General features: G+C 43.2%; 1 long non-coding RNA gene across 1 annotated transcript; it reads right to left on the reverse strand.

Moving 5' to 3' along the window:
* Window positions 1-18729: 18729 nt before the first annotated feature.
* On the reverse strand, window positions 18730-115266 carry LOC131830262 (uncharacterized). Its single transcript, XR_009353087.1, has 3 exons — window positions 115030-115266; window positions 100675-100768; window positions 18730-18838 (listed from the first exon to the last, which is right to left on the reverse strand). It is a non-coding gene; the product is annotated as an uncharacterized LOC131830262 (long non-coding RNA).
* Window positions 115267-144179: the final 28913 nt, after the last annotated feature.

Consider the following 144179-nt stretch of genomic DNA (forward strand, 5'->3'; position numbering starts at 1 on the left):
AAAGCATAGACTCTATGAATTCAGTTTTTAAGGGAACAATTTAAAGAATATGTGTAATTATAAAAATCTAAATTTACACACTTATACTAATTGAGGGGTACCATAAGTTGCTTCAAATCCCCAGACAAGCATAAGATTCTATTACTCGTTTCAAAAGCACTATGATATCAAAGTATTTATATTCAGCTCGTATAGGATACGAGAGCAATTTAAAGTAATCAGATGAGGTGTTATAAAAACGAGGTAAGAGAAATGCATGCTCACACGTTCGTCCATGCCTTTAGCTAATATTTGCTCAGAGCACTGTCTGAGTAAGAGGTTATGGGGCATAAACTAAGACCTACTGAGAGGGTTGAGTCCATAAGGAGAGGTGAAGCATCCAGAGAGGGGATGTGGCGGTTTCCCTCTTAGAAACCAGCACCCAAGGCAGACGGAGCATCTGAGAGAGTGAACAGGAGTTTAGTGGTGGAAGAGAAATGTCATCTAAGTCTGATTTCTCTCCTCTTCATTTTTGGCATTCGTAGAAATCCAGATCTATTGGGGGATCTCAACACATGTTTAACCTTGGAGGCCAAAGAGCCTTAAATTCCATGGAAAAGATGACATCCAAGGGAGTCATGAGACCTGGGTCCTCTTTTCCTGTTTTTTCCACTTACTTGCGGGGTGGCCCACTTCCTTTCTTCTCTAGGCCTCAGTCTTACTGTCTGTAAAATGGAAGAAGTGGTGGGGGGGGGTCTTCAGGACAACAGATTTTCTTTCTAGTTCTAAATTTGGCATTCTAGGACACTAGACAGTTGCACGAAGAGGAATGTCTTAAGCTTCCTCAGGAAGTTACACGCTTGACGCAAAGCGAGGCTGTTGCCACTGCCGTGGCTCCAGCTGATTTTTATTCTGTCATTTTCTTCAGTCTCAGTGGTAGATTCATCTGGATCCACCATTATTCTGTCATTTTCCCACAAGGCCACCAGATGGCTAAACTCACAAGTCCATCTGTGCTGCAGGACAGAACCAAGAGGGCACGATCCCCAGTGGAAACCTGTTGCCCCAAACACTTCCTGCATCAGGGAGACAGATTCATTTCTCAGAAAGATAGTACTGGAAAAGCATTCTTAAGACCAGAGCAAACTCTGCAGACTGAATAAGATGAAAGGACATGTCCTTGACAACCATATTTAGGAGTGAAAAGCAAAATGGTTTTAAAGCAAGTAGATCGAGCTACACATTACCAAAAAAAACCAAAAACAAAGAAACAAAAAAAAAAAACCCTGTGTGTATCTGTGTGTGTCTGTGAGTTCTGTGGAGAGTTTTTTTTAAGATGGGGAAGCATTCACACACCATGGCTCCCATTTAAGAATAGCTACTGCCAACTGCTAAGAAATGCCAGTCACTAGACCAAGCACATGACACGCATTATCTCACGTAATCCTCACATTAAGCTCATGATGGATGCTATTTCTGCCCCATTCCACAGATGAAGACAGCCACAGACAGGGGGAAATGCTTGTCCAAATTCCCAGGGCTAAGAGAAGAGTCTGGACTTGAATCTGAGCCTAACTCCAGACACCGCCGTTCTTCTATTTACACTGGCCTTTATAAAGAAAGAGAATTGGACTCCTCCTAGAGAGGACCAAACACAGCTGGATGAAGTTTCAGTGTGAGTACTCGTGCCCTTGGACATCGGCCTTGGTCAGGTTGAAGGGTGTGTTGAGATCTGTGTTACACAAGTTGAACATGGATGAGGGAGCACATTCGGTCACATGTCCTGAATAAATGCTACATGCCTGGCACGATGTTAGGAGCTGTAACACAGAAGAGCAAACAGCCTAAAACAATGAGGCCACTGCTGCCCTAGAAGACATGGGTGAAAATTCGAGGGTGACCCAGACTGACAGGGCTAAACTGTGCTTGCGTGGATTGCTGAGTCTTCTCCGAGAATGCCTCTGAAATGAGCTTCAAAGCCCAGTAGGAGGTCATCACTGAAGGAAGGAAGAAGGGGTAAAGCTGAGAAAATGAAGAGAAGTCTGAGAGCCCCAGACTCAGCCCCCCTTGCTTTCTAAGTGTCTGAAGCCACTGCCCCTGGGCTCCTGTCAGGAATGCTCCAGTTCTCTCTAATAAGCAAGGCTGACCCTGGATCTCCCCCTCCGTGGTGTGGTTTGAATTAGCAATCTGGAGGTGAGGCACCAGAGGCTCTGCCCGCTCGTGAAATGGATGGAGCGTGGATAACAGCTTTTCTGTCATCCAGCTGCGAGCCAAAACCCACGTGGTCCCCCGAACATGTGGGCAGTCATATTTTATTCTTCCAGAGTCCAGAAGAAAGGGGTCAGTGAGCATTTAACATTCTAACAGGAACTGGCTCAATCATTCTGTGTTTAGAGCCCAGAAGCAGCTTCCTGCTCCTGATAGAGATGCTTAAAAAAATTTTTAAAAAGAAACTAAAGAAACCTGGAAGTGAGCCATTGGGGGTTGAGGACGTCACTCTGAGAACTGAAGAATCCTCCTGGGTTCCCCTCCGCCCGGCTCTCCTGACGTTTATACAAAGCCTTGTAGAGGCGGCTTTAAGAATCTGGAATTATGGGTGCCTGGGTGGCTCAGTGGGTTAAGCCTCTGCCTTAGGCTCAGGTCATGATCTCAGGGTCCGGGGATCGAGTCCCACATTGGGCTCTCTGCTCAGCAGGGAGCCTGCTTCCTCCTCTCTCTCTCTCTCTCTGCCTGCCTCTCTGCCTACTTGTGATCTCTTTCTGTCAAATAAATAATAAATAAAATCTTAAAAAAAATAAAAAAAAAAGAATCTGGAATTATACTTATAGATAACCAACTATGCCTATTAAGAGGACATATGGAAAGAAAGCCACAACTGGGCTGCAAACGCAGGAGAACAGCAGCTTCGTTCACCGTGTGGATCTCTAATTTGCCAGCATGCATCCGGCCATACCCTCTTCCACTTCTTCTCCCTTCTGACTGTTCCTGGAGTTCCTTCCTCATCACGGCCCCAGATCATCTACAGATTTTCCCAGCTCTTTCCACCGGAGCCGCCCAGAGCCTTTCTTTAAATTTTACCTCTTCCTTCAAATTTGTTTCTAGGAGAAAGACTAGTGTTTAGTTGCAGTCAGTGTAACTGAAGAACAGAAATCCTTGACATTCGACAAATTCCTAATGAAGACTATCTGTTTTACTCCCTCTCCGGGATTGCCTGGCACACTTTTACCTTGTATTTCACAATGGCTTTGTTCCAAAAATATTGTTATCCAACTTTTGAAAAGTAAATCAAGATCCTATGTTATAGATGGCCATCCTTCTGCTTAAGGAAAACCCTTAACTACAATAGTTTACAGACTAAACAGAATGTCCTATAAATATTTGTGTTGGGTCTCCCCAAAATTGGGTCCCCCAATAATGGGTCCGTGAATAAAGGAGCGAAACTGATACAAAGCGAAAGTCAAGCAAAGCTTTATTTCGCGCCAAGCATCAGGAATCAAACCGACCGTCAAACAGACCGGTCAGGGCCGCCCCTACAGAGAGGACGACCCCTCCCTGCTTTCCAGACTAACTTTTATAGAGCAAAGGCCATGCGGTCCGGCCTGGCCATGCACAGGTGGCCAATGAGACTGTAACACACACAGGAAACTCCACAGTGATGCTAGGTGACCAATTGAATTACAATTTACCCTAGCAGATATTTGAACCAGCCTATTACCTAGTTCAGAATTGGTGGGTGCCCAAAAGGTGCCCAAAGGGTGGGGGCCCATACTCCTTGGTAGCTAGGAGACAGTATGCGCCCCCACTGATTGAATACCTCCACCTGGCCTGACCCACCCTTGTACTTGGGCTTTGTTACCTGGGACTGGTTTCCGGGACTTGCTTTTAAGTAATTTCCTCTAGGTGGGGGGGGGGGCCAGGGGGAGTCAATTTAAGTTTTACAACAAAATGGCAGTTCAGCCAGGGTGGGGCCACTCTGGCTGAATAGGCCCTTACATTTGCATACTCGCAAATCCATTTTATAAGTCATATTTTAAGTGTATGAAAAAATCATGATACTACCCTCTCTAACTTCTATAGATTTTGCATGTGCCTATTATACATAGTCATTGATAATCATCATTAATATTAAGCCTTAAAAAGAGCTTCATTCCTTTGGTGAGTGCTGTGAAGTGTGTAAACCTGGTGATTCACAGACCTGGGGATAAAAATATATGTTTATAAAAAATATATGTTATAAAAAATAAAAAATTAAAAAAAAAAAAAAAAAAAGAGCTTCATTCCATCAAATTATTGCTCCTTCACAAACATGACAAAACTTCAGCTTCCACACTTTTAAAATAAGTGGCAAGTGTAGGCAGGAAATCTCAAACTCAAAAAGGTTTCCTGATCACTGACATCAACTGGTGATAGATTTTTTTTCAGGCACCTCTTAAAATTAAGGCAATTAAATTTTTACCTACCTTGGAGGCGATTTTGTAAGATATTTATATTCGCAAATGAAGTTCTATTTCTTCCCCCAAAGTCTGCTTGCTGAAAAAGTCTAGGGGAAAAAAAAAAAGGCAATACACACAGATGAACTTCAACGAATCTGAATTACCAGGGAAAGTTCTGAGCAAGGGCAACTGTTAGGTAAAAAGAAACTTTAAGAAGTAACCAGGGATAAGACACAGAAACTCTTCATGCATACTGATTAAGTTCCAGAACGTAGGTGAGGTTCGGTGGGCTGAGGTCCGGAGCCGATGACCAAGAAAGAATTCTTGAGACATGTTTGGTGCAAAATGGTGGTTTATTTAAGCATGGGAACAGGACCCCTGGGCAGGAAGAGCTGCTGCCCTGTTATCCTGAGGAGTGGCTGATTATATACACAGGAGTTGGGTAGGTGAGAACAAAGGGGTGATGTTAGTCTCTAAGGAATTTTGGAAGCAAGGTCTCCAGGACCTTGAGGGGCTAGCTATTGTTGGGAGAAAGGTTATTTATTACTAGTAGTAAAAATCTTCTTGTGAGACCCTTTAGATGTATATCAATGGGCAATATGCTTGGGAATGATTCTCGACACTATCTTGGAGATCTAGAGATAAAGTTTCACATTTCTCCTATCAAGTGTCCTTGTTAGTGAGATCTGGGTTTAGAAGAATTTTAACTTTATTCAGGGCTTGAGGAACTGAGTTATTTGCCTCTGGAAATTGTGCTATTGATAAGGTAACTTCTTTGTTGTGTATCTCTAGGATATTGGTAAACCAAAGGAGACTCCTGTCTTGCAGGATTGTGATCTCTGTAAGTTAACTATTTGTTTTTCTTTTAGGGCAGTCAGGGGTGCCTGAGGAATGTCACACACATTACGGAGGGGAGCGGGTGGAAAGGGGGTACAAGGTGCCAGCTTCTTCTTTGTCCTCAGGCAGCCTCCTGCTCCCTCATCACATACTATCACAAAGAAAGAAAACTAGACTACCAAAGGAATTTGTTTTTTTAGCTCGCCTCCATTACTCTGTTTCTACCCTTTTGGGGACCTGAAGTCTTACGTTTCTGCCTAGAGTCCCCCACAAGTAGCCCTCTAGGCAAACCATCTGGGGCATTAAAATGTCTGATGACCCAGAATCCCCTCACCCTCCTTCCCCATAGCTATCCAAGTCCGTCTTCATGCAGCTCTCCAGAAACATTCTGTGACACTGAGCAGCATTGCTGGAAGTGCGGTCCATGGACCAGCAGCATGGCATCACCGGATGCTGGTTGGAAATGCAAATTCTCAAGGTACTGAAATCAGTTGCTCAAAGAGATACCAGCGCTCCGCGTCCATCGCAGCTTTACGCACGACACCCGACAGACACACAGAGACAACCTACGTAAACGGATGCATGTACAAAGAAATTGTGGTGTGTACATAATGGGTGCTTCAGCCTTAAAGAAAAGGAGGTCCTGCCATTTGCAATAGTGTGGATGAACCTGGCGGACACCATGTTAAATGGAAGAAGCCAGACAGGAACGAACAAAATAAAATGGCGAGGTGGGGTGGGGGGCGCGGCACCTGGGTGGCTCAGCTGTTTGAGCACACGGCTCTTGGTTTCAGTTCAGGTCATGATCTCAGGGTCCTGAGACAAAGCCCTGTGTTGGGCTGAGCATGGAGTTGCCTGTCCCTCTCTCTCTGCTCCTCCCCACCCTGTTGGCTCATGCTCTCTCTCTCTTATAAATAAAATCATTAAAAATAAAATTTTTAATGCATGATCTCATTTATACGTGGAATCTAAAAAAGTTGATTTGACAGAACCAGAGATCCAAACAGCAGATACCAGGGGTGGAGAGGCGGCACTGAAAATTTTCTGCGTGGATTTCAGATTCCTTCCGTGGCAAAACCAGAAAGCGTGCTTAACTGTGGATGGACCCGTTAACGGGCTTTGTTGCAGTAATCATCCCACTATTTGTATCAAATCACATTGTATGTCTTAAATATACACAATTTTTATTTTAAAAAATAATAATAATAACAAAGAAATGCAAATTCTCAGGCTTCCACCCACTCGAGAAGAATCAGGGGCCTGTAACGCCGTGTTTTAACAAGATTCCCATGTGGCTTTCGTGTACATTCAAGCCTGAGGCTCCCTGACAGAGAAACCACCAGAGAGAACTCCAGCATGGACAGATCGGCCAGAGGCAGGACCCCTTTCAACGAAGGGATTCTAGTTCGCAGCACTTTACCCACTCACTGAAAGCCAATCCCTGACATATGAAATGCAAAATGAAAAAACTGGAAAGTGGTCTAAAGTCTTACTGAATAATTTCCCCGAACTCCGGATGTGAGGATTCAAAATTAATGACTCAAGGTTATTGGAAATGAACGGTATGTCTCACTTAGTTCTCCGGGTCTCCAGAGAGAGGCTAATTGGGGCCCATAAATTAGAAGAAATTATTTAACAAGTTGATTAATGTTCTGAGAAAAGGGGCGGGGGCCCAAATGGACACATTCTGCTGATTTCTGAAAAGAGGATTTAATTAAAATCAATTGCTGATCCCCACTGTACACAAGCCGGATCAATCTCTCCTGCCGGAGTCTCGTCAATGCTCAAGAAGAAGAAAACAAGGCCGCGGCCAGCAGGATTCCAGAGAGATTCAGGGTTTGCGGAAAGGCTATTTGTCGCCTTCAGGAATGTAAATGTATAGAAGGAAAAATCAAACATCAATTCCAGGCAAGAATAGATTTTCCCGTAAGTGTGAAAGAGGAGACCCAGCCCCTGGCCCTCCAGACTTAAGTAAATTATTCTCCTGAGTTAAGCCACTGTCAGGCTGCACTGAGGAACCCCAGCGTTTGCTGTGTTGTTGCGATGATTTGCCTAAGCTGGGGCTGGGGTCTGGGGAACAGATGGGGAGTCTGGCGATGGGGACGGGTGGCCAGCACAGCAGAAGCCTCACTCCTTGGCAAGTGGCCTCTTGGCACTGCAGATGACCCAAGGTAGTTTGCACGGGCCCAGACTTCTACTCCCCCGACCATGGCCTCCGTCAGTTCCCAGACCAGACAGGCCTACAGGTTCTCCCTCCTTCCCTATAAAGGCCCTGAGCCACCACCCCATCCCCAGAATCTCAGGGTCCTGTTCCAGTTGGCCCTGCTCCCCCAGGCTGCAGCTATGGGGTCTCCTGGTAGAGAAGCTGACCCACATTTGAAAAGCACTGAATCTGGGAAGGCCACACAGTTAGATGGAGCAGCAGGTTGGACACAGAAACACATGCCTGGAGGCAGTGCGGCCGGCGACCCAGTACCTCCCCAAGACACCCACTTCCTGCTCTTGGAACCTGCGAACATGACAGGGCAAAGGGACAGAGGGCTCAGAGGCCATCACGAAGGCGGTCGGCCAGCTGACCTGTGGAGAGGAGCTTATCCTGGTTGGCCCAGTGGGATCCACCTCATCACCCGAGTCCTTCAAGGTAGAAAGAGGAGAAGCAGAAGACAGGGCCCGGGATTTTTCCTGTGGCCAGGCCTCGACCTACTGCTGCCGGCTTGGAAGCCAGCAGAAGGAAAAGGCAGGCAATATCCCGAAGCGGAAAGGCGAGGAACTAGATTCCCCCCGGGCCTCAGAGAGGAAGGCCGCCCCGCTGACCTCTTGACCTTAGCCCAGGGAGCCCCACATGGGGACCAATGACCTACAGTGAGCTCCTGTACCTGCCGCGTTTGCTGTTTTAAGTGGCTCAGCAGCGGTCCCTGGTCACCGCAGATGGGAAGTTCACACCAGCAAGTGCTGAGGGGGCGGGGCCTCTGCGCAGGGGGCGGGGCCTCTGCGCAGGGGCCCCTGCGGGCTTGGCGGGGACGCTGGGTCTCCGGGCTGGATGGGAACGGCCACTGCCCGGCCGGCTGGGAGAAGTGGCAAGGAAGCAGAGAGGAAAACAAATACCTTGTTTCTAACCATTAGTCCATGTCCTGAGGTCTCACCAACACTACACTGGTGCAAATTCAAAGAAATAAGGTCAGCGCCCTCAATATTGATTGCATAAAACAGATCTGATTCTGAAATGAAGCTGTGTGCTTTTCCCTCTTCAGAACAATCTTCACAAGGCAACCTCATCTTCAGATAATGTCTCCACATGACATTATGGGACTAGTAAAGTTGTTTTTAATGTACGAAAGGAAAAATGGAAGCTGGCATTTAATATTTTAAGAATTCCCTATTTTGTTGGGAATATTTTGACTTCAATAGCTAATTAGATGTTGTAACAGTGTCTAAAATACACAATATTCGAGGTTTTTTGTTGTTGTTGTTGTTGTTGTTGTTTGTGTAAACCCTGACTTTGGCACCATTCTGGAAGTGACAGCCTCAAAAAACGGGCAGTTATTGTATTAAAAGAATAGAAACGGGACAGGTGATTTTCAGTGGCCTCTAGAGAAAGAAGCCCAAGGGTTGTCCATCACACTCCATCCATCCCTGTCTGCCCGTGGTGGAGAGGAGGCTCTGTTAGGGCCAACTGGTCAGCCTCCAGGGCAAGGCTGAGCCACGCTTACTGGTGAGGCGAGCGCTGCAGGAGTAAAAGGACTCCTGTATCTTCTAAGCTGAAGGGCCAGTGTGCTCTGCCCACACAGCAGCCGGGCCATGACTTCCCTGGGCATGGGGACCACACTGGGTGCTCTCTTGCCATTGGATTCTGTGTATGAGGCTCATGGGGCAATGCTGCGTATCTTTCCTCTGAAGCCGTTCAGGTTTAGGTAAGGTGAAACCTACCTTGCCAGGAAGATCTGAGCTGGGTCTCAGGTCCGAAGACCAATGAACAATCAAGTGTCAGAGGGGTAGACTAGGCAGAGCTTGACAGACAGAACCAGTAGAGTATGTACAGGGATATATAAGAGGAGATGTATTGTAGGAATGAGCTCACACGACTGTAGAGATGGCGACGACCCCCCATCCGCCAGAGCCTGGGAAGCTGGTGGTGTCGTTCAGCTGGAGTCGGACGGCCGTGAACCAGGAATGCCAGTGTCCGCGGCCAGAGGAGATGGGACCATCGGTTCAAGCAGAGAGTGAATCCACTCCCTCCAGACTTTTGTTCTCTTCGCCGCCCCCCAGATGTGATGGGCTGCCCCATTTACTCAGCTCACCAATTCAAATGCTAATCTTTCCTGGAAACACCCTTACACACACACCCGGAAGTATTTTGGGGGCTCTCTGGGCCCCGCACCACTCAGCCCAGTCCAGGGAACACAGAAACTCAGCTGCCACGCAGGGTTCTCTCCACCATTGTGCTGTGTGTTTCCCTCTGGAAAGCAAGGGAGGGGGCACACTGGGGCCAAGGCCAATTTAGAGGAGTCCCAAAGCCACAACCATTGCCCAAAGCCATCCAACCTGCCCTGCAGATTGTGATGTTTGAACAAGAGGGAAACGGGAAAGATTTGAGAAACAAGAAAGAGAGAGGAGGAAGGATGGGCATTCGCTTCTGACCCGCAGCCAGTTGGCCTCCCAGCAATGCGCGTCTGGTGCCGAGTCTGAATGGCCTTCAGGACTGTTGGGGTGTCGAGGGAAGACCCAGCACTACCCCTCCTAATGTCTGAGCCAGGAGCACGCGCACTGAAGGGAGCATACAGCACAGGTACAGCTTGCCGGCATGTTCTGCTCCACGCAGAACTTTGGAAACATAGGATTCCAGTTCCAAAGGACTCATTTGGAAGCACGAAGCTCAACATGGTAGTATGCGGGTGACGCATAAAACCCTGCGCACGGAAAACAGAACGTGCATCTTCCCTAGGCTAATGAGCCCTAAGCGAAGCTTTTCTTGTTTTCCTCCTTCGCACGTACTGGAGCGCTCAGCTGGAGGGAGGTCGTGAGCCGTCAGTCCAGACTGTGCTTTAGAATATGCATTTGTTGGAAAATTGCAGCTTTCAAAACAGAAACCTGGACCTCAGGGGATAAAAGGAAGCACAACTAATATATCCTGAGGTTCTGTAACATTATTTAGAGATGTGTCCTATCTATCAGATGATGCATGATCAAGTGCTATTTTTCAGAACTTCGAGAAGGGAAATGGTGTGGAAGGAAGGAGGGGCAGTGGGGCATTCTGTAAGTTATCAGACTTCGCAAAGCAGCTCAGTTCTGTGTGTGTGTTCCCTACAAGGGTGTGCATGTTAAGCACTCTCCTTCCCAGGTCTCAAATTCTTACCTCAGGCCAGGACATTCACCACAATATTTCCACATGTGGGAGCTTTTGTCCCTGAGAAGATAGAACCAAGGTAATTTGATCAGTAGAACAGAAATGATCCATGTCTCACTGAGCCCATGGCAGACTTCTGCTGCATTTTAAAGACACTGGCATTTATTATCATTGATTACTTGGCTTTTAATTTGACATTTAATACAGCTCCTTGTCTCTGAGGCATTCAAGACATACAGACGTTTCCTGTTTCCTCTAAGTTAACATTTTGCCTTTCTTCGAAGCTCATCATTCTTAATCTCCTTTAAACACTTCCTCAAAGCCAACAGCTGTCTTTAGCCTTGCTGCCCGAAGTATTTCTGGTAACGATCTCACAAGCCTGACAGTGTATTTGAACTTCCATCCTCAACGACATCTGTCTTAGTGAGGCCTGCGGTCCTTGTGGCCAGGAGCCCCAGCTCTTCACACATTTCTGTAAATCGTCTCGTGAGCTCACAGCCTTCAGGAAATTCCCCCACCGCGACCACGGGGATCCCTCTCCATCTCCACCCCTGGGACCTGGGTCATCCCTGTTTTATGGAGATCTCTTAACTAGGCCCATTAATTCTGCAGTAAGCATTCTAACTGCAGATCAGCTCCTGTGCTCCTGTGCGGCTTGATTTGCCAACTGGTCTATTTCCCAAAGGCGCCAAAGGGATCTAATTTACAACATCCTTAAGGAGGGCTGTGATTTGTTGTTTTCGCGCAGAAGCTGGAAAGCTCTCTGAAGAGCTCCCTCCACGCAGGAGGAACATTCGCCTGCATTGGGCCCAGCACAGCGCCCCTGTGGCTCCAGAGGCTGGAGGTGGCATCAAGGCGGACGAGTGCATCGGGATTCCTGGATAGCAGGCAGGAAGCCCACCCAAGGAAACCTTGGTCTTGACCACGGTCTCCCCTAGGCAGACAGGCCATTGGTCAGTGGTGGAGACAGAAGGCGGGGATCGCAGGGGTCCCGGCAGAGGGCCCTGGGGCTGGAATTCAGTTCTCACACGTGGGTGATTTGGCCCCAGGTTTGGGGCCAGAAGCCTCCTTGCCTGGGTTCACTTCTCCAAACACTGAGCATTTAATCACAGTCAACCCACCCCACCCGAACCTGATGTCCAAGGGAGACGGCCCCTGCTCAGCAGCCAGGCAGCCTTCGCCTCCCCTGAGCCTCCATTGGCCCCCAGTGTCGGGGGCTCGCAGCACCAGCCCTGCAGAAAAGTTATGAGAACCCACAGCACAGTGCCTGGCACAGAAGCACTCAATGCCGGTATGTTCTCTGTATTTTATTACCCCTTCTTACAGCTTCTGAATGAGATTCTGACCCCTTTGACTTATAACCTTCAAAGACTGAAAGACTGAGTCAGTCCTGAGGGTCTCTATTCCAGTGAAAAACACATGGGTGGGCATGGCCAGAAAACTCATAAATATTCTGGGAACCAAAATGTTGCTTCTTCTGTACTGCCTCCTAAGGCAGAGCTGGTGACTCCTTCCTCTTGTCACCTGGGAATCCGTCCTCTGTGACAACATGTGAGAACAGAGTTTAAAGCCCTCCAGAGACCACTTTTCCTTTAATAACCAAGTCATAATAACCTCAACTCCCTCCCATACCACTACAAAAGGCCCCCTTATCAGTGCTCCCAAGAACATTCCAGAAGGTCACGCCAGGCCCTTCATTCCACTCGCCCCCAGCTTCTCACCCGGCACACCTGGCTGCCTCCCACCCATTTTGCCACCTGCCCCAGCTCTCTGCGATCTGCTCCATCTCTAATCGTGAACACAGCCTCAGAAACCACACGGACCTGTCACCAAAGTTTAAGCAGCACATGACATAATTCAATGTAGGGGTGGGGCTGGGGAAGGGACTTCTGTCACAACCTCGTGGACCAAATATTTCATGAGGCCTGCTCAGTGACCCCTTTCCGCCAGCCCCAGCTGTCAGGTTACAGGGGGTTCACTCATCACCCTCACAAATAACCTCCAAGTTCAGGTCCCTTTGCCATGTAATCACTGCAGTCACTTGTCCCCTCTGCAGTCACTGTCCTTAAGCAAAGGATGCCTCATTGCCGATTCCAGGATCAGCTTCTGTTTCATCTTCTCTACAGCTGGATGCATCAAATAGTAATTCCCCCCAAAGCAGGGAGCCCTGAGCCCTAAGAGAAGTCATGCCTCCATCTCTGGCTACACAAGGAATATGAAAACTTTGAATATCTTCCTCCCAAGGTTACAAGAATCCCAAGTACAATCCCAGGAAGAAAGGTGCCCCCAGTAACACCAAGGAGGTCCTTGACCTCCATCACATGGAAGGGTCTCGCCAAATGGGTCTCCCAAAACAAAGGGCTCTCTTCCCCCAAACACTGCTTTGTTACCATCATGGAATAAAGAAACATCTGAGGTTTTCAAAATAGCATTTCCCCTTGTCCCCACCACACATGGATCCCACCGCCTTGTAATCCGTTCCAAGGTTCGGCTTCCTACTACGCCAGGATTTTGATACGTTTTAGAACCCGTGACTCCTGCACGCTTCTCTACGGATCTCAACTCAGTTTTGTAAAACTTCCCTTTCTATAGTTTATATTTAAAATCAGCATTTGTGGGGTGCCTGGGTGGCTCAGTGGTTTAAGCTTCTGCTTTTGGCTCAGGTTATGATCTCAGGTCCTGGGATCGAGCCCCGCATCAGGCTCTCTGCTCCGCGGGGAGCCTGCTTCCCCCTACCTCTCTGTCTACTTGTGACCACTCTCTGGGTGTCCAATAAATAAATAAAATATTTTTTAAAAATAAAATCAGCATTTGCAAGCATTTTTTAAAACCACACACCCCTCCGCAGAGGTTCTTACCGGCTCGCCTAGCACCTGCATTCCATCCCAGAGCCTGGGAGTCACTTGTGTTAGGCTACAAGCTCCTCCGAGGCAGGCACCCTCCTCCACTCCCACGGGCCCCACATTTGATTGGCCCCCAGGGGTGCTGGGCTCCACTCCTGAATATCTGTTCATGTCATGAATCTTTGCATTCCTTTCTATTCCCACTGCCCCGCCATACGTGAGCCCAGCCCTTGGCTCAGGGGCCCGCAGCTCTTCTGAGGTATCTTGGGCTCAACTCCTGCCCTTCCACCATCTCTGGCCCACACTCCAGGCAAAGCAATCTTTCTAAAACACACATCTGGCCATGTCTCTTCTCAGCCCAAATGTCACCATGGTTTCCCCACTGCTCTTAAGCCAGTGTCCAAAATGGCCCTCAGGACCCTGCACGTCCTAGCGGCGGCCTCCCCCTCCTGCATCACTCCCCAGACTGCCCCTCCTTCCTACTCTGTGCTTAGTCAGGCTGGACCTGTTCCAGTTCCTCAGTTCTGCCATCGTCTCTCATCTCCTATCATCTGGACGGGCCAGTCCCAATGTCAAGGTAACTTGACATTGGCAACTCTTCGATACCCATATTTGATAAGACGTGAATCCGTCAGCTCCTTACCAGACCACTCTCTGCCTGGCCAATCGCCTGCCTGACACAGGAGTAAATGTCTGAGGGAGAGGAAGAACAGTGAGATGAGAAAAGACAGGGATGCGGGGAAGGGACAAAAGACAAGTAGTGTGCTGGTTGATGAGGGCCACAGACGGTTCAAGAACCCAACCGGTAGATCTGGAGAGGGTGAGGCACGTAGAATAAAGAAAGGACAAAGCCAGAGACACAACAGCTGTCGCAGATTGAAAGTCTTAAACCTTAGCCAGCCCCAACTGAGTGGGGCTCTAGTGACAGATCTAAGTTCCAAATGGTCCAAGTGGCCAAGAAGGCTCCTGTGTCCCCTCATGTGAGTCGTTGGACCCCACCTTCCTACACAGTCAGAAGGGCCATCCCAGGGGAGGGCAGGGCTGGAGCCAAGACTGGGTAGACCCCTGACTGAATTTATAAGCTTGACTTCCACCGCTAGAGCGACATCAATGTCTCATCACCTGGCCTTTGACCAGGGGCTCAAGGTCACTCTGGCCGTTCTCACCTCAGAAAAGGATCTAAAAATACCTCGGCCAAGAAACCAGACTGGAGATCTTAAGATGGAGATCTCGCGAGCCCAACCCTTCACACCAGCCACGAGGCTACTATGTAGTCAAGCCATTAGGCAGCAAAACAGCACGCCAACGTGGAACAGCTAGAAAACCTGCCTTTCTCCCAGAAAATGTGTCTCCTCCTGCATGGTAGTCAACTGGGCATCCGCGTATCAGCACTGCTTTGAGAGATTCCGTCTGTGTAAACATACACGCCACGTGGAACTCAGCCTACAAAGGGGAGACAGAAGTGTCAGCTACCTACGTTCTGCAGGGTGACAGCCGGGCCTCGCTCACAGCAGGCGCTCTGGTATCTGCCGCACACGGAGCAATGAGTGGGTGGGACAGCAGAGTGGGATGCGAGAGACAGCGGGGCCCCGAGAAGAAGCACAGCCCCTACCGGAGAGTCAAGTCCCAGAAGACAGGGAGGACGCCCCCGTGGGTTACTATTCGGGGAGTCTGTTAAAGGAGTTTCTAATTATTAAAGCACTTATTGGAGGGCTCCTGGGTGGCTCAGTCGTTAAAGCGTCTGCCTTCGACTTGGGTCCTGATCCCAGGGTCCTTGGATCGAGTCCCATATTGGGCTCCCTGCTCCACGGGAAGCCTGCTTCTCCCTCTCCCGCTCCCCCTGCTTGTGTTCCCTCTCTCACTCTCTCTCTCTTTCACTCTCTGTCAAATGAATAAATATAACTTTTTTTTAAAAAAGCACTTATTGGAAAAAACCTGGACATTACACAGAGCATAGAGGAATACACAAAACCCACCGATGATTTAGGTCAAATTTAAGTAGATGTGGAAGAAGTGGCTGAGCAGGGACAGAAATGAAGCCAGTAAGGAAACTGACAGCTGGGCTGGGCCAGGCGATGAAGGGAAGGCATGAGGGTAATTCTGGGAAGAAAGAGTAATTCATTTGGCCTTATCATGGAAACTCGGGTCAAAGATATGTTGTTGAGATTTGAAAAGTATCAGGGACCTCATACTGATGGTTCAGAGAGAAAGACAGGGTAAATGGGTATTAATGATGGATACCACTCAGCACTAGTCCTAGCAGGCTGGAAAGTCTGTTTGGCCTGGAATAGCCTACTCGATCATGCAGTGATCAAATACCCCTGCCAGATCTTCGGGCCTACCCAAGCAGAAGAAAACAAGACTCCTGCCATCTCCAGAAAGAAAAGACCTCCACCCAACTCCTGATCAGTCAAGTCCCACCTGACTTTCAGCACTGGGGCAGGGCACAGGTGGTAGGCAGAATAAGGCCCTCTGCCAAAGAGGTCTCTGTTCTAATTCTGAGGACTTCTGAATACGTTAGCTATATCCTGAGAGGGACTTAGATGGGATTACATTGAAAATCTCAAAATGGAGAGATTATGCTGGTCTATCAGGGCAAGCCCAGTATCATCACAAGGTCCTTGTGAATGGAAAGAGGGAGACAGGAGCATGAAAATGGTGTATGACAATGGAAGAAAGAATTCAAAGAGATTTGAAGACACTACTATGTCAGCTTAGAAGATGGTGGAAGGGGACAGAAGCCAGGAATAAATACCAGCAGCTTCTAGAAGCTTGAAGAGACAGTGGACCAGATTCTTCCCTAGAGCTTCCAGGAAGGAGCCAACTCTCCTGATATCTTGACCTGAGCCCAAGGAGACCCAGGCTGAACCGAGAATTACAGTAAATTCATATTATTTTAAGCCAGTAAGTGTATGGCGATTTGTTACTGCAGTCATAAGAAACTAACACAGCATGTCTTTGTTTTAGACAGTTGTCTCCACATTACAGGACCTATCATGTCCATGGCTCCTGCCCAGAAGTTTCTGGCAATGCCCCACAGTCAGGTGACAACTGGAAACACCTGCACATTCTTAAATGCTCACTGCAGAGAAGGGCGTATCCAGCCCATGGAACACAGACTGCTCAGGGGACTGGCAAGCCTTTCCTTGCTGCTCCCAACCCCTCAAGCTGCCATCACACCTGCCTTTTCCTCTCAGTCCATGCCAATTCTTCAGACTAAAAGGCTCCTAAGATATCCAGAAGAAAGAAACTGGGGCTTGGTAGCCAACCAAGGTAGAAATGGTGGGTACAGGGAGAGAAAGACATTCGTCCATTTGATTCTCTTAAACACAGTTGCCTCCGCATAGACGTCTGCTTCTATGTATGAGCCCGACAAAGCACGAGACCACAGGAAGGGCAGCTGAGGTGGGAGCAGCTTCGTGCCCCCTAATGACTGGAGGAGGCAGTGAGGCTCCCTGAGTGACGGCAGGCGATCCCATCGGCTCCCACGCAGGGTGCACGGCTGCCTGACAGTCTCAGCATCCAGCAAGCAAAGGATTTTCATTCTGGGCATGGAGAAACCTGAAAGCAGCAGAGCAAGCTGGAATGTGCACTTTCACGATCTGCTGGGTGAAATGATGCCTTGTCCGTTTTCACTTTGGGCTTCCTCCCAGACCTGCATGTCAGACACCCACGCTGCTTCCGGTGGATTGCTGGCTTCCCCTGGAAAAAGGCTGCCCTGTGGACATCCCTCATTGGCTGATAGGCCAAATGCTAGAGCAGGGATGTGGAGACATTCCGGTGGCTTATCTCTATCTTCAGCGATTCCAAGAAAAGCGCTTCAGAGATCACACCATTATTTCCCATTCGCCTAAGAATGGTGCCTGTTTCCCCCTTAGAGAGAGGCTCTGTATAGATAGACAGCGGTTTCTGAAGGCCCATAAAGGGAAGAGAATTTCAAAGATATTTTTTCCTGTCTACAGCTAACATTTGCTGCGTGCTTCTTTGAATTATTCATTATTAAAATTATGCCATCAGCAAAAACCAAACCGTCTCCGTTAAGGGAAGTTTACCCACAGAAGTTTAGAAAGTGGAATATGGGTTAGGATCACTACTCCTGCTTTTAGCCTATTTTTTTTTTTCCTTAAAATCCAAACACCATAGTGTTCAATGCTACAGAAAAGCCAAAACTAATTGATTATATGTAGTCACTGATACATACTTTAATGCTCAAGAGTCAAAAGTTGTTATTAATTGTTACTTTTCTTAGCTGCGAGGAGTTTTCAGCTATGTTATGTTGTTAATCTTTCTCCAACAGGAAGGCCATCGCCCAAGACATGTGAACAAAAATTTTTAATGTCAGAAAAGCCTTATTCTTATGTTTCTAAAAAGAGTCATTGGTTACTCTAACAGGGTGTCTATAGCTCTCTCCGCCCTGCCCCCCCCACCCACAAACAGGGCAGACATCGTGGACTCATGCACTCGTGTGTGTGCACATACACACAGCTGAGTTTCTCTGGGCTTTTTCACCTTTCCTACTTTCAGCTCAGATTAGAATCATAGGTTAGGGTAAGATTAAAACAGAGAAAATCTCAGGGAATCTGGGTGGCTCAGTGAGTTAAGAACCTGACTTTTGATTTCGGCTCAGGTCATGGTCTCAAGGTCCTGGGATGGAGCTCCATGTCTGGCTCCAAGCTCAGCAAAGAGTCTGCTTGTGATTCTCTCTCTCTCTCTCCCTCTGCCTGCCCCCCACCAACCCTGCTGGCATGCACACTAACTAAAATCCATAAACAAATCTTTTACAAAAGAGAGAGAAAGAGAAAATCTATCTTCCTCCAGTTCTTCCTACATCCCAAGGACCTGGCCTTGGAGAAAGACAGTCTTTGTAAAAATGAATGAATGAATGAGTGAACAAATGAACAAGGTCCAGGTGTGGAAAACACAAGGTTATTTATGCAAGTTCCACGAGTCACAAGCTGTGTGACCTCGGGCAAACTGCTTAACCTCTCTGTGCCTGTTTTCTTATCTGTAAAATGTGTCTGTACTTACAGTACTCACCTCACAGGGTTGTTGTGAGAAGTGTATGTATGAATATAAGAAAAGCACCTTTTAACAGAAGAAGCAACACAGTAGATGAATGGATAGAAGATGCATAAGTCAGTTTTTAAAAATAAGTCATTGAGACAGTAGCAGGCTTCAGAGATCAATCAGCCACTCAACCAGGATTGATTTAGGACCTAGGAAAAGGCAGGCTCTGGGTCTGTTGCTATGGTTATGATCATAACCAGTCAAGCTGGGTTCTTACTCTCACACAGCCCGCAGTGTCGTCTCCTCAGAAAGCAAGCAGGCCCCATGGGATGGACACGCTCAAATCATTGCTCTCTCGATGTGGACCAGGCATGATACATGCTGTCGGCTGTTATCTGCGGGGAAAAAACACAAGAGTAATGAGATGATGGAGGCATTATGGTCTTCAAGGCTGACTGGCCTTAAAACACTCCAGCTGGGGCACCCGGGTGGCTCAGCCATTAAGCGTCTGCCTTCAGCTCAAGTCATGATCCCAGGGTCCTGGGATTGAGGCCCCCCTTGGGCTCCCTGCTCGAAGGGAAACCTGCTTCTACCTCTGCCTCTCCCCCGTTTGGGTTCCCTCTCTCATTGTGTCTCTTTCTGTCAAATAAATAAAATATTTAAAAAAAAAACCACTCCAACTGAAGGCATTATGGAGTAATTATAAACAACTTTAAATAGTCTATCAGTCTTTTTAAGTTTACCTTTTCCCTTAGAGCCGTCACTGTCCCTTGGTACCAGGATGAAAATTTGATCACAGTGCACCTGAAGTTAAGTGTTCATAGATAATATATCAACATCATTCCCACAAATCAGCACAAACGGTGCCTGATCCCAGGCCTAGTCTCAAGTCCTACCACTTCTAAAATGTGAAAGAACAGACAGACTTCAGGAGTTCCCCAGGTGTCAGGCTTAAACTGACTGGCCAATCCCTTTCTGTCATCTGTATTAAAAGCTGCTTCCGTCAACCCTCAGATCCATTCCTATAGGGCAGACCTTTTGGAACAAGGCAGGATGTGTGCAGCAAAGGCCCCATGACCTCCAAAGCCAGACTCTAGGAGCTGGTCTCATTTTAGCTGATTAGCATTCACCATGCAAAGAGCTTGTTTCTAACTTTTTTCACAGAACTCTCAGGATCAGTCCAGCAATGCAGATTCCAAAGGGAATGGTTCCTGGTAACAAGAGCACCTTGTATTTTCTGCAAAGCTTCGAGTCATGTCTGCAACAGTGAGGCGGCTGAATTTCAGGATGTGGCAAAAAAAAAAAAAAAGAAAGAAAGAAAAAGAAACCAACTTCGGGCACAGTTTCGTTTGTGTTTGCTGCATGGCCCCAGTCTCCCACTGACCCTGAAGCATATTTCCAAGAATTATCCCTCAGCTTCCCAATGTCTAATAATAAAAGGGCTAATTATTGTATAATTACTACTGTGCAGATAATTTCTTATTGAAATGCAATGGACCACAGCACCTGGGTGGCTGCGTCAGTTAAGCGTCTGACTCTTGGCTTTAGCTCGGGTCATGATCTCATGGGTCGTGAGATGGAGCTCCACATCTGGCTCTGCACCTCAGCAGGGAGTCTGCCTAAAGATTCTCTCCCTCTGCCCCTTCTCTTTTTCTCTAAAATAGATATGTCTTGAAAAAAAAGAAAGAAATGTAATGGACCCATCATTCACAACATGTGGATTCAATACATTTAAATAGGGCAAGATGATCCCCTGTAGGATTAGCTCACCTATCATCTAATTCTCACTTTTTTAATGAAAGGAGTAATTAAGATCATCTCTTAACAAGTTGAATGTTTTTAAGACAGTACTGTTGTCTACAACCACTATTCTGGGCATTAAATCTCCAGGACGTATTTTTCTGCCAGGTGCAAGTTTATACCTTTAAACATTTCTCTTATTCCCCTTTTATTATGAGCTCCCGGTAACCACCATTTTCCCTTATACAAGTTTGGGTTTTTCAGATTCCACCTATATGAAATCATATCTCATACAGTCTTCATATGCAGTGATTTCATACATATTTGTCTTTTTCTGTCCGAATTATCTCACTTCACATAATGTCCTCGAGATCCCTCCCTGTTGTAGCAAATCACAGGATTTTCTTTTTTCCTCATGACTGAATATTCTGCTTTATATACATATACCACACCATCTTTTTTTTTAAGATTTTGTTTATTTATTTGAGAGAGAGAATGAGAGAGAGCATGAGAAGAGGGAGGGTCAGAGGGAGAAGCAGGCTCCCTGCCAAGCTGGGAGTCTGATGTAGGACTCGATCCCAGGACTCCAGGATCATGACCTGAGCCGAAGGCAGTCGCTTAACCAACTGAGCCACCCAGGCGCCCACCACATCATCTTTACCCATTTATCTGTTGAGGAACACTTGGGTTGTTTCCGTATCTTGGCTATTGTGAATAATGCTGCAATAAACATGAGGACACAGGTGTCTTTGATATCCTGTTTTCATTTCCTTTGGATATACACTCAATAGAATCGCTAGAGCATACAGCAGTTCTATTTTTAATTTTCTGAGTTATCTCCACACTGTTTTCCACAGGGAAAACAATTTATATTCCCACCAACACTGTACAAGGGTTCCCTCTTCTATAATTACATACAATTTATATTTCCTAGTACAAGTGATCCTTGTCACAAGTCTGTTGAATCACGATCCCCATTCTGCGTGCAGAATACATTTTTAATTCACCATTATCCTCCATAATGAATAAATGGAGATTTATAGAAAGAAATTTGTCCAAAGTGTACAGTTGGGTCTGTCACCCCTGTGTATCAGCCTCTAAGACCACGTTCTAGATCAATCCACCTATGGTTAACAGGTTTCTACAGTGCCAGCTTTAAAACAAAAAACTCTTGGGGCACCTGGGTGGCTCAGTGGGTTAAGTGTCTACCTTCGGTTCAGGTCACAATCTCAGGGTCCTAGGACTGAGCCCCCCACTGGCTCCTTGCACAACCAGGTTTATGCTTCTCTTTCTGCCCTGCCCACCCTCATGATTACTCTCTCTCAAATAAATAAACCTTCAAAAAACAAATAAAACAAAAAACTCTTTATTGAGGTATATAATAAACTCCACACTCATAAGGAATACGTTATTAGTTTTGACGTATATACCCTCATAAAACCAATAAGACAATCAAAATAATGAATGTATCCACTAACTTCACTAAAGTTTCCTTCAACCCCTTTATAATCCTCCCTCATATTCTGCTCTATCTCCCACTCTCCACAACTTGTTGCTGCTGTCACTTTAGTTTGCATTTTCTAGAATTCTATATAAACGGAATCCTGCTATTTCTGTGGTCTGGTTTCCAACACAAGGCCTAAGTACTTGGGGATTCATCCATATTGTTGCAAGGATCAATAATTCATCACATTTATTGCTGAATCCTACTTCATTACATAGACATACCACACTTTGTTTCTCCATTTACCCATTAATGGGCATTGGGTTCTGTCCAGACTTGGTTGTTACAAATAAAGTTGCTATACGTATTTATGGGGACATCTCTTTTCATTTCTCTTGGGTAAATGCCTAGAAGCGAAGTGGTTGGATCATAAATATATGCTTCACTTTTGAAGAATCTACCAAACTATTTTCTGGAGTCCTGGCATGATTTCATAGTCTTTCCAGCAGCAAATCAGAGAATTCGTTACTCTACATCTTTTCCAACAGTTGCTATGATGGTCATTTTTAATTTCGGACATTCTAAAAGGTGTGATGGACTCTGTTGGTTTTAAATTGCATCGACTTTAGGGCACCCGGGTGGCTCCATTGGTTAAGCATCTGCCTTTGGCTCAGGTCATGACCCCAGGGTCTCAGACTTGAGCCCTGCATCAGGCTTCTTGTTCAGCAGGGAATAAATAAAACCTTTTATATAAGTAAAGAAATTGCATTTACCTCAATGATGATAATGTTGAGTATCTTTTCATACATTTATTTGCCATCCGTATATTTTCTTTAGTGAACTGTCTAAATCTTCACACAGTTTTTATTCAGTTGTTTTTTGTTACTGAGTTTTAGGAGTTTTAAAATTATACTCTGGACATAAATACTATGTCAGAATGATTTGCAAATGCTTTCTCTCCATAGCTCGTATTTTCGCTCTTACAAATATCCATCAAAGAGGAGCAGTTCTTAATTCTGACAAGATCTAATTTTTCTTTTATGGGTTGTGCTTTTGATGCCATTTTAAAGAAATCTTTGCCTGATCCAAAGTCGCAAGTGTTTTCTCCCAGAAAGTTTGCAGGTTTACGTTCACATGTAGGTCTAGGATCTGTTCAACTCATTTTGTCTTGTGTATGAGACAGGAATCTATATTAATTTTTTTTTAAATACAGAGGTCTAATGGTTCTAACATCATCCGTTAAAAAAAATTTCCTTCACTAAATTGCCTTTGTAGCTTTATCAAAAACGAACGGACCATCAACACGTGAGTTATTACTGGACCCTGTTCTCTTCTATTTTCTTTACTTCTTGTCTATCCCAATGCATTCCCCACTGCCCTGATTGCTGTGGCCTTAAATAAGCCTGCAATCCAGGTCCTGTAAGTCCTCCAACTTTGTTCTTCACAAAGTCCTTTTAATTATTCCACACTTCACATTTCCATATGAATTTGAGATCCACTTCTCAGTTTCTTTATTAAAAAAAAAAAAGCCTTATTGACATTTTTATTGGAATTGTATTGAATCAGTCTACTGATTTATACAACAACGACAAAAAAATCCCAGTAAACTTTCAATGGATATAGAATTCAAGGATGTTGGTTTTTCTATCAGTACTTTTAAGATCTTGTTCTATGGTCCCCTGATTTATATCAATTTCAACAAGAAATCTGCTATTTTTGTCTTTGTCCTGTTATAGGTAATAAGTATGTTAAGAGGTATTCTTCCACAGAATTTTAAAATACAAGTAAACACCATACAACATTTGTCTCCTATTCTATTTGCAAAGAATTGGGCTACCATCTCGTTTGGAGGACACCGGTACTATCTGCTCTATTGATGGGAATATAAATTGGTGCCATTTTCTTCTGTGTAATTTGATAGAATCTATCTCAAAGTGTCTGAACCTTTTTTACTTCTCTACCAACTTTTCCTCTAGAGATCTATTCAACAACTGTGTGAGTCTATAAAACCATTTATTACTTCATTGTCTAAAGTCAAAACTTCAAAATACAACTCATATATTTTTAAAATATGAGTTTATATATTAAGAAAATCTACTCAGGAAAACAAATGGACATAACATGGGAATTTTATTAGCAGAGAAATATGTATCAGTAAAGATACTTTTGAGCATAAATGGCAAGATACGTAAAAGGCTAGGAGAGAAAAGAAAGTTATTGGCTCCTATAATCCAAGAAAAAGGAAGGTAACTGAACAACCCAACTGTAGGAAAAGAATAACGAACAAGAAAATACACAAAAAGCTGAAGGGCTCTAGCCAAATTATAAGAAAGATGATCTCGGCAGAGCGGGACTATAAAGAACTCCCACTTTCTTCTTTACACATTTCTCTAGGGTTTCAATGTTTACCATATGAGTAAGAAAAAATTCCTATATTCCAAAATAAAACTTCAAAGAAGCCCAAAATCTTATCATCAGACTCTGGGTATGAATTTTTCATATTCGCAATGAAACATTATTGAAAATGTTTAATTTTTAATCACCTAAAGGAAAACATGGAAATGTTTTCTTTAAACACTTTTGGAGTCATATACTTCAACATACTAGCCTGATGAGTCGAAGCACTGCCCTCCTTTATACAAAATACTTAAAAGCATAGCTATTTGCCAAACAGCCTCTGGAGAATTTAAACACCAAATACCACTACCACCACCACCACCCCCTCCCCCACACCAGTGTCCTAAATGCTTCAGCAACACTTTATAGGCAAGAAGGAATACAAGCAACCCCCCCCCCAGGGCCCCTCCCAACCCAGGAAATTTTCTGTAGAACCCATGTGGATATGATGAGACCTCCCTGAGATCATGGTAGCACAAGACATGTAAGCAAAGAACACAAGCTCCAGCATGGCGGCATCCACAAAGATGTCCCATCCTCACCCAACAGGCGCCATCATGGCAGAAATGTGCCAGATTTTTACATTTTATTTATCTATTTTTAAAGATTTTATTTACTTATTTGACAGACAGAGATCACAAGTAGGCAGAGGAGCAGGCAGAGGGGTGGTGGGGGAAAGCAGGCTCCCTGGCGAGCAGAGAGCCCGATGCGGGGCTCGATCCCAGGACCCTGAGATCATGACCTGAGCCAAAGACAGAGGCTTAACCCATTGAGCCACCCAAGTGCCCCCCGAATTTTACATTTTAAATTATGCCACATGGGTAGAGGGAAACTGGCACAGAGCTTCTTTAAGCCATTCAATGGAGTATGTGAATAGCAGTCTCTATGCTTCCTAGGTCTTACTTGTTTCTGCTTTTTCATTTTTAATCTATACTTCAGATGTTCCCAGCATTCACCCTCTCTACCAGAGTCCACCAAAGGATTCTAATGCTATAGGGTTTGGGGAAAGAGGGAAGACTCTCCTCTCTCTCTATGTCCCACAAGAAGGACCTCAGTCAGAGTAACACTCCCTCTCTCCGACCTTCACTTTCCCTCCTTATAGGAGGACGAGGGGCTTCACTGATGGGTGGGGTTGGGATAAAGACGTGGGTCTTGTGGCTCTCTGCTTTCCCTTGGCATCTGCCTTCCTGCAGCGTGTAAGTGCTTTGGTCTCCCCTGGGCAAAGGTGTAAGCTTAGCGATAGAAACTCTGCCCATATGTCCAATCTATAGTCTTCCAGAATGGGCTGGACAAGGTGGTTAAGTCTGCCAACTTGGGGATTTGCAAGAGGAAGCACCAAAGCCACAGTTTTTCAACTGCTCTGAGAGTCACAGAGCTGACATTTTCCTCTAAATCTGTCTGATTTCTCAATTTCAAATTGATGCAGAATTCAAGTGAGTAACTTTTTACCCAGAAATCTCACTTCTGGAATTTACGTGGAGAAGTCACTTCTACAAGTAAGAAACAGCATATGCCAGTACCATGCTGTCTTGGTGATCACAGCTTTGTAATAAAGCTTGAAATCAGGTAACGTGATGCCCCCAGTTTTATTTTTGTTTTTCAACATTTCCTTAGCGATTCGGGGTCTCTTCTGATTCCATACAAATTTTTGGATTATTTGCTCCAGCTCTTTGAAGAATACCGGTGAAATTTTGATCAGAATGGCATTAAAAGTATAGATTGCTCTAGGCAGTATAGACATTTTAACAATGTTTATTCTTCCGATCCAAGAGCATGGAATGGTCTTCCATCTTTTTGTGTCTTCTTCAATTTCTTTCATGAGTGTTCAAAAAAAAAAATACCTCAAACAAACAAACAAACAAACAAACAAAAAAGAGTTGAGACAAGTATGCAGGCTTTTTTAAATCTGGTCAATGGCAAAAGGGCAAACCCCGGCACACTGTTTCACCATATTAATTTTTAAAGTCCAATTAAAGGTAACATCTACAACCTTTAAAAAAAAAAAAAGAAAGAAACAGCATATGCACAAGCTGTTCACTACTGTGTTATCTGAAATAGCAAAACAGTAGAAACAGTTCAAATGCCTATTCACCGAACACTGGTTGCATAAACTTAGGGTACCTTCACATAATATGAACCATTTAATAAAAGAGAAATATCTCTATAAAGTGACATAGAATAACTTCCAGGATTCATTATTAAATGAAAAAAGTGAGGTTCAAAGGAATTATTTAGCATAATATTTGAGTAAAAATTTTTTCATAAGAATATACACATGCATACACATTACAGATACACACATGTAAGTATGTATGTATTTTACTACATTTTTCAAACATAATGGTTGCCCAAAATCTAATAAAAAGTTATCTAGGGGGAGAGCAGGAATAGAGCTCTGGAAAGGATAAAGATAGCAAGGAAGCTTCTGCCTGTACCTTTCGTGCAATCTTTTTTTTATTAATTTTATTTTTTCAGTGTTCCAAGATTCATTGTTTATGCACCACACCCAGTGCTCATGTAGTCTTCACTTTTGAATCATGTACCTGTTTTTCTTTTTCAAAATCAATATTAAGCCAACAGAATGAAAAACTATAAAACTGAACATAAACAGACATACATTAATATAACTGTGTATCAAGTTGACAACACCACATAGAAAAGATAAGGAATTAATTCAATTTTTTACAGCACCATCCTTTGACTGCACACACTTAGGATATAGTCTATGAACAAAAAGAACTGCCCAAAGGTCTTGAACTTTACTTGGTGGTTTGTCATAGGCAGTGATATTAGCACAATAATCTTGAAACTACATGGCACCTGGGTGGCTCAGTTGGTTGGGCGGCTGCCTTCGGCTCAGGTCACAATCCCAGGGTCCTGGGATGGAGCCCCACATCTGGCTCCCTGCTCAGTGCGGAGTCTGCTTTTCCCTCTCCCTCTGCTGCTCTCCCTACTTGTGTTTCCTCTCTCTCTCTGTCAAATGGGTAAGAAAAATCTTTTTTTAAAAAAAATGTCAACTAAGAAATGTAAAAGAATAGATTCAGAAAATCACTGCTTTTCTACCACTGATGAAATAATTGATTCAGTCAGGCAAGGATCAAGTATGAATATTGAAATCCTTGAGTGAAGTCCATTGGGTAAAGAGTATTGAGGTCAGAATATTCACACAGTCACAAAGCAACACCCTACAGATGATGAACTCAACAGGGAATTTTTACGATGCAGTAATCTGGAGAGGAATACTAGAACTAAGTGATGGAATTTACTATTACTACCAATGGGACAAACTTCTGGCTTGTGCCTCTTGATGTGATGCAATAAGGAGGACACAACATCACTGCATGGAGTTCTTAGGAAGAATGTCTAATTCTGTTTGATCATAAGGAAACTCATAGACCAATCCAGATTACAGAACATTCTACCAGACGACCTGGTCAGGACTTCCTAAGTATCCAACTCATGGACACTAGGAGAGTGTTCTAGATTAAATGAAACTGTGGAGACATAATAAATAAATACAATACACAGGGGAGATCAGCTGTAAAGGACATTATTGAGCAACTAGAAATACGGATGTTGTATTAGGCAATATTTTTGTATGTATCTTGAATTTTTGGCTATCATCATTGTATTGTGGTCATACAAAAAAGTGGTCTTATTCACATTAGAATATTTTTACAAATGGGGGGAAAGGGATGCCACTTATTATCTCCCTAAAACTCTGATGTACAGTGCCTAAAGAGATAAAACCAATTTATTTTAAACTAGCCCAAAACTCCTGTCACCTTTGAACCTGTTGAAGAATTGTCGACATTCCCAATTAGCATCATTTCATTTCTCTTATTTTTATTTCTGTCTTACTTTCCCTTTGGGACAGGGAAGAAGTCCTCTTTCATACCCTCCATGGCCTCTAAAACCACATCTTACTAGCTCACACACACTCAAAATTCTTACTGTGATTAGTTAAATTTGTGTATTTTCTGAAGTTATTTGCCAGCACTAATTATGCCACATAACCATGGTACCCCCTAATAGGTTAGGGCATCATAAACACCTCCCATTCATGAGGTCCTAAGATTAAGTCTTAATTCATTCATTCAAAAATATCTACGTAATATCAATTAGGTACCAAGTACTGTGCTAGGGTCCTGGGAAAATACAGACAAACAAGACACAAACTCTGTTCTCAACATAGTGGGAAAGGCAGATAGGTCATCACAACACAAAATGATATATGCCACAACAAATACAGATAAGAGGCACAGTGATAGGTCTATCATTGAAGGGGGGGTGGTTCCATTTTGGAAAGAATTATACTTAAAATGACCATCATCTGTTGGGTACTAGGAGAACCACAGGACATATTCTGTGAAATCAAAGCTGTCTTGAAATATCTAAGATAGGGTTATACTACTTCCTGGGGCTATGCCACACCTGGCTAGAGCCAAGACTTCAAAAAATAAGGCAACCTGTAGCTCTGCTTATCCTATAAAACATCCAGATCCTTCTCACTCCTGATTTGCAGAAAGTTTGTCAAGGGTCTGCAATGCAGATGTGGAAATCCATTGGTTCTCCAAAGATGCTGTGTACAACAGCCATGATGAAAGCACCCTCACTGCACAAAAGGGGCACTGTTTTATCATCTTTCATCACAATAATTGCACAGTGCACAGGCTTGTTATTTAGAACCGGGCACCACCACGAAAAACATGTTGTTGGAAAACACCTGCGTTGGCAAAGCAAAAATGTGCTGACCCAATTATTTTCTCCATTTCTAATTCTGGATGGGATATTAAGAGTCACTGAAAAGAACACATTGGCAAGAAATGGAGATAATTCTGCTTGGAGGTGGGGGTGGGAGGAATTTCCCACAGAGCTCTATTGGACAACACTTGGAAGTGTCATCTAATTATACTTTTCCACACACCCCCCCCTTCCCCCATGAAAACTGCCAGGCATGAAAACATGTCATCTAGAGCCTTTCACCCACCGATTTCTCCCTCGCATCCAATTTGAAATTTTTAAAAATTCCAATCTCGAGTTCTTTGAAGGATAATGACGGGAAAGACACTCTGCCAAACATGTAGGTTGGGATACAACGCACTATGACTGGAACAGATGGCTCAAGCAGAAGCCACCAATTCAATGTGACAGCCCACGATTAAACTGCTCCCTTTAAGTCTTTGGCAGTTTCATGGTCCAATCCTTATTAGCTTCTCCAGAAACACAGAGCCTTGGGTCTAAAGAAACACAACAAGGCACTTTTCAAAATAAACTGTGGACTTGAACAGTATTGAACTTAGAAGGGACAGGGTCATCGACCCTACTTGTTCCCAAACTAGTAGCACGCTGGAGCTTTGAAGGATCTCTGGACCTTTCAAATATACAGAAATGCAGGATTATCAACTGCCCCGCACAGATCACTTACTCATTTTGTCATTTTTTCCAGGTTTTCTCTGGAGTTTTTTTTTTTTTTAACATGGAAAAATCAGTACAGATACATTTCAAGTATGCTTTTTATCACTCCACAGTTTCTCTCTCAAGACAATTATCTTGAAGATGGTATGTTCCCTTCCCATATGTATTTTTTCCATTTTTAGTATAAATGTGTGTGTCCCTAAACAACATATTGTATAGTAAGGTTTTAAAAAAATATATACATAAATATAGTACTGTATATATTCTGTAACTGGGATTTTTCACTGAACATTTTATTCTAAATTTAACCAGGGTACATAAAGATATATTTCATTTATTTTCACTGAAGGAGTCATTGTATTTTTGATGTAGCTTTTTTTTTTCAAAGATTTTTTTTATTTATTTATCAGAGAGAGAGAGAGCATGAACACAGGCAGACGGAATGGCAGGCAGAGGCAGAGGGAGAAGCAGACTCCCTGCCGAGCAAGGAGCCTGATATGGGACTCGATCCCAGGACGCTGGGATCATGACCCGAGCCAAAGGCAGCTGCTTAACCAACTGAGCCACCCAGGCGTCCCTGATGTAGCTTTTTTGAGCTGTATTTTTATCTTCATGTCTTTTGAGGCTGTCTTTGAATCAAGAATTTTAATTTACATTTGTTGTGAATGCTGGTATAACTTATTTCTATAATCTTATTTTGTGTTTTTTACCTTGGTTTTTCTTTGCTACTTTTTTTGGTCTTCTATGGAGTTCTATCTCTATATACTGGTTTAGAAATCATGCTTTCCATTTTTATTCTCTTTATAGTTACTCTTACAATTTTCCATAAACATTTAGACAGATCTAAAGTTAATAAGTATCTGAGGGATGGCTGGGTGGTTCAGTCAGTCAAGCTTCTGCCTTCAGCTCAGATCATGATCCTAGGGTCCTGGGATCAAGTCCTGCATTGGGCTCCTTGCTCAGTGGGGAGCCTCTGCCTGCTTCTCCCTCTGCCTGCTTGTGCACCTCTCTCTCTCTCTCTCTCAGACAAATGAATAAATTTTTTAAAAATTTAAATAAGTATCTGAATCCTGCTCACATTAATACAAGGCTGGAGTACTTTGATTCCTAACTTCCAAGCCTCTTTTTTTTTAATGTTTGTTACCACAGCCTGCTCTTGGATTCACTTGATTTTAAAACTCCCATTAACTGGTCCTTTCTACGCCAACTTATATTTAGAATTGCCAACATTCTTACCCATTTCCCCATCAAGTGTTTCTTGTTTCTTTCTCTTTCCTTCTCTGTTGTGCCTTAGCAAGATGGAAACATCCATCAGGAATCCCTTTTTACAGGGTCAGCAAGAGACAAACTTTCTCAGGCTTTGTATGTTTATGTCTGTCTTTTTTTCATCATATCTCCTGAATGGTTTGGGTATAAAATTCTAGGTTGAGCTTCATTTCCTGCATTAGGAAGCCCTCATTCTGTGGTCTCCTGGCATCTTATTTCTGATAAGAACCCTACCAGCACAGTTTATGGTCACTCCTTGTAGATAATCTATACATTATCTCTGGTAGCATCTAGGATTTCTATTAGATATTAACATTTTTCCAGTTCTCTGTGTATGACTTCTGCATGTGTGTTTTCTTTTCCTACTGGAGACTCCATGTGCTCCTTCAGTCTTGGCTTTATTTCTTCTAATTTCTCTTTCCTATTTTCCTTTTTCTCTCTGTGCTACATCTTAGATAATTTTCTCAGATCTTTCTCCCAGGTAAGTCAATCTCTTCTGGTGTGTCCAATCTATATTTAGATTTTTTATTTGGGGGGATTTTTTTTTCCATGGCTATACTTTATTTTCTATCATTTCTATTCAGTTTCTTTTCAATTTTGTCTATTCATTTATCATACTATCCTGTGCTGGCCTTATGTTTTCTAGCTCTTCTTTTATCTTTTTGGAAATCTTATTGTGTTACTATCCTTAGTTGTTTTTTTTTTTTTTAATTTATTTTCAGTGTTCCAGCATTCGTTGTTTATGTACCACACCCAGTGCTCCATGCAATATGTGCCCTCCATAATACCCACCACCAGGCTCACCCAACCTCCCAACCCTCTCACCTCCAAAACCCTCAGTTTGTTTCTCAGGGTCACAGTCTCTCAGTTTGTCTCTCCCTCCAGTTTCCCCCAACTCCCTTCTCCTCTCCATCTCTCAATGTCCTCCATGTTATTCCTTATGCTCCACAAGTAAGTGAAACCATATGATAATTGACTCTCTCTGCTTGATTTATTTCACTTAGCATCATCTCTTCCAGTCCTGTCCATATTGTTGCAAAAGCTGGGTATTCATCCTTTCTGATGGTGGCACAATACTCCATAGTATATATGGACCACATCTTCTTTTTCCATTCATCTGTAGAAGGGCACCTTCGTTCTTTCCACAGTTTGGCAACAGTGGTCATTGCTGCTATGAACATTGGGGTACAGATGACCCTTCTTTTCACTACATCTGTATCTTTGGGGTAAATACCCAGTAGTGCAATTGCAGGGTCATAGGGCATCTCTATTTTTAGTTTCTTAAGGGATCTCCACACTGTTTTCCAAAGTGGCTGCACCAACTTGTATTCGTACCAACAGTGTAAGAGGGTTCCCTTTCTCCACATCCTCTCCAACTCATATTATTTACTGTCTTGTTAGTTCTTATGATGTCAGTTCTGCAGGGTGATAATTCTCCTTCATAGTGTTTTCTCATGTGAGCTTTCAATTTTTTACATGGGGAGCTTATCTTTAAGTGACATCATTTTCCATGGGAGTCCTAATGTCTGAGCAGTGTCCATGTTCTCACAGAAGATTCTTTTCTATCACCCGAAGCTCTGCTTTCTTGGTCCTTCCCCCAGGCAGGTGAATGGAATTTCTCATACCGCATTTCATGGCGCCCAGCATTGCACAGACTGCTCTCCTGCATGACACTGAGATTTTGTCTTCTATCCTCTAGTTTGTATTAAGACATCAAGCCCCCAGTTAGGAGTTTTTAAAAAATTGATTCCTGGGAGCACCTGGGTGGCTCTTTCAGTTGAGCATCCAACTCTTGATTTCAGCTCAGGTCATGGTCTCAGGGTCATGGGATCAAGCTCCGCATCGGGCTCCACACTCAGTGGGGTGTCTGCTGGGGATTCTCTCCCTCTGCCCCTCCCTGCTCCACACTGTGCACACTCTCTCCTTTTCTCTCTCTCAAATAAATTAATTTTAAAAAATGAATCCTGAGCTCCATTCTAGACCTTGTGAACCCAAAGTCTGAATGTGGGTCCCAGGAATCTATCATGTTCCCTGGTTTTGCTACCCTAGTTATTGGCAAAGACTAGATGAGAATCTGGATTTCCTAAAAGAATGTTAATGTCAGAAGCATTAACTGGGGAGCAATTTAGTACTTTCAAGAAACTTTCTCTCTCCATGAACAGAAGAGTGACGTACAGCTTAACAGTCTACCTGTTAGAAGTAATCGGCAGCAAGCACACACTATGTGTCATCACTTTCCTAGGTGACACCCTTCCATACAAAGGGTTTCCAGGGTGCCCGGGTGGCTCAGTTGGTTAAGCAGCTGCCTTCGGCTCGGGTCATGATTCCAGGGTCCTGGGATCGAGCCCCACATCGGGCTCCCTGCTCAGCAGATAGCCTGCTTCTCTCTCTCCTCCTCTCCCTGCCGCTCTGCTTACTTGTGCTCTCTCTCTAGCTCTCTGTTAAATAAACAAATAAAATATTTTAAAAAAAAGGAGTCTCTAATCCAACCACTCCATTTTTTTCAAGAATACTAGAATCCTCTAAATTATCACCTGCCAGAGTCCATTTGACAAAAAAAGGAAACTTGTTTCCTAAAAGACCTACATGAAAAAATTAGAGATCTTTACTCTCTCCTTTTGTCTTAGTCTAGGCATCCAGAGTAGCTTTCTGGTGAGTTCCCTACTTTTAATTTTTATATCCCATCCACAGGTTTAATTATAGTTTTGTCTTCTATAACAAGCTTTATTTCCATGGTTTCATATAAATACCAGACTAAAACCGACATAAGAAATAATTTAATTTTTAGTGAGACAAATGAAGTGACCTCTTGTAACCTGTAAATTAAAAAATTTAAAAATGAAAATTTTAAAAATAAATAAATAAATACAGCCCCCACCCCGCCCCGAATGCAAAGATTCTCTTCCATTTCGAAAACATTTTTATGATGCAGCCTAAGTTTCCAGGAGCATTTAAAGTCAATCAGATTTTGCCCCATGGTCCTCTTCCTCTTCATCTCTTTCCACTCCTCGACTTTGGCTGCGGCCACACTCAATGACCTGCACATCCCTGAGCATATCCCTGTTTAATGCTTTGAGCATTTTCCTAAAGTGGCTCTTGGGCAGAGTGCTTTGACTCTCCACCATCTCATCCCATGTCTCCCACCACCACCACTTCCAACCCCACATAAACACTTCATTCTCTTCCTTATCCTTCAAATACCCAAATATCTACAAATGCCCATCTCTTCTACTTACAATTATCTACAAATATATGTCTGTTCTAGCATTTTTCATATGTTACCATAATTAACTCATTTATCCTCAATAGAGTATAATAATCTCCTTGAGGGTAAGGGCCATGCTTTATTTAACTTTCATGTGCTACTCGGGAAATGAAATGTTTAAGTAGCCACTACATAGCCAAGCCTTGCTGGGCAATGGGGACACAATGTGAGGACCCTGGCTTCCTGCCCGTGGGGCAGGTAGTTGGGGAGAAAGACAATGGGATGACCACATAAACAAGTGTACAAATACTCATTGTGAAAAGCTTAAACACAGAACATACAAAGTATACCATAAAGGGATCTGGTTTGGTCTAGAAGGCTTCCCACAGGGGAAAAAGAAACATTTGAGTTAAAGGAGGAATTGAGAGAAGCTGGGTATATTTGGGTGCTCCAGAGAAACAGAACCAACTGGCAAATACATTTTAATCTATAAAGTTATACATAAATTTATGTATCTTTCTTTAGATCTATAGACATAGACAGAAAAATTTATTATAAGGAATTAGCTCAGGCAGTTATGGAGACAGAGAAGTCCCCAGATCTGCAGTTGACGAGCTGGGGGACTGGGAGAACCGATGGCCTAAGTTCAAGTCCAGTACAAAGGCAGAAAAAGATCAATGTCCCAGCAAGAAGACAGTCAGAGAGAGTAAATTCTACCTTATTCAGACTTCTTTTCTATTTAGCCCTTCAATGCATTGGAGGACATTCGCCCACATTGGGGAAGACACTCCTACTTTACTCTGTCTACTGATTGAAGTGCTAATCTCATCCAGGAACACCCTCCCAGACACACTTAGAATAATGTCTAACCAGATAGTTAGACACCCAGTCACATTGATACAAATAGTCAACCATCACACCAGGCAAAAAGAGAGGGAATAGTGTTCCAAGGAAAGAGTAATCTACTTGAAAGCCTCAAGGAAAAAGCATTCAAGAAGACTGGAAGCCAGTGAGACTGGAGACCCAGAGTGAGAGGCTGAGGAACCACAGATGAGGCAAAGGCAGGTCTAGCAGGGGTTTGGGGATCTAGAGAAAGTCACGGGGGGATGTGCATTAACATGCATTCCAGAACTTAGCATGGTGCCTAAGAAATAACGTCTCAATAAATGTTTACAAAAGAATTAATAATCCATGAACAAACACAAAATCGACCTTGAGTTCAAAGCTATGCAAGGCTGAATTATTATCTGTTTGAGAAAAATCAATTCTCAAAAACAAATACAGAAACATATTCATACACTCATTCAACAAACATCTGTAAGGTCGCTGCCTTAGACAAGGGATGCAGGGTACTATGGAGAGCGATCAGAATCTCAACAGTGCCACAGAGACATTTTTCTGAAATGCAGCAATCTTTTTCATTTTATTTCACTCATTTTTTTTCAGTTAATTTCAAGCAACTGTAACTTAATAGTTTTTTTAATAAAAAGCAAATATACTATAATCCAATTTTTCCTAAGCCATTTTTGTCCATCTGCCACTCTGTGTATACATATGTTCAAATATTAATATAAGTTAGTTATCTCTAGGTGGCAAGATTTTTGATGATTTGTCATCTTGCATCTTATAGTTTTTTCTGTATAGTCTGGTGCAGCGGGCCGTGTGCATGCTGAGCAACATCATAGCCATCGTCGAGGCCTGGGCCTGCCTCGACCACAAGTTTGACCTGATGTACACCAAACGGACCTTTGTGCACATGGGTGAGGGCATGGAGGAAGGAGAGTTCTCAGAGGCCCGGGAGGACCTGGCCACTCTGGAGAAGGATTATGAAGAAGTGGGAACAGAGTCTATGGTCGGCGAAGATGAAAGTGAGGCGTTCTATGGGGTCCTGGCCCCTGCAATGCCCGGCCTCTCTATCTGGTTTTGTATTTCTCGTTCCACTGTTTCCCTAATCCCCTACCAATACAGTCAGTGTTGCAAGTGGAAAAAAAAAAAAAAAAAAGAGTCTGGTATTTAAAATGTAATGAGTTCATATCATTTTTATAATAATAAATTCATATTTCTAAGCTACTTAAGAAAAGCACTAATTTTGACCATATCTAATGTAGCTATATAAACTTATGCCTCTCATAGAAATTAAGAAGTTTAAATTCAGATAGGCTAGACAACTAATACAAAGTTCCAGAGTTAAAAGAGCTAAGGGCTCCTGGGTGGCTCATTCGTTAAGCATCTGCCTTCAGCTCAGGTCATGATCCCAGACCTGGGATCCAGCCCTGCATCGGGCTCCCTGCTCAGTGGGGAGTCTGCTTCTCCCTCTCCCACACCCCTTGCTTCTGTTCCCTCTCACACTGTGTCTTTCTCTGTCAAATAAATAAAATCTTAAAAAAAAAAAAAAAGAACTAAGATAGTCCTTGTAAGAAATTTTTTGCATGTTCTAAAAAGTAGAACTCTAAAAATTTGCCATTGAAGAACAGAAAGTAACCTCCCTTCTCCTCCCACAATCCCGTTACAGAGGAGAGTATCAAACACAGGAACAGACATACCTCTGGGCAACTGCCACATTCTTGGGCTCTGTCTAGGGAACACGATCTGACCGGTGTCACATCTGAACACCTAGTCATATCCCCATATTTTACAGGAAGGCCCCTACCCCGTATGGGGACGAATAGGTCAACTTCTAACTAATGGTCACAATCTGCTTCTTTACCAAAGAATATAAAGGGCATGGCTTCAAACGAACAGCATGGGAAGAAGGGGCAAGGAGTGATATAGAACATGCTTCCAATGTTCTACCCCAGATTCTGTCATGCTGTAGATAAAAGAAAATCCCCATACATAAAACGTCTCTAGTCCACTTCTATTTTTGTTTTTAAAAAGTTATTTTTTTTCCTGCAAGAACAGCCATGCCAAAAGATTTGTTCATCTAACAAACACCTGCTAGGTACCTAAAGGAACCCAGAAACCCTGTGGAGCATGGAGGAATGAAAGATAAAGAGGGCATTATCCCTACTCAAAAAACTAACAGTTAGATGCCAAGTTTTCTATTGAAAATACTGCTATTTCTACCCGATTGATTAAAGATTGGAAAATTCTAGAAGCCCTTGCAACTATCCTCTTAAGGTCATTAATGTGGAAAAGGGACTTTGCCCTTTAAAAAAAAAATAGGAGGTAAATGCCTGGTGTGAGAAAGGTTACAAGAGAACTATGACAATTTATGATAGAAGTACAAGAGACACATTCAAGATAATCTTCTCTGGCAAGCACATTAGTCACTGGGCAGAAAGGAGCATACGGTCTTTGGACTGAGATAGACTTTTTGGATCACCGTTTATGGCATGTGGGGAGTATATTTGCCAAACTGTTCTTCCTCGAGTCTCTTAATATCTTTCAGTGGATTCAGATAACCACTCTGCTTTAGCCATTAAGCTGGAATAAAATGCACCCCAGTCTGCTGGTGGTAAGACACTAACTCACTGAAACTCGAGAGATATGGTATGTTTGACAGTGACAGCTACCCACCTAGGAATAATTGTCAACTCCACTAAAAAAGATAAAAGAAAAATCACAACAAAATGGGTCGTAGAGAACCTTTCAGACCAAGTGTGTCCACCCAGACCTAAATCTCATAGCTGGAAATGTGGATGGCCCCACAAATTCAGTTGTTTCTACACCCGGTAGACACTTTTAATGCCTTCACCTGTACAGACCCATCAATGTGAGTTCGTCTCCCTGCTCTATGAACCTCTCCAATACACCTTATGAAACCAAAGTGTCTTAAAGAGGGGGAAGTAATCCATAGAGGCACTGAGGCACGATTAAAATTTGAACCCCACAAAACTATTCTTTAAAACCTTCACAGGGGCACCTGGGTGGCTCAGTGGGCTAAGCCTCTGCCTTCAGCTCAGCTCATGGTCTCTGGGTCCTGGGATCAAGCCCCACATCGGGCTCTCTGCTCAGGGGGAGACTGCTTTCCCCTCTCTCTCTGCCTGCCTCTCTGTCTACTTGTGATCTCTCTCTGTGAAATTAATAAATAAAATCTTTAAAACCTTCACAGAAAGTTGATTCATTTATATAAAACTTGTCTCAAGCTGCTCTTTCTCAACACCCTTGTTTTATTAGAAGAATTAGAACTTGTTAAGGTGGTTAGAATAATCAGCTTTCCACAAACACACCCTGAGGATTTGAGAGAATAACCATTCTAACATCCCTGTGAATGTTTATTCATAGTTTATGGTAATTTTATAACGTGAATAGTCAACACAGTAAGAAAATATTCTTTATCATGTCAAAACTATAATCCCTGATGGTTTCACATACAAAAAGAGAATCAGCTTCTCTTGATGAAAACTTGAAAACAGTGTAATTTCTCTTTCAGATATAGTAAAAGAATAATCATTGTTGCATGTCCCTGTTTCAACTCTTTTTATAAAATAATAAACCTTACAGTTGAAAGAAAAGCACTTGGTTGACTTGGGGGAATCTTATTTTGGACATAGAGGGTATTTTCACTGGGTTTTCCAAGCAGAATTGGCAACTTAACTTTGCAAGGACACCCCCACCCCGTCTCCAATCACAAGGCTCTTCTGTCAGTAACTGCCTCCCCACCAAGGCTTAGAACCACGGGACACCTTTGGCTCCCCTGCAGCTGGAGATAAAGCAGAGGGCCCACACAGGCTTCTGTTCTCAAGAGAGAAGTCCAGTCACTCTTCCTCCCAAAGTGTGGCTTTTCACAGGTTCAACTGTTTTCTTGGAAATTTCTGGAATTCTCAGGAAAGAAAGATGGCCAGACTTTTTCCTGAATGACGTGGTAAGAAACCGCACTTTTGTTACCTAGCCTCCCTCCAAAGGCCCAGAGGAAAAGTGGACTCAGACTCATTTCCTAATGAAGGATTTGACCTACAAAATATCAAGCAGAGGAGAACTCAGGGGATGTTTAGAACAGGGCTTCAGAACTCTTCTTCCGGGAAGTCCAACAGAGGGAAAAAAAGAACAAGGCCCATTACCTAAAAAAAAGGGGGGGCAGAGAGGAATTAACCACCTAAAGGAAAAACTTAGGGACACTGAACTGATATCCAGTTCTTCTAAGGGAAGAACCTGGCTTAAAACCGCTCAGTCATCCAGCCGTTCATTCATTCCTTCACAGTCCTGCCTGCAAAGAGTTTAGTCCAGGAGGAGCGCCAGGCCTGTGCACGCATGTGTTCCATACAAGGCACGCCCCACAGCAGACCGAGGAGCCCAAAGTTAGGGGAGACTGACTATCGCAACCTACCGAGGAGGCCACTCGTGAACTAGGGTTTGAAAGAGGGGAAAGGTTCACTCGGAGGAGAAGTGAGGGAGTGGGATTTCGTGGAGTGGAAGGAGTGGTCCAGCCAAGCCACAGGGCCGGAAACAGGAACAGCGGGCAGATGGACTGGTGGCCCAGCAGGGCAAGGAGGCAGCTCGGAGCCCGCTGGCTGGTGATGTCAGAGAACTCTGAGCAAATCGCCAAACTCGGAACTCTGCCTCTCTGCCTGTAGATTAACATCAACCAGAGGCTTAGAGAATAAAAAACCAACCCCTGGGTCCCTCTCCAAGCCGATTACATCAGAATCTCCACGTGTGGGATCTGGCATCAGGATTTCTAAACGCATCCTAATGGATTCCAATACAGAACGCATTATAAAAAGAGTGGATTTTTTTAAAACCCGGCTCCGTGGGTTGTCGTGTGGATTCCGTAGTAAATATGCAGTGCCTGGAGAGTGTTAAGAGAGACGGGGGAGACGGAGGGGTTGAGGATGGAAAGGAGACGGAAGGGACAGCGGAGCTCGGCCATCCGCACGGCGAGGTCCGCCTCGGGCGCGGCGCTGCTCGTGGCTCTTCGTGTGTCTAACCCAGACCGTCCGGCTCTGGGGACCAGGCCCTTTCATACCTGTCTACTGTCAGACAGTGAAAGGCCTGGATTCAGAGAGTAAGGCTTTAGGCCCTATTGTGTGTATCGACGAGTCTCATTATTAGGGAGTTATGTGATTAGAATCGTATTATTTAAAGTCATTCTGAATACAGCCGAGACAATAGGTTGAAAGACGAAGCAAGGAGATAATGCTACTCCATATACATAAGGCAGACTGAAAGGGCCTACAGAGGGAGAAAAACTGCTCTTAGAAACCCAGAGTGAGAAAGAAAAAAAAAAAGTACAATAGGCTGCTAGATTTTCTCATTCTACCTGCAAGACTTCATTAAGACTTCAATGTGTGCTGATCCACAAGTCAGTCCATTTCCACATCAACCACCTTCCACTTCTTGTGCAATTTCAGGCCTCCACATTATCATCATCTGAAACATGGTTAATCGTGTCTCCAGAAAAGTCTGAATAATACTACACTTAGCATACTTCCATCATTTTCAGGAATTTTGTCTATTCAAAGGTTTTTTTTTTTTTTTTTTTTTTAATGCTCTTATATTACCATAATCTGTTGAGGGAGTTTGATTTAAATGGTTTTGTCTATGACACTTTCTCTCTTTTTTAATCTTATTGCAATTCCAGTATAGTTAAGATGCAGTGTTTTATTACCTTTAGGTATACAATATAGTGATTGATTCTATGGTAGTTTCTTTAATGGGCAATACATTTTTTTTCCTAAGTAGGCTCGATGTCCAGGACAGAGCCCAGTGCAGGGCTTGAACTCACAATCCTGAGATCAAGACCTAAGCTGAGATCAAGAGTTGGAAGCTTAGGGGTGCCTGAGTGACTCCGTTGGTTAAACATCTGCCTTTGACTCAGGTCATGCTCCTGGGGTTCTGGGATGGAGTCCCACATCAGGCTCCCTGCTCAGTGGGGAGCCTACTTCTGCCTCTGTCTGCTGCTTCCCTTGCTTGTGCTCTCTGAAAAAAATCTTAAAAAAAAAAAAAAGTTAAAAATTTTTTAAATTTTAAATTTAAAAAAAAAAAAAAGACTGAAGACATTCCATTGTAGGTATATAACAAGTTTTTCATTTTTGTGGCTCAAAAATGGACATAGTGGCAACCTCATCTGGTTCAGTCTATTACATTACTATATTAGCAGGATACCATTCAGAGTTTTCAATAATTTAGACTGACTTCTCTTATTCTTCCTTGCATGTGGCATGTACTGTCAGGACCTTGGTAGCAGTACCTGAGACCCTGGGTCATGGGGACAGGAGTGTAGTCCTACAGTAAGAGTAGAATAGAGTCAGGGTCAGCCTCAGTTTCCCAGTTTGGACTTCTGAATTGATTATGCTTCCTGTGTCTTTATAATCCCCAAGAGCAAACTATCTCCTTCACTGACTCTTACCAAACATGACCAGCTTCTGCCTCTGCCACCTTGATTCTCGCTCATACTCCTCACTGCCAGATCCAATCACTGCCCTCCATGCCCTTGACGGATGAGACAGCTTTCTCATAAGAGGTCCCCACCAACAGAACTAATGGTAATATTGCCATTGGAAGCCGGGTAGACAAATTTTTAAAAATAGATTGAAGTAATAAAAATTCCAAAATAGAATTTTCATTCCTATACCAGGACTCCTTTCCAATGAGTAAGAGAAATATTTTTAATTAAGTTACAAAGTTCTACAAGAAAAGGGGTATGAAAATACTTAGTAAAGAAACGGAGCACTCTACAAATACTACTAGTTATTATTTCTATCACTTTCACGAAAACAGAACAGAAAGGTTGTGAGCCTGCCTTTCCCACTATGCTCCACAGTCAGAGTAAGAGATTTAAAAAAAAAAAATGTTTTTAATAGAATCTAAATGTGTCTCACTGGGATACACTGTATCCAATCCCCATGGAATTAGCTTCTAGAAACTAGAAGGATTACATGGATCTATTTCCTCCAACACACTGAGATCAATGATGCAGACACATACACACATAAAATACACATATTTTGTATATGTGTGTATGTCCGTAAGGCATAAAAAAAGCCTTAGAGACTAAATAATATTTGAAAGTGGTTCCCTGTCAGAAGAAAAAAAAAGGTGGGGGGGGCGGGGAGGAGACAAGTGAACTTCTATGGGTTTCTTCAAGAAACTATTTATAAAAGAAAGAGAAAACCATGGTGAGTGCTGTGAAGTGTGTAAACCTGGCGATTCACAGACCTGTACCCCGGGGATAAAAATAAATGTTTATAAAAAATAAAAAATTTTAAAAAAGAAAGAGAAAACCATGGGTTAAAATAGACAAGAGACATATCAACTTTTTGCAATTTGTGACTGTATTAGAGCCTGATTTCAACAAAAGTTTAAAGTATGAAACAACGGGGACTCTACATACTAGACATTTGGTGATAAGAAACTAATATGGGGAGATAAGATTGGAGGGGTTTTTGAAGCTGTTATCTTTTAGAGACACATTGAAATATGTACATGTGAAGTGGTATTTGCTACCAAAATAATCCAGTATAACCTGATAATTGTCGAAGCTGCATGCCACAGCACAAGAGGGCTCAACGGGTTATTTTTCTCTGTTTGTGTATGTTTAGAACTTTCCATAATAAAACATTACAAAAAGCCTTTTTAAAAAACTACCTGGCTTTGCTATTTTCCTCATTGTATGATTTGGGGCAAACTATTTGATCTCTATAAGTTTCTGCCTCTTTTTCAAGAAACAGGAATAATGTGATTTAGCCTAGAATAAACTGTCAACAAGCTCAGACCTCACTGCGCCATTGGCCATGCTCTCACCAAAGGGTAGTCGCTGTTTTATACCTACTTGTCATCTCCCTCCGAATGTGCTAGGGAAAAGGTAAACCTAGCATGTCTGAAACAGAAATCGTCAAATTGGATGAATGAATGAATGAATGAATGAATGAATGAAAAAGATCCACCCCACTACTCTGGTCGATGCTCCAATGGCTCCTTCCTCATAGCTGGGTTTTTCATGATGGCTGTCAAGAAGGTGCTATCTTGACTTCAGTTGCTCAAGGAGGCTTCAAGTACAGAGCCATCATGAACTGAATTTTCACTAGCTTTTAGCATCTCCATTTCAACTAACAGCCGCAAAGATCTCTAGAACTACTGCTAATGGGGGCTTTGCAGAATGCATGCCTCTGATCTCAACCAGCTATACTGTCTGCGAAGTGTCCTCTATTCTATATTTTTGTCTTTGGCAAGAGTGAACATCCAAATTACACACAGCCTCGAAAGAACTCATGAACTTAATATCTTTAGTGTTATTTGATTAATCACATCCAAGAGTGTAGCAACCTATGGTTTTTCCATTAACTCTCTCGTGCCCATCGTCATAAGATTCAAGTTGGGTATGTAATAAGAGACTTTCCTCAAGGAAGGTAAACCTTTCAGGAGCCGTACTATAATCAAAAAAACAGAGAGCAATGAACAAGCCAAGAAACTGTTTTCTATACAGCCCCAGAAATCTGAGTGATTTAACAAGAACCTTGTAAGCACACTGCATCAAAATGTGGTCTCCTGATGGATTTCATGCTAGTTATAATTTCCTCCAACACTTCAGTAATGAGCATCTTTCCATGTCCTCTGGAGTAAATAACGTCCTTCTCATGTATGCAGATTTGAAAATTTGTTTCAGATTCATTAGCATCTTGGCCAATGAATATCTTTATTTCTAGATAGATGCAGACATGGTAATTCTGCTGCACTATTAACTCACCAAGAACATAAGGGCTAGGTCTTTCCATATTGCCCTTTTGTTCTTTTTTGGTGATATACGTGTCAAACAGCCCGTATCTTGCATTTACTTATCACTCAGCTTCTCCTGGATGAGGTTCCTGTGGCTAAGAAAAGGATTAGAGGAGCACCTGAGTGGCTCAGTCAGTTAAAGCATCTAACCCTTGTTTGGGCTCAAGGTCCTGAGATTGAGACCCACGTTAGGCTCCACACCTGCTTGCCCCTCTCCCTCTGATTCTCCCCCACCTCTCTCTCTCTTTTTCTCAATCTATCTCTCACCTGAATAAATAAGTAAAATCTTAAAAAGAAAATTTAAAAAAGAAGAAAAGCATTAGAATCATAGACCATCACCCAGTGGGGCACAGAGAGCTCACTTTTCTTGCCCAAACCAGTAAGGCTGGTCAGTGGTAAAACCAGAGCTACAGTCAGAACTTCAGATTCCTAGTTCAGGGCTCTTTGGCCCATATAATTTGGTTCCAATGTCCTTGGACTTCAACCTACTGAAAAAAAAAAAAATTCTCTGGTCCTTAGAAAGCAGAGTCTCTTTTTCAGACCATTCAGGTGCCACATAATGATTTATGAGAACACATTAAGCACTCAGACTGTTTTCAAAAGCCCATACCAAAGCTCCATTTGCATAGAGGGTATGCTCGCTGTGGGGACAGATCCCCCCAGAGGACCTATTCTTTCTCTGCTATCTCTATAAAGCCTGGGCCTTTCAGAGAATGTGTGCATACTCCTGACAGGAGCGAGCCAGAAAGCCCCCGAGGAACATTGAGCCAAGGTGCCAGTGGACACTTGTCCTCAAACTGCAGGCACGTGAGACTGAAAGCACACAAAGCCCTCGTCTCGTCACATGGTTAGGATTTCTACTTCAAAACTGATTTGAATCCCTTCTTTAGGGTGTTTTGTATGTCCATTCCATTGATTAAAATTAATCTGATATTTGGTAACTGGTAAGAGTGATTAGTAACCAGAAATCAACACACTTACAATTAAACAAAGTAGTCTGTTCCCCACCTGCTCTCCACAAAACCTATCCTGTTTCTATTGTCGGTCAATAACCTATCTGCTTACCATGGATGCCCATGCTGGAAACTTCCATTTTGTCTTCCACCTTGCTCACCCCTCCCTCCCACCCAATCTCTCTCCATACCACACTCATGATCCTTAGGAAATGTGTCTTGATTCCTGCAGAGATTGTAACCCCACCACCCTCCCTCGCAGGACCCTGAATTTCCCAATCATCCTGTCCAGTTGGGTAGATCTAGCCACCACCAGCCCTGGGGGTGGGTAGAAATAGTGAGCACAGCTTATCCTTTCTGGCTACAGCAATCCTTTAGGAAATGCCACAAGATCCAGTTCAGACCAATGAAATGTGAAGAGATGCTTGATGAAAGCACCACAGGAAGGAATATCCTTAGTCTTCCATGGGAACTCCTGAAATGAATGTTTTCTCTCCACTAGATGGGTAAGAGAGTACTGGTTACTGCCAGTGATCATCCTGTAGCCACGCGGGCAGCCCATCTAGAGAAAACCTACTGCCAGGTTTCTGGTGACACTGTTGCTGGATCAAGCTTTGCCTGAAGGCTGTTTTACTGCTGGCCTCTACTTAGATATACCTATACTTCTTTTTTTTTTTTTTAATATTCTAACTCTTTATTTATTTATTTATTTATTTATTTATTTTTCAGCATAACAGTATTCATTATTTTTGCACCACACCCAGTGCTCCATGCAATCCGTGCCCTCTATAATACCCACCACCTGGTACCCCGACCTCCCAACCCCTACCCCTTCAAAACCCTCAGATTGTTTTTCAGAGTCCATAGTCTCTCATGGTTCACCTCCCCTTCCAATTTCCCCCAACTCCCTTCTCCTCTCTATCTCCCCATGTCCTCCATGCTATTTGTTCTGCTCCACAAGTAAGTGAAACCATATGATAATTGACTCTCTCTGCTTGACTTATTTCACTCAGCATAATCTCTTCCAGTCCCGTCCATGTTGCTACAAAAGTTGGTTATTCGTCCTTTCTGATGGAGGCATAATACTCCATAGTATATATGGACCATACTCCATACTCCATAGTGTATATGGACCACATCTTTCTTATCCATTCGTCTGTTGAAGGGCATCTTGATTCTTTCCACAGTTTGGTGACCGTGGCCATTGCTGCTATAAACACTGGGGTACTTCTTTTTATTTTATGTTAGTTTGAATTGGCTCTTCCGTTGCTCCCAATCCAGTAATCCTAAAACAAATTCATTCCCTTCTTCTCAGCCACACTAACCATTCAGGCTCTCATTTGAATAACAGCAGTATTCTATTCACTCTACTTGCTTCTGGAGTAGCTAGCTACTCTTTATAATTCTTGGAGAATGATATCGAATTATGGCAACACTTATTGAATACTCATAAGGCATCAGACACTGGTTTGAGTATTTTATGCACATAATCACATATGATCCTCTTAAGAATCCTACAAAGTAGGCATTTTATAGACAAGGAAACCCCATTTTATAGAAGAGGAAACAGAGTTTTTGAGAGATGGAGAAATGATCCAAGGTCACATTATTAAGCAATGGAGAGCCTAGACAAACTCAGATCTGTCTAATTGCCAGGCCCTTGACCTTAATCACTCTGGTAGTCTCCTCCACCAAAATTACCAGTGTCTCCCAGCAGTACCTATGAAATACAGTGTAAGCTCCTAACCTGGCCCTCAAGGCTCTTCCCATTGGAGTCCCATCCCCCCATTCTTCCAGATCCTGAGGTAGGTCTAAAGCAGAGGTCTCCCTGATCTAACAGAATACAATGTCTCATGCCTCTCACTGTTAGCCCCTCTGCAAGAAAGCCATCCCCACTCCTTCCCTCTCTACAAAAACCCCTTCACGCAGAGACCAGATCAAACGTCACTTCCAGTCCCCCTCTTGTGCTGGTCGCCTTGGCACTTTGGTCCTATGAAAGATGGACCACCAACAAGGAACAGAAACCCTCCCCAGGTAGCTTAGGTAAAGGAGGGAACACCGTGCAGTTTCACTGCTTCTAAGGATAGGAAATAAAATCAGCCAAGACACTCGAAGACCCAAACCACCATCTGGGGATCCAAGGCTACTGGCTCCCCAAGATCTCTTGGAGTTTCAGGCTCTCTCCACTTCCCTTCTAGTTCTCTCTCCCCATCCACCTGCTTCCCTCCACAGACTGACATTCTCATCAAAGCTCTTCTGTCTGCCCATATTCCCCCTCCTTCTAGCCTTACTTCATATTATCTTTAGCTGTTTGCACACCTATCTTTCCAAAGACAGTATGCACTCCTGAAGGAAGAGGTTGTTTCTTCCTCACGTTCTAGACTCCAGGATTCCCAATATAGGTCTTTGTATACAGCAGGCCCCCAACTGTTTCTTGGCCAGGGAATTAGACTGCATCTACCAAAAAAGACTGGATTATAACCACACCCAGGCAGTCCATTAACTGGACTCTATCGTCATAAGATCCTCCTATGAACCAGTTGCCTTTTTAAATTACATACATCCCATTCGTAAGGAATATCTAGATGCTACTGTGCAGTACGCTAATATTACAGAATACTACAACCTGTTAAATTTCACAAACTTTTAATAGAAAACAAGCTTAAAACAGAATTCCACTTTAATTGCATCAAGGAAACGTTGACTTTTGCCTGACTCCTGAAATCTCAGTGGCCTGTTTAATAAACAGGCCACTGAAATATTTGCACTCATTCTTATAAACTCTATTAGATAGGTAATTATCTTTTCACTTCCCAGCTCAAAATACCATAAGGCAAATTTGCTAAAAGGTACAGAGGGCAGGTGAAGGGTCCCTTTCACCCATGCGCCGTTGAGCAATAAAATTGGTGTGATAATTAAATGTCCATCATCCTAAAGTGTGTGCAGAAAACTGGTGGTGGCTGGAAAGAAAACAGACTGATAGAAAAGTCCCATGGGTTCATGTCACGGTTTTAATTCTCTTTAGAAATTGACATATGCTGAATTACTGAATTAAACCTACCCTGCGTTCCATTTCATTTTTACATAAACACATACAAGGATGGAGGGAGGAAAATATATAGATGACAGCCCACTGGCTTATACCTTCTGGACTCTTAAGAAATTAGACTCATGGGTATTTTTTTTTTTAAGTAGCATAAACAGGATGAGAGGCAATAGTGTAGACATGAGTTAATAGTCAAGTCTGAGTCCGGCTCTGTCATTAGCAACCTCAGCTTTCTCATCTGTGAAATAGAGATTTGAAATAGTAGCAGTAGCACCAGAGTCACAGGGTTATCATGAAGGCCGAACAGGATAACAGTACGTCCAGCCCCTGACACAGCGTAAGTGCAGAATTAGCAGAAAGGATGAAATGTTCTGTGCAAGAGCAAGTGAAAGAATTCAGTTAGTTCATCGAGCTTGTTTTCTGTCTTCACACCCTTTACAGTTAGTGTTACTGAGGGGTCTCATTAACTCCCCCATGGATGTCAGGCCCACGTGTCTACTGAAGTTGGCCATGGTCCTACACCATGGCAGCGAGTTCACTCCTAGCTACACACCCAAAAAAAAAGGTACATAGACATTCACCATGCACAAGAATGTTTGTAGTATTTTTTATAAGATCCCCCACCCCAACTGGAAACTACCCAAAAAGTAGACTGGATCACACTTGGCCATCAACAGAAAAATTGGCCACTCCATCAACAGAAGAAAGGATAAACTGTGGTGCCTTCATCACTGGTTTCATCTCGTGCAGGGAGAATGGCAAACAGCGACAGCCACACAGATGAATGTCACAGACATCACACTGACAGAGAACCCAGTCAACCAAGAGTGCCTGCGGCATGGTGCCATGTCCGTACCATACAAAGACAGGTAAGACTGTTCTAATACACTCTGTCAAAAGTCAGGAAACGGGTCACTCTTGGGTGTACAGTAACTGGAGAAAAACAAAAGAATCTCTGGGGGTGATGGTAATGTTCTCCTACTTGAGCGGGGCTCAGTAGAGGGTGAGTACACTTAGGGGAAGATCAAACTGTACATCTAGACTTACCTCCAGGTAAGGTGGACAATCCTTCACTAAGGAGTTCACCAAATAAATGAGTAGGGCTCCTTGGGCTTGGAAATTATGCCTTCTCCGGGGGAGGCTAACTCTTGTGCAGAAGCAGTAATGCTGTTGGAACACTGCTGGAGACCCAGGTGATCCTGGTAGACAGTCTACCCACGGCTGACAGTTGCTCTTGACTGTTCATCTCCCGACAACTGAAATTCTAATCTCACCAGATACAACTGTGCAAATATGAGGTCAGCTGGGGAGAGAAAACTGCCTCTAGACCAAGACCAGGGGCACTCAGAAACAGTCTCTTAGCCAAGATCCAAGACCTCTCACTTCCCTATTGTCCTCCAATGTGTGGCCAGGAAGATAACACAGTGATGGTTCCAAAATATCGCTACAGGGGACGTCATGACCTATCAAACACCAGGCATACGACAGATGGGTCATTCTATTTGGAGAAGACAGATGCACTGAAATAGCTGTCAGCTTTCAGTGCAAAAGATCTAAATTGGGGATCTTCTAAAACAAAAAGCATTTATTAGACATATATAGTTATTTGTAGTTTTTATATACGTAGTTACATATAGTTTTATAGTTCTAGTTTTCTTATAGGTTTTCAGTAAATTATTCTATAGTTTTTCTATTTGAAATTGTTTATGCTCTCAGGAAAGCAGTCTTATAAAAGTCCTCCAGTGATGCTAGAAAAATCATTTTTGGCCATAGGCGATTCTCAGTACAGAAAGACTCCCTCATGGACTTAATACTTTCACTTTGGAGTCCTCTCTTCAGTGATTACATTTATTTAAACAGTCACAGAGTCTTGCAAAAAATATGTTGAATATGGTCGTTTTTCTGCCCTCAGTTTGTGATGGCTCCATCACTCTCCCAGAACAGGGGACTATCCCTTGGCGTCAGAAACTTGCCAGCGTGCGGTCCCTGTTCTGACACTGAGGTGATGAGTCAAGCTCCTTGATGGATGAAGGTCCTTTGGAATCCCAGGAACCAGAGGCTAAACGGGACCCTAGAGTCCATTCCTCCAACCTCCCCTCCCCTGGATTTTACCTCACAAGGCCACTTTGGCAACGGCACAAATGCCACTGGCCACCCTCCAACCTCACTCACAGATGTTATCCCTCAATGTGCATCCAGTATTTCCACTCACTCAACCCATCCTACTGCCTGAGCCCACTCTCCTCCGTACTCAATGCCCCATAGTCCTTTCCTGCAAAGGCCCTCTGCCATCCTATCTACTCTTCTGAACGAGCTCTAGGTTCTCTCTACTCCTCCGTGTTGTGGACCTCAGAACTGAATGGATAAATCATGCTGAAGCCTAGGCATGAGGAAAGAGAGTAGAGGTAGCACCCCCATTGTTCTCACACTACCTCCCCCACCACACACACACTAAGGCATCCTCTGGGAGATGGGGAGTGGCTCACAAAGGTACATCCATGCCCTAAACCCCAGAACCTGGGAGTGTTAATGTAGTTGGAATACGGGTCCTTGGAGCGGTGATGAAATTAAGGAATTAGAATTTTGAGATAATGAGTTTATCCTAGATTATGTGAGTGGGACTAAGTGCCATCACAAGCGCGTTTATAAGAGAGAGGCAGAGGGTGTCACACACAGAAGAGAAGGCAAGGGGAAGATGGTAGCAGTAACTGGAGTGATACAGCCAAGTGAAGCCTAGAATCACAGAAAAGCTAGAAAAAGCAATAACATAGAGTTTAGGAGGGAGCATGGCCCTGCAGATACCTTATTTCCAGCCCAGTGGTATCAGACTTTTGGCCTCCTGAACCATAGGAGACTAGATTTCTGTTATTTCAAGTTTATGGTAATTTGTTACAACAACAATAGAAAACTAATATATGATCCAAGACTACATTTGTTTTCTGTCCATAATGGTGACTTACTGAATTTAGTTGATTATTTCCTTCTACAAATAAGATAGTTGGTAATAAAATAGAGCCATTGAGAGGAATATTTGACATTTTATTGGATTCCTAAGCACAGAATTTAGAGAGAAAAGTCTCAGTGGAGACCTTAGAGGGAGTGGCTGTGTGACCTTGGATAAGTCACTGTGAGTTACTTTCCTCATTTGTAAACTAAAGAAATAACCTCTAACGTCTTTCCAGGTGACTCTACAAATCTTTATGTATTTTAATTTTCAGCTAATTTCATCAAACTTCCCAGGCCATTGCTGACTTAATATCATCTCAAGTGTCATCTCCTCTGGGAAGCCCTCTCTGATTCACCTCCATTCTCTGTACTCCATGGCTCTTGGCACAGGTCTGCACCATAGTGTTTATTTCACTGCATTCTAGTGACTGGTCTCCGTACCTATCTTTTTTCCTGGAAGATCTGCTTTTATTTCTCCATCTCCAATGCCCAGCTCTGTTACAAATGGGCAGATAAAGAAAATAAGGAGTTGTCATAAGGTAATAACTTCACCTTACATAGATGGTGGATGAAAAGGTCACAGGACAGGGCTGAGCACCAGAGTCCTAGAACCAAACCTCTCCTACAGGGGAGCCATTCATTGAATAGCCCTAGCAACCAACCTGTATTACATGAGTACTTTATGTGCTGTCAGTATATATCGGGCACATTTTATCTACTTAATGAGCATAAGTCCTATTCTAAAAGCCACCTTTGACAACATGTATGCTTGAATTTCACAATTATGATCAACTCCATCTAAACTTGAAAAGTTCAAATGCCTGCTAAGGAGGGATGACTTCTCCTTGGTCATCAAGGTTTTAGCAAGACTTTTCTAAGTCTTGCCATTTCTGTTGATAATTCCACTACCCACAGGTGTAAAGTTCGATGATAATGTGCAAAAAGCTACACGTGAAAGAATCTGTATTTTCTCCTCTGGTGAACATGAAGGGGCTCATCACTCTGGTAGATGTTCCAGTTGCCCCCCAGCCCTAGTCCAGTAAACAAAGCCTACCTACTAGGATTTTTAACTGGAGTGCCCACTTTTTTTTAGTTTATTTATTTATTTTTTTTTAAGTAGGCTCCATGCCCAGCATGAAGCCCAATGCAGGGCTTGAACTCACGACCCTCAGATCAAGATCTGAGCTGAGATGAAGAGTCAGAGGCTTAACTGACTGCCCCACTTTTTTACCAAATCTCAATGTAATTTTAAAACTTTTCTAAAGTCACTTGTCAGCATCATAGTTGGTACAGAGCACAGAAGCCATTTATAACAAAAATTAAGGGGTCTAATTTAGTTTTAAAAAATAATCACCCAAGTCTAGATTTCCCTATGAAAATGTTAAGCCTCTAGTGAAACTTAATTTGGAAATTATCTGGTATTATTTTATTAATCAAATTCCTCGCCCCTTCGGAAGTTGAAGATCAACATGGTCTGCCAGACTAAGAGTAAATCCAAGGGCCTGCTAGAGATGGGGTTTACCCCAGGCCTCATCTGTTCTGAAATAATGACCAAGAACACTTTTAACTGTGATGTTTTCATAGCCAGCAGGAACCCAGGGACCCTTCCTCCTGTCTACAGCAATATTGCTCAAGATGATTGCCGGTGGAATTGCTTCTCATTTACCAGTGATAATTTTCATGTTTACGAATAGGAACTGTCTGGATGTAAAACTCCCTTAAGTAAATGGTTTATTGGATGCAAATGTAAAGCCCTCTAGATATAATTTCCCTACTAGCTCTTTAGGACTGTAAAGGATTCTACTGCCACAAGTCCAAAATTCCTGGGCACCATTTCATTTTCCCTCATAACTTTAAATAGGTTTTCTGCAATTATGGATCCTTCCCTTTTATTACTTTTTAAAAACCTGTACGCATACCAGGGACTTTCAAATTCTGCCTTTTAGGGCCCAGGTGTTCTGTGATTCAGACTAAATTGGCTACCTTTTCCTAATTTGCAAAGGGAAAACAAAGACAGGTACAACCTTCCCAGTTTCACACTTGATTTTCTTCCAGAATGTACAGGGATGGCTATTGCTTGCAGGATAGAAAATAAAATTTCCGAATGAATACACAAATGCTGAGGGAAACAGACTTTCAATCATTGGTTAAAAATTGATAGGACAGGGTGCCTGGGTGGCTTAGTTGGTTAGGTGACTGCCTTCGGCTCAGGTCATGATCCTGAAGTCCTGGGATCGAGTCCCACATTGGACTCTCTGTTCAGCGGGGAGTCTGCTTCTCCCTCTGACCCTCCCCTTCTCGTGCTCTCTCTCTCTCTCTCTTTCAAATAAATAAATAAAATATTTTGTAAAAATCGATATGATAGAGGACATTTTAATTCAGCCTAATTCGTATAGCATCCCTAAAATGGGGAAGGCCTTACCGAACAGCAAAAAAGAAAGAAAGAAAGAAAGAAAGAAGGAAAGGAAGAAAGAAAGAAAGAAAGAAAGAAAAGCTGTCTCTGCTGCCAGAGGTAAAATCTTTGCTTGGGAAAATAGGGCAGCTGTGGAAAAAGATACCCATGGAGAGCAGCATACTGGATGCTAGAGGTCCGGAGGGGGATGGGAGTGGCTGCATATGGCACAATGGGCAGGGATAGGAAAGGGCAGGAACTGGAGAGAGGATCTCGAGCTAGGTTGGAGAGAAAGGGAATAGCTTCAGGAGAACGAGAAGTATGATGGCGTGGAGAGCAGAACAAGAGCTTTACCTGGGTGAGACTTCAGTAGAGAAGGGACTAGAGGTACAAGTGAACACAAGAGTGAAGGACCATGCGCACTAGGCTGGAGGCTGGGCGGTTTCCTGGAGACAACGCGGGGGGGGGGGGGGGCGGCAGACGGCTGGGGAAAGGAATGGCAGGATTTAGAAGGAGGAATGTTCCCGCCCTGTAAAAAACCCAGGGAGGAGGACATGAGTTACAGGACGGGGGAGGGAGGGGAACTTAGTGCGACTCCACTGAAGTCACCCATTCTTAAGCCAAGGTGGTGGCGGAGGGAACAGGAGGAAGGAAGTGTGTAAAAAGATGCTGAGATGGAATGTTCTGGTTTGGAGAGAGACCGAATAGGGCGGACAGAGACAGAGACCAGACACTGTATTTTTAGACCCAGATGACTGGGGTCATTAATCAACATGATTCCGATTCAAGCAGAGTAAATATGATGATTGCAGATTTTAGATGAAAAATGTCCAGTAATAAAACAGTCATTTATTCAAAGTGGCCATGGCCAACTCCATTCTCAGCCCTTCATGCGTATTAGCCCCCGCAGTCATCAAGGGAACTCCAGGAGAGAAGCAAGGTGCCCCCCTTCCACGGGTGGGAGGACAGAGGCCAAGGTCACCTTAGGGAGTGGCAGGTGGAGACTGGAACAGAGACCACAGCTTTTTTATTCTACTTTCCAACTGTCAACAGGAGGCTGGCGATGTGGGGCCGAGGGACCTAGGAGAGGAATCAGAGCCAGAGACGTCAATCTTGGACTCACTAATGGCCGCTCAGGAAGAGCAAAGCCGAGAGCAAAAGGAGGAACCCAGGGACAGATCTTTGGCTGGACCCTTGTTTGGTTTTCACTGCAGATCTGAATTCAATAAAAGTGACTAACGATATCCTGTGATAAATGACCTGAATTCAGAAACAGTGACTTTGAGAGACAAAGAGGCTGATTCTTTGTTTTCCTCCCATTCCATACTCTTGTCATTGGTTTTCTTCCCTTGTCAAATTCCCAGCAATTTGTTTCACAGTGATCAGAGATTAATCGTTGACTGGGAAGATTTCCAAAGCAATCAGAGTCTAATCAGTAGAGAGAAACCATTCAGTAATTTGAACAGTAAAAGGTTAACATTTAAAAAAAAAAGTAATGCTAAAAGCAATTAGATGTACAAGGGAGTGGCTATTAAGAATTGAAAGTAAGTTTTAAGACTAGGAAGAGCAGATGTGAGCAAGTGCGACCACCTCTGCAGAAGAGACACAGCATCCTCCCCAGCTCACCTGGAGGGCAGAGAGCTGACCTTGTCAGAAAGGGCAGAGCTGTGGCTGAATGAAGGGCAGGAGACACTGGTGGGTGTCTTTCTAGAGTGCTGGGAAAACCTGTTCTTGGGAAGGGGTCTCTCCAGAGGCACTCCTGTGAGGACAAGGCATTGGAGGAGCTGCTTGCTGTGAAAAGTGCAGAGTCCAAGCCCCCAGACTATAACACCAGCCAGGAGGAGTGCAGGGGAAGCCCCCAGCCACGGTGGGCTACAGAGCTGAGCCAGAGATGATACCGACAATTGCAGGAGCTGGAGACGCTGGAGAAAGTCGTGCATGCTACCAGAGCCTGCCAAGCAAGCACTCCAGATCTAGGGACCAAAACCCTTTCCTCCTTCAGGGTCTCTCCAGCAGCCTCTGTGGACAAAACATCGGTGGCCGCTGGCTCAGGGAAAGTACGTAAAGGATTCAGATCCATCTTTACAGAGCAGCCAAAAATGTCTTGATTTGAAGCTGAGTCCATAAGTCAATAACACAATTTCCTACTAAAGTAGGTCCATTGCCTCTGATGACCTTTAGAAAGCCATTTCAACTTCATTTGTTGGTGACATTATAGTTGTTTGGGGAGGTGAGGTGTGTTGCTGTTGATATTAAGAGAAAGTCAGATTTTTTTAGAAGAACTGGAACTTCTCATCCCTTTCTAGATCTAAAAGCCAAGCATAACCTGGCTGCCGTGTTCTAAGCCCAGACTTAAGAACTCTGCTACAGCAGGGGCAGAATCCTCCCAACCTGACCAGGTTACAGGAAAGGAGACTCGGGTGCTACCAGCATTCGCTTTGCCCATCCATTTCCAGCAAGATCCACACTAGCGCTCACAAAGAATTTTGTTTTGTTTAGAAAGAAGAACAGACAGCAGTCACTCTTCCTAGCAGAAGGAGCTGAGAGCAGGTTTTAGCAAATACCTCCTGAGTAAAAAACTTAAGGCAGGCAGAAACTCATACTCTGGGTCCCATGTGATTTATTCTAATTTAAAAGAATATTAACTTCACACCACACTTACAGTTGACATTTGTAAACCCACATATAGTTTTGAAATGTAGATGAGGTGGGTGGGGTCCGGAGCAGATGGCCAAGAAAGAATTCTTGAAAGTTCTTTGGTACAAAATGGTGGTTTGATTGAAGCATGAGAACAGGACCCGTGGGCACAAAGACCTGTTGCTCCAGGATGGTGAGGAACAACTGATTACTTCCCTCAACCCCAAAGTATAAAGAGATAAGGGAAGTTCCAAAAGGATTTTCTTTTTTTTTTTTTTTTAAGATTTTATTTATTTATTTGACAGAGAGAGAGATCACAAGTAGGCAGAGAGGCAGGCGGGTGTCGGGGGTGGGGTGGGGGGAGTAGGCTCCCCGCCGACCAAAGAGCCTGATGGGGGCTCGATCCCAGGACCCTGAGACCATGACCTGAATCGAAGGCAGAGGCTTTAACCCACTGAGCGACCCAGGCCCCCCTCCAAAAGGATTTTCATCTGCTAAAAAAGATGGGATACTGGAGGCCTTGCTACAGTCAACCTGAGGTTGTTTTTCCCTCTAGCGAGGCAGTAACATAAGAGAGTTGGGAGCTTCCTGGAAGAGCGTTAGACTCTGCCCACCTCACTATTTGTCAGTGGGCTGCAGGTTATGAGGACATTTAATTCTACCTACATTTCCTTCTGTCTTTGTTTCCCACATCACCCCTAAGAGGTATATTGGGAAAAAAAAAATCTGCAGAAACTGGATTTCTCAAAGAGACCATTATAAGAAGATACCTGAAAAACTCTACTACCAAAATAATGTAAACTGGATGCAAGTTTTATAAAATGTAGTAACTCCTATATAAAACTATATGAAATATATATCGTATAAACTTCTTTCACTACAGCAAGAAAAAAAATGCGAAAACCACACAATGATTTCGACATGATTGATGAGGTCAGATCAATACAGCAGAAGTAAAACATCCAAGCAAAAAATGGACTTCCGAACTTCCTTAGATATCGGGAGTTCTAGTTTTTAAAGATGGGTCTGTGAAAGCATAGGGTGAAATAGCCTAGGAGGAAAAGAAATGACTTACTGTACACACGGCTCCTAAAATTCATTTCCTGACCTCCATGTGACTACCGCGGGCATGTTCTAGACAAAGTCGTTTAAGTGGAAGTCATCAGGTGAGGTCAATATGTTGGGTTTTTTGGTTTGGTTTGTTTTCTTCTATCCCTTACTTTTCCCTTCTGTATTTAGAAGTGGATTTAATAGACGGAGCTCTGGCAACCATCTCATGTTCAAGAGGTGGTAGGACATGTCCTGAGCTGGTGGCATAGAAAGCTAGATGGAGCCTAGGTTCCTGCTGACTTTACAGAGCCCCCCATACCAGGCCTGGACAGCCAGACCTCTTTGGGAAAGAAAGACCCTTATGCTGGAATCAAATGTAGTTTCTAACTCAGCTAAACAGTAACATAGAAAATAACAAGATGGAAAAAGATCATTCAAACACTAGGCGTAAGCATCAGCCAAAGTAGACAAGGAATATTCCATGAAAATCCTTTCATATGATAAGGTGGTCAATTCATTAAGACGTGATTCTAAATGTGACACATGTAATAGAGCTTCAAAACACATGCTGTGGAAGTGGACAGAACTAAAGGGAGAAATAAACTGAATATGCTGTTCTAGTGGGGTACTTGCCATTCCTAACTCAGTAGTTGTTGGGGAGCGGGGTGGTTACAGAGAGTCAATAAGGATGTAAAACTCCTGAATAACACTAGCTAACAACTCACCTCACTAACATTCCTGGAACATTCTACCCAACAACTGTGGATAGAGGCACATCTTTGCAAAGGCACATCAAGATAGACACTCATCCCAGACCAAAAAAAAAAAAAAAAGTGATACAGCAAGCCAAATGAGCAATAATTTTGAGAACTTAAGCTGAAGCCAATACATAGGACAGATCCCAACAAAGACCAAAAAAAAAAAAAAAAAAAAAAAAAAAAGGTATTTTCAAACCTTAGGAGTATCAAAAATTGAATGTGTACCTGGCAGTAGTAGGCAACCTCCAAGATGAGCCCGGTGACCTTCATCTCCCTAGAATCCTGCCTTTGTGTGGTTCCCTCCCACTTGATATGGGTTGGACTTAGAGATTCCCTTTTAATGAGAACAATATAAGTAAGATTTCCTTTTAATGAATAATATAAGGAGGATATGATGGCACTGGACTCACATTGTATCAGAAAAGGCTATGCAGCATGGTGGGTACCCCAACGTGACCTCCCAGAAGCTGCTGCTTCAGCCCCAGCCAAATCTTCAAATGTCTGGAGTTCTACCAACAACTGGTTGGAACCTCATGAGACCCTTAGATAGAACTACTCATCTGAGCTCTTTCTAGATTCCTGACCCTCAGTCAGAATCTGAAATAACAAACATTGTTTTAAGCTACTAAGGTTTGGGGGTAATTTGTTAGGTGACATTAGGTAACAAATAGAAGCCATTAAAAAATTTTTTCTCCAAATTAACATTTATACAATCTACTTTGCCTGATCACAAATAATATTAATGGCAAAAAAATGGATTATTCTTAGAATTTTTAAACCTTTTAAATGATTCTTGGAAGAGACCGAACTGAAATTACGAACTATTTCGAAATGAATAAATGTATAAGCAATACATAGCAAAGCCCATAGCATGCAGCCAAATGAAGAAATGTTTCTAGCTTTAATTAGAAACCAGGAAAGAATGAAAGAAAACAAAGTAAGCACTTGATTCAAGAAACTAGATGAAAAGAACCAAATGAGCAAAAAATACTCTAAAAATTAAAACGTTCCATTAAAAATTAAAATATGAATTAAATGTTTTAAGTAGGCAAGAAAACCAAACATTCTTTGAGAAAGTTAATAAAGAAACTTGGCATTTCTAACTGGCAGAGAGAAAGAGAGAGATGTAAATAAACATTAGGCATGCAAAAAGGAACAACTCCGCCTAAAGAGATATATGCCAAAAACGGGAAAACCCAATTAAAATGATAATTTTCTAATACCGTCCAATAGAACTTTCTGCACAGATGGAAATATTCTGTACATGCACCCAGTGTTCGCCGCTGGCCACACGCAACTATTGAACAACTGATAGATGGTTAGTATGACTGAGGAAATGAATTTTTATTTAACTTTAATTAATTTAAATTTAAGTTATTAAAAATGGCTGATAGCGACTAATAGAAAGAGTAGCCAAAGATATACTCTAATATATTCTAGCCTCACATGTTTAAGAGGTAAGTTCTAGAGAGCCTCATAGGCAATAACTGAAGTTTACAGAGTACAGAAAAAGAGGCCAAAAGTTCCCAGTGATCTCTTCAAAGCCAGCTCTGACACCCAATTCCAACAAGCACATACACACCCAGATTTATAGATCTCATAATAGAAACATGCAACAGTAAAACCATAATGCCAACATCTCAGTGACTAGGAGTCAGCAAACAAAAGACTAGGCACCAAATCTGGCCCTCTACTGTTTTCAGATGGTCTATAGCTAAAAAATGGCTTTTACCTTTTTAAAAATGGTTAGAAATTAGTTTTCCAACATACTTGATAATGTTTCTTAATTCGACATAAAACTGTAAGAAAGAAGAACACGGCGGGGGGGGGGGGCGCCTGAGTGGCTCAGTGGGTTAAGCCTCAGCCTTCCACTCAGGTCCTGGGATAGAGCCCCGTATCAGGCTCTCTGCTCAGCGGGGAGCCTGCTTCCTCCTCTCTCTCTGCCTGCTTCTCTGCCTACTTGTGATTTCTGTCTGTCAAATAAATAAATAAAATCTTAAAAAAGAAAGAAAGACCAGCACGTGTATGTGAAAGGCACACAAAAATTACTTCACTTCTCCTAACAGCCAAACAGCCTGTAAATACATGGAAACTGAAGCACAGAGAGGTAAAGTAACATGACTGAAGTCACACAGCAAAGTTACTGTCAGGGTCAGGCCAGAAGGGGAACACTCTCCATTTAAACACCATGCTCTGAGTTATGCCAATAATCATTAAAAAGTGATCTCCTTACGTAATAATAAACCCAAGAGCGAGGAGCTAGGATGCACATGGGGTGGGGGGCGGGGTGGGGAGGCGGGAGTTGCTTGCAAACAAGAAAGCTTCTTAGAGGAAAGGATGTCTAATTGTCTAATTCATCTAAATGATCTGCCTTCCAGCAATGAATGTGCTCAGTTAAAAGCCCGGGTTCATGGATGGATACCAGTCTTAGGCAACACCCATCATGTGAACGGACATTTTTATAAGTGAAATACTGGAAGCCTTATTACAGATCAGCAAGAACAAATACATACACAATGACTAATGCAAGGTAATTATTAACCAGTGGGAGACTTTCTGGCATCAGCAGAGGGAATGCTTGAAAGGGGGGGCCTTACCAGCCTCTGCCCCCTCAAACCAATGGGATTGTCGCTGAGCCCACAGATCCTGGTGGCAAACAGCTCAATTAGTAACAACTGTCCCTTCTCCGCATGAAAAGGTAACCTGATTTCCCTGCAAGTATAATATACTTGATCATTAAAAACTCTGCACGCTCCATGGAAAAATGAAAGAGTCTGAGAATAGAAACCTGGACATACCCCGTAGGGTGGCAGACGACCAGTGCCATGAAACACAGCTGCAAGAAGGTGCGGATGTCACTGATGAGAACTTCAGACACGACCCCTTTCCGGTGGCACAGGGCACAGGCAGGCGCTATCTTTGGACCTCTCCAGGGGCCATTTAAAGCTCTTTAAGAGGCAACGGAAAGCTCTGTGTTCGAGGACTCCTGCCGATTTAGGACTCGGCCGGTGTGACGCTGCGAAACCTCCCAGAAACTCAGGTATAGATCCTGGAGATGAACAGCCGAAGGGCACGGGGCTTATTTACGACGGCCACAAAGCAGCTTTCATTTAGGAAGTCAAAATGATACTTGATGGCAAAGCCCAAGAGCCCCTTGCAAGAGCGCGTCAGGGAGGCCCTAAAGAGGGGGCGCGAAGAAAAGTTTGAGAAGCGCGCTTGGTTCTGAAGGGTGGGGGTGCTTTGCAGGGCTCTGCAGCAGCCTGGACCCCACATTCCTTCATGCCGGAGAGAGAATACGGGCTTCACCCGCACGGTCTCGGTCATCACCTCCACCGGGGGCACTGAGCACCTACTGGGAGCTGGGAATTGTGGAAGCACGGAGTACCCAGGGATGAACAAAGACACGTGGCCCGCACCCTCCCGGCTTTTCCTGTCAAGGTCAGGGAATAACTTGGACTTTCTGGGCCAAAGGGTCACAACTACTCAGGTCAGCCTTTGCAGCTTGCAAGGTGCAAACAGAGCTAGTGTGTGACTGAATAGGCATGGCTATGTTCCAATAACACTTTACACACAAAAGTGGTGGCTGGCTTGGACCTGCAGGCCGTGGTTGGTCAACCCCAGGTCTAGAAGACCATCAACCACGTAGTCAATAACTACAATGACTGGAGCCTGTTAGGTACTAACTATCGTTGGACACACTTTTATAGGCTGTTTTCTCCTGTAATCCTCACAACCACCCTCTGAGCTCTAGGTATTGTGCCCATTTTACAGATGAGAAAAACTAAGGCACAGACATGTGAAGAACTCAACCAAGGTCAGACAAGTAACAAATAGGATAAGCTGGGGTTTGAGCCCTGCGGCTCCAGACCCTCCTACCTATGGGAGCATGGCCTGGTGCCACGCCGGCTCTCCTGCACCAAACTGCTTCCCCAAAGCCCAAGTGTGGTCAAATGTTGGGAAGAAAAGGAACAAGGGGGGGCCTAAAACAGGTGGGCCTACACCAGATAAGAGAATGGTTGCCCCCTAAACATGAGAAGGGGTCACTCAGGAAAATAGGGAGGAGAGAACACTCGGCTTTGGGCGTCTTCTCTCGCTGTTGTTGAAATGACCACACACTTAGCAGCTCAAAACAACAAAGTTACCATCTAACAGTTCTGTAGGTCAGAATCCAGAGTGTCCACTGGTTTCTCCAGGTGGGGTCTCAGAAGGCCAAAACCCAGAGGTCAGTGGACTGAGTTTTATCTAAAGCCTTGGGGCAGCGGGAGAGAGCGGGCTTCTGCGCTCACTCCAGTTGTGGGCAGAACTTACCTGCTCCGCTCATGTTTAGAGGGTCGAGTTGCTGTCTCCTCCCTAGTGCTCGGCCGGGAGCCCCTCTCAGCTCATCCCATCGGCCCCTCTATCTTTAAGCCAGTCCCAGAGCACGGAGCCCGTACAGGTGGGTCGTCGGTCCTCGCCAGCCCATGCTGCCTCCCTTCTGCCTCCAGCTCGAGGCCGTCCTCTGCTATTAAGGGCTCACACGATTGACCTGCACCCACCGGGATGAGCGAGGCCACGCCCTGTTTTGTGTAGCATTAGCAACACCTGTTGCCATCCAACAAAACACATCACAGACCTGGGGGTTCGGGAGTGGCTATGCCGGGAGGCCCCCCTGCCTACCCCACACGCAGCGGGAACAATGCAAGCAGAGGCCTTGGCACAGCCCCTGGAAGAAGGCCAGTGTGGCCAGAGGAGAGCAAGATGGCTCCTCCAGGCCGGTGGGCGCCAGGGCCTAGAGGTCACAAGCTTGGCAAGCTATTAAGAAGTCGAGATTTGGAGGGTGCCTGGGTGGCTCAGTGGGTTAAGCCTCTGCGATCGGCTCAGGACATGATCCCAGGATCCTGGGATTGAGCCCCACGTCGGGCTCTCTGCTCAGCGGGGAGCCTGCTTCCCCCTTCCCCTCTGCGGCCTCTCTGCCTACTTGTGATCTCTCTCTGTCAAATAAACAAATAAAATCTTTAAAAAAAAAAAAAAAAAGTAGTAGAGATTTTGTGGGCTGTGAGAAACTGTGAAAGGCATGTAGATGGGGGAGTTGGGAAATACGTTTGAAACACTTTTCTTCATGATTAGCGGCTGGGTAGAGAAGGGATGGGGGAGGGGCAAGAGCAGGTTAAGTGAGGACGCGGGTTCGGTGGCTGCTGCGGTTTCCTGGGTGCCTGATGGTGGGGCCTGGAACGGTGTCAGCAGTGGGGGGAGGGGAGCAAGGGAGGAGATTGTCGCCGGGTCGGCACGTGGTACAGGGAGGCGGAAGGGTAAGAAGGAAAGACGGTAAAGCAGGTTTGGCCCGAACGATCGGGAGCTCAGCCTCGAATGTCCATCGCTGACCTGGCTGTTAGGCGTCGAAACAGCCCTGTAAAGTAGGCAACTTAGGATGTGAAAGGCAGACAGAAGCCACAGAGCTCCACCCGCCCCGAAAGACTTTTCCAGCAATCACGGTGGTTTGAAATTCTCATCACTGGACCCTTAGGGAAAGGCTTTGGGTCTCCGGGCAGGTACTAATGGAGGGTCTCCGGCGCACTGTGGACCCACGCAGCGCTGTAGCTCAGGAGACGGGATCCGAAAGCTGCCTGCTGAGGAGGCTGTGAGCCTGCGGGGCGGGAAGGAAGAGAGCCAGGAGGCTGGGCCGTGTTTGGTGATGAGAGACAGTGTGCAGCGGGCAGGGAGGCGGCCAGAGCGGAGGCGTCTCAGGAGCTGTCATCCAGGGCCTGCGTGAACCTGAACCAAACCAGCTTTTGCTCCACCCGAATCCCTGACTAGAGAGACAAAGATGTCAGTTGGAGAGAAGCCCCTGAGAGTTCTGGAAGGCACTGCTGATCCCGCAGAGGGACAGCAATACCGGCCTCGGCAGGACCCACCTGCACCGCCCACCGGAAAGCTGTGCTCGGCCTCCCCAAGGGTGCCTCGGGCCCGCCAAAAAAAGTCAGCGTGTTGCAGATGTGTCGGGGAGGCAAAGGTTTTAATGCAGTTCCCGAACATTACTCGCTCTCCAGCCTCTCCTCCACCTGAAGATACGGCAGTGCCTTCTGCAGAAATTTCATTCTTTTCAGCCCAGTGCAAACTTGGGAGCCAGACAGCATGGTTTTGCAGCCCAGCTCTGCATTTACTGTGTAACTTCAGGCCAGTCACTTAAACTCTCTGTGCCTCCGATTTCTCATCTATAAAAGGCTCATGGAGAGAACAGTACTGGGGAGTCCCCACTTCTGGGACAGCAAAGTGGGGAGTTTGGCAGACCTCCTTCCTGGTGAAACTAGCCTGACTGGTGAAAACTAGTTAAAAACAAACAGATAACCATTAAAAATCTCTGAAAATGGTTTTAAGGGCACACCGCAAATGAAGAAGCATTTCTTCAAGAAAATCTACTGGGACTTGCTGAGAACTATAAAAGTCTGAGGCACTCGAGGCATGACCTCCTCTCTTCCCCCACCTAGCTCAGCTGCTAAAACCCTCTGGTCAGCTGTGGCCAAAAAGAGGGCTTCCTCTCTCCCTCAGCTCCTAAACAATGGTACAGTTCACGGCGGGGAGCAGATTGCAAGTGTAGGGGCCTACTTAGCCAGAGCAACTCCATCTCAGTCAAACAGCCATTTTGTTGTTTGTGCAATAAAACTTAAACTGACCCTGCCCCCCTCCCAGAGGAACTTACTTAAAAGCAAGTCTGGGAAACCAGTAAAATATGGTCGACCAGTCCGTGATAACAGAGACCCAATACAAGGATGGCTCAGGTCAGGTGGAGATAACAGAGCCCAGAAGGCAAGGATGAGTCAGGCCAGGTGGAGACAATCTCATTGGCCAGGCTCAACCACATGGCCTTTGCTCTATAAAAGCTAGTCTGTGAAGCTGGGGGTGGTTGCTCTCTCCATAAGAGATGGCACCGGCCGGTTGGTTTGATTCTCAATGCTGGCATGAAATAAAGCTTTGCTTGACCTTTGCTTTGTATCAGTCTTGCTCCTTTGATCACGGACCCCATCCATGTCAGCATTTCTCATTCCTCCAACTCCAGTTGAAGAGGTTAAATTTCCAATGAGTTCAGTCAAAACGTCAGGGACATTCTTTCCTCCACACATCCCCCATTCATAGGAAGGACACTATTCTGGGCCAGAGACTACTGCCCACCCAGTGCCTGGAGTAAGGGCTCAGAGAACTTGCCTGGGGGTGGAGGGAGCCCCCCAAAGGAACCAACCTTATCTGAAACAGTGTGGGAAAGTTTGAGTCTAAGGGTGATCTTGGAAACAAAAGAAATTTTGGTCCTACAAAAATAAGAGAAGCGTGGTAGCCCTCTTAATTAAGAAAAACAAGCTAAAGCGTGGTCCAGCCAGTTCCCCAGAGAGAACCAAGGAAAGAGGCAGCTAGGAAGAGTGGACAGAACAAACCACAAAGTCTGGCCTCCACGACTAGCCTTGCCCTAATTAAATTGGAACAGACTTGGGAAGACCAATGCCCCAGGGCAGTGTTCAAAATCCTAGAGCAGTCAGCCAGCAATTCGGGGAGCCTACAAGCTGGGTGTGCTATCAAACGAGATAGCGCTACAGAGAGAGGGGGAGAGACACACAGAAAGCACCCACGGAAATCCCATCATCCCAGGGTGTGCGTGCACATGCTCCTTCGTCCAGAGATGAAGGAAGTCAACAATTAAAATGATTAGTATGGAGATTAATTCTAAATCACCACATTTGCGGAATTATGCTCAAATTAGAGCATGTTTGGCAAAGCATTTTGCAAACTATAAAGCATGCCATCTATGTTAGGTATTGTTATTACTTACCAGGGCAACCAATATAAGATAGTAACTAAGAGGACAAATTCTAGGGTGAGGCATCTGAGTTCAAAGCCCAAAGCCATCACGTCTTGACTTTGGGGATTATCTGACTTCTCTGAGACCCAGTTACCTCATATGTGAGTTATGTCCTATATCTCCCAAAGAAAATGCTTCTAAAGCCAGGGACCCAGCCAGTGGCCACCAGTGACAGTTGTGGCATAAACAAAAAAGGAGCTCTAATATCCTGTCAGGTCGCTGCAGAAGCAGAATTTCCTAGAACCCCAAAGCCAAATCTGAACATTAAAAAAATGACACTAATTCATTCACTTGTTGGAAACAAATAAGATCTAAGGAAAGATGTACTTGTCTTTTTTTTTTTTAATTCAGCCCTTGATCTGTTAGATATTGCTGGTACATTTCCATGTTCCCAAAAAGGTTTTACTTTACAAAGATTGTTCTAGAGTGCACTGGAAGGGTATTTGCTGTTGATGTGTAGTGATGTACATGTAGGACTCTTGATGGACATTAGAAAGACTTTCAACAGTTTCTCAGGGGCACTAAAGGATTATTCTTTCGTCCTTTTATTTCTCTTTAATAAGATCATGCAACCATTATTTAGCTGGAGCCGTGTTGTTTCTGGCGGAAACGCTCGGTGCCCTTTGTGAGTTTATCCCTGAGTTGGGTCCTTGTCTGACAACTTTGTTCTCTAGATGAAGAGGTGATTCAATTTCCATAGAAGAAGTGGTTTGATGCTTTCAGCCAATTCAAGAGGAAAGCAACACAGCTTTGTCACATTAATACCCTTTCTTAAACAAGCTGCCCTAGGAGTTTTCTTTGATCGTTCCCTCTAAAATGGATTGAATGTCTACTGTTGACCTTTACTAGGTATCTCGTAGATAATAAATCATCTCCAAGTGGTCCCATATTTACTGAGATATACCACATACTGTGTATGCATTAATTCTTTAACTCTGTTAATTCTACTTACTGAAAATATCCCCAGTAAAATAGTGCTTCATTCTTTTTTTGCATCTCTAAATCCTATGCAGCACACAATGTACAAGTGAAATTATTATGCTGCATGGTGGGCAGGGGATGGGGCTGGAGTGGATCTGACTTTTGTCATGAAATAATTTCTTCAGTTCTTCTTGGTTAAGTAGGTTTTTTCAAGAAATGTGCTAAATTTATTGGAAGACAGAGTACACTCATACTCACGTGATCTACTTTTTTAAAAAGTATGCAAATCTGTGCCCTGTGCTCTCTTCTAGCTAGAAGGTAGGTCACTGAGTCATTGCTCTGGCCCAGCCTGCCATCCAGCACCTCTTTCCGCCCCCCTCTGGCAAGCTCAGGCTCAGGCTTTATCGTCTCTTGCCTGGACTAATGCAGTAGTTTCCCACTGGTTTCCCTGCCTCCAGCCTCGGCACCTCTAAGTGGGAGAAAGCTTCAGGGGTGGGGCAAGCAACAGATAATGGTGTTACTTGTTCCCAGTAAACTCAAGAAAAGCAAGACTGCAAACAATAAAGCAAAGATTAGTAGGTACAAGTGCAATACCCCTTGTCCGCATATGAATTTTTAGAAGTGAAAACACTTGGCAACAAGCAACATTTCATCATTCTGATGAGCTGAGTACTAGCAAGAGATTAGGTTTTTGCTTAGTTTGAACTTTCTGAAATGCATTTAAGACTGAAGAAAACTAGGGGCGCCTGGGTGCCTCAGTGAGTTAAGCCTCTTCAGCTCAGGTCATGGTCTCAGGATCCTGGGATCAAGCCCTGCATTGGGCTCTCTGCTCAGTAGGGAGCCTGCTCCCTCCCCACCCGCCGCCTACCTCTCTGCCTACTTGTGCTACTTGTGATCTTTCTTTCTGCCAAATAAATAAATAAAATCTTAAAAAAAAATATATATATATATATATATATATATCTTATATATAAGACTGAAGGAAACTAATGCTCTCTCTCTTTGCTGAGAAATTTATGCTGAACCAAACCAGATGCCCACAGAGTACTGATCTTCTATTCTCACATCTGAGTCTTACTTGGCTACAGGCCAAGTGGTCCATAAGGACCTGGGCTGCTAAACTATTAATACCCATCGACCTTGATGAGTCACCTGCCAAGAGGAAATCTGATAGTGTCCCCACTTACAAGTGGGAGAAAAAATGGCAGGTAGAGTGCTCACACCATTCATTATCTGCCCTCTTGGGTTCTGAGCAGTGGTATGCGGGACCTGGCTTGTACCAGCTTGAGAGAGATGACCTTTGAATTTTCAGGAGTTTGGTGAGCTCATCATTAAACACTGTTCTTATTGAAAAACTAACTACTGTAGATTCATAATTAAGTTATGGAAAAACAAAGGCAATGATTACTCAAAACTCACCTCTTCCTAATTATTTGACTACAGTTGACAATTAGTTATCTATGCTTTTGGGGTGATTTACATCTATTTTATCTACACAGCGAAAATGCTCTATGACAACAGTGGGCCACTGTGCATTTCTTCCCAGCTCCGCCTTTGGTGAAACCGCGTTGGTAGCTTGGAATCAGCCACGGTGAGAACAAGGACACCCTGGAAATCAACAAATGACACAAATTAGGGTTTTCCATCTCTGTTCAGCAGAGAGGGCTGGCAAATATTTAGGACACTACTGCTTCTAACCTGCTTCCACTGGGCATGATTCTGTGGTTGCCAAATAGAAGCCTCCATATCCGCCACATAAGGAGTATAGCTTCTAGAGGTAGTGATGGGCCCAGGAAAGGTCCCATGACCCCAACACACCCAATCAGAGATGCCTGGAGAGAAAATCGATATGGCTACCAGCAGCATAAGGATCTCTTTCTCCTTGAGGTTGTAAGCTGGAGGAACCCATAAGCCTGGGCTTGCTGAACGGAGATCTTCATGTGGAGGGAGTTGTCAGAAAGAGAAAATTGCACAAAAGGAAATTAGAGGTAGAGACACTTGGGACATCATTTGAGCTCCTTGCTCCAGCTGTACCTGACATGAGAACCAATTCCTGGAGTTTTCAGATACATAAGTGGAAAAAATTCCCTTGGAAAAATTCCTCTTGACAAATTTTAAGCCCTCTATTTCTGCCCTCTGTAACTGGCAAATTTCTGACCTACATACCATTCCAAGTGGGATTTAAGTAGACCATTGGGCTCTGGTTTAGGTTTTGCTCTTATCAAGTTCTTACCAAGGCTCCTGCCAGGAAGGAATGGGAAAGAACAGAGCAGACAGCAGAGCTGGCCTCCTGCCAACCAAGCACACCCTAACAGCATGTCTTTTAATGCAAAGGCTCTGAGCGTGTCTTGAAGGAGACTCTATTTTCAATAACCAGGGTCACAAAATGAAAAAGTCAAAGACATGCTAAGTAAATCACCCCAAAAGCATAGATAACTCTCCCCAGAGTTTGAGAGCTAGCAGGCCGGGGACGGGACAGGTAAAATTGCATTCCTATCAAGTTCCCAGATGCTACTGATGCAGCCGGTCCAGGAATTGTGTTTTGGAAACTATTATTTGAACAATAGAAATCGAACCATTGAGGTGGAAGACACCAGTTGGGGGTTGCTATTCCCCAGACCCTCCCCTCCTCTGGCCCCAATGTCCAGGGTGGATCCCCAGGGGCCACATTTGTGCTTCTTGACTCGGCCATTTGCTCAGAACTTATCAAAGTCAAGCCAGTTTGATGGTTTTTCTGAAGAACTGGAAACTTAGAAAGAAAAGAGACAGACTAGAAGTTGTCTCAAAGCTGTAGCTGAATCATAGTAGCCTAGAAAATTGATCCAGACTGAAACCAAGAGTCAAGACGATCAACCGACTAAGCCACCCAGGCACCCCAATAATGTATTGGTATTTATTGATTCGTTGGGACAAATGTATCACACTAACATAAGACGTTAGCAAGGGAGAAACTGGATCCGGGGTGCAGAGGATCTCTCAGCATTATCTTGGTGATTTTTCTGGAAATCTACAACTGCTCTAAAAGTTTATCTTAAACATGGACACACACCTCCTCCTTCACAGGGCTGTTGGAGGGCTCGAGGAGATGTGTGGAGAGGAGGTGGCCTATAAAAGACTCAATAAAAGTCAGTTCCTAACACAGGCAATAACCTCTTGGACCTCAGCCATAACAAATTCTTGCTAGACACATCACTGGAGGCAAGAGAAATAAAACCAAAAATGCCTCCCCCAAAAAAGTCAGTTCCTTTCAGAAACAGAGCAATGAAAGTTCCAGAAACAAATGTGGGTGTTAGGCATGCTTCCTCAGCTTCCTCCTTTTGCCTTCCTCAATGCGTGCTTGCTTGTCCCCATGTTGTCCCCTTGCTTCCACCACATTCATCATGGAACCAGTCTTAGATACCTCCACTCGCTTGTATGTTTGTTTCCATCGGGCTGTCCATTACATTAATTAATCATAATTTTTTAAAAGAATAAATAAGGCAGTGTTAGGGTCCTCTTCCCTGTCAAAAACCAAAATCAAATTACAGGGTGTGACTGCAGAGATCATCCCTTACCCCTGTGCTCAAATGGTCTCCGATGGGGTCACAATGCCGGGCAGCTTTCCCACGCAGAACAGAGCGTCCCACCAATTCCCAAGGCCCCACGTTATTTACAAGCTCGGAGGAGCCACTTGTCCTCTTAAGTGCAGTGGGCGCTGGACTAAGGCAAGGCTGCCCGCTGCGATGTCCCCATCCCAGGCCTGTGCAGGGCCTGTTGGGACCCGCCGCTGATAAATGGAATCTGTGCCTTGGCACGGAGCCACCCCTCAACACCCCGCCCCCCGGGGGGAGCAGAGAAAGCCCCGCCCTGCAGGATTAAGGCTCTCTGAACAAGGTCTGAAGACAGAAACTGGCCTCAGGCCCCTGCTGGAAGCAGGAATTGGAGAATGTGCGATTCCCCTATTCAGGGTGCATACTGAATCCAGCCCCCAGCCCCTCAGGACAAGAGGAGAAATCATCCTCTGATGCGCAAATGGATCTCTTAAGGATTGCCTTGCAAAATCCTATCGTTGGTATAGATTCTTTGGCTGCATTTTATAAAGGATTTTTCCCAAGGACATTCTAATCCAGCTTTTTTACTGCTTCTAAAAAGTGCAGCCCGCCTGTTAGTTTATTGGTTGTGGATCACCGGGACCCCCAAAGGGCAAGCTTCGCCCCCCAAGCCACTCCTGCGCCCACGTGCCCAGCGGACTGGGGCGCTGGGGACCCGGAGGGGGCGGCTCTGGCCGCTGAAGGGGACACGGCGCTGTGAACAGAGCAGGGATCCTGGCACCTGGCGGGTCCCCGGTCCTGGGACAGTACCGGGCTCGGTCCTGGGACAGTACCGGGCTCGGCCCTGCGCTCCTGCCGCGGGTGAGCCCATCGACCCGAACCCCGAAAGGCCCAGCTGCAGGCTCAGCCTCGGCACCTCTGCCGTCTTTCCCTCACTAGCCTGTAAGTAAAAGAACACGCCAAGAAGCTGTAAAAGGGAAGGTTGGTATAATTAAGTACTCTCCAACTGTCCCGGTCTTGGTAAGAAAGGGCAGTATCACGTTAGGAGGCACACCGCGGCTGAAGATACTTGCAACTTGTTTCACCTACAAAGGATCAGTGTCTATCACCTATCATGTGTCAGGATAAAAGATTCTTTATCCTGGGGCGCCTGGGTGGCTCAGCGGGTTAAGGCTCTGCCTTTGGCTCAGGTCATGATCTCAGGGTCCTGGGATCCCCACATCCTGCTCTCTGCTCAGCGGGGAGCCTGCCCCTTCCCACCACCCTGCCTGCCTCTCTGCCTACTTGTGATCTCTGTCAAATAAATAAATAAAATCTTTAAAAAAAGATTCTTTATCCTTACAAAACAATAAGGAGGAAAGATAACTGAGGAGAACCCTGAATTCCCAAAAATATAGGAAGGATGCTCAGCCCCACATTGACTAGGGGTTGGCAGGCAACATCCAGGTCTGGGGTGGTGAGGAACGTGGGCTGGCTGAGCCCTGCCGTAATAATAACGACAAACCAGGCAGGAAAAAGCCCCTTACAGGGTCAAGAATAACGCTGGGGGCACGGGGTGGGGCTGGGAAGTCCCCCGCTGCTCCCTCCAGTGACCCCTCCAGACAGGCAATGAGGCTTTTTCTCTGCATAAAAGAAAAACGTCGCAAAGCGACCATGGTAAATCACAGTAGTTGAGGAAGTTGTGCAATAAGCACGTGTGAGTGTTTTCTGAAATTTTCTGCATGCCTTAAATATTTCACAATTTTTTAAAAACGTATAAATGACAGAAAAGAATGAAACTGTGACGTTAAAAACAAGGAGAGAGTCAGAAGAGGACTCCAAGGGGGCCAAAGAGAGACCCCACTCACCATACCAGTGTCCACACAGCTTGCTGCCTTCCCTGAGGGGTTACTCACCACCTAGAGGGGGCCTTTCTCCTCCCCAGCCTGGGGCAGGTTCTGAGACCTACCCAACACCTGTTCCAACCACCATACTGACTCTGCTAACAAAGACTGACGTTTAAATTGGGAATATTAAGAAAGTGTATAACTTTTAAATTCACCAAGTCCTGATGTTCATAAGAATATTCATTACTTACTATAAATGTGAGTACTGTAAAAGGGTATGACCTAAGTTCTTATCACCTCTTACAGACTGTCTTTCAGTAACAAGACTTTCATTTAAATTTCCTGAGGTTTGGGTTTGTCTTCATTTCTAATATTAAAAAAAAAAATCACAATGAAAGAAAATCAGTTCAGGTTAGGGCAAAGATGATGCTATTACTCTCCAAAATGTCAAGGATTCGTGTTTTTGTATTCCGTGAGAGATCTGATCACAGCAACTTGTGCTTCTTTGTCATAGCAATTAAGTCCAAGTAGAAAGAACCTATAATTTTAGGCTTGAAGTTGACTCAAATGGGTGAAAATATTTATTTTTCCTTCGCTCTTTCTATGGGTTCCCATAATGAATTAAATGCAGGGCTCTTTTTCTTGATTATTGCTTTAGAAAGAAATTGTCATGCCTCATTACTCATTTTCAGAGATGAGAGCATATTTTGTTATAGGATTTTTATGTATTGCTAATGTCTAGAAAACTCAGAAGACTAATTCTCTCTACACAAGGTGAAATGGATTGAGTAAATTGGATATCTGTAGAAGTCCATCAGTTGTGACCTGAAAAGTTGATAGAAGAGGGCATGCAAGGACCCAATGGGAAACATATAAATCTAACACCAGAGATATAAAAGTAGACCCAGAGGTTTATCTAAGATTGACCTAAGAACAATTGTATTTAATAGGTAATTTTTAAATACTATGTGGTATAAATTACTTGTAGAAAGTAGAAGATAGGATAATAACTAAAAATGTTCTCAGATTTATGAGGAGTGTCCAAATGGAAGAAATTAAATTACTTATAGACATTTAAAAGCCAGGCATATATAAAGTTTCAGATGTAAGTTTTTAAGGGTTTTAATAAAATATGATATCAGTGATCAAAGAACAACAACTTCTAAAACTCAGGAAACAGTAGAAGAAGATCATAGAGCTCAATGTCAACAGACATTGGTTCCAGCTTCTTCTCAATGTAAAGAATAAAGATTCCCTTTGTGTCTGTTTGTCCAGCATGCTTTTCTGACTAATCCTCCTTGAGAGGAGTTTATCCCATGGGGTTCAAGTAAGGCAAAGCCTCACTTACTTACATAAGATGCTGGGTATCTCATATTTGGCTCTTTCCCCTTATCTGCCCAACCTCACCCAGTTTTGGGCTGTGTTCACAACTGTATGGCGCTCTGGCTTCCCATCGGTCTGATCCCACGGGAGTCACCAGGAAGAAAAAAAAGGCAGGAGGAAAGTGAGGTCAGGGATATTATCCCCCAGCTCCTTCCCCGGTCAGGTTCTGTAGCCAAGGCCATGGCTCCCATCAAGAGGTGCCCCCAGATTCCAGTAACTGCCCCCTCCTGGCTTATTCAGCCATCTGGATGGTGACAGGAGTCTAGGGTATTGTAGTATCCCTTGCCAGTTTCCCTAAGTCCTTTCCTATACCTTTATGTGTAATCCATTGACTAAGCTCTTCTCAAATTTCCCCTGTTGGATCTGCCATCCATTTCCTGCTGGGACCATGGCTAATGTCCTTGATCCTTTGCTTCTGGCTCCATCAGTGGGCAGGCCCTGGCAGGTCTAGACTGAGATTCTCCAATAGCTGATGCTCCCAGCAAAAAGAGAGAGGCTCTCTTGATTTCTGTACACAAGAGGTTTAGATCTACTTCTGGAAAGAAAACTCTGGGAAGAGAGTCAAGGAAAACTAGGAAGAAGGCAAAACTGAAAGCAGAGACACATGTTTTCCATGGCTACCATATGCCAAGCAGAGTGCTGGGTCTTGGCAATGAGTACATGAGCAAAAATAGTCAAGTCTAGAGTCTAAAAACTCACTGAGTCTGAAGTGTTACATGATCACCCTCAACTGCACTGGACATCATTTGGGACATGAAAGCCACTTGTAAAGTCATCCCTGTAAGGACCTATTTAGGCAGAGCAGCTCCATCCTGACCCTGCCAGCCCCCCTCAGGGAACTTCCTTAATTAAAAACAGTCCCAGAAACCAGTCCCAGGTAACAAAGCCCAAATACAAGGCTGGGTCAGGCCAGGTGGAGGTATCCAATCGGTGGGGGCGCATATTGTCTCCCTAACTACCAAAGACTATGGGCCTCGCCCTTTGGGTGCCCTTTGGGTGCCAATTCTGACCAAGGTGATAGGCTAGTTCAAATATCTACTATAGGGTAAATTATAATTCAATTTGTCACTTATGTGCGACCTAGCAGGACTGTGCAGCTTTCACTGTGTTACAATCTCATTGGTCACCTATGTGTGGCCAGGCCCAACCACATGGTGTTTGCCCTTAAAAGCTAGTCTGTAAGGAAGAGAGAGGTCACCTCTTTGCAAGAGACGGCCTGGCCAGTCAGTTTGATTCTCGATGCTTGGCGCAAAATAAAGCTTTGCTTGACCTTCGCTTTGTATCAGTCTCGCTCCTTTGACCATGGACCCAGGTTTAAATGACCAATGCCTCTGGTTCAGTCCCCTCATATTTAGATAGACCAGATTATTCTAAATCCAATTCTGGAGGAGCAATTCATCTGGCTCTTTCAATCATTGTAGGAATGGATCTTTATCTAGTTTCATGTTCATGACAGCTGGAGGATGAAGGTTCTGCTATGATCCCAATTTCAGAGAAGAAGAGTCTAAGGCTTAATATCACATAACCGAAGAGTGGTAGGGCTGCAGGTCAAATCCAAATAAGTCTGATTCCTAGCCTCCTTATCGTAACCTCTGCACTATGGTATAATCTTTTTTGATGATTATCTAATCCAATCTAATCTCCTAAACTTCTAATCTAATCCCTAATATCTCCAACAAAAATTAACTATACCAAGGAATGGTTCATAGGAAAATGGTAAACCCCCAGAGCATTCATGCCTCAGAAAACATTATCAAAATTAACATACGGGGCACCAAGGTGACTCAGTTGGGTGAGCATCGACTCTTGATTTTGGCACAGGTTGTGATCTCAAGGTCACAGGATTGAGCCCTGCACTGGGTTCTGCATGGAGTCTCCTTGTCCCTCTTCTCTGCCCCTCCCTCTGCTTGTACACACACTCATCCTCTATCTCTAAAATACAATCTTTTGAAAAAAAATTAACATCCATGCACATTTCCACATTAACACATCATCAAACCAAGATGTTCTCCATACCATTCCAGGGATATTGTCATATACCTCAACAAAGAGCTCTTAATGTAGAGTCCTAGTGTGGTCTGGGGAGAATCTAATCTATTTTCAGTTGTGTCCAGAATATCATGGAGACTGCTGGAGACCTCCTGTTCAATGATGTATTAGCATTTAGTGTTCAGCTGGCACTCCATTATCATTAGTTATGACTGAGCTACAACACACTTTTTAATGAAGTTCACAGAATGGTCTCTTTATCATTTGCATTTGCCATCAAACTAAGGTGTTATAAAGCACAGCAAACCCAGGTTTTAGTAAGATGTGTGCATTTAGCTTTGATTAGGGTAGCTTTTTATGCACCTGTTCCTCATCAGACAGGACAGGGACTCAGGGCTTATCTCCAGCAATGGGGGGATGAAGTTTGCTTTGTTAAAATTCACACTTTGCTTGGAATGCCTTACTTCGGTCAGATGTCCAGCGACCATGAGTCAAGACATTAAGTCCTGGGGATAAAGAAAGGACCAGGACCAATTAGAAAATAGAAAGATGTTTCAGACACTTGCCTTGCCGAGAGTGGAAGTACTTTAAAGGACACTGGCATGAGAGGGCTCTCATAACCTCACACAGCTGCTCCCTATTCCCATGATCTACGCTGGAATCTTAGGATGCCCGGAAGGCATAGTAGCAGGGAAACAGGAAATAAGAAATATTGGTTGTTTGGGCTAAATGGGTAGGGCAGCAAATAGACAAGTGGCCCTAAAGGGGGGCATGTGAGAACACCACACACACACACACACACACACACACACACACACACACGAGATCTTCCTGGAGGAGTGAGTCAGATCCAAGCAGGCAAAATGAAGTTGAGCACCTGCCCCGGGCTGTGGGTCTCAAATAGAAAAGGGACGTGAGACCAGCATGGGCAGGAAGAGGAAGGAGACAGTTCATTCCTCCCAGGCTACAAAACCAAGATAAAGTGTTCAGAGAACAAAACCAAGGAATCCTGGCTCCTTTAAGGGAATCCATCCTAGTCCAAAAACCTTCCCTCATTTCCCAGGACCTGGCTGACCTAGATCTGCAGGCAAATAAACCTGCTGGATGTGGCATTTGGGAGGACTTGAAATGTGCCCTTACACTGAGTGGACTGCGGTAGCTGCCTTCTTTTTGATCCCGGGGACCCTTAAACTCCTTCCCTCCTCTGCCTCAGCACCATATTAAATTATTCGCATTGGCTGTCTACAATGACCTAAGTAACTGGATAAGTATTCAGTGCTTTCTTTCTTTCTGTGCTGGGTGCACCCAGCCCAGAACCAATTTTTAACCTGAGGCCAAGTTTTCATTACCATCCACCTGAAATAGCTAGGAAGGCTTTGCCAGCTACCATGCAATGCAAATTCAACCCTAACAGAGGCTGATGGTGGGTTATGAAAGAAAAAAGAACTTCCTTTAAAAAATAAATAATCAAAACACTACTTTAGACAATCAAAAAGAAGTTGTGATTGTTATTTTTATGACTTGATTGGCCATGGGGTGCTCCCTCCCCTGCCAAGATGTGATTTCTGGGGGTCTGAGGGTATTTTCAGATGACATTAGCATTTAAAGGGCTGGACTCCGTAAAGTAGATTGTCCCTCCCCATGGTGTGGGTGGGCATCCAATCCTTTGAGGGCCTGAATAGAACAAAAGGAAGAATTTCCCCTTTGTTCTTCGGCCTCTCTGTTGAGCTGGGACATCTTATCTCATCTTCCCCCACCCCCAGACTAAGATTGATACCCCAGGTTTCCTAACCCCCCCAGTTTACAGATGGCAGATTGTGAGATTTCCCATCCTCTATAACCTCCTGTACCAAACCTTCATGATAGACAGATAGATAGATATCCTATTGGTTCTATTTCTCTGGAAAACCCTAATACAGAAGCCAGATTTTTGCCTGAGTCTTCACATTTTCCACTTAATTTATTTGCCAAGGCTATGTCTATATATTATTATATTCTAGGATTTTTTTTTAAATGGGAATGTCTTCATTTTTAAGAAAGATAAGTAACTGTAGTCACTGGAATGGAAACAGGAATAAAAACGAAATTGATCCTGCCCACTGCAGTATCCAGAATTTTCCATAAACCCACTCTGTTGTGGCGGCTGAGGTCAAGGTTCCTTGTTCACCCCGAATCAGATGTCAGGCCTGAAAGCCTTCAAGCACCACACACAGAGATGGATGGTCAGCAGCCAGATAAGCTACAGAAATGATGAAAATCACTGCTTTAATAGACGCAAATATTAGAAAACTTTTTTTAAAATTTTTAAACTTAATGTGGAGGGAGAGAACTTTTAACTAAACAATTGCATTTAGCTTTATTATGGAAAGTGGGGAAAAGCCCCGCGTGGTGAAATCAATAGATGATTCCAATACATATAAGCTCCAGATTGCCTCGAGATGATTTTTCAAATCGGATCTCCACTGCTAGAGTACCTGCTAAGAGATTCATTAGGGGAATCTGTAAAAAAACACTATTCCATTGCAAGATGACAGTAATTCTCTGAGCTAATGTAAAGCCACAGATGCCAATGCAAGCTTAACATAGTAATGGAATCTTACACACGATGAAGCAAAATGACGCTGGATCCCCTACACTTGTTTAGGATGTTTTTGTCTCCAAGGCCCCTTCCAGTCCCAGCATCTGACTCCTTGGCCGTCTACCCTCAGTATCCTTGATAATCGCTAGGAAAACATGGGACCAGAGCCAGCAAAACTCATAACCACGGCTGATTTCCTGGTGTAGCAGCTCCTACCTAAAGAATCAAGTTCCCAGGGTCCTTCCTGAAAACAGAGAAAAGAAGGATGGAGAGTGTTCCTTCTCAAATTTAGCTCTGAGATCCAAAACTCAAACCTATCCAGGCATCGTACAAACCTCTTTTCCTGTAACTAGGAAAACTGCACTATCTTCAGGCATCTCAGAGACCTGGAGACCTCATAAAATGAGACCTCTTCAGAAGTCAAGTGCCACGTAAGTCTCCTTAAGCTTGCAGCACTCGTTTTGAAATTTAAGTTATTACAAAGAATCCAAGGAGACTTGCCCTGCATGCCCAAATGACATTTGTTCGTGATTTGAATGCCCTTACCATTTTAATGCAAAAAGGTTTTCAATGTAGTCATACAAAACGTGCAAATCAGGAACAAGAAAATCAAGTCTAGCCGCTCAAGAAGGCCAAAAGGAAAGCCCTGAGCATGCATTCAGAGGAGGCTGTGCTTACTATGTCCCTCGAGGGATTTAAAATCCGGTTGGAAAGGACTCCTCTGAATCCGGATGAAGTCTTGCTGTATGTAGCTTGGAGAGGACTCCTTGTGACTTGCTACACTTTAAGAAAACATCATGGACCCTCTTACTATATGTAACTGCTGCTTCTCCAGAACCGTCAGCACACTGGATATGTGAGCATGCAAAAGTTCTCCTTTCCATACTGCGACTTAGGCTCAAATCACTCTGTGGTCCTATTCTGTTTTTCAAAGTACTCATTAGCTGTCTGATGAGATCGTACTGAGTCTGTTCTCTGTGATGAGAGAGAGATTACATGTTCAGATATTTTAGGACTGACAACGTTCTTTCAAAAGTGGTTGGTTATAAATATTATATTTTTGAGTGATACAGCTCTAAATTTCTGTGTGTCATTGACCTGGCCTGACAGTTTAATTGTCAGCTCTTCTTCCAAATGCAACTGACCAGACCTGCTCACTTTCAGGTTCTGTAACTGGTTAGACTCTACCTCAGCCGTGTTAAGCACTCGCCTCACCTCTTGGTGTAGAATGACTCATAACCCTTTCGGGGCTCTAGACAGTGGCGCATTCACCATGCCACCTGCTTCACCGGGAGGATAAACGGCATCTCTCCTCTACGTTTAACTCAAATCAGTGACACATCTCAAGACATAAGAGCCCCAGGTGCTCTTATCTCCCACTTCACCTGGACCATCTGCTTGCTGGCAAGCTGAGCTATCCATCGAAAGGTTTTTAGTGACTTGTTTACCCTCACCCTTTTGGGGAAATGAATCAATATTTTGCCCAGGAGCCAACTGCATCCCTAGAAACTGATTTTTTTCCCCTTTGAATGTGGAGTAAATGTTTCTCTTGGGTTCTGATTTAGTTCAGATTATTATCAGGAGGTATCAACAAAGTTTGGGGCAAAAGGCTTAAGGCACATACAGAAAGCATCCAGCAGAAATTAATGAAAACAAATGAAAGGATGCAAATATAAGACTGACAAAAGGATAAATGAGCTGAGACAAAATGGCTGAGAAGGAGTCCCTGAGCTACTCATCTCGCCATGCAAAACTGTCAAGAGCTTATAAACACTTATTTACATAAGTCATTTAGTGTCTATTCAGAAGTCTTTCTGTCCCCTTGTCATCAATCTCAAAGATATATTAGATTTCCCCGAGTCTCTAGGATTATACCATTTGTGTTATTTTAAGGCAGTGTCAGGAAGTTCAAAATTCAGGAATTATCTCAAAATATGACCAAGTGAAAATAAGGGCTTAGCATCAAACTATAAATGGGGAGCGAGAACCCCAAGGACAATGGGAGATGCCAACCTCCATGCCCCAGAGTCCGTCACTAAAAATATACACATTAATCACTCGTGCATGTGCTGAGTGTCAACTCTACACAAGGTACTAAGACCATCACCTTGAGTCACTACTTTCATTTCTAAAGATCATCCAGACATTCCTCATCTTGGTACTGCCCTTTCGAAGTAGCACACAATACAGTGCTTGGCATATGGTTAGCACTGCATAAAATCTTCTGAATAAATAAGATGGAACACAAGTCACGCACATTTTATTGAGAACTGATTATGGTGAGAATTGCCACAATGCAATGCACGGAGTGACAGACAGATAATTAAATACTTCTTTTCAGAAGCTTCTACAAATTTACCCTTTTTCCTGGCATTTTATTTATCAAAGTTATCTGCATCAATTAATTAGATCAGAGCCATTTGAAACACAACATGTGGACTCTCAGTTGGCTATGACAAAGGAAAGGCTTTTTGTACTTTTAACTTATCTAGAAACCCACAAAATATATATTTATATATATACACATTATATGCATATACATTACATATGTATATTATATACACATACATATTTTTTTAAAAACTCATTGTCAATGAAACAAGGTAATTGCTATAACCCCAAAACACTAAATTTGATGAAAAGCTACCAAATACTATAAAATATAGGCCAAAATGAAACAGGACTCTGAGAGTTAAGACATAACACCTCAGATCGAGAGCAAGACACAGACCTCCTGAAAAATGCTACTGTAAGAGTCACCTATTGGACACCAAGATGGAAAAAGCCTGGTGAGCCTGGTGTGAAGCAAGGCATGATACTCCTGTAGATGCTCAATAGCCCAGTGCAGGACAGCAGAGAGAGCTGAAGAAGGATATAATGTCTATGACCCAGGCTCGTGGCCAAAGATGATTCCTCCGGAGGGCTGAGGAAGGAGAGGGAAGGCAGGAATGTCTATCCACATCATGATCCAGGAGACTTATGACTGAGGGACTCACCACAAGTACACTTTTCCCTAAGTGCCAAAAATCTAAGAGAAACATGTTCCCAGGACAGAACACCTAGCAGAATGTGGTGTCTTTGTAAGAGAACTGTCCTAATGTCACTTCTGAAGTTGACTCCTGGGCCACTGACACCACCATGCCCAACCATTTATTCCTCAGCATAGACTTGGCAAAGGAAAAGATGTTCAGAGATAGAAGAGTAGTAAAAAGAAAGAAATCAACATAGAACAACTGAAAATCGGGAGGGCAAAGAGTTGCACAGTGAACAGGGAGTGTGCAGGGAAAGCAGATGAAGACCATGCCCAAGCAGGAGAACTGGCCTGAAAAACAGAAGAGTGTGGACAGATAGCCCTGCATCAACTCAAACACACGACAGACTATAAAGTCTGAAAGAAGAAAGTGTCAATTGAGAATTTTATATGCACTGAAAATAGCCTTCAAAAATTAGAGTGAATGAACCTATATTCTTTTTTTTTTTTCAAGTTGAAGGAATTGGTCACCAGCAGCCTACATTACAAGGAACACAACAGAGCCTTCTTCAGGCTGAAGAGGAATGGTTGGTGAGGTACAGGAAGGAAGCGAGCACACCAGCAAAGGTGAACTTCTGAAGAAATATAAAAGACTCTGTTTTTCCTCTCCCAATTTCCTTAAGAGTCCTAAAAGGATGCCCTAAAGTAAATTAATAACATTGTAAGTTGTGGATCGTAATTATGAAAAAGGGAAAATATGCTACAGCTGTAGCACCAAGGAAAGGGTGTGAGTAAATGGAATTAAAGGGTTTTAAAGTTTTTATATTTGTGAGGTGGAAAAGGTGAAGGACGAAATGGATTGATATTAACACCGAGGGTTATCAGTTAAGGATGCGTATTGTTGGCCCCAGAGCAAGCGTGAAAGAGACAACAGGAAAAATGGAGCCAAGAAGTCACTATAGGAAATAAAATAGAACACTAAACAATATTTTGAATACTCCCCAAGAAAGGCAGGAAAAGAATAACTGAGGAGCAAAAATCAGAAATGACAAACAGTATACTAAAAGCAGTGTTACCAATTATTATGAGCGTTAAGAATAAAGACACACAATGACAGGAGAAGGATAGAAAATAATATACCATGTAAACAGTAACAATAACAATGCTGGGGTGCCTGTATCATTATCAAACAATCCAAAATCCAAGGAATGAAATATCCCCAGGCATAGAGAGAGGTTTCATAACAATAAGAGAATCAGTGCATGAGGAAAATCTGCAGTCCTAAATATGAATGCACCAAATACCAGAGCTTTAAAACACATGAAGCAAAAAGTGACAGAACCAAAAGACAAAAGACAAACCCACAATCATAGCTGGAGGTTTTGGTATCTGTTTCTCCATAATTCATAGAACAAGTAAATATAAATTCAATTCTGGAGGAACAAGATCTGCACCATACTATAAACCAACTTGATTTATTAATATATTAATATTAATTAATCGATTAATTAAGTTAATTAATCGATTAATTAATAGATTAATATTAATAGAGAGAGAGCACTATTTCAACATTGAAACACACATTCTTTACACTTTACAAGTGTTCAGAGAATGTACACCAGAGTAAAATAGTTTCGATAAATTGTAACAGGTTGATATCTTAGTTCTCTACCCATAATGAACTTAAATTAGAAACTAACAAAAATAAGTTAAATAATATAATATAATTATATAATTATATTATTTAACTTATTAATATAAATTAAAAACTCCAGGTATTTGGAAAGTAGATAATATACTGCTTTGTGAGCCATGGCTCAAAGAAGGCACAAGGGAATGGGAAGTATTTCAACTTAATAAAAAGATAAAATATCAGGGTGCCTGGGTGGCTCAGTGGGTTAAGCAGCTGCCTTCAGCTCAGGTTGTGATCTCAGAGTCCTGGGATCGAGCCCCGCATCGGGCTCTCTGCTCAGCAGGGAGCTCTCTCTCTGCCTGCCTCTCTGCCTGCTTGTGATCTCCATTTGTCAAATAAATAAATAAATAAATCTTTAAAAAAAAAAAAAAAAGATAAAATATCAAAATTGGGGGTACACAGCTAGGCTGGCTTAGAGGGAAAGCTATTGCTTTATGTGCCTATCCTAGAAAAAAGAAAAAAGATTTAAAATCAGTGATTGAAGTTTGTACCTTAAGAAACTAGAAAAAGGGATGCCTGGGTGGCTCAGTTCGTTGGGTGGCTGCCTTCAGCTCAAGTCATGATCCTGGAATCGAGTCCCACATCGGGCTCCTTGCTCGGAAGGGAGCCTGCTTCTCCCTCTGCCTCTGCCTACCACTCTGTCTGCCTGTGCTCTCTCTCTCTCTCTCTAACAAATAAATAAATTAAAAAAAAGAAGAAGAAGAAGAAGCTAGAAAAAGAACTATTAAACACCATCTAAGAATAGAGGTAAAAGCAGAAATCAGTGAAATAAAATATACTCTAAAAATAGAGAAATTTAGTAAAGTAAATGATCTTGGGGAAAAAAAATCAACAAACTTCATAAAACTTCAGCAACACTAATAAATTTAAAAAAATAAATTATCAATCTCAGAAATGACAGTAGACCCTATAGATAACAAAAGAATAATAAAGGAATGTTATGAATCCTTTGCCAATAAAATCTGGCACTCGCACAAAATAGATAAATTCCTTAAATAATACAAATTACCAAAGATGGTTCAAGAAAAAAATTTAAAAATCAGCATAACTCAATACCTATTAGAAAAAAACTGAACCTATAACCCAAAGCTTCCTCCTAAAGAAAATCTCACACCCAGATGACTGTGCTGGAGAGGCCATCTGCCCTGGGTCCTGAGCATCCCCGCCCGTCCTTGGAGAGGATACCAAACTGCAAGACCTGGCCATCCCGAACACTGAGCAGTGGCTGTCACCACTCACAGGGACAGTTAAATAGGTTAAAGCATCCACAGAGTGAAGACCATGAGACCACACACTTACCAGGAAAGCGGGACTGGCTAGTTTGGTTGCTAAAAGAAGGTGCCGAGCCTTTGGCCCCGGGTTTCCCAGCCACAGAGCAACCCAGGTGTCCATATTCACCATCTGATGGCACCACGTGACCTTGGGGGACCAGGGCAGAGCATCCATGTGCAGTAAGTAAGAAGCTGCCTCCGAGCCAACCAGCCTCACTCTCTGCTTTCCAGTGGAGTTTTGGCAAGTTTATTCCTTGTCACGAGCTAGAGCTGTTCATGTTCTTCCCAGACGTGAGCAAACCTGGAGAAAAAACTAATGTCCTCTTACATGAGTTCTCTCAGAGAACAGAAGTGTGGAAGGTGCTTCCCAACTCATTTTATGAAGCCAGTGTAAACCCGATTCCAGAGCCCAGCACACGTGTTGTGGGGAAAAAGCAACAACAGACCAATATCTCTCATGAACAAAATGCAAAATCCCTCAACAGAATGTTGGAGGGGAAAGAAGAAATCAGCAATTAATGAAAGGGACGATACAGACAAGGTAGAGTTTACCCCAGGAATGCAATATTATTTCAGTATTTGAAAATCAACCATTGTACTTCCCTGGATTGACACAATAAAAGAGAAAAATCATACGATCCTTTTGATACCTACAGAAAAGAAACTGGATAAAATCTGAACAACCATTCATGATAAAAATTCTCAGCAGACTACAAATAGAAGTCTTCAATGGAATAAAGAGTATTACAAAAACCTACAGCTGACATCAGACGTAATGACAAAATGTTTAAGTGTTTTCCACCCTAAGATATGGTAAAGGTGTCTACTCTTACCACTTTTTTTTTTAAGATTTATTATTTATTTTAGAGACAGCAAGAGCAAGTGAGTAAGCGGGGGGAGGGGCAGAGGGAAAGGGAAAAGGGAGAATTTCCAGCAGATTCTCTACTAAGCGTGGAGCCCGAAACAAGGGCCCAATCCCAGGCGCCTGAGATCATGACCCACGCCAAGGTCAAGCTGGTGCTTGACCCTGCCTGACCCACCCAGGTATCCCTACTCTTACCACATCTGTTCAGTATTATGCTGAAAGTTCTAGCCATGCAATAAGACCAAAACTAAAAAATTAAAAATAAATAAATAATTAATTAAAAAATAAAAAATAAAAGGCCAAGAGTCGGCAAGGGAAATATAAAACTGTCCTTATTTGTAGACAACATAAGTATCTAGACAGAAAACTCCTAAGAAATTTATTTAAAAATCATTAGAATGAATTAAAGTAACAAGGTCCCAGAATATAAGATTGATGTACACAAATCATTTCTATTTTTACATTGAAGCAGGAAACAACTGAAAATGAAATTTTTAAAAATACCATTTGCGTGCCAGATCAAATACATAAGATACTTAGGAATAAATCTGATCAAAGATATATAAGACCTATACACTGAAATTTCAAAAATATTGCTGAGAAAAATTAAATAAGTCTTAAAGAAATGGAGGAATACACCGTGTGTTCATAGACTTAAATTCTCCATGCTGGTAAGATGTCAATTCTCTCTAACTGGTCTACAGATCAACAAAATAAAACAGAACTACCAGACTGTATTTTTACACAAATTAATAAGCTGCTTCTAAAAATTATATGTAGATGTCAAAAACAGCCAAAACAATTTTTGAAAGGAGGATAAAGTCAGAGGTCTTGCACTATCTGATTTCAAAATGTATTATGAAACTACAGTAATTAAGATGTTGTACCAACAATAACATATACACACAGAACAGAAGACACAACTATGAGACAACATACAGCGTCTAGAAATGGAGCTACACATACCTAGAACTGATTTTTGGTAAAGGCACAAAGGTAGTTTAATGGGGAAACAGAATCTTTGAACAAATAGTACTAGAACAATTTGATACACTTATGGGGAAAAAATGAACTTTAACATATACCTCCCACAAGACACAGTAATTAATTTGAAATGGATTAGAGACCTAAAGGTAAAAGCTAAGCCATAAAACTTTTAGAAGAAATTACTAAAGAAAATCTTCACAACTTGGTAAAGCCAACCAATTCTTGGAACACAAAAAGCATTTACAAAGAAAACAAATGACAAACTACTGAACTTCTTCAGAATTGAGGTCTATGCTCTTAAAATGACACTCTGAAGGGACTCCTGGGTGCCTCAGTCAGTTAGAGTGAATAACTTGATTTCAGCTCAGGTCATGATCTCAGGGACCTGGGATCGAGCCCCATGTTGAGCTCCCCACTCAGAGGGGAGTCTGCTTGTCTCCCTTTTACTCTGGCTCTCACCCTGCTTACTCTCTCTGTCTCTGTCTCTCTCTCTCTCTCAAATAAATAAATAAACCCTAAAAAAAAAACAAAAAATACAAAAAGACACTGAAGAAAATGCACAAGCAAGCCAGCAGCAGGAGAAAATATGTATAAAAAATGACATACTTTAATTCTAAAATTTAAATATCACTGATAACATATTTTATATCATTTATAATAAGCACATGACATATGGAATATGGAATATAGATATCATGTAGCATTTATTTTATATTATCTATTACATATTTTTTAATTTATCTTTGTATCATTTGTTATCTATTTATAATTATGAAAATAGAATATATCACCTATTATATATTACCTTTTAAAATACAAAATCATTATTATTTTGTCCAAGTTTTTAACTGTATCCTAGTAATTAAAATAAATGAACATAAAAATGCAGATGCATGTACCAATATGCAGAAAGACAAGCTTCTAAAAATGTATAATTGTTTTACATTGCCCTCGGTGTTACTGTGTTGCCTCGTCAGTGATTACCACTGTTGCAGGATTTAAGTTCTTAGCATCCTGAAAAGTATACTCAAATGATTATTCACATTTAGCTCACGATTTGGAAACAGCATTCTGGTAAAATACTGCTATTGCCTCAAAACGATACACAAAGCCCAGCTACTGAACAAAACATCCCTCTTTAATAACTTTATCACTTTAAGTGCCAGGCCTCAGCTCCACAGAGCAAATTGTATTTTAACAATAAAATAATAATGCTTGCCATCCCAAAATCGCCAAACATTTATGACTTTGAATGCATTTTGCACATCTTAAATAGCAATCATTATCCTTATTCCCCACGCAGTAACCTTCCTTCCATGCAAGTGCTTAAAATGCACACTCTCAGCTTTTACCTGCTGTCCCTCTGTTTGCCAACCTCAAGTCCTGAAGCTGAGAAAAGCACATTCAGATATTAGGAATAGAGGGAGAGGCTATAAATACATCTTTGCTTTCTCTCACCAAAATACTACTTTTCTCTATACTTCTTACCGCAAGAATTTCATTTTGTAATGGCTTAGCATGATCTGCTGTTAACAACTTAAATGCCAGCAGCTCAGCTACTGGGCAGAATGCCCTTGGGCTCTGAGATACACAGAGGCCGGACAGAGGGGGTACAGAATGCCATGAGAAGAACAAGGGGCTGGGGTTCGCCGGGGGCCCGAGATCACTGACTCTGGTCAAACTTCTTGCTTCTCTAAGCCTCCCCTTGCTAGTCTGCAAACTGGAGGTAACATCCACCTTGCAGGGTTCTGTCAGGAGCATTAGCAGAGCAGGTAGCCCATGTCTGGGACGTAGCAGCCCCCAGTAAGTGTTAGTTCCCCCGCCTCCAGTTCCCTGTCTGCAACGGTCTTACAACCATGGCAGGAAAGGAGACATTATTGTGACAAGCGGTAAATCATTTGGGAGAAAAAAAATTCAAGGTAAATCCTTACCTTTCATCAAAACACATTCAGATAAATTAATTACTTAAAGGTTGAAATGAAACGATTAAAAGTAACTAAGAAAAAAAAGTCAAGGCTGCACCTCTACCATTCTAGAACGAGAAAGCCCTTTCTCAAGCTGAATAGGCAAGGTAAAGCTAAAGATGATGTTATTACAATGACCCTGCTGGAAAAAAAAAAATACCATATGTAAAAATAAAAATTCTCAAAGTTAAAACATAAAGATGAAGCTGGGAAAGATATTCACACTTATAGACAAAGAGCTAATATCTATATAAAAAGCTCTTCGAAAGCAATAATAAAAAGACAAGACCTTTTAGGGGAAAAATATGAGTCAAGGACAGGAAAGAAAATTCATTCAACAATTAACAAATATTGGAGCTTTTTCTATGCGTCAAAGCACTCTCAGGAGATGGGAAATGGGCTAATAGCTGACAATCTCAACTTGCATGAGCTGATCTTCTAGTAAATAAAGAATAAATATAAGTGGAGAAAATAAAACAAAAATCTTAACAATTAAGGAATACAAATTAAAACAACCCACCCCGCCCCAAAGATTTAAAAGATGTGTGGCAGGCAGTAGATCACTACTTTTAGAAGCTTGAAAGACTGCCTACTGTTTCCCCAAAATTCCTCTTTTAGATTTGTCGTGAGGACATCTCTAAGGATACAGGTGTGAAGATAAACATTGCAGACTTGTTTTTCATAATGACAAACTGAAAATCATCCAAATACCCACCAATAACACGCTAATCCGTTAATTTACAGGAGATCAATGCAATGAAATACAACACAGGCATTTAAAAAAATCATAGCATTGATAGAGTATGTCCACAACAGGTTGTTAAACAGAAACAGCCTGTTTTAAAAGTGCCTGCCTGGCATGGCCCCATGTTTATGTTTAAATACATATGTGTAGGTTTAGATATCTTTAAGCATAAAAAAAAGACTTCTGGATGACTCTCATCAAAATATTATATGAACAGCAGGGTGGAGAGTTTATGGCTGTTTCTTTATTTTTTTAAAAAGATTTTATTTATTTGAGAGTGAACAAGTGAGCATGAGCAGAGGGAAGGGCCGAGGGAGAGGGAGAAGCAGGCTCCCCACTGAGCAGGGAGCCTGACAAGGCGGGGATTGGGGGGGGTGCTTGATTCCAGGATCCTGAGACCATGACCTGAGCCCTGAGCCCAAGGCAGATGCTTAACCGACTGAGCCACCCAGGTGCCCCTATGGCTATTTGTTTAAATATACATTTTATAGATTGGAACACATAATGTTTGCAAAAAGCATTATTATTTTTATGATTAGAAATGCTAAAACTATTTGCATGAGAGTTTTTTTTTTTTTTTAAAGCTTGCCCAAATAATGGAACAGGGGCCAGTAGCACACACATTCCTGGAAAAAGATACTATTTAATGGGAAACATCCAGAAAGAGGAGGTGGTCTCCCTCCTCTTCTCAGGTAGGCAAGAGGTATCTTTGCCATAACCAATTCACAGAAAATACCAGCCTCCGTAACCGAAAACACCAGACTTTGGGGACAGCAGGAGAGCTGTCAAAACAAGGTTTTGAACCAGAAGAAAAAGGTGCCCAAGGAGCCCAGCCAAGTTAAGCAAACCCATAAGCCTCTGTGCAAATAACACTCCGCTCCCAGCCACTAAGTAGTCACCACACGGACCACAAAGGCCCAGGTAATTGAAATTAGAACTGCTCTTTATCCATGGCACTCAATTTTTAATATATAAAATCCAGCTCTAAATCCCATTTATGGAAATCGGTTACAACTAAATGACAAATCTCGCTGTGGCCCATGGAGCTTTCCTGCTCTCTGGTCTCTGTCCAGGAAGCAAGGAAATTATTTTTATTTCAAATTCATTAAATTTTCTGTCACTGGCAGTAACATTTATTCCCCATCAGGAGTCCTGGGGGTTATCAGTGTTTCTGCCTCGTCTCTTCCCATTTCAATTTTTTATCGAAATAAAACCTTTTTATCTCTAAAAATATGCATATCATATTCATAACTAATCCCTTTTATAAAAAATAGCTCTTCTGACTCACCTCATTAACAGTGTAAAATTCACTCATCAAATGCATATCATTAGCCAGTGAACTGCTATTCTTTTTAAAAATATATATATATATTCCAAGGGTTTAATTCAAAGGTGGTTTTTTACTTCCCCAAAGGTACTGCTTTGCTTGGTAACATGCCAGAGAAGTTGCTAGAAAGGAGAATTCTCAAAGAGCAATGCCATCAATCTTAAAGGCTGAGAGGCATGCAACAGTGTTGGTTTTAGAACTCTTGCCTTTCATTTGATGGACTTTTGCTGCATTCGTGGTGTGTGTGGCTACAGAGACAGGCGGCCCCATCTGCACATGGCACCTGCCCTAGAAATGGGAGGAGTCAGCTCCCCCTCTTCCCGTGCACAGCACTGAGAGCAGTTTCTGTCAGATGGACCAAGGGGAACTAAGCTGAGCTCTGAAGGGCCTTGATCCCCCTCTCACCAGCTCTTGCCTCAAGGGTCATTAATTCTGAAACACCTCTAGGAAGGCAGATCAGAGTTGGAAGTCCCAGCTCCCAGTCCAGGCTGGAACATGAGCCCATGCATGTGATCTTGTTCTTTGACTGTCCATCTCCCCATCTGTAAAATGAGGAGATTGGATCCAGACGCAAGCTGGGGTTTTTCTACTTGCAAATCATGGGAAATCCAAAGCTATGCCTAAGATTTCTGCACATTTCCAGAGCGGTAGGAACTGGGGGGGGGGGGCGGTATTTCACGTTCTTTGGGTCACCTCTGCCTTGGAACTTCTGCACAGGTCAACTCGGATGGGAGTTTCTAAAAGCAGTTCTGCCAATCGGGCAAGACTGAGAACCACCACAGGAGAGAATCCTTGGGGCGCCTCCCAGTTCTGGCAGCAGGAAGTGGACTTACTCTTGATTTTGGGGAGAAGAAAGTGTCACCGTGACCCAGAATAAAGACAATCCTCTTAAGAGAAGATGAGAGAACAAAAAAAGACCTTCCAGGCGGCATCAAATACAGAAACAAAGGCAGTCAGTATCCCTGTCACAGTATCCCTGTCACAGAGCAGAGGCTATGGGAATTGGTTTTCCCCAAGGGACTGCAGGGGCAGTCCCCTGGGGGCACCATGACCAACCCTGGGGGGCGGCCATGACCAAACCCTAATTCAGATCCTGCTGCTCGTGATCAGAGCTTCTCCCAGGCTCGGCTCTTCTGCCCACTGCCTGTATCCCCTTGTATCCCACACAAGTCCTGCCCTCCAGAGACAGACCCCCCAGTATGAAAACCTTGAAAAACAACCCTGGGATCTGACTTGTCACAAGGTCTGGAAAAGAGGAGCAACACATGGGGATCCTGGGTTCCTCTGAAGATAACATCCTCTCTTCTCTTGCAAAACTCTGCAGAGGTTGGAAGGAAATTGGCCCCAAAATCACCCCACTAGGAAAATGCCCCACAAGAAAATAGCATTCTTTTAAAGATTCTTTCTTTCTTTCTTTCTTTGACAGATAGAGATCACAAGTAGGCAGAGAGGCAGGCAGAGAGAGAGGGGGAAGCAGGCTCCCTGCTGAGCAGAGAGCCCGATGCGGGGCTCCATCCCAGGACCCTGGGATCATGACCTGAGCCGAAGGCAGAGGCTTTAACCCACTGAGCCACCCAGGTGCCCCCAAAATAGCATTCTTAAAATAGGATACTTTGAGGAGGGTTTATTTACAAAGGTGCTACTTGCAGAGGTGTGGCTAACACAACAAAAAGAATAGTGTCATAGTAGCTGAACTATTCCAACCCCTAACCTGAAGGGGTTATATATTATATAATATATGATATATATAGTAGTGATTATATATAATTAAACATAATATTTATATAATTTATCATGACTTATAACCTTATAATTACATCATAATATATAATACTATATTATATATATTCTTATATTTTCCATTATAACAGGGATAGGGATACATATACCTATAGATACAGATATAGTCTTGCTCAAATCACACTCCTCTATTGAGCAGTAATGTTAAAACCATGGTGTTGCCTGGTATTACCTTCATTACCAATATGTAAGGCAATAAATATCATAATTTAGTCACTTCAGGTTCAATAATGTGTGAACCAACCGCACCTGGAAACTCAAACCTCAAATATGAATATTTTGGACATAAGAACCAATAGCACATATTCTATGTTAATTCTTACTGACTGATCAGTTTACTGGCTTCCCATCTATTAGCCAACATCAATATAAGATAGCACAAAAACATGGAGACTTACTTGAAAACTGTAAGCCACATGACTTATCAATATTCACATCCTTTGATCAAGGTGAGTCAAGAGCCACGGTCACTAGCTGCCCATATATTGTTAGAGTACGTTTGAGAGTTGGCCTGGATCACCTGCATGTAAAGCCATCTGTGTATCTCCCTTTCTCCTAAAGATGAATTTTCATGATAATACTATTGAATCCATGACTTTAACAGACACAAACTGAAATACCTCATTCTTCCATGCCTTTCTCTATTTACATTTAAATTACCTAGAAAAGTGCTAGAAATCCCATTTCCAGACCTAACCCTCTGCTGGCCTTCAGAGCTGAATATTTAACTCCCTTCTAGAACTTTCCACCTGGCGATCTCAGGTATATCCAATTCACAATGTCTGAAACCAAATTCTCTGTCCCTATCTCTCTCCCTTCTGCTCACTCCCAGTCGGCTCCTGTATTCCCTGTCTCAAAAAAGACGACAGCATGGCAACCAAACTACCCCACACGCACACACCTGAATGGCAGCTACATCACTCAATTCCACAGATTTGGCATGTCTCAAGCCCTGCCCTCCTCTCCTCTCCCACTCCAACTCTGGGTCCCACAAACTCGCCTGGAAATTGTCTGTAACAATAACCATAGCCCCCACTGTATTCAGCTCTTTGTAAGTATTTTATCTGTTCTCTCTCATTTCACAGCTGCAACAATCTTAAAGGAAATACACGATTTTTCCACTTTACAGATGAGAAACCTGAGACATGGTAAGTTGAGGTCCCATCCCTGGCAAATGGCAGAGGCAGAATTTGAACTTGGTTGGCCTGACTCTGGAGTCTACGCACTTGACCACTGGCACTGTGTCCCACCTTTAAACCCAGAGAAAAGGATCAGCAGTCCTCATACCAATCCCCTCAGGAGGGCTCTGAGATTAGAGACAGACAGCGATGGTGAAGTCAAGATTTTCAGTTTGCACTCTCAATACTATTGCATAAATTTTTGCAGTAAACATGTATTTGTTTGTGACTTGTATAATTTTAAAATATTAAAATTTTGGAACATGTATTTTATTCCATTGCACTAAAAAAAAATGTTGAGGGGCGCCTGGGTGGCTCAGTGGGTTAAGCCGCTGCCTTCGGCTCAGGTCATGATCTCAGGGTCCTGGGATCGAGCCCCGCATCAGGCTCTCTGCTCAGCATGGAGCCTGCTTCCTCCTCTCTCTCTGCTGCCTCTCTGCCTGCTTGTGATCTCTGTCTGTCAAATAAATTAAAAAATATATATATCTGAAAAAAAAAAGTTGATTATTCCCCCTCTGTGCACAGCTTCACTCTGTCATTATACTATCCCAAGACGTGTCCCCCTGCATGTCCCTGGACATACACACACTTGTCTCCTCGCGAGCAGGAGCACGTCTTGCTCACCTAGACACAGCCAGATATACCTCCAGCGCCAAGCATCGAGGCATCATCCCTAAACACCTGTGCAGTGTAGGTGAGGTCCTGTCAAAAAGTGGTAGGTTTATCCTGACAATAGCTCATGAAGCCAAAAGTATCTTCCAGAGGCATGCATGATTAAGCCTGTTTTGTAGGCATCGCTGATAATCATACCCCCTCTTTTATGTTCAAAAGTAACCCCATGTGAACCCCATATGCCCACCTGTCCTGGGCACAGATTCTGGTTCCCTGGTCCACAACCCACGTGATGTTCCTTGGGACCCTGCCTAGGCCCAGACTCCAGGCTCAACAGTACACCCTGGTCTTTGAACAAGCCAAAATTCCAAGTCCCTAATCGGTTTGCAAGTGTCAGCCTCTGCAGGAGTCCCAGAGCTCCGGGCTGGTGGAGGCAGCCTTCGGAAACTGGCATCGGCAGAAAGGGTTCCCATTAATGCTTGCAAAGACCAGCCTGAGCTTTTGCCCCCAATCATAGGCATTTATTTCACTGTCTCTCTCCCCGGATGGTGGGCATGGAGATTCAACTAGAAGAGATTTCTCATTCATCCTCTTCTCCAGCACCTGTGGGTTTTGGTCATTCTAGGTCAAAGGCAGGGCCAAGTCTTCTTTAACCCACGTGCAAAGAGGGCGTGATGACAGGTAGCCGGGCTTCCAGCTGTCTCATACCTTCTTAACTTTGGAAACTGCAAGAATTTTTCACATCGATTCAATCATAAACATTCATTAAGTCATTACCAGGAGGCTGGCATGATACTGTCAAACTTGATTTACTTACTCATCTCCAATCTCATGCCATAAATGATTTGAAACAGACTTACAACACAATATAATACCAAATCTAGTTTTGGGTAAACTTTTTTAAGATAAAGTAAAACAGAAACACAGGCTAGAACCAGAGCAAATGTAAACGAGAACAGAAGACCCGGACCAGAGTAGGCAAGCCTTAAAGCACAGGTGTGTGCAGCTGTGAGCCCGCAGAGAACCGAATTCCAAGTGCAGATTCGGCAACAAGCTCTAGCAGAGAAAACAAGGAAGAGTGGCGCACTCTCATCAGGGCGATAGATTCCCATGTAGCCTGCAAAATCACCCTGTTGAGCACAATTGGTTTGCATATCCAGAAACACATGTCTACGTGCATCTGTGTATATACATACAGATACAGAGCCTGCTTGAATTTAAAAGCACAAGGTTATCGCAAAAATAGAAGCAATGTGTCCCCTCCCTTCAGGACAATGATTTCCAACCCTGACTATGCATCAGACTCTCCTGGGAGCTTTGAACAAATGCCAGGGCCCAGGCTTTACCCCCCGACACTGATTCACGCAGGCCTGCATGGGGCCCGGCATGGGTAATTTTTAAGAGTTTGCCAGGGAAATGTAGGCTGGTCAAGAGAACCACTGATTTAGGATGTTCCCTAAAGCACCCTAAATTAGAATTTTTAAAGAAACTAAAGGGAAATTTAAGATCAATCCCATCACCTTCTCTAGTTTCCAAAAACCTAGTGACCTCTCTAGCCTGAAACATCGAAAACATTCTAGAAGCAGCTGCTATTCCGTTGGCTTGGCAGTTTCCTCATGAACACCCTTCCCCCGCCCCTTGCCCTGACTAAACTCTGGCTTGTCCCATGGATCTCAGTCAACGCTTCACCTCTTGTGCAAAGTCTTTTTTCTGAACCTCTGGGTTTGGTCAAGGGTCCATGCTCTGTGCACCCCTAGAACCCCTTCTCCTTTCATTCTGCTCTCCACACCAGGCTGCAATGGATTTACCATGTCTCCCATGTGACTCTAAGTTCCCGAAGACAAGGACTTGGCCTGCCTTGCTCACCACCGTCGCCCAGCGCCCTCTTGGGAGCAGCACACGCTGCAGAAGTTCACTCAGCAAATGTTGGATCCATTCATTGGGACTCCTAAACTCCCCTTCCGCATACAAGAAACTGATCACAATATTGCTTATGAAATACAACACCTACTAGAAATCTCAAAACAGACACAGCTCTGCCAAGGAGAGCGTAGAGAAAGATAATGTTAAAGTCAGTGCTTTCTTGAGAGAGGGAAGCCAACCATAGGGGACCCTTAATGATAGAGAAAAAGCTGAGGTGGATGGAGAGGAGGCAGGTGGGGGAGGGCTAGATGGAGGATGGGTCTTAAGGGGGGCACTTGTTAGGATGAGCACTGGGTGTTCTATGTAAGTGATGGATCACTAAATTCTACTCCTGAAACCAATATTGCACTGCATGTTAACTAACTAGAATTTAAATAAAAATTTGGAAGAAAAAAATAAAAAAATAAAATAAAATGACACACAGCTATAGAGAAAAAAAAATAAAGTCAGTGCTTTTTTGAAAGCAATTACTAGATATTTCACCCAGACCGACAAATCTAAGTATCTTTAAAAAGTAGGACTATTGCAGGGCACCTGGGTGGCTCAGTCGGTCAAGGTCAAGCATCTTCCTTTGGCTCAGGTCATGATCCCAGGGTCCTGGGACCCAGTCCCAGCTGAGCAGGGAGCAGGGAGCCTACTTCTCCCTCTCCTTCTCTCCTTCCCCCCAGCCCTACCCCAGCCACTTGCACTTGCTCTCTTTCTCAAATAAATAAATAAAATCTTTTAAAAAAATTTTTTTTAAAAAGTGGGACCTTTGAAAGAATGAAAAGACAAACCAGAGACTGGGGAAAGAGCCATGCCAAAGCAACACCTGATAAAGGACTGGCATCCAAAATATACAGAGAACCCTTAAAATTCAAAAATAAGAAAAAGAAAATAAACAGTTAAAAAATGAGCAAAAGATATGGACATCTCTCCAAAAAAGATATACAGATGGCAAATAAAGATGAAAAAATGCTCCACATCCTGTGTCATCAGGGAGTTGCAAATTAAAACCATAATAAGATACAGCGACATGCTAATTAGAATGACCGAAATCCAACACACTGGCCACACCAGATGCCGGCAAGAATGCGGAGTAACAGGAGCTCTCGTTCATTGTGGCTGGGAATGCAAAATGATACAGACAGTTTGGAAAACAGGTTGGCAGTTTTTACAAAGCTATACGTACTCTCACCATATAATCCAGCTGTCTTGCTCGTTGGTATTTACCCAAACGAGCTGAAACTTAGGTGCACACAAAAACCCGCACTCAAATGTTTATAGCAGCCTGATTCATAACAAAGATGTCCTTCAATAGGTAAATGAACAAACTGTGATAAACCCATACAATAGAATATTATTTGGTGATAAAAAAGAAAGAAGATGTCAAGCCACAAAAACACATGAAGGAACCTTAAAAGGTATATTGTTAAGTCAAAGAAACCAGGTTGAAAAGGCTGCATACCACATGATTCCAACTATGTGACATCCTGGAAAACACAAAACTACAGACAGTAAGAAGATCAGTGGTGGCCAGGGGTTTGAGAGGAGGAAGGAGCAATGAACAGGGGAGCACGAGGCATTTTTAAGGCAGCGAGACTGTTCTGTATGATCCTGGAATATCCATTTTGATAGATATCATTTGACATTTGTCAAAACCCCTAGAACTACAAGACAGAGTGAGCCCTAACATCAACTATATACTTAAGTTAATAATATAGCGATATTGGTAATATATTGATCTACGTACCAGACTAACACAAGTTGTTACTCGTGAGGAAGACTGGGGCAGAGTTGAGGAAGGCAAGATGGAAACTCTGTCCTTTCAGCTCCATTTTTCTATAAATCTAAAACTTCTCCAAAAAATTAATTAATGTTTTAAAAGAAGCAGGATATAGCAGTTTTGCTTTTGAAGGCCTTCACCCATAGAGCTAGACTCTTCCTAGCACACCACGAACACACCTGGACTGGATCACGTTGTGGGATCCACTGGAAGACTAGGTAGAAAGGCCTCCTATCAGTGTATCTTTCTCTTACTTCAATAACTAAGACTTTCTGGTGGGGATCTCTCTGAGCAGGTGGGATTGAACACCACGGGTTACCCAGATGGAGAATGGGATGGAGAATGCTCATTGATGGGGGGAGGGGGGCGGGTAGAAGCACCAGGAAGACTGAGGTCAGATACTTGGAAGACCCGTAGTCACAGCAGCAACAAATTCGGGCCCTTTATTCCTTAACATTTGTTGGTTTTTCTAAACCACAAAAGCCTTCTTATGATTACTTGCAATATAACTATTCCTTTTCCTGTTACCCAGAGAAAAAACTTTCTGGGTCCCTCAAAATAGCAGCACCATGTTCAGGAATGTGGGTTCTAGACACAAACTGGAGTCTGAAATTTGAGTCTAGGAACTCTGCCATTTCCTAGCCACGTGACCATGTAGAATTTAGTTAAGTACCTCATCTATAGGATGGAACCAGGATGATACCTTCACAGAGGGGGGAATGAGATAATGCATGCAAAGAACTGAGCACAGCAATAGCTCAGAAGCAATAGCATAGTTAGTGGTAGCTATTATATTTATTATCTCAAACCCTATACTTATTCCACGATGCTATGAGGTCTCTCTGCAGCTGACAGATGGTAATCATTAATGCTGGGAAACGAAGATATTATGCTCTCTGCTGCTGTCACTTCTATCCCATAGCAAACGAACCCGATACCATGTTAACCCTTCAGCCAACAATTCGAAGGCACTTCAAACTGTCCTTCTCAAATTCTACACTTCCAAACCTCCACCTGGCAGAGCTACATAATTTCTTCCACTTATACCTCGCAGTAGCCTCCTCAATCTTTTTGAACAAAATCAATGAATTTATATAATGTGGAAAGTGCATTAATTAAAAAAATTACAGTAACCCCATCAAATGTTATGAGAAGGGTTTATACCCTGGGCAAAATTACAGAGCCAGATAAGTTTATTCTCAACTGTTTCCCCTTCAGGGACCACGCCAACTTGATCCAATCTTGAAGCCCCAATGAGGTGGGAGTTGATAAATGTTTAAGATGCTGGGCTTCCTGGTGATATCTTTTCAACAATAGGGCATTTCAAATACCAAAAGAGCCCTTGGCTTTTGAAGAATGAATCTACACTCTCTAACTGTTGCTTGGGAAAAATATGGGACAGGAAAACCTTTCTGGTACCTGTTACATCCTACCAACATGATTGTCTGTTTAAGGTCAATCCAGAAAATTTCACTAAAATGCCTTAAAAGTCAGACCAATATGGCTATGTTCATAGATATTTCATCCCAGAAACGTAACATTGAAATTCTTCCCAGGATGTCATCTAATTAGTTCTCAGCTTTTAACCAAGATTTCTCCTAAGCACTCTGGCCACGTGGCTGGTGGGCTGATTCTGGAAGGTCTGTGGATAGTTGATTAAGCCAACAGGTGTTCCAGATTTATCTGGGGACCACAAAAGCAATTAGCATAGCAGGGGAAGTGTACTTAACTTCATTATTGCTGGTGCTCAGCCAAAAAAAGATTCTCCACAAGAAATATTAATGAAAAGTAGTTCCAGATTGGGGAAATGCAAATAACATTTTAGCTGTTGATTTTTTGTCACCAACCCAGCAAAGCTGAGCTGGATGGCAAATTCTTCTCTGCCAATCACTTTGAAGTAACTCAGTTGCCAAGCTAACCACTTGGGACTTGGAACCATGTTTTATTGTCCTCCACTCTACCCATTAATAATAGCAGGAGGACAATAATTCAAAATAATTACAGAAGTGAAAGGTAGTAATTAGCAGAACAAATTAGCTATTAAATGATTCAGAAATTTCAAAGTGAGAAGATGACCTTTTCACTTCTTATCTGGCAGTGACAAATGGGGTTCTGATTTGAGAAGAAAAATAAAGCACTCCAACACATTATGGATTGTCTTCACCTTTCAGTGGGAACTGGGCCAAGTTAATTAAAAACATGGTAGAAAGCATGAGTTTCAGGATATTCCTTGGTGGCTTTCTCACTTACCTACCTGGAAGGATCACCTTCCCTCTAACCCATCCTTGGCACTTTCCTCATAGCTATGAGAAGGAAGAGTAGAAATTTCTACTGCATAATATTTTATTTAATCAAATGATGATCTAATAAACCTGTGTTGTGACAACATGTCCCACTCTAATTAAAAATTATTGGCTGAATACCCACATGCTGGGTGTTCATTAATTCTTCTAACAAGTCATTTCACTTCACAATAAACATGGAATTGTACTTCTACTCTCGGATATCTTCCTTCTGAAAACATTGTCAGGTTACTCTTACATTTCACCTGCTGAGCAAAATTACACAGATTCCACTTCGAAGAGTTAACCAGACTACACATCTCTACTGATACGTTAACCTGAAGTCATACTAAAAATGCCTTCAATTGCTCCTTCTCTTGGAGAAGGCATCCTGGGCTCTAGAACTGCATGTTCTTTCTATGTGATAAAGTCTTGTTTGTCACCTTGCTCTTGATGCAATTTCAATCTGTGATATTTCTTTACAAGTCAAGGTATGAAAAGCTTTTTCTGCACTTTATTTTGAAGCCCAAGATCTTGATGTGAGAAAACATAATGCCACAAGATTGGCATGGATAGAAAGGTGATTATTTCTTTAACTCTAAGCAGCAGGTGAACACGGTGATTCACATGATACCCATTTGTCTTCTACCTGAGAGTAGAACTCAGAAGTTCCAAACTTTAGAGGCAAAAAGGACCTTAGACGTAACTGAAGTCAAACCCCTTTCTTACAAAGGAGGAGACAAAGGTTCATAGCAGATGTGGGCTTTGCCCATCATCACACAGCTAACTGGGGCAGAGCCAGCCTGATTCCCAGGTCACCCCCGCCTCTGAGGCCAGGGCTCTTTGTGCCCACATGCTACTTTTCAAAGGTCTCCCCATCACCAGGCTGGAGATACACTGCAAGACCCATTTGCAGATTCTTATTTGTGAATTCACCTACTTGCTAAAATTTATTTGTAACCCCCAAATCATTGCAGCACTCTTACAATTATTCCAGGCATGGACAAAGCAGCAAAAAATTTGAGTCACCTGATATGCACGATCCTAGCTGAGGCCATACCAGCCTCCCTTCTGCCTCCTTGTTGCTCTTCTCCCTGTAGCCTATTTAATGCCATTTTTTTTTTACATTTTTTGCTTTTTGTTGGTGATTTCATTATTGAAAACTTCCTAGTGCTGAAGCACCATCAAGCATTCCTAAGGGCAAGAAGGTGGTGAGGTGCCTTAGAGAGAAAATACACGTGGCAGGTAAAAGCTCCCTTCAGGCATGAGGTAAAGTGAGTAGAGTGTTACTTAGTCAACAGGATATATTACACAGGTGTCTTTAAACAGAAACACATGCATTAAATAAAGTTCTGTATTAACTTGTTGACAATATTCTCGCGACCAGAGGCTCACAGGAACCTAACCTTATATTTCTCTTAGGAACAATAGTTCCATATTTGCTAATTTACAGCAACTTTATAAGCCATAAATAACAAGAACCACCTATGTACCTGAATAGGCCATCAACATGGACAGGCAAACCACAGAACAAAAGTATTCGAACAAGGCAGAGCAGGAAGGAAGATCACATCCAGGTCACGGGCAGGTCCATCTGCGAGATGAGGCAGCATCCTTATGGGAACTCTCCCTTATCAGTGGGTCTTGGCTTATAAGTGCTTTTGAGGAAGAACCAGGTACCTTAAGTGGGTGTTGTGAGTCTATCGTATGCCAGCTCCTGAGCAGGAGACAGGCCAGCATCAGAAACCGTATCAGATCAACAATGATTTCTGAAAGCAAACAAAGGAGCAAGCCTAGAAATTTCAAGAGAGCAGAATCTCAGCTGCAGTGTGAAGTCTCTCTGCCTCCGACTCTCTTTCCCATAAACGTGGCCAAGTTTATACTCACTCAGGGCTTTCTTCTGGCTGAGTCTCCTGTGACCCCTGCTGTGGCACTAGTCTTTGATTCTTGAGGGGAAAGCAGACTGCAGACATCCCTCTCCCTGGAAGTCACAGTAGGAAGCATAAGTTGTTAAAAAAACCACATTGATGTTTAGCATTTAAATTCATGTTTCCAAAAACTGTTGGTACACACACAAAAATAATATTTGGAAGGACATACACCAACTATCAGCAGTGGTTTTATAGTTAGGATAGAACTACAAGGGGTTTTCACTTTCTACATGATTTATTTCTGTAATGGTTAGGTTCTTTATGAAAAGTCTTTATTACCTTTTGCTATGAACTGAATTATGTCCCCCTTAAAAATATTCATATGTTGAAGCCCTAACCTCTAGTGTGACTATGTTTGGAGATAGGGCCTGTGAGGAGGGAACAAAGGTCAACTGAGGTCATAAGGGTGGGGCCCTGATCCAATGGGGATGGTGTCCTTATAAGAAGAGAAAGAGATACCAGAGCTCACGCTTTCTGCCTTGCCCTCTGCAAGCCAGGGAAGAGTGCTCTCACCAGGAACCAAATGAGCTGGCACCTTGATCTTGGAATTCCCAGACTCCAAAATTGTGAGAAAAATGAATTTCTTTTGTTTAGACCACCCAGTCTATGGTATTTTGTTATGACAGCCTGAGCTAATACATTTTTGTAAATGGGAAAAAAATACATTCGCTAAATAAATACACCTCACCCCCATTTTCAGGGCTCAGACAGATACATTCAACACCAACGAATCTGCAGGTCTTGTTTTATATTTTGCAAAAATGTGATCCCAATAAATATTTTAAAAATATCATTAAACCTTGAAACATAGCATCAGTACAGAAATTAACAGCCTCTTGGCTGGGTCATTTTTGTTTCTGTCTGACACTGCTCCCCTGGGGCAGATTTTACGAAACTTGAGTTCAAACATGTAATCTAGTCAATTCCAAACCACTCACATAGTTTTCTGTGCATTCTGTCACTTTTTAAAACTGCTACAGGCTGAAAGGCACCTCTGCCATTGCCCATTCCAGTGGCCACTCTGGACATCTCTGCATTGGTCATCAGCTGTCCTCCTCTTTCATCCAACACAGGTGGCATCTAAATGAAGCCCAGGGGCTTTGGAGCCAGGCAGCAAATACATGCTGTTCAAAAGAAATCAAAACATCCCACCCATTGGGATTACTACTATCAACAACCAGAAAATAGCAAGTGTTGGCGAGGATATGGAGAAATTGGAAGGCCCTGTGTGCTGTTGGTGGGAATGCAAACTGGTGCAGCCCCTGTGGAAAACAGTATGGAGATTCCTCAAAAATTTAAAAATAAAACTACCCAATGATTCAGCAATCTCACTTCTGGGTATATAGCCAAAGAACCAAAATCCACATCTTTAAAAAAAAAAAAAAAGATACTTGCATGCCCATATGCACAGAAGCTTTATTCACAAGAGCCAAGAAGTTGTATCTCTCAACAGATAAATGGACAAACCATGAATGTGGCGTGTACATCCAAAGGAATATTATCCAGCCTTAGAGGAAGGAGGATTCTGACACTCACTACAACATGGGGGAACCTTGGTGACAGGGTAGGATGGAGGTAGTCACGTTGGATGTTCTCAGCCCCGGCTGCAGCTGGAATCACCAGGGGAGCGCCCACAATGCCCGGTGCCCGGGTCCTGCCTATAAACATTTTGGGATCACTGGCCCGGCAGCAGCCTTGGCATCGCGATGTTGGATGTCTTCTTGGGTGTTCTAAGGAGCATCCAAAGGCGAGAGCCACACCTGTAGGGACCAGATTAAGAACCTACATCATTACCACTAATCTCCTGACTCCCTACCATTACAAAACAAGGCTCTGAGAGATTGTCATGCTTTCCAAGCCCACACAGAGAGTAAGTAGCCAACATGGACCAAACTCAGTCTGCAGTCCCCAAAGACTGCCACCTCCATAATATTCCCCAGAGCTATCCAAATGCATGAGTTTTTCTTATAACTGATTTGCCAACTTGCCAAGTGTTTTCATCTGGCTCCCTCTTCCCACTGCCAGCTTCGAATCCTCTCCCTGCTCTAGCACTGGCTGCCACACAGAGGGTGTCCTTCCACTCAGTCCTGCTTCCCACACACTCCCACCCCTCTGGTCATGTCCGCCACAGCCCAAAATGACCCAGTCATTTCTTCCTTGGTTTGTTTTGGTTTTTTCCCCTATTCAAAGGGTAACCTCCAGGAGGGCAGGAATGCCTCTATTTTGCTCCTTAATGAATCCCAACACTTGGTAACTCCCTGCTGAATAAATGACCCACTCAATTAACATAAAATAGTTGTCCTTACGAAGGTGTGAAGCCCTGTGTGTGACTCAAAGCCTGTGGACATGGGGCATCCCCCCTTTTGTGGGTCCTGTCCATCAACCCAGAGACGTCAGTCACCATCAGTACCTGAGGGACTGCGGTCCCCAACCCTGGACACTTCTGCTCCAGAAATGGCTGCCTCAGTGTGACATCGAACATCCCAAATTTGCCTCGTTCCCCAGCCAGAGCACGGGGCTGACTTCTCCAGACTGCAGACTAAAATCAGCTCTATGGGCTTTTCTAAACAACCAGTCTCAGCTTTCAACCTCCCATGTACTTCGGCCCACTACTGAAGCAAGAGACTCATTCTCTGAGAGCTAGAAAACAAGAATCTACTGGGAAAGGATCACAAATACAAGCCAAAAGTTTTGCTGTTTCTATTTTTCTATTTTCTGTTTCTGCTTATTTATGTTTTATATTTATAAACATAAATAATATTTTCTATTTATAAGTTTAAACATATCTGTATATAAATAAATAATAAAATTATAAATAAAACATTTTTATCTACACTTTGTACTTCTCTGCTTCTGTTGTCTTAATACCTGCCATTCTTTCGTATCTCCCTTATGTTCATTTCTACAAAACCCCATTTCTGCCCTTTTGCTGAGAAGCATCTGTTGTCAAAGCCAGGGCACGGCTGAAATACAGTCAAGTAAACTCTGAATTTACAGAGGGCTTAACCCCAGAGCCTACAGTTACAAGCTTACAAAAATAAAGCCCTTCCTATTTCTGAGTGCAGAGAAGCAGACTGGGCAAATAGAAATTTGTAAACAAAAGAATTTATAAACAAAAGAAATTGCATATGGAACGGTCTGATTTCAAATCATAGACTTTAGGGCTTAGACAAGTTTCCAGACTTTCATTTTCTTGTGAAATATTTTCATTTTCAAATCACGTTAACCACTGTCCGGGGCGTTCGGCTCTGTGATTATAACTAAGAATTACATCCGCAGACCAGAAACGTGACACAGACATTGCTTTGTCTCGCTCAGATGCCGGCGGCAGGTGCTCCAAAGCCAACTCTTCATAGTTTCCGAATCCATGCAACACAGCTCTCCGTGCAACTACCACCAGCTGGTCAGAAACCACATTCTAAGATTCAATGCACTTGTCTTAAGGAACAAACTCTGACAGTCCCAGGAGACATATCCTGAACTCCTGAAATGCCCACACTCCCTTGTTTTTGCTACCACTCAGACATAATGTGTTTGTTGGTACAAAGGAGGGAACACCTGCCCACAGAGTTGTTGCCAAGAATAAATGGAATCACGTGTTAAACACCTAATGATGCAATTGGCCAGGATGTCTCAGCTTCTAAACTGTGCTTCTGCAAGCAGCCCTTTCAACCCAACTAATTCAACCTCAATTGCTTCAGTAGAATTAGGAACGGCTCCGTATCAGGGAAGCTTCAGGAAACACTCGAATGGCTAAATGGTAGGTGTTCTAGCTGCACGTACCACGTGCAAAGAATACTTCAGATCCACCACTGGTCTTGGCCAAAGAATCAAGGTAGTTCTTGTGTCCCCGGAAGCTCATTGAAAGGATTGCAGACCTCCGCAAGAACACTCTGGAGGACCCCAGGTCATCACGAGAATACAGAGGACACAAGAGAGAAACAAAAGGCAGAGATGAAAACCTAGAGGTCAAGACAGAATCTCATCACAAAAAGCAAAGCCCATGTCCAGCCCCACTTTGGCCCAGACGAACACGTTTGATCTAGTCCTCACATCGGTCAGGTTCTCCTGGAGCCTGTTCTCCAGACAGAGGTGTGGCTCATGCCCCACCCCATCGCTCATTGGCCCACCTGAGCTCACCTGCAGCTGCGAGAGACAGTTTCCAGCATGAGGATGGCTCACTGCCAGAAGCACCTCGCCCCCACGAGAGGGGCCTCCACTGTAAGCAGGTGCAACCCCGAAAAGTGAGGGACCATCAACCAAAGGGAAGGAGAGTCTGAAAACAAATGACCGAGCCTCCGTGTCCTCTGCCAGCATAGTCTTCAGAGGTGCTGCAGAAGGTCCCCAAAGGATTGAGCCGCTGATGCCCACAAAGTGACCGGTTCACTAACATGCGCTATAGGTTCCTCTCTGTTCCCTGTCCCTTTGCTGCCCACTTCCGCACGTGCGCTTCCTGATATTAACTCCCCAGTAAGCCACCTGCACTCAGATACGTGTCTCAGGATCTGCTTCGGGAGGGACCCAAGTTAAGGCAGGTTGTTATTTCCACTGTACAGGTAAATCAGGGAAGACAGCAAACAACGGTGAGTTGTTTTCTTTGCATTTCCCACAAAGACACAAGGAGAACCTGGCTGCTTGGGGAGCATCTCTCCTGCAACTCAGAGCTCTGAAGGAAACCGCAGGGCAGCACAGCGGGATAGGGAACCCCTGGTCCTTTATCCAGGTGCAGGCAGGACACAGGTGCTGTGGAGATGCCCGGGTGGGCACGCCCCGACACCCAAGGAGCCTTTATTCCCATGGACTTCATCTCTGCACACTACTAACATGTCCCACTGGATAACAGACACTGCCGCCTGCAAAGAAGCAGCCAGACTATGAAGGGTCCCTCTTCTGAGCAGATGGCCATGGCCTCACCATCAACAGTCTCACCACAATGCACCCACCCCTTCGCTCTGAGTAGCGGGCTCTGAGTGCCAACACTCGAGACCTCCTCACACAGGAGTTATTCATCCTCTGAAGCCCATCCAAGTTAACTGGGTAAGAAAACCATGTTCTGAAATTCTTAGGAATCCTAGCTTAGTCCGAAGTAGAAATTTCCTCCTCAGCTCAGGACAGAAACTAGTGTCCCTGGGCAGTGTCTATGCCATAAATATGTTCATTTTGTGCAGGGTAGAGGCTTAGAAGTGGAGTTTTCCCATGAATGTAGGAATTTCCAGTTTCTCTTGAAAAACCTAAAGATCTGACCACCCTGGGCCCACACTCCCAGCTGGAAAGCCTTAGCCAGAACCAGACCATGGTCTCGTCCCCTAAACACATCACGTGCTTCTGGTTTGCCTCAGTCCCTACCCCTCCCTACTGCCTCGCACAGACCACATCTCTGATTGTGGTTACTTGCCTGGTTTCAGGAGATGTTTCAGTTTAAGTTAAGTTTTGGTGCGTATCTCCTATAAGTACACACATCATTTCATTCATGCCATTCAGAAATGGATAAAATGATATTTTAAAAATTATATCTACATCAAACATTCACTTGACCCACCTTGGAACTTTGAAAACTCCATTATCTTTAAGTTATGCTTAGTCCCATGATCTCTACAATTCTAAGGGCCCCCGACCTCACACACTGTTGCTGCTACACACTATTTTGTGGCTCTCTTCTACTTTTTTAAAAAATATTTTATTTACTTATTTGACAGACAGAAATCACAAGTAGGCAGAGAGGGGGGGGGAGGGAGTGGGGGGGGAGCAGGCTCCCCAATGAACAGAGAGCCTGATGCAGGGCTAGATCTCAGGACCCTGGGATCATGACCCCAGCTGAAGGCAGAGGCTTTAACCCACTGAGCCACGCAGGTGCCCCTCTCTTCTACTTTTCAGTAAACACTGGGCTTCTCTGTCTGGAAGAGACCAGGGTCTTGTTCTAGATCGTGTCAATAAAGGATGCGTAGCTCAGCAACACCTACGACCTGGAGAGATGGATAAGAGAACCATAGAAGGACACGGCATGGAATGCTATCCCGAAGACAGGAGCCTCGAACTAGATGCCCATTCGGCACCAAAAAGAGATTACAAATGAGCAGCATCGAAGAAAAAAAGTTAAGAAATCGCCTCAGGATTCAACATTTAGGGAAATCAAAACACATACAAAATAATTTTAAATATTTCCAAGGATACATATAATACCACTATTACCTTTTCTTTCCCCAGGCGATTCCTATTTGAACTTAAATGACTACTTTAGCCATGCCCTAAATAATAACATGCCTGAGGGACGCCTGGGTGGTTCAGTGGGTTAAAGCCTCTGCCTTCAGCTCAGGTCATGATCCCAGGGTCCTGGGATCGAGCCCCATATCGGGCTCTCTGCTCAGCAGGGAGCCTGTTTCCTCCTGCCTCTCTGCCTACTTGTGATCTCTGTCTGTCAAATAAATAAATAAAATCTTAAAAATAATAATAATAGCATGCCTGAAAAGCGTTTTCTTGGTGCGCCAGTTTAATTTTCTTGTTAAACATGGAAACAAACATAAAACCACTAAAACTTTCCCATGTCACTTATACAATCTCAAAATGTCCTGCCTCATATACTCGTTAGGGTAATGCCAAGTATTGTACTAAGGCAAAGCAGGGGATGTTTACTGCTTGTTCGTGTGACGGTCCTGGGCAGGGGAAGTGGACGGCGGGACCATCTTCCTCCACAAAGCCCAGCTGTGCCTTCTGCAGGACCTAGCTGCTGAGGTCACCCAGGGTGGGAAGGGGGTCACGTCCAGTCCGGCCAGCCTGCCAAGGAGAAGGATGAGGGACAGCATGCTAGGGTTGTCATGCCCAGGCCTGAAGGGGACCCCCGTCATGGCCACTCAAATTCCTTGGGTAGAATTCAGCTGTGTGGTCTCCCAGGAGAGGCTGGACGATGTGGGTTAGCTACAGTCCGGGAGGAGAAGAGGAGAAACCCGTTTGCACAGAGAAGTCGATCCTTCACTAGTGTCTGGACATTTTGCAGAGTGGGAGAGCAGCTTTTTTGTTGTTGTTTTTTACAGAGAGAGAGAGAGAAAGCGCACAAGCATGGGGAGCAGCAGGCAGAGGGAGAGGGAGAAGTAGACTCCCTGCTGAGCAGGGAGCCAGATGCAGATGCCGGGCTCAATCCCAGGACCCTGGGATCACGGCCTGAGCGGAAGGCAGACGCTTCACCGGCTGAGCCACCCCGAGAGCAGTTTTTCATCTTGGTAACCACTTGCAGGTGCCTCACTGCAGCTAAATACAGATACAACAGTCCAGGAGGTAAGTGCTCCCTCAGGACACCTGCATCCCGGTCCACAGCAGAGAAGAGGTGTGCTGTCTTTTGCTGTTACAAAAGCCAATTTAGTGAGAAACAGGAAGGAATGGCTAATATCCAGACGGCTCCAAGTAAGACCAGATTCTGTCTCCTGGGGAAGCCTAGTCTTTCTTAAGCCAAAGCAAAATTAAGAAACATCGTTTCAGCTGCTCTCCAAAAACACCCAGGGGATGGTACCAGTGATTCTCTTCTGGGTATCAGGGAAAAGAGATCAGGAAAAACTTCCGGAAGGATAGAAAAACACTCCCATTTGGCAACGGAGAAGAGCAGAGACACGCGAATAGAAATAGAAACAGGGACGGATAGAATAGACAAGGCAACTTCAAACAGCAACGAATTCCATTTTGCACAATTAAAACGCAGAGTAGAAGAGGAGAGAGGGAAAAGCAATTTTCTGGTAAATCGCTAAGTCTGGGGAGAGATGAAGTATTACACAATAACATTTCAAATGGTGTCCTGGGAGGAGGCTAGTAAAAATGATTTATGAAATGGAAATGGAGCCGAGAAAAAAAGGAAAATGAACGTCCCAGAGCAGACTCTGTCTGCCGTGTTTTGAAGAGTCAATAATTATTTACTGTTCAGCAACAACACAAGGACAGATAGCCGATGGTAAGGGCCTTAGGAGCATATCGGTGTTTATGATAGGAATACATGTCAAATCCTTTCCTCACACAGACGTGAGACAGGAATAAGTGTATCCCTTCCAAATGGTTAGTGTATGTCCTCTGCACCAGGGGCACTGGAGATTATATCCATTTTCTACTCCTGCTGTCACAAATTACCACCATTGCAGGGACTCAGAACAACACAGCTTTATTATCTTAAGGATATCAGAAGTCCCGCACAGGTCTCCCATGGCTAAGCTCAGATTGTTGGCAGGGAGCGCTCCGGTGTGGAGGCTCTCGGCAGAACCCATTGCCTTGCTTCTCCAGTTTGTAGAAGCTTCCCACATGCCCCGGCTCATGGCCCCACCCACCATCTACAAAGCCAACAACAGGAAGCAGACCCCACCTCTCTGATTCTGTCTTCTGCCTCTCTCGTCTCCTTCTGAGGATCCATGTGATTACAGATAATCCAGGACAACCCTCCAATTTTAAGGTCAGCGGAGTAGCAAACTAATTCCACCTGCAGCATGAATTCCCTTTGTCATGTATTATGGACTGAATGTCCTCTCCCATACCCACCCCTGTAAAATTCACATGTTGACGTCCTAACTCCCCATGTGATGGTATTTGCAGGTGGGAACTTTGGGGGCTGATTGGGTCCTAAGAGTGGATTCCTGGTAAATGGGACGAGTGCCCTTATACAACGAGGCCAGAGAATTCTCTTGCCCCTTTGACCATATGAGGATCAGTAGTCTGCAACCAGAAGCACATCCTTAGTGCGACCTGACAACCTCAGTACCCTGAGCTCGGGCTTCTGGCCTCCAGAACTGTGAGAGGTCCGTGTCATTGTTCAGGTCACCCAGCCTATGATGTTTTCGCAATTCAAACTCACTAAGACACCATGTAACCTAACATAATCGCGTATACTAAGGCCTAGGACATGGACATCTCTGGGGGGAGCTGTTCTCGTGCCGACCACAGGGACTGTGTTGAAGGAGCTATAAAACTTGTTCTTATGACTTTCGATCAAATCAAGCAAACAGAACCCACTCCACAATAATACTAGGCCACTAACTGTCACTGAGGACCAGGCTCTGTTCTGAGCAGTATCTGTCTTAACTAAGGGCTTGGCAGACTATAGCCAGCCACCTGTTTTGTAAATAAAGTTTTATTGGATACAGCCATGCCTACTCATTTATGTGCTGTCTCTGACTGCTTTCTCAATGCAACAGCCGCGCTGAGGATTGAGTATTTGTGACAGAAACCACATGATCCACAAAACTAAAATATCCACTATCTTTACAAAAAAAAAAAAAAAGTGTGCCAAAGCTAGGTATTAGCTCATGACATTACCTTGTGACCTCAGCGCTCTTATTATGATCCCCAATTTGCAGATCTGAAACCTGAAGCACAGAGAGGGAAATAAACTCATCTCACACCACACAGCTCATAGGCAACAGAGGTGGAATTTGAGTGCATCTTAATGATGCCTCTCCAACACACCCAGGAACTCAAGTCCCATGGGTGTGTGTTGGTGCAGAGGCCATGAAGGAAGCAGGATACCCAGAACGCGGAGGCCATGAAGAGTTCTTTCATCAGGCTACATCGATGCGCTAGGCACTCTTCTAGACACTCTGGGAACACCGTCTCCCAAGAATCCTACATTGATGTTATTATCCCCATTTTTAGAGAGGTGGACACTGAGGCTTCTGGGCCCACAGCTGGTCATAGCAGAGACAGAGTTCAGGCCCAGGTCGGCCTGCGTCCGGAGTGACTGCTCCCCCTGCACGAGGCAAGAGAGACCATGCTTCCGGTGCAGGACATCAAGGCAGAGTGGCAGAACTCTGCTTGAGCAGAACTTTGAAGACTGGATGGGATTTTGAGCTGCAGGGCTAGGGCTGGAGAAGGGGGTGTTTCAGGGAAAAGAACAGCAGGCAAGAAACGTTGGAGGTGGAAAACTCACTCAGTGTGTTCAGTGACTGGTGAGGAGGCCAGTTGGGCTGGTTAGAGCTGAGGACTTAAATAAGGGAGCAGTGGGAGGTCAGAGTGAATCGATGAGAGAGCCCAATTAGGCAGGATCTTGAATGCCAAGCTGGGGAGTGTGATTTTTACCCTGAGAAGAGAAAAGATATTCGCGTGGTAGTTTATTTGTCAAAGTCTGAGAAAAGAAACTTAAGGTGACATACGAGGGCACTCTGTTACATCCAAGGATGCCCAAATGAAAAGAAAAAAGCAAAGAAAACAATGGTCAGGCAGAAGGCTTTGAGTCAGAGGCTGGCTGAACCGGGTGATGCCATGGAGGGAAATGAGGAGACGGAGAAAAAGCTGGTTGTGGACAGTAGATGACAGATAGTTATTCTGGGTCTGTTTGTACTGTGTGCAGGGTCCTAGCATGACCTCCGGATGGGAGCACCCAGGGGAGGGCTGGAAACACAGAAATAGAGCTCGAGGCACATCCCTGCTTTAGAAAGAGGGCAGCCAGTGGAGTGATGCTTGAAACCACGGAACCGGATGCCATTTATGGCTCAGCACTCATTCTCTATGATCTCCACAAAGGCACTTAGCTTCTGTGGCTTCTCACCAGCATCGTCTTTGGTTTCAGGAGTGCAGACCACTGACTAGCATGTCAGAGAAAGACCAAGCCCTCTACCCCAAGTCCCCAGTAATCCACACAGACTTGCGAGGGTCCCGTCAAGAGCTCTGCCTCCCGGGCTTCTTTCTCTAGATCCTACCCTCCCCTTGCCTAGTCCTTCCCCAGAAGCAGAGTTCAGTCCTTGCCGTTGGTTGATGCCATTCCAGCCAGAACCAGACATGCGCCACATCGTGCTGGCCAGCCTTCCTCTTACTTTGTATCTATTATAAAGTGATCACACTATTCAGATAAGATGATTAGCTAATGATCCTATGGATGGATTGTGAATTTTCTTTTAAGCTACTGACAGGGGTGTCTGGGTGGCTCAATCAGTTAAGTAGCTGACTCTTGATTTTGGCTCGGATCATGATCTCAGAGTCCTGGGATCGAGCCCCCATCAAGGGCCTCGCTCAGCCGGGAGTCTGCTTGAGATTCCCTCGCCCTCTGCCCCTCCCCCACTCCCTCCCTCCCTTCCTCTAGCTCTCCCTCCCTTTAAAATAAACAAATAAATCTTCTCTGTAAAAAAATGCCCGGATCTTTCCATCTTAAAAAAAAAGTTATTAGAAATGTGTTAACATATTTCACTTGTATCGATGTGCGCTTAAATACGTCATCTCATCCTCCCCCGTGTTGCAAGGGTAGATGTGGGGCCATTCCCATTCCACAGATGAAAATAAACTGAGGCCGAGAGTCTCTATATGGCTCTCCAGGGTCCCCTCGTGTTCTGTTCTTTCCCCTGTGCCAGAATTTCCAAATCAGCTCCAGAAGGCAGTGAGGTACACTGAGCTTCGGAGCACCAGTGAGTACTCAGGTGCTAGGTGCGAGGGCTGATGATAACAGGTGCTTCTGACCATGAACTGGTCTTCTAATAAAATTTTTTAAAGACCAAGACCATAAAATTCTAAAGAGAAGATTTCAGTCTGACATTGATCAACTTGAGAGCTGTTCCCTGCTGCCACGAATTTAACAAGAATAAAAGTTTTATATCAAATGTAAGATTTTGTATTTGTATTCCCTTGAGTTCTTTTTAAAAACGTCCTTCATTTATGCCAGTAATAAGAACATATGTTCTAAGTAATTCCCATGTGGACAACTGATCAGAAACAGCTAACCAGCATAATAGCACGACAGTGGTTTCAAAACACATTGGCTGGGAAAAAGACTTCAAGGGGGGGGAAAGAATTTTCAAAGGAAATCCTGTTCTATTCAAGCAATCAGAAAGATTTATGAATCCAAGACTTCTGCATTGAACAGATGACGATGCCTTCAAAGTGAACTAGCTTGTGTCTATCTCACTTAAGGCAAAATGAAGTAAAAGGAGATACAGAGTGAAACTCAAGTGAAATGTTTCAATGACCAAAGTGTGGATGAGAAAACACAAATTTACCCATTCATGGTCCCAGTGATCAGCTGGCATCCTCCCTTGAACCAGGACAACAAATGGGTTGTTGAGTTCAGCTTTCTGACAGTCGGGTTGCCTAAAAATTAAGGAAGCCCCATGGGAGCTAGAAAATTCCTTCTCACTTGCTCTCAGGATACTTCAAACCTTAGAGGCCCAGCCAGTAACCTGGGAGATGCTGGCATCCCAAAACCTCTCTGACTTGAAGGAAAAAGAGGTCTCAAAATGATTTTGACCTATGACCCATTTGTTAGGGAATCTCTGGCCCTCTAGGAGTCTAGGACAATGATTTCAGAAAGAGATGAAGTCATTTATCCAATAACATATACCGAAAAACTACTGCTTTCCAGGAAACTCTCTTATTATTGCATCCAGAAAATGTTTATGGGAGGTTCACTCCATGCCAGGCATCGTGCTTGACCCTGACCACAATGTGCTGCTCATGGGTATAAAAGGTGGATATGTGAATAGGATAAAGTTTTGATATTGGTAAGTATTATAAATAAATAAACCAGGGTGATCTGATAGGGCAGCCGGTGATTGAGGGGCTCCTTTGGATTAAAAGCAGGCCTCCCCAAGGTGGTTCTTGTGGGGCTAAGAAGGGAACATCCGGAAGGCAGAAGCCAAAAGAAGAAAGAGCAAGTCCAAGGCTCTAAGATGGGACCGAGATGGGAGGGTCTGTAAGAAACGCAGAATGGCCAGAATGCAAGCAAAATAACACGAGGTCTGAGCAGGCGAACAGCGGGGTCAGGAGGGGTACAGGCTATGAGAAGGAGCTGAGACTATTCTAAGTTGGGTGCGCAGCTAGGAGAAGTTTCCAAACAGAGGATCCCACCAACTCCTTCACCTGAGACTTCATGCAAGACTGTGCGGAGGTGCCTTGAACTTAAACATAAGTAAGAGGAGCAGATCAAGTCACAGGGAGGAGGTGAGGTCATCTCAAGCCTGAGCAGAAGGGAGAAGGGAGGCCCCAGGGAAGGGCGCGGAGAGACAGGAGAGTCACTGTTTCCTTAGGTAGAAAGAGTGAGTCCACAGCCCTGTGTTCGGTCAGCAATCAGACAAGGCTCTGCTCAGAGGCAGAAACATAGAACAAAGATGGAAAAACTGACCCAGCTTCTAACCCTGGGTCCAGAGGTGGGGAGAGCTTTGAAAGGAGGAACCACCTCTCTCTAGCCACCCACTGCAGATGCCATTTTGCCCCCCTCCAATCACAAGCTGATGGGGACAGACTATGACCCAAATGCCTTGAATCCTGACCCCTTAGCTCTGAAACTCCAGAGTCCCTTCAGCATGTTTGAGGTCCTGTTAATGGGGGTCATAACAGGGGAAGAAATCACTGCAGAAGGAAGTTCAACACACCACTGTTCCTTGGCCACCAAAAACATTTGCCCCAAAATGGTGGCTAGAGTAACTGGGCTGACAAGCCATTTGCCCTTTATTTGCTGCCGTAAAGGAACGTGCATCGTCACGCTGGACAAGGACAGTCCTGAGAGCGATACTGTGACTAGTCACAGACGCAGAGCTGCTTGCCCCTTGGACCCCTTGGAGACCCGCAGCAGCAGAAGGAAGGCAGGCTATACAGCTGGGCAGGCTTGGGCTTTTACGTGGAGCTGGATGGCTCTTTGACCTTGGGCGAGTTACTCCAGCTGGCTGAGCTTTGCTTTCCTCTTCGGTAAAATGGGGTTAGTAACCTCTGCTCTCAGAGTTGCCATGTGGCTTGGAGGGCCCGTGGAGAAAGCACAGTGCCCAGGACAGCATAGCTGCTTGAAGTTGCTTCCTATCTAGCAGGCGGCATCACTGGCAGTTCTTTCCCTCTTTCTGCAGACACTGTGAGCCGGATGAACGTGGAGAGACATGCTGGCAAGGCTACCCAAAACAGGGTTGAAGAATAATAAACTCTGCATGCCCAGCAGGATGCCCAGTGCAGAGGGAGCTCCGCAAACGGTGTTGGTGTGTTTGTCGTTGCTGCTGGTGCTAGCGGGCTGACACGGAAGCAAGATTTCAGAGCACAGCGAGCTCTTTCTTACCCTGAAAACACCCTAAGTTTGATCAGGAAGCCTACACATGAGATCTAAGCAGAACTTTCTTCATGGGAACACACCATTCCCAATTATGCTGCATCCACTTCCCATTTCCCTCACTTCCAAGAATTCTTCCCATCCCCTGATTAGGGAGCTGGAGGCAGGATTATGCAATTAGATCTTGACATCCCCAGATAAGAAGGTAGAGAAACACCAGAGCAGACACAGGAAGCCACAGAGACTTTCCCATCACAAAACCCTTCTGCATTTGTTCCTTTAGTACAACTCAGCGCGAGATGCCACTGGTACCAGACGGAAGATTTAACTTACTTTGCGCTCCCAGGCACTGAGGTGAATTGAGCTAGAGAAACACCTCCTGCCGGCACCTGTGCTTTCCGATGTGGGTCTTGTCCAGGTAAGAGCCATCAGGCCCTCTCAGGGATGTCCGTATTCCTTGTCAGTGTGGAATCAAATCACAGAGGAGCAGTTTCTGCAGCACAAAAGTGCCAAGTTAATAACAAACAATGGAGGGAAGAAATTGCTGGCAGATTACAACCGTGAGCCGCATACTCATCCCGCTACAAAATGAACGCTGGAAAACATAAATTTTAAAATCTGAGTGAAATGTGTGTCTTGCACTATGAAATACAAAGGAATTCCTCACAATTAGATCAAATGAATGACAGGATCTGATTTCTTTGCAAAATAAGGGAAGTGCTCATTTTATCATATTCAGGTTATGTCTTTAAAAATATATTCATTTACTTCATATTCTGTGAAGTCATTCTAGCTAGAATGGGCTGCAGTAGCAACATAGTAGAGATAAGGTTACAAATGCAGTCTGGAGTCAGGGCTAGGATTTCACATGCTTATCCATCCAGGGGATTTTTAAGGTACCCCAGCCTATTCTAGGACCCAATACGTATACATGTCTCTGAAATCTAGTTGTTGGAAAAGAGTATCAGGTAAGGAAATAGGTGAACTATAATCGGGGATTTCTGTTGAGTCTTTTGGAAAACTGAGTTCAGGCTCTACTAAGGGGAATGATGATTCTACCCCATAGCAGCCCTCAGATCATTTGGGGGTTTGAGAATTCCCCTGTGGAAGCCAGCTACAGGGATAAGCCTGTATCTTTGTCTGTTTAGCACCCCTGCCTCCTCTTTTTGGTACTAAAGCTCCCCACCCCCGCTTCTGTGTGGAACCCACCGTGATACAGCCCCTCCCAACCCACCTTACCACAAGGATGTCATGAACTCAAGTTGTGGCAGTCAGCAACTTGCTGCTGGTGCCTATGGGAATACTGTATCTTTTGGGATGCCTAAGCCAACAGGATTGGAGTCTCAGGCTGTGGATAGCCATCTCACCCACCATGTGGATGAACTAATCTAAGAGGTGGGAGAATTATTCCTCCTGTTTAAGCCTCTGGATCCAACCAGACCTGAAGCTGAATTCACTCCTAGACTTGCAAGTTACAAGAGCTAATGTATGTCTTCTATGCTTAAACAATTTGAGTTTGGTTTTCTTTACTTAAAACCTAAAATTGACCATTCTACCATGGATTAGATCCTGTTTCAAGAGCTGTTTCAGATGAAACACTAAGTGGTATTTCCAGGTACAACTCAGAAAGCCCTTGAAGATGCGTCCTTTGCCAAGTTTGTGCTCAATGCCAAGCTGATGTTGAAGGCTCCCAATGGGGAGCTACTTGCAGCTGTACCCTGGACCTGGTGTTGAAGGAGGAACCGTCATGTGGCCTGCATCTGAGTTCTAGAATAAGAAAGGGAAGGTCACTATGGGAGCAGCAACTGGGATCCCCAGCTGCTATAGGAAACCTACCAACAGGCTCTGTAGTTTCAGGAAGATAAAAAAACCTGCCAATTCCTTGACAGGTGCCTTCAGCATCTAGGTGTGTCTTGCTAGTAAGGCAGAGCCCAGTGGCAAAAGACTCTGGCAGTAAATGGAAGCCCCCCCCACCATAGCATCAGTTGGGAAGCAGACCACCAGGCACACCCAGTTAAAAGTTGCTGTCCATGACACAGAAGATCAGGAAACGTGAGGACTCCACTGTTAGAGCAAACGGTACTAAAGCCAGAGGCCCTGGTTCCAGCCCCAACTCTGACCTGTACAAGCTCCATGATCTTGGAAAAGCAGCCATTCTCAGCCTCCGTTATCTCACCCACAAACTAGGGATGTTGGTAATAATACTTATAATCAAGTCCTATACCTGAACAGGTTTTTATATCTACTATTAGAGTTCTGTCCTTTTTGAATTGGGGCATCATTTATATGTGTATTTCTCCTCTTGAAGAGCAAAGACTGTTCTACTCATCTCTTTATCCCTTCTTCTTAATGTCCTTACTGAAACTCAAAATTCTACACATAACAAGTTAACAAAATTAGGCCACGCGTACAAAAGAACAATGTACCATTCTGCACACAATACCATCATATAGAACTACCAGGAAGAAAACAACAACCAGAGACTTATACATATGGGACAAGACAGAAACCAAGTTCCTAGACCTGAATATGCCAGCAGGGATCACGCAGAGGAAGACAAGAGTCCTGGACCCTGGCCAGGGTGACCTAATGCTGTATTCCAAGATACAGGAATCAGAGCCTTCCTGAATGGGAAGCAGACTGATCACACACTTTAGAGAGAACCTGACATAAGTAATTGGAAATATATCAGGAGTATAGAGGGTGGGGCAGGGCCAGAAGTCTAATAAATACCCATAAATGACTGAGCCACTAAAAGAACACAACTATTAGGAACACCGGAGAATAGATTGTGGCCCAGATGTCTCTACTGTCCTGGCATAAAACAATATAGAAGGAGGTAAGGGTCCATTTCCACTGGAGAACATAGAATTATTTTTACTTTTTATATATTCTTTACTCAGGAGAATGAACTGGTATCTTCCTCCAAGAAGCTGGAAGATGCTGAACTATAGAAGGACGCTTGAATGAACCAAACAAAAACACAAGCAATAACGTGACCTTCAGGCTCTCAGCCAGGAAAAGAGGATCATTACAAATGGAAACCACTGAATCATCTTGCCTCAGACCTATACTTTCTAGTTGTTATAGTAAGAGTTCAAGATCACATGCTTCCAGGGGTCAAAATTTACTATACTTCATGAAATGTCCAGACATTTTATAATGTCCTCCATCCTGTTTCCAAAATCAATTGCAAAAGAATTCTATCCATGCAAAATATGGAGCCAAATAGCTTTTAATATAATAGGTTTTTTCATAATTTTTCATCTAGTTCTATCATACAGTAAACGTTCATGATCCTTAATCTCTTGGATTGTAACAGATGCTCCTAACTGTATCAGATGTCAAACCCAGGCTGCTACCCTTGGTATTTTTCTACTACCTACTCATATAATAATATACTTGTAAAGCAGTCTGGAGACAATGAATTATGGCTTTTCTTTTCAGTACAAAGAATCTGTTCCTTGCTTCTTTAATAGAGTTTGATTGACTTTGTAAAGAACACCCTGAGATTATAACCTATTGATCATATGCATTTTAGTAATTAATTGTCTTATTTGCTCTGGTAAACATGCTATTGCTTTTGGCCAAAGGTGATGACCAGAGTTATAGAGCAAAGTTGATACATGAAATCCAAAATACTAGAAAAGCAAAAATAAAATAATGTTGAGTTTCTCTGTATAAAGAGGCTGCATTCTGGATTTATTTGTAGGAAATATTCATGCGAGAAATGAAAGATGTTCAAGGGGGAAAAAAAGATGATGAAACCAAAAATTTATGGGAAATAATAGAATGAACCAGAAATTTCTAAGTGAAAAAGTCAAACGCAACTCAAACAAACAAACAAAAACTTTTGTATTTCAGGTTTTTTGTTATTGTTGTTGCTGTTTTTCTCATTAAACTTTTGTTTGAAAAGATCCTAAATTCTGTGACAGATTTTTGGTCAAATTGTGTCCATGAAAAAGTACTGATTTTAAAAACAAATAATAAAACTGCCATACACACAAAAAACTCAAATGGTCCACAAAACTTTCTCCTTTCCTTCCGAAGCTTTTACGATGAAATCTGCTGTTGTCAGTATGGTTCCCGGCACGTCTGTGTGTGTTAAGAGCATCTCTCAAGAGCTATCCTCCTCCGGGCCATTTTCCTGTTCGTGACATGAGACAGTTAGTTGTTGTGGGTATCATCAGACAAGAAGGCAGCTGGCAAGGTGATCAAGTCTGCCCAGAAAGCTCAGAAGGTTAAATGAACATTATCCCCAATCCCTGCTGCCCCAGTCTCAATGGGTGGTGGGAGAACAGCCTTGGAACCATTTGTGTCAATTGGCCATTGAAGTTGAGTTGTATTTTGTTTTTTAAGTTGATATACTCCAAACGTTGGAAGAGTCCATATAAGTAATTTTATTCTTTTTTTTTAATTTCATTTTATTTTCAGTGTTCCAAAATTCATGGTTTATGCACCACACCCAGTGCTCCATGCAATCCGTGCCCTCCATAATACCCACCACCAGGCTCACCCAACCCCCCAACCCCCTCCCCTCCAAATCCCACAGTTTGTTTCTCAGAGTCCACAGTTTCTCGTGGTTTGTCTCCCCCTCTGATTTCCCCCCAACTCCCTTCTCCTCTCCATCTCCCAATGTCCTCCATGTTATTCCTTATGCTCCACAAGTAAGTGAAACCATATGATAATTGACTTTCTCTGCTTGACTTATTTCACTCAAAATCATCTCTTCCAGTCCCGTCCATATTGTCAGAAATGTTGGGTATTCATCCTTTCTGATGGAGGCATAATACTCTATAGTATATATGGACCATATCTACTATATAATGACTTCATTACTGCTAGTTTAAATCAACAATGGACCATATCCATTCATCTGTTGAAGGGCATCTTGGTTCTTTCCACAGTTTGGTGACCATGGCCATTGCTGCTATGAACACGGGGGTACAGATGGCCCTTCTTTTCACTATATCTGTATCTTTGGGATAAATACCCAGTAATGCAATTGCAGGGTCATAGGGTGCTCTATTTTTAATTTCTTAAGGAATTTCCACACTGTTTTCCAAAGTGGCTGCACCAACTTGCATTCCCACCAACAGTGTAAGAGGGTTCCCCTTTCTCCACATCCTCTCCAACACTTGTTGCTTACTGTCTTATTGATTTTGGCCATTCTAACTAGCGTTAGGTTGTATCTCAATGTGGTTTTGATTTGAACAGTAGTTCTATTCTTTAGCTTCAATTTTTCTTGTCTTCTCTGTAAAATGGGGACATCAATCCCTTCCCAACCTACTTTGAAAACCCGTGAGATGACACCATCCTTGGTCTGCAGTGGCATGTTTGGTATTGGTTACCAACGCAGAAGTGGGTCACGGTCAGCCACAGAAATGTGCTTAATGTTGGTTAGGGCCATAGAGGAAGATCAAGGTCAACCTAGAAGTCATGTCTACTGAGGTGAACTTACCATCACTTGGCATTTAAACAACAAGGCTGCCACTGATTGGTCTTTGAGGTGTAGACACCAGAACAAGGTCATCGACCAGACTGGTTTAGTTTCAGTGTGGTATTTAGTTGATCATAGCTTTATGACTGAAACCAACCGATTTAAAACAAGATGTGGTATCGTCTGGTTGACACCAATATAAAACTGTAAGTCTTTTCCTGGAAGTATAGAAAGTTCACATATCCTCTTTTTGGGTCCTTCTTGAGCTAAAGCCACAGGAGAGACCACTGTGGGTTGTCCAAACCCTAATCACTGTTGCTGAGGCTCCTAAGGCTAAGTTTGTCCATGAGGTCTAATTTTTAGTCCTTAATCAATACCACTTCATTCTGGTTTTGTCTTTGGGCTTGTCTCACACTTTGGGGTCTCAAAACTCCTAAATTCTTAAAAAATATTGAGGACCCAAAAGACCTTTTGCTTAAATGAATTATATCCATTGATATTTATTGTATTACAAATTAAAGTGAGCCATTTTATAAATACTGACTTGTTGATTTAAACTAGCAGTAATGAAGTCATTACATAGTAATAGAAATAACTTACTTTCAAGAAAAAAAATAACTATACTTTAGAAGACAAAAAAAACTTTAAGAAGAGTAGCATTAGGGTGCATCTGGGTGGCTAGATCGATTAAGTGTCTGACTCTTGATTTTAGCTCAGGTCATGATCTCAGGGTCATGAGATTGAGCCCCATGTTGGGCTCCAAGCTGGATGTGGAGCCTGCTTAGGATTCTCTCTCTCTCTCCCTTTCCCTCTGCCCCTCCTTCCTGCTCTCTAAATAAATTGCTTGATACATAAATAAAGTCTTAATTTTATTTTTTTAAGATTTTATTTATTTATTTGACAGAGAGATAGCATCAGCAGGGGGAGTGGGAAAGGGAGAAGCAGGCTCCCCACTGAGCAGGGCGCCCAGTGTGAGACTTGATCCCAGGACTCTGGGACCCTGACCTGAGCTGAAGGCAGACACTTAACCGACTGAGCCGCCCAGGCTCAGGGACAATGACCACCCATCCTCAAGGGAAAATGACCATTTTTCTAGCTGCATGGGTGACAGTTTGGTCCCACTGTCATGGCTCCAGCTGAGACCCTGCCATGTTACCCACCATCTCCTCTACACCAAGAGTGCTTCTCAGACAACTTTAACATTCCACTCAGGGGCACTGGATGTTCTAAGCCAGTGGAATCAATGGTAGATAGAGTTAGTGGTAACTGTATTCACAGGAAAGCTGGTTTTGATCTTGAAGGCCTTAGATAATTCTCCATGAAGGTTTAGAGGAAGGAGAAGAAATGTGGGTGCTAATATATCCCTTAGGCGGCTCCATGTTTGAGCTTTTGTTTCTCGGCTAATACGGAACATTGGTTCTTCTAATGACCTTTCTGCCAGCAAACCGCTACAGGTATCTTTAGTCATCAACTTTCAGTCCTCTTTTGTTCTTATTTCAGCTATTATACCTGGAGATCCAGAAGTCTGTTTTCATTTCTAGCTTATTTACTCTCCAAGATACCCAGCCATAGGTGGGAGATCTTTTAAACTGGCAGTTTTCCATTCCAATTTATTTATGACTAAACCCTTTATTTGGGGCCTAAAGCCATTTTCAAAGAGGGAGGACAAAGACCCTTTTCCTTGGGCAGCTGGATCCAGCCAGAACTCTGCCTGAAGGTGTCCTAGACTCTATATTAAGGTCTTTATTGATTCACCTTCATTTTTTTTTGCAATTTTGAATCCTTGTCTAATCTCCCTTTTGGCAAAGGCCTTTCTCATGGCCTAAAGGAACACACTGTCTACCCTTCTTGCCCTATCAAGGCCACTATTAAATTATCCACCCATAGGGATGTCTGACTGGCTCAGTTGGTAGAGCAGGGTCGTGAATTTGAGCCCCAGTTTGGATGTAGAGATTACATACATACATACATACATATGCACCCCTAGGTTATTTAAACTCTCTGTGTTTCATTGCCTGTGTTTTCATCATTTTCCCCATCTGAGGGGGTTAATAAATGAACTAGTTGGTACAGATCTGATAGTCCAGAATAGTAAGTACCTAATAAAATTTCAAATTCTGTAATAAATTTCTATCTGTTGCACCAAGGTTTTTAAAAGTCTTTAATTATAGCCCTTAACTCAGCTCTAGACAAGGGTTTGAATTCAGCTTCTATACATTAATCTTTTGGTTTAACAATTTTACAATGTGATAAAATGTGAATGTTCTTTTCTTAAGAAAACCCAAAGGAAAGGATGACTCATTTAGGAGGTCGGAGGAAAGAACAGAAGGAGGAGAAAGACTGCAAGGTCAGTGTTGAAGATAACACAGAGATCAGGAGGTGTAAGGAGGGTGGGTTCCACCTGCTTTGAACAGGAGTGAACTAGAGCTTCTTTGAGAAAGAATAATCTTAGCAATCTGTTTCATGGTCTCCACGGTTTATCAATTTTAAAGAATTTGACCAATAAAACTTTGAATGTTATTATTATTTCTTCATTTTTCTAGACTCCTTATGTATTAATACTGACCTGTCAAAAGTTTCCCCAAAGGGGCATCGTTACCCTAAATCAGAAATATATTTGCCATTTACCAAGGTAAGTGCAAAAATTAAGATTACAGAGCAATTTCATGCAGGAAACCAGTTCTTCTTGAAACGGGTAAAACTTCGACATAAACTAACAAGGAAGAAGCCTAGGAAGAGCTCATATAGTAACTACCTTATCCTTACTGATGCCAGAATATGCACTAAACAATCTCCAATTGACTTGACAGCATCTTTATGAAGATGTGTAAGGTAATTCAAGGCAAAGTTTAATCACGACTGCAAGAATTGGTGGCAGATCAAACAGACCTCCAAACATTTGTCTTCAAGTTTGGTTTGTGCTAGATAAGAAACTTATCAGGCGTGTGCCCACACCCATTCCCTACGGAGCGCTTCTTTATGTATTCAACGAATATGAAACAATCCAGGAATAACAAAAATACATTAGACATTATGGTAAAAATAGTCAAATAACTGCAACAGTAAAGCAGTCAACAGAAGAAGCATGTTAATGGCAAAAATATTTATCAAATAATGAAACTACAAACCAAAACCTCCAATGATTTCATACATATGCTTAAATCTGAATTGTTTTTTATTCAAGTATAATGAACATAAAGTGTTGTATTAGTTTTGGTTGAACAATGATTCAACAATTCTATACAGTACTCATTGCTCCTCATAATAAGCGTGCCCTTAATCCCCGTGCCTATTCCCCCCCACCTCCTTCCCCTCCGGTAACCACCAGCTTGTTCTCTACAGTTAAGAGTTTGGTTTTTGGTTTGTCTCTCTTTTTTTTTCTTTGTTTGTTTCTTAAATCCTACATATGAGTGAAATCATACGGTATTTATCTTTTTCTGAGTGACTTATTTCACTTAGCGTTATACCCTCTAAATCCATCTATGTTGTTGCAAGTGACAAGATCTCATTATTTTTTATGGCTGAGTAATATTCCATTATATATGTGTGTGAGAGAAAATGTATATTAAATATCATATATAATATATAACATATTATATATTATATTATAGTATATAAAATATATACTTATATATAATATATATGGCATATCTTTTTTATCCATTCATCTATCAGTGAACACTTGGGTTGCTTCCATATCTTGGCTATTATAAACAATGTTACAATAAACATAGGGGTGTATATATATCTTTCCAAATTAGTGTTTTAATTTTCTTTGTGTAATCCATAGCGAATTACTGTTTCATATGTTAATTATCCTTAATTTTTTGAGGAACCTCTAAACTGTCTTCCACAATGGCTATACCAGCTTGCATTCCCACCAACAGTGCATGAGGGTTCCTTTTTCTCCATACCTTCACTAACACTTGTTATTCCTTGTGTTTTCAATTTCCACCACTCTGACAGACATGAGGTGATATCTCATTGAGATTCTTATTTGCATTCCCCTGATGATTAGTGATGTTGAGCATCTTTTCATATATCTGTTGGCCATCTTTATGTCTTCTTTGAAGAATTGTCTTCTCATGTCTTCTTCTATTTTTCTATTGGATTATTTGTCTTTTTGGTGTTGAGTTGATTATATAAGTTCCTTATATATTTTGGATATTGATCCCTTATTGGATATATCATTTGCAAATATCTTTTTCCATTCAGTGAGTTATCTTTCATTTTGTTGATTGTTTCCTTCATTGTGCAAATTTTTTTTTATTTTGTGTAGTTCCAATAGTTTAATTTTGCTCATGTTTCCCTTGCAAAAGGAGACATATTTAGAAAAATGTTGTTACATGATGTCAAAAATTACTGCCTATGTTTTCTTCTAGGAATTTATGGTTTCAGGTCTCACATTTAGGTCTTTAATCCATTCAGAGTTTATTTTTCTATATAGTATAAGAAAGTGATCCAATTTTATTCTTTTGCATATAGCTATCTACTTTTCCCAAAACCATTGTTGAACAAACTTTTTCCTGTGCTATATTCTTAACTACTTTGTCATAGATTAATTGACCATATAATCATGGGTTTATTTCTGAACTCTCTATTCTGTTTCATTGACCTATGTGTCTATTTTTATGCCAGTACCCTTAAGTCTGACTTTTTTAAACAAATTATGTGACTACAAAACAAAGGTCTAGTTTTCCTAAATTAAGTTTTAAAATAAAATAAATCCTCAGCTACAAATCATAGAATATCAAAATAAATTCAGAACCAAAGTTCACTGAAATAAGTCAGAGACTGGTAACAAATCATAGGATAAAATTAATTCAGCAACAAGAACATGAAACCTGTTAGAAACCAAATCATTGTGGAGACAGACTTACCTGGCCACAAATGCAAAAGACAAACAAAATTTGAGCACACATGGCCCAATAAGAACCTGTCAAATGATGTCAAAGGATGAGACCCATCATTTAAAATCTGAACCTAGGGACGCCTGGGTGGCTCAGTTGGTTGGGCGGCTGCCTTCGGCTCGGGTCATGATCCCAGCGTCTTGGGATCGAGTCCCACATCGGGCTCCTTGCTCAGCGGGGAGCCTGCTTCTCCCTCTGCCTCTGCCTGCCATTCTGTCTACCTGTGCTCGCTCTCTCCCCCTCTCTGTCTCTGATAAAAAAAAAAAAAAATTTAAAATCTGAACCTAGAATGCTGACTTTATTACCTACTTAAGTAAGGGAGACTTATGCTGATCACATGAGATTTCATTGAGCAAAGCTAACTGCTGATCTTCTGTGGAGTGTGGGGAAGATTCTGTAGCATCTCCCCCACATGCTACAGAAATGTGAGCTGCTTGCAGATACTGGAGTGAATTGACATCAGTCCAAGAAGTATGCTCACTGGAGTGAGTCCACCGCCAAATGACTGACTTCCACTGCATAAGGTTGCCACTGATTGGTTGGCTATCAGAGATCTGTTCGCTGAAGCGAGTTGTCACTGATTGATTTAAAGTCAGTTCTGGTGTTTACTGGTTACCATGGCTATAAAACTGTCAGTCTTTCTTTGAGAGTATGGGGACTTTTCATTCTTAATCTCTGTTTAGAGACAACCTCTTGATTAGATTCATAACAAATTAAAGAGAAATAATATTACTAATTCCAAATAGATTATACCCACCTTTTCTCTTTGTCTCTGCGAGTGGCCAATATTTCCAAAGGAAATGAAATAGAACAGGCCGGCTTGCTTTCCATAGAACTATGTCACGCACTCTATTGCTTCCTGTGATCTCCAGGTGATTACATATTATATTTAACTTCGTTCTGATTTTTATCATGGTCCCAGGCACAACCGATGATAAAAATCAGTAGTTTTTGTTCTCCAGATTCACCCTTTGCTTTCCTTTTTCAAAAGAAAAATTTCACCTTTTTCAGTCCTCTTGGACTTCCACTGCTCTTCTTGGCTTCTATGTAGTGGCTAGTGCATTTGCATGGGGCCCAAATCAAAGAATCTGTAAGTCAAACATTTCTACTGCTGTGAATATGTCCAACTTTTCAAAATGGGGACCTGCTGGGTGAGAAACAGGACATATTCTGGCAAGTTCACTAGCAATGCACAGTTATGTGTTTTCAATCTCAAGGGAATTGTACAGATGTTAAATACTAAAGGCATTCAGAGTTGAGCAACACTGCCCTAAGTAATTAGGTAAGGCTTCACAGAGGAGATGGTACTTAATCTGATTCCACAAAATCCCCTAGTATGTTAATAGGAAAAGAGCAAGAAGCATTAAACACAGACAACACAACATTCTAAGAAGTCAAGGTGGGAATTTACTTGATATATTTAGAGATAATGTGGAGCTGTTCTGCTTCTAGTTGCTATGTAGAAAGTTGCAAGAGACTGTTACTCTTTCTCTCCGGAGCAAACAGAATAGATAAGTTATCAACACATAGTGAGTTATATTTTAACTCTAGATAATGATAGAAACCCATGGCTGGTCTCCTCCATGGCTGAGCAACAAGAGAAAGATGAATCCCACAAGGATAAGAAAAAGAGGAACCAGTCAAACTTTGAATGAACTTCTAACAGACATGTATGGACTAGAATGACAGATTAGAATTCCAGAAGTCCTAACCCAGAGCTGGTCTGCATCTACCTGCCCATTCTTTTATACAGGTCTTTAGTGAGTGCTCAGGGTAGTATACTTAAAACTGGGGGCAGAAGAGAAATGAGAGGTATTTCCTTAAGGCACACAGGGCCCCCTTTTGCAAGAAGGCCAACCCTTGAAAGGTGGGAAGAAGAACAGGGTAGCAGGGAAAAAGCAGTCTAAGACCCAAAGTGCTTTCAGTTGGAAAGAGCTGGGACAGGGAGAAGAAACTGGGAGAAAACTTCCTAAAGCAGAAAGAAATTTCCCTAGGTGCAAAATGCCTAGGGTAGTATTAGAGAACAAAGTAAGCTATCTAGAAACACTGGAGTGAACTAAAAAACAGAGGGGGTACTCCTACTATCAGGAAAGTGAGCAGCTCAGCTATAAAACACATAGAGATCTCTGGGTCTCAGCAGCGGTCCCATTCCAAGTCCAAGAAAAGAGAATGCCCTAGTCCTGCTCTCAAAATATTTGGAACAAGTGAACTAAACCAAAGTTGCCAGAAAGCCCAGGCCTGGCTCAAGTACAGGTGAAATTAACTCAAGCATTCCACTCTAGAAACCTCGAATAAGAACTTTCAGGCCCTTTTCTGGGGGTAAATTGCATTGACTTTGGTGTCTACTGTTCTTTTACACAAAATATCTAGCATACATAAAAAATTACAATACAGGGGCGCCTGGGTGGCTCAGTTGGTTGGACGACTGCCTTCGGCTCAGTTCAAGATCCTGGAGTCCCGGGATCGAGTCCCGCATTGGGCTCCCAGCTCCATGGGGAGTCTGCTTCTCCCTCTGACCTTCTTCTCGCTCATGCTCTCTCTCACTGTCTCTCTCTCCAATAAATAAATAAAATCTTTTTTAAAAAATTATAATACACACAAAGAAGCAAGTAAATGTGGCCTGCAAACAAGAGAAGAAATAGTCAATAGACAGAGAGATAACCTAGCATATGAAATTGTCAGACATAAACTTTAAAATAACTCTTACAACTGCTAAAGGACCCAGGTAGATAACATACAAATATTCTTTTTTTTTTTAAACATACAAACATTCTTAAAATTTTCATCATCTTTCACTAATAGTTTTTCTTCCCCTTAATTTAGGTCAGCTTCTTTATTTTATGCATTTAAAGATTAATTTTAAAAAGCAAACATTTCTAAGAAGTCAAAGAAAATTATAGACACTATATGTAAATCATGTTGGGATACAAATTAGAAATTTTAACAAGTTTTAAAGTAAAAACATTTGGACCATAATGCATCTGTACCCGAGTTACTGTAATGAAACAGAAATATGCCCAGCCCATAATCTGTTTCCTACATTTACAAGGAATTGGTAGCTCATGTTTTATCACATAAAGTAGCTCATAACTCTTATTAATAACTCTTGTTAATTCTTTCAGTGATACATTAGCAGCCACATAATTAGTAGTTATCACTTGAAAACACTTAAACAAATAAGTTTACTTTGATATGCAAATGCTTTCTCTGCTTCATTAATAACTAATATGCAAAAAATGCTCTCCATTTGATTTTACATTTTAATCAAGAATAAATTAGTGGGGGGCACCTGGGTGGTTCAGTTTGTTAAGTGGTTGTCTTTTGATTTCAGCTCAGATCATGATCTTAGGGTTGTGAGATCAAGCCCTGCATCAGAGGAGCCTGCTGGAGAGTCTGCCCCCTCCCCCAACTTGTGAGCACTCACTCTTTCTCCTCAAAAAAACAAATATATCTTTAAGAAAAAGAATAAATTAGGAAGCAAGATCATCATCCTTTATCCTTTTTTTTATAGAAGGAAAATCACAACTTTGCAATAGTTAAATTCACTGAGTTTAACAAAGATTAATTAGCTGGCACTATCAAGTGAAGACCATGTTTCACTTCATTAAACTCCAAACTAACTGATGATAATATTCCAGGCCAATGATTCTTATGTCTTCCTCACCTAAAGCCTTTGGAAACTTTGTAATATGTCAACCTCATGCTGATCAGTCCTATTTTTCTTCCAGAATTCACAAAGATAAGTTATAGTTCACTGTATTTCACTGTGCATCTATTGTCCCTAAAAGGAATTCTTTACTTTTTATTCATCCTACAAAAATTTCTGATGTAAAGAGTGAAATAAACACACCTCAAAAATTTGAAAGCTGTTTTAAAAGCCCAAACTAACCTCAGAATTTCATTAACTACTATATAAAAGAATTTCTCCAAGAAATTGATATTTATAACTTAAAGGAAGTAGAAAGAAAAGCTTCAACTATCTAAAAAAAAAAAAAAGTTAGCGTTCGAAATGATTTACAAAATCAAACTATGTTTTGTTGAACATTCTCAGACTTCTTAGTGTCATGAAATGTCTTTCATTGTTCCTTTCTGTTTCATCCCCTAAATCAGACCTCTCTTCTGATACTGCTTCATGAATGTACCCCCCAACCGACTAGGGCAGCCACTCTGAGAAAGCACTTTCCCTCTGACTATCGATATCCTTATCCTGACAGCTTCCGTTGGGTGACCATTGGTGTCCTCTCTACAGGAGAGAATGGGGAAGGCGACAGTCTCCAAATCATTTTTCCTGACTACTATCTGTCTCCCTGGGCTGCCACTTGGTAAGAACAGTCCACACATTCAATGTAATAACATGAATTTCCCTTGGGCTAAATGAAAACTGAAGCTTCTGGAAACCCCAGAGGTACTGCAGAAATGACTTGGGGTAGAGTGGGGGAGAGGACAGGAAGGCCCTGCAGAGAGAATGGAGATCAAGATTGAGACAGAGCCACACAAAAGAAAGTAAGTGTCCTTCTCATTAAAATCAGACCTCAAAGTTGAGAGGCAGAGTGGGGGGTTTGTGGGGTAGAGAAGGAAAAAAATGAAACAAGATGGGATCAGGAGGGAGACAAACCATAAGAGACTCTTAATCTCACAAAACAAACTGAGGGCTGCCAGGCGGAGTAGGGGTAGGGATAGGGTGGCTGGGTTATGGACACTGGCGAGGGTATGTGCTACGGTGAGTGCTGTGAAGTGTGTAAGCCTGACGATTCACAGACCTGTACCCCTGGGGCTAATAATACATTATGTGTTAATAAAAAACTAAAAATTTAATAAATACATAAATAAAATCAAACCTCAAAAATACTTTGAAATCTGAGCATATTCTTAGAAAAGGGAGGTTGACTTACATTTTTCCCATTTTAAGTTGTCTACCTAGTGTCCACACTATTCATGAAAACCATAAGCACAACATGCTTTTAAGAGAGGGATAAGCTGAGTTATCTGCTGCTAAATGTCAAATACTTCCTCCTCCTCCTCTTCCCAACAGGTAACCTTCTTCAACATTTCATGCTTTATTCTGAGATAAGGAAGGGAAGAATGCCATTTAGGGTGGGACTGCACATTAACTGTCTGAGACTGTACTGAGTTCCATAAACCCTGAGAGACTGATCCAAAATGTCCCTTTCGGTCCAGACATTTGTCACCAGTTAAATATTCTGCCTCATATCCTCCCATGCCCACCCAACTCATCAAAACACTCATCAAGCTGCCCAGAGCATGCTAAATGGCCTCCCTCACAGTTCAGTGCACTTCTCTCACTGTAGTAGTAATGCCACTGCCATGACTGAAGACTCTTGGCTCCAATTTTCAAAGGAAGGGTGTGGGATAGGGCAGGTCAGAGAAAAGCAGAGAATGCATGAATGTAGCTGGCAATAGACTGGGCCTGAGACTAGAGCCTGGTACAGAATCTTCTACTTTCATACTGCTTTGGTAGTTAAGAATCTGAGTAAGGTGCTTCGAACTCAGAGTGCTGAGGATGGACCTTAGAGCATATAAAATGAGGGCACTGGATCAGAGCCCCCTCTAGTGCTGACATTTCAACGTGCTAGAATGCTGTGGCAGTTAGTATATGGTTGCCAGATTGAACAAGTAAAAATACAGAAAAACCAGTTAAATTAGACTTGCAGATAAATGACAACATTTTTAGTATAAGTATATCCCGTGCAATATTTGGGATATACTTATACTAAAATTTTCGTAATTTAACTGAGAGTCCTGTATTTTATCTGGCAATCCTAATTTAGTGGATAAATCACAAATAACCTTTAATATAGACACCACTTACTAAGCACTGCCTAGAAATTACAAGAATTATCTCATTTGATACTAACAGTCTTATGAGGGAAGAAAGAGAGGTTTCCAGAGGTGGGATGCTGAGCTGGGCAGCAGAGATAATCCAGGTCTGGCTAGTTGCATACTGTTTACTGTTTATCATTCAGAAATTGTTACAATCTTGAAAATGCATCAAATACCTTTTGAACAGGGGCACCTGGGTGGCTCAGTGGTTTGGGCTGCTGCCTTCGGCTCGGGTCATGATCTCAGGGTCCTGGGATCGAGCCCCGCATCGGGCTCCCTGCTCCGCAGGAAGCCTGCTTCCCTCTCTCTCTCTCTCTCTGCCTGCCTCTCTGCCTACTTGTGATCTCTGTGTGTCAAATAAATAAATAAAATCTTTAAAAAAAATACCTTTTGAACAATACACACAGAACTCTATTTGTGTTTGGACGGGAACTGAGAATCAGAGATGACAGGGAGAATTACTTTTCATTGCTTATTTTTCATCTGTACTGTTTGGGTTTTTCTTAAACATTGTTCTTCATACAATGAAGAACCTACATAATTTTTTTCATTTAAGTAAAACTAAGCCCAAAATAAAGATTATAGCAATATGCAATTTTGGTAAATAGATTTTTATCAAGCTTAGTGCTTTACCAATAATAATAGCAATACCAATTATTATAAATATGTTGATTTTATTTCTTTTTGTTAGGGGTACATTTCCTTTCCAGAGCATGATGTTCAGTTACTCACAGACTGCTAATAAACAGTCTCACATTCCCATTCAAGGACCCTAACCAGGCAGACAAGAAGAAAATGCCCACAGATCCTGAGAAGACACATTTTCCATGAGCTCTACTCTTTCTCCCACGGCAGAAAGCAGATCTTCCTTGGACAAAAACTTACCCCAGGAAGTGCTCAGTCCCCTAGATGGGCTCTGGCCTCCAAGCCAAAAGCAGAAAGCCTTTCCATTGCATTCCAAACCCACCAGGCAGAACCTTCAGTCTAACTCTCCTGATTCAAGGGGCTCTTTCAGTGGTTCCAAATGTCAGCTGTCACATCCCCTCAGTCCTAAAGGCTGTGGTCCAAGACTGAGACCCAAGGACTCAGCCCTCGAGAGTCAGGAGGAAGAGATACTTTCATGACCAGGGATGTTATGGTGACAATGTGGTTTCCTCCTGTGTGCACTTCAACCCCTTAGTAATAGTTACCTCAGACAGACATTTCTGTCGTCAGAGAAGAAATCATCACTTTTTTGAAAACTCTCTGCTTGAGACCCACTCCTCATAATTTTGTGAAGTCCCACTCTCGTTCTTAAAAACCCAGACCGCCGGCCTTGCCAGGGAAAGGAGCTAAAGGGAAAAGAGCATCCGTTGAGGCATGTATAGGTGGATGTCACCTGGAACACAGGGCACAGTCGGCAGCTAGGTTCCTGCACACTCCAGAGCAAGGTAGCCTCCTGTAGCCCCGGGCAACCCCCCAGGCCCTGACGAATGCCAGCCCCACAGGAGGCACCACCACAAGCTTCCCCCATGGATAAAAATTCAATTCCATTGATAAAAAAGGAAATGCCCCATGACCACAAAAACACCAAATGGCAAAATGACAGGAACCTTCTGTGTATACCATTCATAGTCCAGAATATAGAGCGTGCGGAGAAGAGAATGGAAGAAAGCCAGCACCTTCTCCATGGTCAACTGAAAACCTACGAAAAGCAGAGAAAGCGGGACCAGTTGCTCTCCATCAATATCCAGGCAATGTTACGATGTCAGAGACCCTGGTCAGATAACAGGAGACCTGGCTCCTCCCCCTGCTCTGCCACCCCTTCCAGGGAAGGATGTTCTGTTCATGTGTAAATTGTGACCCTCTCAAGTTCTGTCCTCCTTCCCCTGCTTTCTGGTCTTCACAGCACTTGCCAACACACATGCCCACTTGACCCCCCTTTGTCTGTCTTCTAGAGCCCTGTTCATTCCCAGGAAAGTAAAAGCTTTGTTTTGCTCATTCAGAATCCCCAACTGCTACCACATGGGTCATCCATTAATGTGTGCCGAATAAATGGCCTCATGCTTTCATCCACTGAGCACGCGTCCCACCCCTGGGAGTTTTGCTGAGTAACTCACATACAACTGAGGAACAGATAAACAGAATACGGTATAGCCACACAACAGAGTATTTTCTGGTCATAACAAGGAGTAAATCACTAATCCATGCAAGCACAGATGAACCTTGAAAGCACTGGGAAAAATGAAAGAAGCCAGACAAAAAAGGTCACATATTATATCATTCCATTTAAATGAATTCCCCACAATAAGAAGATACATAAAGACAGAAAGTAGAGTAGATGACTGGTTGCTGGTGCTGGGCAGCTGGGAGCTGGGGGATTGGCGGGGGGGGGGGGGGGGGGTAGGAGGTGTTAGCTGAAGGATACAGGGTTTCTTTTTAGGCTGATGAAAATGTTCTAAAACTGATGGTGATGATGGTTGCATACCTCTGGGTACAGACTAAAACTCACTAAATTATATATATATTTTTAAATTTGATCATTTATCTGGGAGGGAGAGAGAATGTGAGCAGAGAGGGAGAGGGAGAATCTCAAGCAGGCTCCCCGCTGAGCACAGAACCCAATGTGGGGCTCCATCTCATGACCCTGAGATCATGACCTGAGCCAAAATCAAGAGTCAGATGCTTAATCAACTGAGCCACCCAGGAGCCCCAGAATTGTACATTTTAAATGGATGAATTGTATACTATGTAAAAAAACTGTTTGTGAAAATAATAACAATAACTCTGACTGCATCATCACCCAATACCCACACTCCTAACTTTCTTTGTACCTCACCTCCCATCAGATTCCCTTTTCTGGGAAAACCATGCTAATAGAAATTCTCGTGATAGCATATTTCTTCAACTATTCTCCTATTCTTCTAATCAATCCCATGAAGCGTGTCATGGCCCCATCTGGGGCACATGGCCTCCGGGGAGTCCCTGTGTCCTCACCATCCCCTTCCGTCACCTGCAAGACAGGGGCTGGACTAACGTCTTCATCATAAGGGTAAGATGTTTATACCTGACTGTCACAGAGGAAATACAGAACATAAGACTTCATACTCTAAGAAATCTAGAATTTCCTGGCCAGGGAAGCATTATATTATAATTATAGCACACAGAAAGTTCAATTTGATTTCTAACCCAATTGGTGACCAAGTGATGAAATGTTGTCAACAGTCACATTGCCCGCTACATTTCCAAAAGCAATAACACCATGACATTATTTTTTTGAATACAGAGTAATTCTTAAACCTAAACCCCTGCAAGACCTTCCTGCTGTCTGCACTGTGCAATCTTTCTGCAATATTTTTTAAACTTGAACTCAAGTTCTGGACAATGGAAAATAACAGTTTTGCATCACACCTTTCTCCTTACCCTCCTAGCACGATCTACAGACATGGGCCACCCTCTTCTCTCTCAGAGGACAGGACAAGGCCCTACCAGAATTCCAAACACCCTGCACTCTCTGAGCATCTTTGGGTCAAGATGCAAAGAACAGTGTGTTTGCATCTTATCAAACAATGGTTTCTGGGAGTCTTCCTGGAAATTCAAAGAAAGTGGTTGCACAAGGAAAAATCGATTTCTATAATAAGAGTGTTTAGCTTTACTGACTTCCAAAAACTCAGAGTCTTTTTTTTTTTTAAGATTTATTTATTTATTTGAGAGAGAGAGAGCACACAAGTTGGGGAAGAGGCAGACAGAGAGAATCTCCAAGCAGACTCCCCACTGAACACAGACAGAGCCTGACCCAAGCTCAGCCCCAGGAATCTGAGATCACGACCTGAGCCAAAATCAAGAGTCAGTCATTTAACCAACTGAGCCACCCAGGTGTCCCAAAACTCAGAATCTCTAATACCAAAAGAAAAAGAAAAACTATTTTGCTTTGTTTTCCCAATTTTTGCAGGAAGGAAAATGGCTTATTTCCTTTTCCATAGGCATGGAAAGTAATTAACATTGAAGAATTTGGGAAAATATCAGCTCCAAAAGATTCTCTTTGCTGTCTTGGTGGGCTCAGAAAAAAACAGATCAAGTCCCACCTGTGACCATGGGGTCCCAGAAGGCAGTGACGGTGTTTCAGGGCAAGCATCCCCGAGGATCCCCTGTGCACTCAGCTCTGTGGGGACACTGGAGACATCACCTGCCTAGAAGCTGGTCTACCTACTGCTCCATTCATGTTCATGTGCATCACGTTCAAGCACTCACATCCACGATGCAGCCTCAGAGCCGGCTTTTCCAGCCTCCACTGCACTGACACTCTGGGCAGGCTGGTGCTTTGTGGCAGAGGCCGCCCTGTCTGTGGGAGGATGTTGGGCAGCACTGGTCCCTACCCGCTGTGCTGTTAGTGTCTTCCCAGTTCTGACAACCAAAAATGTCTCCCCACATTGGCAATGTCCTCTAGGGAGCTGAATCACATTGCATTAGAACCATAATAAAGGGGAATGTAAAGTTCTGGAAGGATTCGGAGCAGTTAAATTCAAGAGTAGGGGGGAAACGGCATAGTCGTAAGGTCCCCTTTGACCTTACTCAGAGGACCCCACAGGAAAAATGGGGATCAATAAAAGTTGCTTCTCGCTGATTCAAAGAAAGAACAGCAAAGACAAGACAAGTATTATTCTGAAGATCTGCTGGAACATCAGGGGACTGTAATAAGCTACTGTGGGCAGCGAAGACCAGAAAGCATTAGAGTGTTCTACTGGTGCAAATGCTGTTGACTGGGTTGGCCTGGTTCCACTGGGTGAGAGCCAGGAGCCAGGAATGCAGGGACTCGTCCACAGATTGGCACTGGGGCTGGAAAGCTGTTAGGCTTTTCTCCAGTTCCAAGTTTGCATAGTGTGACACTTTCCACCTTGTCCAAACCAAGCCGTGGTATTACTACCAGCCAGGAGGAGCCAAGTTCAAGAAGCACAGCCATCCCTGCCTGTGAGGAGACAGATGTGCTCTCAGAGATGGATATGGAGGGAATGCAATGGACAGGGCAGAATTGCAGAAACTGCCACCCCTTGCGCGCAGTGCCCAGGGCCTCCTAGCATCTAAGAGCAGCTCTGCTCTCAGAGGAAGGAACGTCAAAAGGTTATGTTCAAATTTACTTTCGGTGCCTTGAATCTTTTCCTCACTGCTTAAATGGAACAACCAAAGGGGGGAGTCCGGGCAACAATCTACAACTCACAAAGGAAATACATGAGGAGCAAGGTAAGGGCCCACTCTCCTTTTGCCAGAATGGGCTCTGGGATGGGGAGAGTAACTGAACTGACATTCTGTGCACAAAGGCTTGCATTGTATTAGAAGCCTAATACATTCTTATGAATGCGCAAGAGATCTACATCTCTGATCTCCAGGGTAATAGAATGAGGTGGTGAATGATAAAAGCATAATTTAGCCAGCTCAGTGAATGAATAATCATTGCAAATGAAGCAGTCACATCAGGTAATTAAATAAATTTGTCTCATAGACATGATTCACTAGTTCTTTACTGACAAAGTTGTCTTCCTAGATTTAACTTTAACTTTGGGATCTTCTTTAGATGTTCAAATTATTTCTTAGCTTCTTATTCTCAGGTATCCAAACTGAGTATTTCTCCAGCAATCAATCCTTCAGCAAGAATCAGAGTTCCTAAGATATGTTAGGTTTGAAAAAATAATGGACCCAGGTTCTTGTCCTTATGCTGTTGCAAGTCTAGCAGGAAAGACCAAGGTTAAATGGCCACCACTGTGTTGGGTACCGTGACGAAAAGATCAGATTGCTATCTATCTAGATGACCTCATTTCATCTGAGAAAGTAAGAAGGCTTCCCTGAGATGTCAGACCTAAGGATAAGCAGCTTTTAGCTGAGTAAAAGCAAGGGAGAAGCTGATCTCAGGTGCAGGTGGGCAATACAGAACAAGGCCTCAGAGTTGAAGAAGGCATGGCATGTGTGAGATGAGAAAAGTCCAAAATGCCCAAAGTGATGAGAGTGTGGAAGAGTGGGGCACAAGATGTGGCTGGACAAGTGGACAAAGCCCACATCATGTGAGGCCTTACTTAGCCTGGGACCATGGACGGCCCAATCTCTGGCCCCAAGAGATTCACAAGCCAGTGGGAAAGACACAGACTAACCATGATGATGCCATAAGATGAAAGTGCGATGGGAATACCAAGAAAAAAAAAAAAAGAATGAGTTGACCCGCCTAGACCAGAATAATGGAAGGAGGTAACTCCTGAGCTGGAACTTGAAGGATGGCCAGAGGTTTGTCAGGTGGTGAGGGGTAAGGGAAGGAGATGCAGTCCAGGCAAAAGGGAAACTGAGTACAAAGGCATAGAAGACAAGAAAGAAGATATGAACAGTTAGGTGTGAATAAGGGGACGGTGAAATCCTGCGGAAAGGGATTAGACGTCATTATCTGGTACTTTACGGTTATTGTAAGGTTGAAAATATCTGAGCTATGCTGATAACCCTGTGTTTTGTGTTTTATTATCCCCCACCAAATCCTCAGCAATTTAGATCATATTTATCAAGAAAAGCTATATTTCTAGCTTTCAGGAATATCTAGAACCATGACACTTCTCTCCCAGGATATTTGTAAACCTTCCTCCTATCACTGAGACCTGCAGTGGAAGCCACACACACAGTGGTGGGCTAGAGCCAGTTTGGACTGGCTCTTAGGAGTCGAGTGTGTGCTCTTCCCATATCTTTTTTCAGTGATATCTCATTCGTATGTTGAAATCAGCCATAGAGGATGTATTTAAGCAATGGAAATCAACAGAAACACTTTTTTTTTTTTTTTTGGTGAGGGGTAGGGGGTTACTGAACATTTACCAGGCAAACCATTAGACATATCTCACTAAGACATTCTCTTTTAAGAACTAAATGAGAGGGGCGCCTGGGTGGCTCAGTTGGTTAAAGCCTCTGCTTTCGGCTCAGGTCATGATCTCAGGGTCCTAGGATCAAAGCGGGGAGCCTGCTTCCCTCTCTCTCTGCCTGCCTCTCTGCCTACTTGTGATCCCTGTCTGTCAAATAAATAAATAAACTCTTTAAAAAAAAAAAAAAAAGAAAGAAAGAAAAGAAAAAAAGAACTAAAAGGGAATTCAAGGAACAGTCTAATCAAATATGTATGATATCCCATCTTAAGAGTTGAAGTCTTGAGGATGAAGAAAGCAAATTAGAACTCCAGGCCTTCTTTTTGTGATTCTAGTTCTACTCTACCTCATTTAATAAAACAAACTTCTCTTTGAAACATACACCCTTCTTCTCTTCTTCCAACATTCAATGTAAGAAAATGCTGGAAAATAGGAATGGACTCATATTCCTAGATGGAGGTGACATATTCTCATGAGAGAAGAGCCCTCTAACTTGCTCCCCCCTCAAAAAAAAGTGTTTTTCTACAGACTGAAATACCCCTCAGTTCGATCTTTGGAGGACAAGACCTTCTTTTTTTAAGCACAAATACAAGGCCTCATAACAACTACTGGACTTCTGCTGTGAGGGTGTTCAATAGTTCGTGCTAGACAATCCATCCACTCCAGGGGAGGAAGCTATCTGGAACCGAATTCTTGGGGTGGGTAAGGGAGGGGAAAGAGGATTCACTTGAAAAATGTATGAAGAACTATAGACTAAACTCCCATCCTTCCCCTGTGCTGTCATCTCGGCCAGGTTCAATGACTGGGATATGGGGACCATTTCAGTCCGATTTCTTCACACCTTCGCCTTAGCTCTTTGAACTTCTTTCCCTAAATTTCTGAGTTAAAACTGCAACTGCTTTATAGCTGAGAACTGAGATGGAGGAGGGAAGGATCAGGAATGAAGTTTACTTAATATTATTACTATACTGAATATGTTCACAAAACCTCAAAGACCTCACTTATATGGAGACCAGAACAAAATTAGAAGGAGAAAAAAAGATCTCTTTAAATAATTATCTTTTTTTTTTTTTTTTTCAGACCAGAGGCTCAAGAATGCCATAATTAGATTTTTTCCATGGCCTGGAAAGAAAGGTACACTCAGTTAACCACAAAATATGCCTCTCTGAAAAAGTCATTGCTGCTAATTGACAGACCGACAATTACAAGGCACAAATGTTTCTGGTGTGTGAGCCATGGGACATTGGAGGCTGTTCCCTGACACTACTTTTACATCAAAGATCGTTTTCACAAGACAAAGCACTCAATATCTTTTATCAAACTAATGACCACTGACAAGTTATGGTATATTTTTGCAGCTGTGAAGAGCTATTTGGCCTGAAAATTCAGGATTTATAGAGTGCTGATCCAATAAACACACATTATGAAAAACAGTATCTAGGCAGCTAATGTGTCCTAAGGTTTCAGGAACAGTTGGTCTAACCTGACTAGTCAACGAGGAGTAACTGATTTACTTTTCGGGGGTACATTAACCCAATTTGGACAGCATGGAATGTCTGAAAAATAATTCTCTGGTACATTAAACAGTTTACCAGATCTACTAAAGTGCACTATTCACATTTAGGATATTATATTGCCTCGTTTTGTCATTGCAATATGCTAGTCAGATTTTTTTTAATGACATTGTAGAGTGGAAGACATTTTTAAAGGGAAAGATTAAAAAAAAAAAAAAAATTTCTCCAAAGGAGACTTACAACTCTTCCTATTGCTTTCAATCTGGCTTCTCCCTCTCCTAGCCTCTGCAACTGAACTCCCCAAGGATAGTCCCTGAAACCTCCCAAAGTTCAATCCAGAAACCCACTTTCTACCATTACCCTCCTGAGCCTTTCAGCAGTATTTGGAAAAATTTACACACACACACACACACATATGCTTCAGGAAATTTTCTCCTCTACCTTTCCTGCTGGCTGGTTTCCTACCTGTTTGCACTATTTCTCTCCTTCACATGATTAATTCAATTGCCCTGCCCTGCTTTCTAAAGGAAGGCATTTCCACCTTAGGTCTGACCACAGACCTCATCATTCTCTCTCTGGACTCTCCCAGTTCACTACCTAGTTCACTCCCACTGCCTCAGCTCTTGCTTAAAAACCCAGGAATAGCTGTTCCCAAAGTTTCCTCAGCCCTTAAACTTGATCAATGCAAGCCCACCTCATTTCCTTCCCTCCAAACAGCACCTCTACGCTTCCGGATTTCTGCCCCACCTCCTCCCAGACACTCAGACACAAAACCTGGGTCCACCCAACTTGGCCTCCCCTTTGAGACTCCCCCACCAGCACACCTTTCATGGCTGAGCACCCTTTCTATTCCCACTGCCCTTGCCCTGGTTCAGGCTTTTGTGATGCCTGGTCTACTTTTCTTAACGGGTCTTCTCATCATTCTCTCTAAGCCATCTCTGAATGACTGTACATACGACTGGAAGGCCAACCAAAGGGCTAAGCCAGGACAACCACCTGTTGTGCACCAGGTTATTCAGGGCTGCAAAACACCCTTTCAATGCCTTCCTTGAACGTCCATTGCCTACTGAATAAACTCTCCCTCCTCTTCCCCAGGATTTAAGAACCCTCAAAATAAAGACACAATTCTACCTTCCCAGTCTTATCTCACATGACTTCTCCACTTAGAGAATTTGTACTTGAATATATTATATGATGGACTGGTCAGTCTCTGTCTACTTTTCCCTTAACGTGCCTCCCTGGGCTTTCCCATACACATGCCATCCTCCATCTGGGCTGGTACCACTGCCACCACTAGCACTACTTCTTGACACTCCACAAACTTCATGGCTCAACTCCAAGTGCCCTCATGTGGGAAGCTGTCCCCGATCCTCCATATGACATGAGTGCTGTTTCCCTTAGGCCTCATATACCATCACTTTCTTTGGAATGTAGTGTTTTGTTTCCTCATGTTTCAGCCCATCCTGGGCATTAACCTCCTTGAGGAGAGAAAATAAGTCTGCCTTATCTCCTGCAGTGTTTTTTCTCTGATTAAATATTCGGTGAGCATTATTCCATTGATGTAGAGCTCATTTAGGGAGAGGTTCTCTGGAGTCATCCCAATTAATGTTTATTCTTGGACCAAAACTTCCTCTAAAAGTATCCAAGATGGAGACCAACCTGTCAAAGGCTATGCAAGCCATGGTCTAATGTGGAGTGGAAGTAACATCTAATTCATAGCATTGTTTGATTTGTCCCCATCAGAAACTTGTGATATACTCTGTTCTTTGTCAACACAGAGGGTGGTTATCTCTATCTCTTAATTCTGAGAGTTGGGCTCTCCTCTTAATATTTTTTAAAAGCCTGTTTTACTTGACCATGTTAGTCAGGCTTTTGGTTTTTTTTTTTTTTTTTCCTGTTTTAAGCAGAATTTCTCATTTATAAGCCACCTTTTCCTTTCCCTTTTCCTACATTTATGATGTTCTTTGTTACTTCATGAATATATAATACATGTGTGCAAAAGAGATTAAGAAACAGAAAAATATGAAAGAAAAGAATGCATAGTAACTCTTCCAGAAGTTACAGATTTTTAGAAATTATGACATAAGTTTCCTTCTCGATAAGAAACACCTAGTTTTACAGATAAAGGAGAAAAAATATTGATAGGAAATTTATTATGAGAATAAAAAAGGGGCACCTGGGAGGCTCAGTCATAAAGCATCTGCCTTCAGCTCAGGTCATGATCTCAGGGTCCTGGGATCAAGCCCCACACCCTGTTCCCTGCTCATCAGGAAGCCTGCTTCTCCCTCTCCCACTCCCCCTGCTTGTGTTCCCTCTCTCTCTGTCGAATAAATAAAATCTTTAAAGAGAGAGAGAGATTAAAAGAAGAATAACAAAGACTTCATCTAAATTTTGGTCAACTGGTCAATTTCAGTCACGGTTACACCTCTTCATTCATCTCTCCTACTCTCCTACTCATGTTCCTAAGCTCAAAAACAGGGTTAGAGTTCTAAGAACTGTTCTACTTATGCTAAGCCCCTAAATCTCTGGCTTTTTTTCTCTTACGACCCAGTGTTCACAAGTCCTACCAAGCAATGGAGCTACTCATTTTTAGAGTCTTTGAAATACCAATATGCACTGTGAATCTCCAGGGGATGGAAAGCGTGTGCATCATTGTCTCAGACTTGTCGAATTCATCTTCGAGAGCATTGGAGGGGCCAGCGCTTTATGTACATACCTTGGGAAATCCTGTCACCATCTTTGCAATGTCTACATTGAGAGTACCATCCAGTACTCTGAGAGTACCTTCCAGAGTAGATCTATTGGTGCTCTTCAATGCTGGACATACCCAGAGGATTGAACAGTGGTGCAAACACAATACCCCCAGTTTCTTCAGAAGGGAGAATAGAAAAAGGAGAAAGAGCTTCTATGTTAAGGAGCAAGTTTTACCCAAGGAGGAGGTATTTAACTTGTAGAAGGGTGGATAAGCAAGAACGGACAAGAGCAGTGGGAGACAGAGGATAAACAGAAAGAACAAACGGACAGGGAAAAGAAAAGGAAGACGCAGAGAAAGCAATTAAGAAGTTGAGACCCCCCCCCCCCCGCCACGTCTAGCCCTAAAAGACCCTAGACTCTGTAAGAAAAACACTCTGACAGCTAAATTGCTCCTCAGACCTGGAATGCTGTGCAAATTCCACGTGCTTCCCCTGCACTTCCTCATTTGACTCCCAGGAAGGAGAGTCACCATACTCCCAAAGCCCAAGAACCCCTGGCCTTCCATCCTCAAAGCCCAGAATTCCACCTGGTCTCCTAAGTGAAATTCCTCCCCAACCACCAGCTCATAAGGACAAAAAGCAAAGGTCCTAGAGAAGGACGAGGAAGGTTATCCAGGGAAGAGCCTTGTGCCAGCTTCTCCTCCCAGAATTTCCTGGATCTGTCATGTTTAGGGTTTATTTCCTGCACCATTACTTAGTACAGTGTTTTTTTCTAGGGTCTCAACCTCAGAGTCCATTTCAGATCACCCTGACGTATACAGACATACACACAGATACATGGGGACACACACACACACACACACACACAGTTGCACAGACATACACGTACACACAAATACATATCAACATACACACAGGCGCACATACACACAAACATACACACACACACTCCTCCCCTTCCTCATTCCTTGGTAATTCCAAGGGCTCATATCCCTAAGGAAATTAGGGTCAAGAGAAGCCAACCAAGGTTAAGATAAAAATTCTGAAAAGGAGTATCTGCCTACTTTGGATAAAGCTGAAATAAAGACCAAAAATAATAACCAATTGACTTAAACTTATAAATTTTGTCCAGTGTCAGGATTAAACACACACACACACATGCTCAATTACACACCACTGCTACCATTCTCATATCCCAGAATGGAAACAACACTCATTTTGAGACACATGGTTTAGAAAAGCTCATTGGTAGGTCTTCGTCAACAGCAAGGTCAACGCTGATATGGAGAGGGGAACCCAAGAAAGAGCTAATTCAGCTTTCCCTGGTGGGCAGGTCTAGTAGACCCTAGAACCCATGAAAAGGAACCATGAAGAAATACAGGGTTGGCAGACTGAGCACAGATGTCCCCACTTTTTCTCTGTAGTTCTTTCTTATTCTCTCTTGTGCTATAATCCCTTCATCATCCTAAACCTTCAGTGAGAGTCTGTTAACTCAGCCCAAGGCAGCTGTACCCTATTCCCACATCAAGAGGATAATAAGTGACCTGGGCCACAACCATGCCAGGGAGAGGCCCAGCAGCAAGCAATGTAAGGGAAAGATTGCCTGAGATGAAGTGGCACCTGTAGGACTCGGGAAAATGCTAGCCTTGTCCCAGCCATCCGACACCCCATTTCCTACAGCACAGTATGGGCACAGGTAGTCCCCCAGCTCTGCTGGGACTCAGCTCTCTGAGTGCCAAGAGTCCGAAAAGTCATAGGAAAAAACACATCTGTAGCACCTGTTCATCTGCTCCACATTTTCTGATCAAATCAGGGTAACAACCTCCCTCAGGACCACACAACTAAAACAGAATCAAAAACATTCTGTTGGCACAGTAGAATTACCTCCTGCCGACATGAGCTTATAAAAAAATCACTGTAAGTCCTGGAGACCTAATGTATAGCATGGTGACTATAGTTAATAATAATGTATCATATACTTGAAAGTTGCTAAGAAGGTAGATCTTATCATACACACCAAAAAATAGAAGATGACTAGATGAAGAGATGGATATGTTCACTGGCTTGATTGTGATGATCATTCCACAAGGTACAAATACATCAAAACATCACATTGTACCCTTTAAATACATACAATTTTGACTTATCAATCATACCTCAATAAATCTGGGAGGAAAATCACTGTGGCTCTGAGCTATCAAAATCCTCATTCCCCATCTCTACCT

This window comes from Mustela lutreola, chromosome 4 (genome assembly GCF_030435805.1).
Source record: "Mustela lutreola isolate mMusLut2 chromosome 4, mMusLut2.pri, whole genome shotgun sequence".
Lineage (NCBI taxonomy): Eukaryota > Metazoa > Chordata > Mammalia > Carnivora > Mustelidae > Mustela > Mustela lutreola.